This window comes from Sorex fumeus, unplaced genomic scaffold (assembly GCF_029834395.1).
Source record: "Sorex fumeus unplaced genomic scaffold, SorFum_2.1 ptg000086l, whole genome shotgun sequence".
In the NCBI taxonomy this organism is placed as follows: Eukaryota; Metazoa; Chordata; class Mammalia; order Eulipotyphla; family Soricidae; genus Sorex; species Sorex fumeus.
Genome location: NW_026606143.1, coordinates 38,590,931 through 38,735,109, shown reverse-complemented (window position 1 = coordinate 38,735,109; position 144,179 = coordinate 38,590,931). Strand labels below are relative to the sequence as shown.

Here is a 144,179-nt window from a genome sequence, read left to right as displayed (position 1 = left end):
TAGAGCAATGGTTTTTAACCTTTTTTGCGCTGAGAGCCAGCCAAAAACAGAGAAATATTTCTCAGACTACTCAGAAATCAAAATTATTATTTGTAATAATAATTAGATATGAATATTTATGTCTCTCTCTATATACATACACACTAGTACTACTAACATGATCAAGGAGTATCCATAGCAATAACTTTTCCAGGACCCAGCATGAAATTTCTGCAGACAACCACTGGTCTATGCATCTGCAGTTGGTAAAGCACTGAACTAGAGCATCAGATTTGGTGTTTGCACACCACAATGCATAAAGAACCCACTTGCCACTTCTTCACGGAGTCAATAAACTAAGTAAGGAAAATACAGGTCCAGGAAGCAGCCTTGGAGGCTTGCTAATTGGAACTGCAACGAACCAGGAGGAATCTTGGCATCTTCTCCTTGTGTTGTCCTCATAATGGAGCCTAACAAGGAGTAATGGCAAAGAAAATTGCAAAAGGCAGAGTTTGAGGCTGAGAGACAATGGTTTCATCATTGTTGCCTTTCTCCCTATTCTTCCAAACAGCTAGTTCAGATTCCCTTTATTTTTATGTAATAGTAGCAACTTACTCTTTTGATGCTTATTCAACTTATCTTTTCTACAAAGGCATTCTTATGTGAGGGCCTGAGGCCCTGATGGATATCTAGGGAAGAGTTGGCACTGAAACAATCCTGGATTTGGGGTTGTTAGGAACCATGAGACAGCACTGCCCAGTCTTTGGCTAGTGAGTGTTTCTTCTTCCATTACGATGAAGTTTTTTTCAAGCAAGTTTCTTCTGTTATACTCATAAGATTAAATCATTTTTCAGCACTTAGTGAAATAGTTCCCGAGACATTCATGCCCAACCTAGAGTCATGGACATGGGCCAGTGCAGTTTTGGGTTTTCTCTGAAGAGACACATCCCAGAGTGTGCCCCTTCCCTTTCAGTGTCATTGTCACTGAAAGGTGCAAATGAGGCTTCTTGCTTTATTCTTTTATTTTTTTATTTTATAAACTAGTTCACAATATTTGATTACACTTAATATTCAAGCATCAAGTCCACCACCATTACACCTTCCCACCACCAAATTCGGGATGTTTCCATCCCAAGCCCCAGACCCTATCCCAAAGCAAAACTGAAATAATATATTTTGTATTCTCTGTTATGAAAAACCATAGAAAATGCTACAAAAGTATCCATAGAGGAGACAGTGTGAAAATTGTTCTGTTTTGGCAGAAGCCATTAAGACATTCTTTAAGATATCAATAACATGTTGTTGAGTGATGTGAGCTTTCACATATATCTGAAAATATGTATATATGCATATATATGCATATATATTTCCCTCTATGATTTGTTGCCTACTATATGAACCCCATCAAGTGTGGTGCGGTACTTATAAAAATGGATAGGGAGCGTCTAGGGACAGCCGCTTGGTCCAGGAATACGTTCACTCATGCGTGAGCCTCGGCCCGAGCATGTGGGGAGCAGCCTTGAGTGTGGCAGAGGTTAGGTTCTGGAGGTTTTCGGCTGCTGGGGCTGGATCCCTTGAGGCGGGGAGGGCTTCTGCTTTCAACCATGACCTTGGGTCCAAAATTTTTCAGGATAGATCAGAATTTGGGGTAATTAAAAATCTTGGCCATTCTATTTTATCTTGCAAGGAGCACACAGCAGTACTTAGGAGACAAGTGGTGCCAGGGATTCAACTCAGGGCCTTTTGCATGCAAGCATGCACTTGACCATGTAAACTAGCTCCCCAGTATCCTTTGGCATTTGTGGGGGTTCTTCTCATTAATGAGTGTCTAGGGAAATTTTTTTCAGGGAATTTTGGCAAGTACAAATACACATGCACTCTCATCTAACACACATTACCTAGGACACAGGAGGTACGCGATGACAGTCCATTCCTTCAAACCCTCTTCAACCTAACCATTACCTATTGAACACCTAATAAGTGTTGAGTGCTGTTTTAAGCCCCTGTGATACAGCAATGGCAAAACAGAGGGAACCTCACCCTCATTCTAGAGGAGGAAATTGCAACCGAGAAATCCCTGTGTAATCCAATAGTGAGTGGGGGTTCAAAGCAGGGTAAGCAGTGACCTGCGACATGGGACACTCTTTTCAACAGACATGTGAGCAGAAACTCAAATGCAGATGGATATGCTGGGAGATAATCTCTATACACACGGCAGAGTCTGGCAAACTCCCCGTGGCGTACCCAATATGCCAAATACCAGTAACAATGATGGGTCTCATTTCTCCTAAAGAGCCTTGAATATAATCTCAGGGCTAGGATGAAAGAGACGTTACTGGGGCCTGCTCGAGGTAATCGATGAATAACGGGATGATTTGTGTAATTTGTGTGAATCTCTATAGATCTCTTGAGCAAAGGTATTTTCAAATTTTGCCCCAGAGTATGGAAGTCCAGACACTCTTTCCAAGCATGTCTTTCTGGTAACCAACTTTGGGGTACTGAAGTGGTGTCTTCCTCTGGGCAAAGGTCATTCTGATTTCCTGGCCAGAAGAATGTTCCATGCAAGGCAAGTTGGAGAGCTTCTTTTGGAGTTCATATCTGCAATTTAAGGTTGCTAAACTCAGGGTTTCTCAGCTTTGAACCAGAACTTCTATGCAGGCTAACTTCCACAATCCCTTCAAGGATTTGAGGGAATTAGGCCAACTGAGGCAAACAGGAAACTTGTGCTGCCTTCCGAGTCTGTTTTCTGCCCAACAATCTCAGATCATTCACATTCTGGAGTCAGCTGGTTCTCTGAGGCCCTGAAGGAATATTTTGGGTGCAGGAGTGTTGGATATCAACCCTAAGTGTTTTAGGCTTCACTGGTGAATTGCCCCTTTTCTCCTCCCAGAGAAGTTTACCATGTCCTTGCCAACATCCCTAATTTGGTTAAAGTCTATCTTCAACCTTTTCTTTGTGTTAGATATTAACCCTAAGTGCTTTAGGCTTCATCGGTGAGTTGCCTCCTTTGTTCCTCCCAGAGAAGCTTAACATGCTCTTGCTAGCATCCCTAATTTAGTTAAAGTTTATCCTTAACCTTTCCCTTGTATTTTACCTCTCATTGTCACAGTTCGCCAAGTCAGTCTTGATTACTTATAAGCCAAACCCTTCTGGTAATTCTGAACTTTGTATTTGTACTGCCTTGTATTTGAAGTGCTGTAGATTTGTACCTGATTTTCTAGTTTCATATAGCCTTTTTATATTTTTCTATAGAGCAATGCTCATTGGTTAAACACAGAAAGATCATTGATGCTATGCTCCTAATATTTGGGGGTTGATTGACTCTGAGATGTATCTACTCCTTGGCCATAATTACTCAACTCAGGCTTCAGTTGCTATACTTCCTAACATCCCAAAAGGGAGGTCCCGCCATGGGACTGGGATGGACCCGGGGTGAGTGGCAAGGCTATGGGACATTCTGGAAAGCATAAATGAATGATCTTGATGCAAGCTGTTAAAACCTATGAGACAGGACCCCCATGGGGAAGGACAAGCTGAACTGGCCTGAGGACTTAGTCTGGGATTTATAGTAAAAGCCTTGCTTGCTTTCAGAACCCAGAGAACTGTTAAAAGCCTTGCTTGCTCTCAGCCTAGAGAACTAAGTGTTGGGATCCTTGTCTCTTACTGTGTTTATCCAAACAACTCCAAGTATTGATAACTTATACAACTGGAGGGAAAGATGAAAGCAATGTAGATGTCCCTGGGACACAGAGTGTCTTCTTGAGTTGATCTCCCCAAGAGAATTTCCTCTGCCAAATGTTTATCTATGTAAATGACCAATCACACCTATGTCCTTACCTCAACCCCTCCTTTCAGATGTTCTATAAGTGTGCTAGCAGCTCTGCACTACACAGGCCATTTTCACCATCAGACTGTGGTCCCCCATCTCCCCATCTCTCTGTCTCTGTTGGGGAGCCCTGGGGAGGTGGAGAGGCGGGGAGGTGGCTCTGGGCCACCAAATGTACATGCATATCGCAGCAGCAGACCCTGTGATTTACTTTGTGAACTCACATCTGGTGTCCCGTGCGCAGGCACTAGCCACCAACCGGTGGGCAACTAAAGGTAAGGACAATGTTCAATGGACTCATGTTTAGAGAAGTAAGTAGAACTTGTTTTGGGGGTACTGGGGATTTGCAGGATTCTAGCCATATTCCCCACTCAGAGGAGAGTGGGATAGCAGATTTTCAGGTGTTTGTGTTATTGGGGAGTTAGAATAGCAGTCATACCCCCTCGCTAAGATGGGACAGAAACAAGGCCACCCCAATCTCTTCCAATGTATCTCAAGCCAGACTGAAAGGGCTGAGCCATTTATGGATTTGATTCAGCGTCTCTCCCACAGAGCAGGAGACCACCTGTCCCGAGATCAACTCTGGGCCTACTTTAAAATTGTTTACAAAATAAACCTCTGGTTCCCAGACCAAGGGACTCTAGAAGTCAAAGTTTGTAGAAAAGTTAGGGACAATGTCTACATGGCATCTAGAAGGGAACTCGGATCCCCTCAGAATTCTGGATTGCATGGGATATCAATAATTCCATCCTCCAGTCTTGGGAAAGGAAGTTGAGACAGTTGAGAAGGAAGAGAATGTTAAGAATAGGAGAATTTTCTGGGGAACAGGAATTTAGCAAACAGACAATTTTGAGGATCAAGGAGACAAAGAAAGTTCCCCCTGCTGAGATGGCTACTCCCTCAGCTCCTCCCTTGCCAAAAGCCCAAAAGTAGGTAAGAACGTTCCCAGTGAAAACACATTCTCAGGACAGGGATTCTTCTGATGCTGTTGACTTAACATTCCCCACTACTGGCATCAAACCACAGAGACCCCCATCTCCTCCGTATGACTCCATGTCCAGTACATCAGATGAAAGTCATGTGGATGATGAGCCTGCTGCCAGTTCCTCAGACGCTGAGTGTTAGAGCGACTTCGGAGAGAAGGCTTCTTACAGAGGTCACTGCTCTACAACCAAATGGCCTCCAGGCCGCTCAGGATCAGCTCCCAATAGAAGCTTACAGCTGAGACCTCTTTTTTTTTCCTTAAATTTTTATTAGTGAAACACCATGAGGTACAGTTGTAGACTTACAAATTTTTGTGCTTGGGTTTCAGTTATACAATGATCAAATACCAATCCCTCCAAAATACAAAGACAGTCCACAGAATGGGAAAGGATATTCGCCAAATACACATCCGGCAAAGGGTTGATATCAAGGATATACAAAGTACTGGTTGAACTCCACAAAAAGAAAACATCCAACCCTATCAGAAAATGGGGCAACGAAATGAACAGATACTTCATCAAAGATGAAATTCGAATGGCTAAAAGACACATGAGAAAATGCTCTACATCATTAATCATCAGGGAGATGCAGATCAAAACCACAATGAGTCTGGAAAGAAAGATGGCGGCCGCACGGGAGCCTTGTGGACAGCAGGTTTGAGCCGGGGGTGGTGGGAGTGGCAGGGACCTCATGGGAAGGGGGGCGTAATGGGCCGTCCTTCACACCCGACCGAGGTCACCAGCCGCCCCCCACGAGCAGCTCTCCGGAACGGCCACGGCCCCGGAGGCACAAGGACTTAGCACAGAGAGCCACCCGCTTGGAGCAGAAAAGCAAATGGACTATGTGTTAAACCGCGCCAGCATGCCTGCCCGGAGGGGAAAGGGTGTTGACCCACCCGCCCGCTCCTCTCTGGAAAGAAAGATGGTGGCCTCACGGGAGTCTTGTGGACAGCAGGTTTGAGCCGGGGGTGGTGGGAGCGGCAGGGACCTCATGGGAAGGGGGGCGTAATGGGCCGTCCTTCACACCCGACCGAGGTCGCCAGCCACCCCCCACGAGCGGCTCTCCGGAACGGCCACGACTCCAGAGCACAGAAACCAATCTCTTAACTATCTAACTTTTAATAGAAATTCTTCCAGGGTTAATAAGTAAAATAGCAGAAATCCAAAACCGCGCGGCCGCAATTGCGGCCGCGCAACATCATTTTATTCTTAAACCCAGCTGTAAAAAGCAAATCATTTCACAACGCTGTTTCAGCATGTCTGATGGGGGGGGGGGGTCGTAAACTCTAAACAATAATTGTGCATCTTCTATCGAAACAATGTATCTAGTCAAAGTAGATAGAGTATTAACTAGAACTCATCTGCCTCACAGGAATTGGGAGGGGTGGGAGGTGGGGTTCTATTGGGGTTCACGGTTAAAAATAAGTATTGGTAAAGGGAAATGTGTTTGATATTTACATGACTGAGACCTAAACCCGAAAGCTCTGTAACTTTTCCCACAGTGATTCAATAAAGAAATAAATTATAAAAAAAAAACCACAATGAGATATAATTTCACACTACAGAGACTGGCCCACATCCAAAAGAAAAAAAGCAACCGGTGCTGGCACTGATGTGGTGAGAAAGGGACCCTCCTTCACTGCTGGTAGGAATGCCAACTGGTTCAGCCCTTCTGGAAAACAGTATGGACGATTCTCAAAAAACTAGAAATTGAGCTCCCATTTGATCCAGCTGAGACCTCTTGACCATAAGTGTTCAATTCCACCCAGACCACATGAGCTCCATATCTCCTTTTCCCCATCCAACTGGAGGAAGATCAGCCTCCATCTTAGGAATGATTAAGAATGGATTCTTTCAGCCATTTCAAAAAGGCCTGTGCTCCAAACGAACCCACATCTCCATATTGCAAGGAATATCTTAATAGCAGGAGTAAAAGTGCTTGTTGGGTACCGCAAATTTTCACACGGTCGCTAAGACACGCTTAAGCCCTTCTCAGTACATGCAATGGAGATTGTGGTTCAGTGATGAGCCCAAGGCAAAACTTTATGAACTAGGTCATTCTGGGTGAAAATTTTCAGGGATCAAGTTGACTTATGAGATGTTAATAGGTGAAGGGAAATGGCAAGACCCGAAAAAGCAAGTCACCTTGCTTCATGCTATTTTTGCTCATGACTGCGGGGCCGCCCTGTGGTCCTGGGAGAAGATTAATGCAGATGTATCAATGCTGTTGAGGCCTATGCTGTATAGAGACAAAGTTAGGATAAATGTTTCAATCGTAGGTATAAATGTTTTAATTGCTGGAAATCAGGCCATTTTCAAAGGGGTTGTAGGGAACCTCCTGGCCCTGCTTTTCTGAAAGGACCACCCATGTCCTGTCCACAGTATAAGAGAGGGAACCACTGGGCTAGGGACTGCCACTCCAGGTTTGATGCTATAGATAACTTGATCTCAGAAAACCAGCAAAGAGGCCAGTCCCAGGCCCCATTAAACCAGTGTGGCATTTGCAGCTGCAGCCCTTCCCCCCAATGTAAAGTTTCAGAGCTCTAGTCAGTAGATTCACTGCAACCAGCCATGGCAGGGAGCAATGTCTTCAATATTCCCTGCCCTGATGCCATTACCATCTCCTCACCCAGAGTTCCTACAGATTGAATTCTGGCCTAAGGGGATGAGAGTTGAACCCCCAGGTAAAAAGGGAGTTTGCTGAAGTGAACCTTACAAGTAGCATCCATAAAATCCTCATTCAGTGCTCAGATTGCCCTCTTGATGAGATTAAAATCAGGGGCATTTTGAGACCTAGACAATTAGATCCAAAAAATTCTTGCAGTTATTGCAAAATATTTCAGACCACGAAGCAAAGACAAGCTTTTAACATCCTCTCAATATCTGCTGGATCAAATGAAGGATGTTCCAGTAGGTTTTACAGAAGACTTCAACCTGCTTCAAATTTTCATTTACTATGAAATGACTTTTGGTCATTTTCTGTACAATTAGAAAACAGTGTCAGCTTATTTTCTTCCTTACCCTCCCTTAATTTTTGTTGTATGATATCTGGGAATCAGACACATGGTTGAAGAGCTTTATACTTGTGCACATGGACCACGCTGAAGTACTAGATTCACACTTGGCTTGAGGGGTGGTGCTGGGGATCAAACTCGCAGCCTCACATCATAAGGTAAGAACACTACCACTGAGACCCACCCAGGCCTCAAGTTAAATTTTAAAGAAATTCTTTATTTGTATATGCAGTACAGCTACTCTCACAAATAGGAAAAAAGGATTGACTGCCAAGTCCCTTGACAAGTCACACCATCGAGGAAAGCAAACAAAATAACCCCTACAGAGGAGATGTAATCTCCAAGTCACAGTTCTACCAAGTTTTTTAAAAATAAACTGTGGGACAATATAGTGAACTACAACCCTAAACATCTCCCCCAAAGTCTTTCCAATTTCCTGAAAGTTTTACTACCTGTACTCGGAAAGCCTCCAGATGGGAAGAGGAGAATAGGACACCCTGCATATCAGATCCAGTGGTTTTTCACTCCAAACCCAGCCTCAATAACGTATAGTCAATACACATTTGCCCGAGCCTTGAGACTGCACAGCACCAAGAGCAAGTCCCACAGTGGACTATGGTCTTGGGTGCCAATGATGTATGAATACAGATTCATCAACAATGACAGGCGTTCCAGCTGGTGGGAGCTGTTGACCAATGGGGAAGTCTGTGCATGTGTGGGGACAGGAAACTGGGAGATTTCTCTTTTTTCTTCTTCTTCCCTTTTTATAGTTCTAAAACTACTCTAAAACAGTCTTTCCAAAAACCCAGCTGCCCTAGGTGAAGGACTAAGAGTGGATGCCCAACTATCTGGTCAGGTCTGGATTAAAATCTCAAAGGGTACCAAACAAATACCATTCTGCAACTGCCAGAATGGATTTTCACTTCCAATACGTCATCCTGATGGTTGAATAAGATGATCAGGACATTTCCAACAGCATCAGGGCGCCGGACCTTCCCAATATGCTCCTTGAACTCGCATAAGAGAGAGGTGTCCAATTTCCACGTCTTCCTCACATATCCCAAATTACCCTGCATTCACTGTATCCCTTGTACACATTAAAGATGGTGATCCAAAGGGAAAAAAGGACATGGTTAAAAGATTTATAATGAGCTGCTACAATGTCACTGGATCATAAAACCAGGTCCCCTTGATGGTACAGACAGGAGCATAATGATGTGTTTATTAAAAACTAAAATTGTGAGCGTAAGTGAAATGAGTCAGAAAGAGAGGGATAGACATAAAAAGATTGCATTCATCTGGGGGACATAAAGTAACAAAATAGGAGATTAATACCCAAGAATAGCTGAGATCAGTACCAGGAGGATTACTCCATGGCCTAGAGGCCACCTGGGCATTCTAGGGGAAAGGGCAGCTCAGATAGAGAAGGGAGCACCAAATAAAGGGTGTTGGGAGGATCCTCCCAGGATGGGAGATGCATGCTGAAAGTAGACTATGGACCGAACATGATTGCCACTCAATGCCTCTTTTGCAGACCATAAAACCCAAAAGGAGAGAGAGAGAACAAAAGGGAATGCCCTGCCACAGAGGCAGGGGGGGATGGGGAGGATGGAGGTGGGAGGGGTACTGGGATCCATGGTGGTGGAAAATGGGCACTTGTGGAGGGATGGGTATTTGATCATTGTATAATCGAAACCCAAGCACAAAAATTTGTAACTGTACCTCATGGTGTTTCACTAATAAAAATTTTTAAAAAATACGAAGAATGCATATAAAAATTTTTAAAAATTAAAATTGTGAATCAAACCCAGTGCTTTATATATGGGAGGTATGTGTATAATCTCTAAACCACAACCTGAGTCTTGGATAAATTTAAGGTGTAATTCAACCTGGTGATGTTCTGCTCCTTGGGGCAAATGGTACTGGGGGCCACCTGGTTATTCCCAGTGGCACTCAGGGGGCCATGTGGTCCACATGCAGATGGAAATCAGAACCTTGAATATGCAAGACATTTTCTTCAGCCGTTTGAGCTAATTCCTCAACCCCTTCATTCCCATTCTTTACATTAATAACTATTTCAATAGTTATACACTTTACTGTTTCTACAGCACATTGGATCTAGTCTTCCATCATTATCATCTGAGTGTGAATTAGGGTGGGAGATTAAACTTATAGTCCCAGATAAGAACTATAAAATGTGGTCATATTGGTTGGCAGCGGCTTATGTTTTGGGCCTAATTCCTAAATTCCGGAGTCACCACTTGTGGGGCATTAAGTGGCTCAATGGGTAAACCAAAAGGTAGAGTTCTATGCTGACTTTCGTCCCATAGCCCTGGCTCAAGTTCAGCGAGCAGTAGCTGTTGTCAAGTTCTTGATTTGTTCAGGCTCTGGCCTTGCCATTGACCCACATACCTCATCTGTAAGTAATTGAACTTCACCTGGCATCTTATTTGGAGAAGGTAGCTGAGTCGTGTCAAGGCAGACAGCCCCAGACCTCTGCTGGAAAGATCTGTCTCAGCAAATCCCCGCATCCAGGGACTAGCTCTCATCCTTTTGAACTAAACCATGGGGTATTGTTGGCAAGCAGCCCTGATCCCTGGCTCTCTGCAAAAGCAGCGGGCAGGGAAGAAAGAAAACACGTTTATTTGCAAAGGAAAAACCGACGGTAAGAATGACAGAGGTAGACAAGCTGGAGCACAGACCTACTTATTTTGAGTGACACAAATCCTTAGGGATCCGGCCTTAAAAAACATTCAAAGTAGCTACAAAATGCTAGCCTGCAGGTCTCAGGGCCAAATCATCCTCCATTGTCCTTATGAAATTATCTAAGGCTGTGCTTGCCAGGACAACGGTTGACACTATCCGTGAGTGACAATTTCAGTTTAAAGGAATTTAAACCAAATGAAATGAAAGATTCTGGCCTTGCAATGCCTGAGCCACATCTCAAGAATCCAGCAGCCACATAAGACTGGTGGCTGCCATTTTGGAAACATACATAGAGAATGCTTCCAGCCTAGGAGACTGTTATTGGATGGTGTGTGGATAAGGGGGTAGCAAAGTATTTACTCGTTTCTCTGCACTAAATATGCACCCCCATATACTACTTTCTGCTCAGTCTCTGAGACCTGCTCTCTGAAAAGAATAGCAGGGAGTGAGCAACAACTCAGCTAGCAAACCCTCATTGTTTGCAAGTTGCATTGTTTCAAGTCAACCCCCCACACTAGATCCTTGCCTGCCACCCACCTACTGGTTCCCAACAACTATCAATCACTCACATACGTGCCATCTCCACCAGGACACATTCCACACAAAAACAGAGCTGGGGGAGTGAGGGAAGTTGCCACGTCTGGATGGGCTTTTAACAGCTTCCCCAGATGTGAGGCCCGTGCCATTATTCAAAGAATGCACTCACAGGCTGTGGCTTCCAGCATTCTGAAGGCAGTTCTGGCTATTTTATAGGCTGAGGAAATTGGGGGTCTCATTTTATGTAATATTGTAAAGGCCCTCTCCCTGAAGCGGCGAACAAAATAATTCTCCATTTAAAGTGATATTTATGAAATCACCATCCCCTTACTTTTAAAGAAATAAGTGCACTGCATCAAATACATATTACAGTTGTCAGAAAGTAGGAGTAAGAAGAAGTAGAAGAACTTATAAAGAGAAATGACTTTCTTTTAAATGTGATTAAAATAGTTTATAGTATGCATCCGTGTGTGTGTATGTGTGTGTGTAAAGATGAAAATTCTTTTGCTTCTGGGCTCACTGTTTAATACGAAGAGGTGCTAGAAACAAGGAAACAATGATAAATAATAACATCAATGAGAATCCTGGAAATCTAGAAAGGATCTTAAGTTTGGATACAGCTGAGATGGCAATACCAGTTTACTTCAGATCTAAAAGGCATGATGACTCGGGTTCCCCAAGTGATCCCTTTTTGGAGGTCCTAAATGAAAACCATTTGGAAAAGTCACTGATTAAAGTGAACTCATTCTGGACTCTACTTCTCAAATCTAGAAGGCAAGAGTGTCTGTTGATTTTGTATGTTTACGCCAACCACAATAGCACTGCACTGTAGCATTGTCCTCCCATTTTTCATTGATTTGCTCAAGTGGGCCCAGTATTGTCTTCATTGTGAGACTTCTTGTTACTGTGTAAGGCATATTGAATATATCACGGGTAGCTTGCCAGGTTTTGCCGTGCGGGTGAGGTACTCTCAGTGGCTTGCTGTGCTCTCTGATAGGGGTGGAGGAATCAAACCCGGCTCATCTGGGCCGGTTGCACACAAGGCAAATGCCCTACCACTGTGCTATCGCTCCAATCACAATATCTTTCAAGAATGAGTTTAGGGTGAAAAGGAAACAGTATAGGCTCCAAGTGGCAGAAGGCATACTTTGTATATACAAGGTCATGAGTTTGATCCCCTGTACCACATGGTCTCCAGGCACTCCAGGTCTGTAGCCTTGGGTGTATCACCACTTGGCTTAAGCAGCACTATATGTCTGGGCCCAAGAATGGGTCCATCAGGTCCACACAATCAGGCCAACTACCACTGAGAGTTATTCCTGGGCCCCTGAGCACTGCTGGGGAGGAAGTTGTGAAAATATATTACAGGGCTGGAAAGATAGCATGGGGCCCAAGACACTGGCCTGCATGTAGCCAACCCTGGTTTGAACCCTGGATATGGTTTCCTGAGAACCTCTAGGCATTATTTCTGAGCACAAAATCTGAAGTAACCACTGAATACTGCCAGGTGTGGCTCCTCTCCCCCAAATACCTTGCATATTTAATTGCTATAAATTTATGAATCATTAAAAATAATTGATATACATGATGCCCACACGGCAAAGCCTGGCAAGCTACCCGTGACATATTTGATATGCCAAAAACAGCAATAACAAGTCTCACAATGGAGACGTTACTGGTGACCACTCGAGCAAATCGATGAACAACGGGAGGACAGTGCTACAGTGCTACATGATATGAGATGCATTGATTGCTACAAGGATATTCTAACGTACCAAGTAGACCATTTAAACTTAAGATACAATATTAAAATTTTAAAGTAAGAGGGACCAGGGTTGGCTCCAGTGCTGAAGTGCATGCCTTGCATATATGAGTTCTTGGGTCTGAGGCCCAGTTCTTCATGGCCCACGCACAACACTTGCATCTGTAGCTTGAATATAAGAAAGAAACTTTTAAAACTAAAGAAATAAATTAAGCAGAACAAACAAAGAAAAATTCTCAGCATTCAAGTTGTGGCCACAAATTTAGTTGTGAGTTTCCAAGCAGCCAAAACAGAAACATGGGTAATTACATGATCTAAAATCTATAAAGCAGGAAGGAATTCTAAGGGGAAAGGCTTGTTCTCCCTGAGAGCAAGGAGCGTTGTCAAACAGCAGAAGCTCCTCCTACCCAAGAGGTCACATAAATGTGAATTGGAATTTTCATCAATGAATTCATGAGCAAGAGACCTTGCAGTGGGGTCAAGGGACATGCAAAATTAAGTAAGCCTCAAAAAACAATGATTAAGAAAAGGACTTGAGGGGCTGGAGTGACAGCACAGCGGGTAGGGTGTTTGCCTTGCACGTGGCCAACCCGGGTTCGATTCCCAGCATCCCATATGGTCCCCTGAGCACCAGCAGGAGTAATTCCTGAGTGCAGAGCCAGGAGGAACCCCTGTGCATTGCCAGGTGTGACCCAAAAAGCCAAAATAAAAAAATAAGAAAAGGACTTGAGAATCCAAATATGTTTGTCCAGTTGAAGATATTTCTGATGGATCCTTAACCCAAGAATAAATTGTTGAGCTGTGATTCATGCACGGCAAAGCCTGCAAGCTACCCATGACGTATTCGATATGCCAAACACAGTAAAAGAAGTCTCACAATGGAGACATCACTGGGACCGCTTGAACAAATTGATGAACAACAGGAGGACAGTGCTCAGAGCTCAGTGATTCATGGGTTAAGAGGGGAAGTGAGGAGTCTGACTTGAATCAGCTAAGGAGCTTTGTCAAACAACATAAGCACCTCCTCATTGCCCTTCTGTCCTGAGATTGGTAGGACTCTACGATGTTTGCCCTCAGATTCATTAGTAATGAGCCTACAGTGAATCCCTCACAAGTATTAAGAGAATGAAATCTCTGCATAAAGGCTAACTGGGCACATGTATAAACTATCCAAATATTGGGCCATATAGATAGCTCAATGGGTTGATCATATGCAAGAGTCCCAAGTTTGATCCCTAGAACCGCATGGCTCCTTAAGCATTAACAGAAATGACCCTCAAGCACAGAACCAGGAGTAGCCCATGAGGATCACGTGGTGTGGCCCCCCAAAAAATAAATTTAAAAAAATAAAACAAGTAGAAACTACCCAAGCTTTCACCTTGGACCAAGACTCAACATTTCTTGGGTAGAGTCCCAGAAGTGAGGTTCTTACCACATGATTCTCATGCAAAATTCCTTTTAGAATTGCTAACTAGGGCAATGGATGTACCATATGCTGCTTGGGCAAGCTTCTCTACATTTTTCTTTAAGAAAAAAATTTCACAAAGAGTCAGTGCCAAATGATACTCCCTAGTGAACACATCTGAAGTGTCGCTTCTTGGCTGTTCCAGTTTATTAGGCCTGTGGTAGATTTAATAGCTCAGCAAAAACAATGCAGAGTTGGCCACTAACAAAAGCAGGAGAAACCATAGAAGAGCCATTCCTAGCAGACTGTCTTCCCCCTCTGCTTGACCATATGTCTCTGGACACAGCTATAGTCTCCTATAGAATCCAGACTCCATGTTTCTTATGGTCCTTAAAGTGTTGAGGTGCCCTGTAGTTTATGAATCTGCTGTTAAGTTAGGACAGAGAAGAGACCACTATGACAGTGACAGTTGGAAATGACCACTCTGAACAAGAACTGAGTGCTGAAAAGAGGTAAAGGAAAATACATTATAACCCTTAACTACCTGTATTGCAAACCATCATGCCCAAAAAGGAGAGGGAGAGGGGGAAAAAGAGAAAGAGAGAGAGAGAGAGAGAGAGAGAGAGAGAAGCATCTGTGTAGAGTCAGGATGAGGTATGGGATAGGAAGGAAACTGGGGACACTGGTGATGGTAAATGTGAACTGGTGAAGGGATGGGTGTTGGAACATTATAGACTGAAATCCAATCATGAACAACTTTGTAACTGTATCTTATTGTGAATCAATAAAAAAATAATATGCTTCTATACAACATCATTGATGGAAAGATATCATATTTATGTTGTACATTTGGTGCCTGTAAAGTTCTGAGGTGTCAAATGTTCTTAGTGCTTACTGACGTGCCTTGAAATAAATACATATATAATAATGATATGAATAAATGATATTTTGTTTTATCAGAAAATTCAGAGCTGGAAAAATTATCCACGGAATATTGTTATTCTTGAACAAACCATATATATGCATATATACATATACATATAAAATAAAAGGGGAGAAGGAAGAGATGAAGGAAAGTAAAGAATACAGAAAGACGCTAAACCCCTCAGGTTTTATATGATAAAGCCTCAGGACCCACACAACATCACTTTATTCTATTAGTCTCCCAAACCAATCTAGATACCATGTTCGAAGAGGTAATACAAGTGTGTGACGAGCAAGAAGGAAGGATCATTGACGGCCATCTCAAGCTGGAAACTACCAGTATGTAGTCAGAAAACTCCACACGGAAAACTCTGATGTTTGAATAGTCTCATTCTTCATCAGATAAGATGAAGGAAAATGAGCCCCAGAACTGATACTCTCATCCAACAGCTGCCACCATGTAAACACATCGGCCCGGGTTTACAGATTCATGATTCATCTCGGAAGAGATGTAAGCCAAATCATATACCTGTCTCCTGGCTGAAAACTCTGAGGTACCCTCAAGTGGGGTCTAGGCCAAGTTTTCACCTGGCTAAAGCCCCAGCAGTCACATGTACACACCACAGTTGCTTCCATGCCAACAGCCCAGTAGTTGCAGTGCTTTAGGACTAATCTCTGCAGAGAAACCAAACCAACAAAAATTCCAAGTACACCGGTTTTCAGGCTGAAAACTCTGGGGTTTACTCAGCATGGGGACAGGCAGTTTCCTCCCATCCCTATACTACTGGAAGCCCTGGCAGTCACACACACACACACACACCCACACACACACACACACACACACCCTACAACTGCTGCCATGTAAAACTGCTGTCATGTAAACTGATCAGCCCAGTTCATGGTGTTCTTGGAGCAGTCAGCCACATACCACCAAATTCCACAATACGGATGTCCCAGTAGGAGCACACCAAATTAGATAGGAAAGTAACACAGAAACTTACTGTTACTCTCCTCCCATTGTTCATCGATTTGCTCAAGCAGCGCTTGAGCGGGCCCAGTAACATTGTGAGACTTGTTACTGTGTTTGGCATACTTAATTCATCACGGGGAGCTTACCGGCTTTGCCGTGAGGGCAAGATACACTCGGTAGCTTGCTAGACTCTCAGGGGCGGAGGAATCAAACTCAGGTTTGATTCCTGTAGGCCTCATGCAAGGCAAACACCCTACCCACTGTACTATCACTCCAGCCCAGAAGCTTACTAAGCTCAGTAAAAAAATAAATAAATAACACAGAAGGCTCAGTTACCAACAAACAACTTAGAAAACCCTCAGATAAGGACTTAATGCCCCATGGTGAGATATAACAATTTTCACAAATTTTTCTTTACGGAAGTATTTTTTGAAAATTCTTATTAGCCAAATAAGGGCTGGAGCAATAGCACAGCGGTAGGGCATTTGCCTTGCGCACAGCCAGCCTGGCCGAGCCAGGTTCGATTCCTCCGCCCCTCTTGGAGAGCCTGGCAAGCTACCAAGTGTATTCAATATGCCAAACATGGTAACAAGAAGTCTCACAATGGAGATGTTACTGGGCCCGCTCAAGCAAATCGATGAACAACAGGAGGACAGTGTTTTTTTTTTCTTATTAGCCATTTAGTGGTAACAAGAAATATAAAATAAATGATTTTGTGCATGCTAAAGCAGCAGGTGTGGGTGTGTATTCAAAAAATAAATGCCGCATTCTTGCCACGTGTGTCAGTGGTCTGAAACTGCCTTCCTCACTCCAATGACTGATGGCAATGGGCCGACAAAGGAGAAAACGAAGGCCAGGCTAGTTTGTGATCAGTTGCTGTTTATTCCCATCTCTGTTCTGCCATTTATTCCATTCTCCCCTCGCACCTATTCCTATCTCACTGAGCGCACCATTCCAGAGTTACACTGCCCATCATTCCTGCCACCTGCTTTTCCCATGGAAGTCTCCCCACATTCCATCTTGCTGCCTTCATCAAGAGCCCATCTCCCAGGGGTTGGGGATAGCAATTATACCCAGGAGAGATAGGACAATCCACATATGTAAAGTCCTTCCTTCCAGGGAAGCTCTACTAAGACAAAGATCTCATCCTGCTAGGAGATCTAATCAAGGGTGGGATTTCATCTTTCCTTAGTCCACAATCATTTAAACAGTTGCCTTAAATTTACTTCTCAATAATATTTCCATTTATTTTTGCATGGACACAGTAAGAGACATATTAAGCTTAAATGGTGGCTCTCCTGGGAACATCTTGCTATAGATCCCAGACTACTGTCCTCAGGCCATATTAGTCCTTCCTAATCCTAGTAGGGTCCTTGGCAAGTCAGTTCTCTTTGGGTCATGACAGAATTTGTCCATAACCAAGCTGTTAACTTATGATAAGTTTTATGGCACTTGGCCTGTCCTGTTTCGATGTCAGGGTAGCTTACAGCTTGCTGTGGGTCCATAGAGACCCTTTGCCAGGCCCCTGCTTTTGGAGTTCTAGGAACTAAGGGCAATTGAGCCTTAAGTCGAGAAAATATGACAGATGCTCAGGAGTAAATATTATTCGGACTCAATCAACCCCCAAGTTACAAAAGCATAGCATTAACTGTCTTTTTGTTTCTATACATAAAGGACATTGCTCTAAAGTAAACTAAGTAAAGGACATAAGGGAAAGAGAAAAGCAATATTTTACTTACAAATACAAAATCCAGAGTGCTTAGAAGGATCTGACATTACAAGTCCTAGAGTCTGATTTAGAGATATAGATGATTAACAGATAGGGGAAGCTGAGCACAGAAGTTAAAGATAGCACAGAGGAATGCGAGTGCCTTGGGAGCACTGTGATGGGTATAACTCAACAAACCTAAGCTCCCTGTGGCCAGGGAGAAACGACAAACCAATGTTATCCTACAAAGTACTCTTTTTCTTTTTCTTTGGGAAGGTGTTTGGGTCCTACGCAGCGTTGCTCAGGGTTCACTCCTGGCTCTGTGTTCAATGATCACTCCAAACCAATGTTGTTCTACAGGTGTGGGTAGGAAACTGGGGACAATGGTAGAGGAAAGGTCACACTGGTGGTAGTAAGATTGGTGTTGAATCACTGAATTCCCATAAAAACTGCATTATGAACAACTTTATAATCCACAGTGTTTAAATAAAGTGAAAAAGAAAATATTCTAGGACAAAAAAAATCTATGGATTGAAAGAGACTTAAAAGTCATGTTTTAAAAATATGAATGGGACTCTATGAGGTGTTTTGGTATATGTATCTGGGTAATGAACCCATCAAAATTTCAAGGAAGGGATTATTAGGAAGACCAAATTTATTTTTACTTATTTGGAGAAAAAGGGAAAGCACTAGAATTGGGAATGGGCACAAGTAGGTGATATTTTTAGGTGATCAGCAAAATTCCTTCTTGACCTGGTGAGTGTTACAAGGGTGCTAGCTTAGAATACTTCCCTAAGGCTTGTGTTTGTATTATGTGAGTCCCTGTATCTATGTTTTGTTTTATTAAAATTCATAACTAACCCCATGATACTATATTAAATCTGCCTGAAGATATTTATTGGACTCTCTGCAGAAGTCCCAGTTCCTTTGACTACTATAAATTATGAGACCAGAACATAGGACTTTTTTATTATCTTTTTCCAAAGTACAAAATGAAAAGTGAGCAGGCCAACATATTTACAACACTTTTACTGGGTTTCTTCCCACCACCTGCTCTCCAAGTCAGTAAAAATCAGGAATTTCAAATTACTTCTCCAGAACCATATAGACGCAAATACTCTCTTTCATCAAAATAAGGTTATTGTCTTTGAAATAGAAATAGGAAAGTGAAGGTAATGGAATGTTCTTCCAACCACTTTTTATGAAAGGAATTTGTATTGCAAGCAGCAGTACCAGCATCCCAGGCCTGCCTTTAGAATGAAAGAATGAAATCCATCTCTTCCTAACTCCTCTGTCAATATACTTTAGTTAGCCCAAATATTAGTAGAGATAGCTTCTGGCAAAAAAAAAATTGTAGGTTCTCACATTTCCTTCAAATCCATTAAAGGAGGAAAAAAGAAAACACATTACTCTAATCCCAAGTAATTTCTCAGCTATACAGATAAAGCAGAAATCAAGTCAAATAATAACTCATCTTTCATTCAAAGAAAATAATTTTGCTATGAAAACCGGAATTTTTCTGGCAGGTGGCTGGGTGAATTGCCACTATGGGAGATCTCTGAGTTTTATACATGCTCTTACAAGTTGGATACCCCTATATTTCGGGTGAGAGAAAATCTAATTTCCTGTCATCTTCGTTTCAACCCATCTCATAGTCAGCTAGCAGTCCCTATGCACTATTTCTCTGATATGTCCACTATCATTTCCGGGAATAATATTTTAAAATCTGAGTAGGAAAAGGGGAAATAAAAACTTAATGAGTAGCCACTTTGGAGCTTTGTGGAAAGCCATGTATGAGCTGGTCGTGATGGGGCGACTAAAACCTCATGGGAAGAGGGGCGTTCCCGGCTCATCCTTCATGCCCTACTGAGGTCACGAGTTGCCCCCCACGAGCGGCTCTCCGGCATGGCCATGGCTCCAGAGCACAGAAACCAATCTCATAATTATCTGACTCTCAGCAGAAATACTTCCAGAGTTAATAAGTAAAATACCAGAAATCCAAAATCATTTGACATCATTTGATTCTTGTGACCAGCTGTAGAAAACAAATTATTTCACAATGCTTTTTCAACATGTCCGATTTGGGGGTGTAAACTCTAAATAATAATGGTGCATCTTTCATCGAAACAATGAATCTAGTCAAAGTAAATAGAGTGTTAACTAGAATTCTTCTGCCTCACAGGCATTGGGAGGGTTGGGGGGTGTTATTGAGGACCTTTGTGGTGAAAAATAAGTATTGGTAAAGGGAAATGTGTTTGATATTTGCATGACCGAGACTTAAACCTGAAAGCTTTGTAACTTTTTCCACAGTGATTCAATAAATAAATAAATTAAAATTTAAAAAATGAGAGTATCTCTGAGGTATCACGGTTGGGAAGAGTTTAAAGTAGAAGAAAGTCTCGGGACTTTTTTTCTTGCATCCACCAGGAGAAGCCCTAGCCTATACTGCTATCATCACCCATCCCCGCCAATTTTATTAAAGCACCGTGAGTTACATTGGTTTTCTGACATACAATGCTCCATAAACAATTCTGCCATCAGTGTCAACTTCCCCCCACCAGTGTTCCCAGGTTCCCTTTCTCATCCCACCTTCCACCCCAGCCCCAGCCTGCCAATATCATAGGCATCTTTTGAACATCACTTTTTTAACTGTTGTTTTGCGCCACAGGAAAACCCAAGCCACCATATCACAGGAACACTCAAGCAGCCGGGAATAGGACAGATAAGGAAAAAGTGAGACCTCATATCAACAGCCCCCATGAACTTGCCAGTCAAGTGGGTGAGCTTCCTTGGAAACAGCGGCTCCAGTCCCATGGCAGACTCCAGATGACTTCGGTCCCACCTAGCATCTTGTTTTGTTTTCTTAGTCCACACCCGGTGGTACTCAGGGCTTACTATTTCTGGCTCTGTGCTTAGGGATCACTCCTGGAAGGCTCTGGGGGATGATATGGGATGCCAGAGAGGGAATCCAGGTTTAACCGCTGGAACGTTGTGCAGCCTTGCTCCCCAGCTAACATCTTGACGGTGATTTCCGGTGAGACCCTGAGCTGGATCAGGTGAAACGTGTTGAGCCGCTCTTGAATTATTGACCTGTAAAGGTGACATCTTCATTATCATCACTCTAGGTTTATTGTAGTGGATTTAAACATATTAAATTTGAGTTTCAGTCTATGGTAGTCACTATCATTATTAAGCTTAAATTGTGCCTCTTGGACCATTGGGAGCCCCGTCGTGTCAATTCCTGAATCTTTAGACATGAATCTTTAGGCCTGTGAGAATATCCTGGCTCTTGGGCATTTTGTTTCAGGGTCTGTTGTAAGAGTTCCGATGTACCGATAGTGCCGCTAACAGCTAGGAATGTCTGAAGTGCTCACTTGGGCCCCTATTGGTGGTGAGAACCAGAGACATTTCACTGACTACAGCCAATGTTTTGGTTGCACTGGCCCTCGGGCGACTTATTATGATTACAGGCTATCTCTTGCAAAAACCCTTTAGGGAAAGTAGAAGAACAAGATATCTCTCGCAAGTTCTGGGTTTTGCTGCATAAGGAACCACACAGTAGGTAGAGAGGAAATGGAGACCTGAGCTCTGCCTTTAGTAGAACCAGAGAGTGAGGGAAACCAAGGATTCGTGGCTTCAATGATGGTTAATTGAAAGCTTCAAAGCACAGGAGGGGGAAATAAAGTCACTCAAATGATCATTATTTAGCATACCCAGGGCTTCAGGTGATTGTTATTTGGGTTACCCAGAACTTTTTTTTTTGCTTCTTGGGTCACACCCAGCAATGCTCAGGGGTTACTCCTGGCTCTGCACTCAGGAATTACACCTGGCGGTGCTTGGGGGACCGTATGGGATGCTGGGAATCAAACCCAGGTCGGATGCGTGCAAGGCAAATGCCCTACCCGCTGTGCTATTGCTCCAGCCCCTACCCAGAACTTTTAAAGGAGGAATCACTAATAACAAGTGCCTGAGAGGCTCTGGAATAAAGGAACCCTTATGCTCTGTTGGTGGGGATGGAAATCCGCACAAAAAATCCTGTGAAAATGCTACAGAGCTTCCTAAATAAGATAAGGATAGGGTTGAGGATGTGGCCCAAGTGATAGAAAACATTATTTTGCATGTGAGAAAATTTGGGTTCTATCCCTGAGGCAACCAAAACCATCACATCTGTTCCTATCAGCACCTCCTGTGTACCCCCCTACCCCAGCACAACAATGAAAGCTAAATATAAAACTGACCACGTGAGCCAATAGTTTTACTCTCCACTACCCATCCAAAGAACACACATGCTATTATCACAAAAAGTTATGTTCACACTAGTGTTTATTACAGTATTATTTAAACAAGATAAAATATGGAAGCAGGACCACAGTTACAGCAGCTTGCTCTGAATGCCTGACCTGAGTTTGGTTCCCAGCACCACATACAGTCGCCCAAGCACAGTCAGGAGTGGCCCCTGAGCACAGAGCCAGGAGTCAGCCCTGCACACTACTGTAGCCCAAAACCCAATACAAAAAAAGAAGCAGCCAAAGTGCCTGTTGATAGATGACTGGTTACTAACAGTGAATACTATTCAGTTCTAAAAATAAAAAAATAAACTGCCATTCACAACAAAATGGAACATACTCAAGGGAATTGGATGAAGTGAAATGGGTCCAAAGGGAAAAAGTGTTGGATGTTCCACTCATGTGTGCAATATAAGGAGAGAAAATTGATGAGCAGGCAAAACAAAATGAGAAGACAAACTAGTGGACACTGATAACCAAAATAAGGGGAAGGAGAGGAATATAAGGTGCTGGCAGGCGAAAGAAAAAGGAAGGGAAAAGTTTGGTTGGGGGAAATGTATATAATGAGCTTAAATTTAAATAAATAAAAGAACTTTCTGGCAGGATGTAGCCTATACCTGGCTATTAAACATTAAAAATGTGAGAATAAAGAATTGGATTTTATTTTATTTTTATGTAAATGAGCTTTTGTTTGGAGCAATTGAAATAGTGAAACTGAAGAATCAATTTTTTAATTGAGATTCTGGAATTTTACAGTACTATTAATGTTTTCTCATGCACATAATTCCAACACACACCCATCACCAGTGTACCCACCTCCCTCCTTCAAAGATCCCAGTGCCCCACAATTTCAAACTCATCCCCACCAACTCAATTGTGTGAATCAGTTCTGCTGTTTTGCCTTTGGTCCTTTGTTGCTACCTTGTTGTGTATTCCCTTGTTACTACTTGTGTTGCTACCTTACTGGGTACCACATAGGAGAGTAATTATTCTGAATCTATTCCTTGAAGAACTGGATTTCTTACTGCATTGTCATTAATATACATCTTCATTGGCATGTGTGTCTAGCACCATATTGGACTGCACAGCCCTCGACAGAGATAGATGAGCAAATCAATCCACCCCCAGGTAGAATTTAGGGAAGCAGCCAAGCAGAGTTTGGAGGACAAGAAGTCTTGAGTGAAGGGTGCTAGCTTGGTTCAGTAGCTGCTCACTTGGGATGGCCAGACTCTGCCCTTTCTTCTTATTCAACATGTTGACACTGTCATGTACCACTAGGGGCTCACACTTTGATGAGGTTTCATTAACACAAATAGCAGCCCCTGTGTCAAGATGTTAATTGGCCAGGGAGAAGTCTCGAGCCCAGGAACTGTTAAAAAAAAATCACCACCAGGTGAGTTCAATATGCATCCACCCAAAATGTCTTAAATGTGTGGATCTTCACTCAACAGATATTTTAAGAGACCTGATAAGATGCCAGCTATTCTGCTTCAGTCCAGCAATTCTGCCTCTCCTAACTCTGGTTCCTGAGTTAAAGAACTTAGCTTTGTAGAAGAGAATGTCAAACAGTAAATAACAGTAAAGAACTTAGATTTGTAGATGAGAATGTCAAACCCAAAACATTGCAAGTTTCCAGGAGATTAGTAACAGGATTTGGGTTGTGTTTAAAGATGTCTGCTTAAGTGTGCTCTTGTCACTTACAATAAGAAATGCATATTTGGACTTCACTTCCTACTGATATCAAGCTTCTAAAACCCCAGGATTTTCCTAGGTGGTAAGAGTGAGAAGGGTTCCATTTGTTAGGAGAGTGAGGTAAACTGTGTATTTTTCATGGCTCTATTTTATTTCTCCCTTTTTTTTTTTGATTTTTGGGTCACACCTAGCGATGCACAGGGGTTACTCCTGGCTCTGCACTCAGCAATTACTCCTGGTGGTGCTCAGGGGACCATATGGGATGCTGGGAATCGAACCCAGATTGGCCGCGTGCAAGGCAAATGCCCTATGCGCTGTGCTATCTCTACAGCCCCTTTATTTCTACTTTAATATGAACATTTTATCCTAAATCAGGAGTCACAGAATAGCAAAAAAGAATTATACTGTGAAAAGTGTGGTTCAATTTAAATTTGAAAGAGATACAGTGATATTTTCTTTTATAACTATATTTGCAAGTTCTTAATATAGTCACCACACTGCTAATATACTTCTTCAAACAGATTCAGCATCTATCGAGTTTTTTGCCAATAATGTAGTATCTGAATCATTTGTTAACAATAATGTCATATTTTAAACTAAATTATCATGTATATGCAAAATTATTTCATTTTGAATGCATTTCTGTAAGGCAATCCTATAATCTCTGCTTCTTTAATATCAGTATATAAGTGCACTCTCTTAGCTGTCACTCCTATAGTTGTTGATTAGTAAGAGTAATAATTCTGAGTATTCAGCTTAACTAGAGTTTGCAATGATTTTCTGGTTCTGGTGTTCTTGTAATATCATAACTTAAGGGTTTTTTATTGAATCACCGTGAGACACATTTACAAAGCTTTCATGTTTGAGTTTCAGTCATCACCTGATCACTTGATCACTTGACATCCCGTTACTCATTTGCTCGAGCAGGCTCCAGTAACGTCTCCATTTGTCCCTGTTGCGTGCCAGCATAGCCCAATGGCATCTGCTCATTCTAGGAACACGAACAGCCTCAAACCAATCATTCAGGGTCTTGACGAAGAAATCTGACCATCTCATAGGTGGGCGGCCACGCCATCTTTTGACATCCCGTGGAATCCAGTCGGTAATGGCTCTAGTCCAGCGGTCGTCTCCAAGTCTCATTACATGTCCAGCCCATTTGATTTTTGGCGCCTTGGCAAATGAGATAGCGTCCCTGATTCTTGATCATCGACAGAGGTCGGAACTCCGGATTCTTTCTCTCATTTGAGTGAAGTGTGATACTCCAAGCATAGCTCAGTTTCAGTCATACAATGAACAAACACCCATCCCTCCACCAGTGCACGTTTTCCACCACCAATGTCCCCAATATCCCCCCACCCTTTCCAACCCGTGAGGCAACCTTTGAAAGTAACTGAAGATAGGCCCAGGTTGCCAGGAAAACCAACCGCCTGATTAGAGGGTTGGAACTTCCAGTCCTACCCCCTGACCTACACAGGGAGGGGAGAGGGGCCAGAAGTTGAGCTTCTCAACCACTGTGCACATGTAATGAAGACTCCTAAACCCACTCTCCTAAAAGGAAGAGGCTCTGAGAATTCCAGGAGGGTGAGCCTGGAATGGAGTTTCAGAAGTGTCATCTCTACCAGCTAGATCTTCCTGAGTTATAAAGATACACATTCCAGTGACGTTTAAAGATGAAGTCAATTCCAAGGAACGGGCACACAGTAAGCACACAGTAAGCATCGGGAAACGCAGCATGTGTGGTGTGGGGGTGACTAATAGGTGCAACATTTCAAAAGCAGTCAGAGGAGTTTCTGTTTCTGACCATGACTCTAAGTCCAGTTCAGACTTCAGTGAATGTAAACTTTGGTCACTAGCCTCAAAGCTGTTCCCCGAGGGAACATCTTGCAGGAATGAGAGATAGCAACTCTAAGCCGTTGTCACTACATAGGGGGTGAGAGTAGGCAATGAAACCAAGAGTTGGGGTAAAGAGGAAATTTTCAGTTTGTGGCTGCATGGCAAGCTTTGATGGAGGTGATGGTACGCTGGGGTCTGTGACTTTGGTTTTAATATGGAAGAACATGTTGGGATCAATGCAGGACCCGCTGATCTCTGCGCACAGTCACCAATGGACACATGTGATTCATATGCAGACAGCATTACAGAAGAAATGGCCCGCCTTGTGGACTGGACAAAAGCCACTGTGAAATATTTAGTTTGAGAAAGAGTAAGTCTGTCTCTCCCTAGGGATGCTGCGTGGAGCACTCCAGAGGAGCCTGCTGATTCACGACTTATGTAAAGTCTCATGGAATGGATGACTTATGTAAAGTCATCATGATCATTGGCATGACCCAGGTGAATCTTCATTCACCAAGGGCACCTGCCTGTTCCCTATGATCAAGGAAACTCTTTCACATGGGCACCCCCACATAATTTTATTGCTAAAAATCTAAAGCAAAGCCTGGGAGTCCTTATTAAATTTTTGGTCTCAGTTTTCCCTTAGGGGTCTTACAATGCTTATAAAATGCATTAGTTGACCAGAGAAATGGGGCAGCGAAGAGATTACCTTCTTATAAGGTAGAAATTTTAAATGGTTATTGAGAACTAATGTGAGTAAAAGTACTAATAGACATGAGACAAAGATTCAGAGGTTCTGATTTTATTGTTCTGTAATATGGCCTAGGCATCAGAATTCTTTAATGGATTGGAGAGCTAATTCAGAGGTTAAGGCACATTCCTTGCATGCAGCTGACCTTGGTTTGATCCCTGGCACCATATTGTGCCCCAAGTACAGTCAGGTGGAGATTGCGGCTCCTGAGTAACGCTGGGGTGCCTGAGATGTCACTCAGATATCACTCAAGAACAGCACTGCATCTTCTGTTCCTTGCATTGAACCTCTGCCCCATCAAATAGGGCTAGAATCACTGGGAGAAATCCTGGGGCTGAACACCACTTAGGAAGCCCCCAAATAATTCTTTCAGGCCCTGAGATTATCATCCATGGGTATTGGTTGCTCCAGGGAGAATTGGGCATAAATAAACAAATCCTCACTAAGTAATTAGAGATTTTGGTGAAAGGATTACTGCAAGAGGATGTAAGAAGATACTGTGACCCAAACACTTCCCCATAGAGCAGCGATTTTCTCCAGGATCAGGCAGGGAGGTACACACAGAGCTGGAAAGACCAAGCTCACTGGGCTGACCTGAGCCTATAAAGCTGAGAACAACCTACCTGTCTTCGGAGGGAATCAACTGATGGCTCAAGCTAAGAAAGAGAGGAGGAGGGGCTGGAGCAATAGCACAGTGGGTAGGCGTTTGCCTTTCACGCAGCTGACTTGGGTTCGATTCCCAGCATCCCATATGGTCCCCCAGCACCGCCAGGAGTAATTCCTGAGTGCGGAGCCAGGAGTAACCCTTGTGCATCACCAGGTGTGACCCAAAAAGAAAGAAAGAAAGAGAGAAGAGAGTTCCAGTTTCTAGGGACCAGGAGAGGAGTCTAACTGAACTGTTTAACAACTGTTTTGTTTTGATTCACCAGTAGAGGAACATGGGCCTAGCTAGGTAAAACAGGGATTTTTTTCACAAGCCTGCCCCATGTGATTCTACCCAGAGGTATTTTTTTCCACCTTGAAATCTTTTCCGGGAGCCTGGACAGGGTTCAAGTCATCAGAGAGAGAAGGGACAGGGTAGATTTCTTTTGGCACATGTATTTGTACCTTCAACTTTTCAACTTATTTTTGGAGAGAGAAAATTTGATCTCTCCAAAAGTCAGTTGAAAATTAAATAACTACATTTTGAGGTGAGGATAGCGTACAAGTTCCATAAAGCTCTTTTCTCACTGAAGTTTAACTCAGTTCTGAGGTTCACCCCTGCATCTATCAGGGAAACTGTGGGGAAAGCTGGCACCCTTATTTCAGGAAAGCACCCCTGCTCATCTCCTCTGGGTTTAATTGCACAGGTGAGCATTATGTTGCAGTCCCATGAATGTGCTGAGTTTTCTAATCTCCACTTCTCAGACAAACTAGAACAAATCATGAAATAGGAGACAAACTATTGCCCCAAATATATGCGAAGAGACCTCTGCTATTCTTTTGTCCAATGATTTCTTTCCAGTTCAGGGATGTTTAAGGACACTTGGCTGAATTAGGGAAATTTTCTCTCACCACCACGTTCCATTCTTTTTCTAGAAGTTTTTGGTTTCATTCAGCCAGGCATCTACTTTTGCTGTCTTGTTATCAACTGTACTCTCATCTGTTCTGCTGTATCTGATTTGGGGCCTTTTGCTCCAAAATATTTGGGCAATGGTCACACACTCACCCAAATAACCAGCCTTGTCAGGACCCAAGTTTTACAGAGATCTGCCTCTTCTGAGCCCCAGAAATCTGATTCAGTGACGACAGTTCCCAAATCCAACTTTCTCATCAATAGTTGAGACGTTTATTTTACTTAGGATATAATTAATACGGGAAAGTTCATTCCAAATTATTAAATCTACACTCAGGAACTAGGAAAGACTCTGTTAGTGATTAATAGAGACAGAATAAGGAGGAGATGGGCTAGCTACCACACCAACTCCCAAGTCAGCCTTAGCAAGAAATAATTTATTCTTAAACTAGTAGGTAGGCCAGAAGAGCGCGGCTTACTGTTCTCTTACTGCAGGCAACAGGGTTGACCAGTACTCCAGCAGCTGTGCCTCCTGTACCGGGCACTTGTCTTGCATGAAACTAACCAGGGTGTGATCACTAGCACCCCACATGGTCTTCTGAGTCCCATCATTAGTGATCCCTGAGTTCAGCCAGTGAGGCCTCAAACCACTTTAGCACTTTAGCACTGTCCTCCCATTGTTCATCGATTTGCTCAAGCGGGCCCAGTAACATTGTGAGACTTGTTATTGTGTTTGACATATCAAATACGTCATGGGTAGCTTGCCAGGCTTTGCCATGCGGGCGAGGTACTCTCGGTAGCTTGCAGGGCTCTTCGAGAGGGACAGAGGAATTGAACTCAGGTCGGTCGACCCTCTGTGCTATCGCTCCAGCCTGAGGCCTCAAACCAAAAATAAATAAACTAAAATAAATAAAATAAAATAAAAGTATGATTTCCATACAATATTATATATTATATATCTAAGCCAGGCTTCGAGGCCGCAAGACACATCATAAGACACTTCCTACCCATTTTTCATAACTACCACACCATGTTTGATGGGGTTCATACAGTAGGCAACAAAATCATAGAGATAAATATATTTATATATGCCTCTCAGAGAGTCCAGCAAGCTACCAAGAGTATCCTGCCCACATAGGCAGAACCTGGCAAGCTCCCCGTGGCGTATTTGATATGCCAAAAACAGTAATGATAACAGGTCTCATTCCCCTGACCCTGAAAGAGCCTCCAATCATTGGGAAAGATGAGCAAGAAGAGGCTGCTAAAATCTCAGACTGGGAGGAATAGAGACGTTACTGGTGCTTGCTCAAGTAAATCGATGAACAACAGGATGACAGTGATACAGTGACAGTGATTATATATACAGTGTTTTATAAATAAAAGTATGACTTATATCCAATATTATATTAGTTTTAGGCATACAACCTAGTGATTTGACGTTCAAAATCATTGTGGAATGATCACCATATCTACCATAATTTCTGTGCAGTTCTGAAATTTTCAATACATTAGTATTGACTATACATGCTGTATATTACATCCCCATGACTTATTTCTTTTATAGCTAGAACTTTTGTCTCTTTCATCCAAGTTTTCCTCTCCATTCATCTGTGGCAACTACCAATCTGTTCTCTATGCATATGAGTTTTATTTTGTTTTGTTCTTTCTATTTCATAAATAAATAAAATAATTATATGAACTTACTGTAATTTTAAAATATTCTTAAGGTCCATCAGAGGGTTGTAAGTAATGGCAAGCTTTCATTCTTATCTAAGACTGAATAGTTACATTGTATATATATATATATATGTATCTATATATCATGTCCATTCATCCATCTATGGACACTTAGTTTATTTTTATACCTTGGCTGTTGCGAACAAAGAAGCAATGAACAGAGGGTCACAGATATTATTTCAAATTAGTTCTTTATATTCTTCAACTAAATGCTCATAAACGGTACTGCTGGATTGTGTGGTAATTTTATTTTTAAATTTTCAATAATCCGCCATAATGTTTTCCATGCTGCATTCACACCAAGTCGCATTCCTACCAACGCTATACTAGGCATCCCTTTTCTCCATATTCTTTCTACCACTTATGGTTTTTTGTATTTTTATGAGAGCCATTCTGACAGTTGTGAGGTGCTATCTCCTTGAAGTTTTGATTTGAATTTCCCTGATAATTAGCAATGTTGATCATCTTTCACATACCTGTTGGACATCCATATGTCTTCTTTGAGAAAAAAATATGTTCAGATTCTCTGTCCGTTTTGAAATTGGACTGTTGCCTTTCTATCATCATCATCCTCATCATCATCTCACAGTTTTGCTGCTGTTGTTGTATGAATCCTCTCTTTTTATTAGTGAAACACCATGAGGTACAGTTATATGAATTCTTTAATCTATATTTTTGACTCTATTACCATGATTGGGACCTTGGGCCCCTTCTCATAGCCTATACTGTTTGGTAGCATCATAATCAGGATGGTTACTTCTTATATGCAGGAGTTCAACCTAGTCTGATTACATTAAGTCTTTGTCTTCTGTGATCTATGCTTATGTAATGTATGTCTTTGCCTTGTTTGCTTTGATTTTGCATTTTTTTTGATTCCAGGCCACACCTAACAGTGCTAAGGTCACTAATTCATACCTAACAGTGAATTCAGGATTCACTCCTGGAAGGGTTCAGGAGACCATATCTGGTTCTGGGGGTTGAGCCCCAGGTTGGTCTCGTGTCAGGTGAACAGCCTACCAGCTGTGCTATGTCTCCAGCCCTTGTTTCTTTTTAAGAATTAGATTTTTTCTTCCTAATTATTGTAGATAAGATTTAAGAAATTTTAGAGAAGGGAGCATCAAATAAAGGGTATTGGGAGGATCCTCCCAGGATGGGAGATGCATGCTGAAAGTAGACTATAGACTGAACATGATTGCCACTCAATGCCTCTTTGCAAACCACAGCACACAAAAGGAGAGAGAGAACAAAAGGGAATGCCCTGCCACAGAGGCGGGGTGAGATGGGGGGTGGGAGAATGGGCAGTGGTGGAGGGATGGGTACTCGATCATTGTATAACTGAAATCCAAGCACAAAAATTTGTAAGTCTACAACTGTACCTCATGTTGTTTCACTAATAAAACTTTTAAAAAATAAAATCAAATAAAAAGATTTAATAAATTTTAGTAAATTTCATGTCTCCTCTGATCCAGTCTGGAAAATGCTGGCTGCCTTTCCCTGTTAGCACATATGTCCTTTATCTCATTCTACGTTGCGGAATTTCAGTACATTCTGGACTTTGCCTTTTGAAGTGGCACTGAAGTTAATGAGGAATGTTGAAGTAGGATTTTGGTGCAGCAGAGGAGCTTATAAACTGAAAATGACCCCAAGTATTTCCCCTGGCTCTGAAGCCACTAACTCAATAATTCAGGTGTCTCCCATTCAACAGTATCACTATCTGTCTTCCCACTTCTTTATAGCCGCAGCAAAACTAGACAAATACAGGTCATTTCAGCTCAGTTCACTGCACGTGATTTTCTTGGAATGGAATTTTGCTACATTGAATATGGAACAAGATTAGTGGATAATGTATGATCTTGAAATTCTTGTTTGTTTTGCAAATGAATCCTCTCTTCATAGGAAACTAGTAATAACAGACCCTCTAGGAAGGGATATTAAGGGGTTAGGCCACAGAGGCAAAGGAATGCTGGTCTTCACTGAAATATAATGAAATCTTTGAAAGTTTTGTGCCCTGGAAATACTAATACTTTTTTTCTAAAAGTTTTTCAACAACAACTTGAATGACCTCATTGCAAGCAAGCCAATAATGAAAATGTGATTCTCTGTGGGTTTAGACCATTAGCTCTGCCTAGCTGACTGCTTAGTTTTCTGCCAGAAAACCTGGAGGTGACTGTTTTGGCTCCCAGTTCTCTCTCCCCAGTGCCTTTCTCTTTGCAATCATGTAGAATTGAAGTCTCCGTTCATTTATGCCTCTACCCATTTGCTCCCAGGAAAGAGAATTCTCATAGCCATTTTGGTGTCTGAGGTATGTCGTCTTTCTTTTATATGTAAGGAAGTCTTTAAAGAGTCCACACGACACAGTGAAGGCAAAGAGTAAGCAACTCTCTGAAACGTTCTCCTGCCCTTCCCATATAAAAAGTGAAACACCTCTAATGTCTTTCAAAGCTGTGCTTTTTAAGATGGAAGGGTTGCTAGTACAGAGGTACCACATTTCTAAGCTAACATGTGGAAAATATTATAGACAAAGAAGTGAAAGAGTGCTGAATTACATCCAGGAGATCTCCCTGGTTATAATTATAAACACTTATGAAATCACCGATGTATAAATACAGCAATACATAGACCTCCGCTCTTGGCTAGAGGGGAGCAAAGCATTTTTTTTCTTTTTCATTCAAAAGCCAGTGATTTATATTTATAACGCTTCCAAACGGAAACTAGCTTTCTCATTTCATTTATTTATGAAAATGATAAATGGACCATTTCCTGATGAATGAGCAGATATCCTAGCACTCAATACAGAATAAAGTACAAGAGGGGGAAAATGTCACTCAGCAATATATATATATGTATATATATATATTCCTTTTTTCTTCTTTCTTATGGATGATCAGTATTCGATATGCCAGACACAGTAACAACAAAGTCTCCAATGGAGACGTTACTGGGCCTGCTCGAGCAAATCGACGATCAACGGGAAGGAAGAAAAAAAATCCAAAAAGAACATGAAAAATGAGTATCTTGCAAGGGTCTAAGCTACCTCTCCTAAACAGAGAGAAGGAAGAGTCTCAGGTATGACAAAGCCAAGGGGCACTAAAGGACTGAGTCTAACTTTACTAACTGTAGCCCAGCAAGGAGGGGCAAGAAGACTGGAGATGGTCTGGAGTGATAACCTGAACCTTGAGCACAGGAGACATTGCCTGTAAGGCTGCCAAGCCTCCAGGGTGATCCTACTGAAACCCACTGCTTCAATGAGGCCAGGGGTTCCATGGGTCACCTTTCCAAAGTGACAGTCGCTTATCTTTTTGTCAGTTTCACATTTGTCACTGCACTGCCTCAAGTTCTGGTCTCCATCACTCTTCTACATGCCCTGCCACTCTTCTTCAAATTTTACAGTTCCCAGCTCAAAAGAACAACTGCTCATTCTACCTCACAGTTCTGCTATCTACCTCACAGTTCTGCTATCTCTCCCACTTCTCTTTTGAGGATTCTTCATTCTCCTTCCCAATACTCTTCACTTTTACTAGACAGATTCCATTGACATGATTCCTTGTTTGCCATAATTTTCCATCCTTTTCCTCAGTGCCTTAACCTGTTCCCTCGGTGCCATAACCTGTGCTACAGTGTTTTAACCTCTCCCATGATTCCATGTTTCTCCCACTTTTCTCATAATGGCCCAGCTGACCTTCTATTCTCTCCCACAATGTTTGATCCTCTCCCGTAGTCTCATCACTTTCCTGCCCCTCCCATAATGCCCTTACCTCTCCTACTACAGAGTTCCAAGGCAAGTGCCCCCCTTGCTATATTATTGTTTCAGTTCCTCACTTTTTGAAATAGATGCTACTATTTTCCAACAGGATTCTGTTGCCAATGAAATTACATATTCCCAGTGGTTATTATTCTGTTCAATATTTAAACCTTTCAAAAATAGACTGTAATCATCAATAAATTCAGATCTTCTTTTGATTTTTTTTTTGCTTTTTGGGTTACACCGGCAATGCACAGGGGTTACTCCTGGCTCTGAACTCAGGAATTACTCCTGGCAGTGCTCAGGGGACCATATGGGATGCGGAGAATCGAACCCGGGTCGGCCGCATGTAAGGCAAATGCCCTACCCGCTGTGCTATTGTTCCAGCCCCTCTTCTTTTGATTTTTAATGATAACTAAGTCTCTTCTCAAACTTTGCAAGAAAATTAATTTTGGTTAACTTTTCCATTCAAAGAATGTGCTAAGACTCTGGATGACCTTCTTTTTAACTTGGATCTTTCTCAACTACCTCTTTGTTTTTTTGTTGTTTTTTTTCAGTTCCCTAACTTGCATTCTCTGTTACTGTAGTGCAGTCCTACTGATGTGATGGTATTGAGGAGAGATGTGATTAAATCTAGTCTTTTACTGAATTCAACTTCCTAATTCAAGATGTTCTAAAAGTTTCTCGAATTTAGGGATGAGCCTGTTTACAACTACACTCCTCATACTCTCCTGCAACTGTGTACCTTGCCTTTTACAAGTGTTTGCTTCTCTCTGTGGGAAGTTCCTAAATGAAAACCTGAAAGTCATATTGATCTTTGTTCCTTTTCTTGTAGCTCTTATACCTACTTTCCTATCAAATTCTGTTTTTTTTCCTTTGACCCCTCAAATCCTACTGTGAGAACCCTAAACCTCCATTTGTCTAACATAGTCCCAGTTCTCCATACCTAGATTATAGTCTCTGGGCTATATTTGTAGGAACAAACAAGATATATTAATTCAGGTTTCTTAAATAATCGTTGTCTCTTAGACTTCAGGGTGACAGGATCTGTTTTGTATTTCTCTGGAAGTGAAATGCAGGAAAAACTCCTCAGCTCCCTTGCTATAAACCCAAAGCAACATCTTGACAATATGTGAATTTGGGGTAACATTGAGGATACATATGTCAGGCTGTATTTTATTTACAACACCAGCATTCTCTCTGTCCAAATACCCTTAAAGCAAATCTTTCAGCTCTCTCATTCTAAAACAATAACTTTCCTTCCACCAAATTTCGTTCAAACTCTATCATTTTTCTGGCAATTAAAGTCCCCAAATCTGATGAACTGCTTTCAGCTGCCAAAATTATTAGTTTTGAATGGCAATAAGTATAATTCCCAGAGGCTGAGCTATGCAAAACTTTGAACTCTAATTTGGGGTTATACACAACTTCCTGTAACACGTAAGAGTCATTTTAAGTGGTTTTTCTTTTCTTGTATGAAAGACAGAGTGATTACTAAAATGACAATCATCTATTCTGAAAGTATAATAAGAAAGACACTTATACAACAAATAACCAACCCCTGATTTCAATGAATAAATCCCTAAAATCCAAAATGTTTAACACCCAGTTAATGTTTAAAACTTCAAATTTACTACTTGTAAACAGATATGATCAATTTTATTAAGCTTTGACTAATAAATGTTTAATATAGATAAATGTTAAGTGATTTTGAAATTCCCTATACCTTCTTTCTGCATGGCTGTGGCTGGAACCAGAGGTCTTCAACTGCTGGGGCTCTGCTTGGGGTGGGGAGGGAAACTCAACCCGCCCTCCTCCAAGGGACTCCAGTGAAGACAGCCAGGTGTGGAGGCAGGAGACTCTGCGCTGTTCTCTTCTGGGAGCTGGGTTTTATAGTCTCTGGGTCTTGGCCGTTGATGGGATTTCATGGTGCCAGGGGCAGTTAGTGGGTGTGACGCCTAGCTACTGGAAGATGGGGGATCTGGGTGGAGGAGGCCCAGTACTGATTCGAGCAGGCTTGGAGATCCAAGCCCCAGGTCCTGCACACCTGGGTTCCTCTGCCGGTTCCTTCGTGCGTGAGGCTCGTCACACCCACCAACTACCACCGGCGCCATGAAATCCCATCAACGGCCAAGACCCAGAGACTATAAAACCCAGCTCCCGGAAGTGTGCAGCCGCATTTATTGCTGCACAACATCTTATTATCTAGTTCTTACTCTGGAGAACGTAGCAGGTTACCGAAGTATCCTGCCCACAAGGCAGAGTCTGGCAAACTCCCCGTGACGTATTAAATATGCCAAAAACCAGTAACAATGATGGGTCTCATTCTCCTGACCCTGAAAGAGCCTCGAATGTGGCATCTTCAAAAATCTCAGGGCTAGGACGAAGGAGGCATTACTCGTGCCTGCTCGGGAAAATCAATGAACAGGATGACAGTGACACAGTGATTCTTTCTGCAAAACCTCAGATCAAACAATATGTGAGTTTAGGTTCCATAATGCTTTTGTGCTCTGGTTCAAGTTGAAGAATACCTGTCTTTGAAATGGCTTTACAAATCTTTAGAAATAAAGTTTTTCAGTCACTAGTTTAAGGTTTTAATTGAAGTTCCACAAAACTGACCACTTTTGTCTCACAATTTAGCTTTCAAGTAGAAGTAGAGCTCTATATAAACTCTTACTTCAGTGGAAATACTTTGAAGAGGAAATGGAGTTTTCATATCATGGAATAAGTTTATTAAAATGTGACAGGCGAAATGTGTATCCAAGTGGAAATCATCACCAGGAGCACAGGTTCCTTAAAAAGCATTTCCGTGGGGTGGACAGATAGTACAGCATGGAGGATGTTTGCCTTGCATGTGGCTGACCTGGCTTCAATCCCTGGAATTCCCTATGCCTCAGTCACCAATAGGAGTGTTTCCTGAGCGCAGAATGCAGAGTCAGAAGTAAGCCCTAAGCACCACTTGGTGTGGCTCCAAAACCAAATAAAAGCAAAAACAAAAATGAAAAAACCTTGCACCTTCATGATTACAAGGCTGGTGATTTTTCTCTGAGCAATCCTCTGGAACTTGGATTTTATTTTTTAAATGTTGGGATGGGAAGATACAATACTTTTTCTTGACAAATTCTATTAAATTGATATTTTTAATCACTTAATCACTTAACTTCCCGTTAGTCGTCGATTTGCTCGAGCGGGTGCCAGTAACGTCTCATTTGTCCCTGTCGCGTGCTAGTGTAGCCCAATGGCATCTGTTCGCTCCGGGAACATGAAGGGCCTCAAACCGATCGTTCATGATCTTGACGAAGAAGTCTGACCATCTGGTAGGTGGGCGGCCACGCGGTCTTTTGACATCCCGTGGAATCCAATCAGTAACAGCTCTAGTCCAACGGTCGTCTTTAAATCTCATTACGTGACCAGCCCATCTGATTTTCGACACCTTGGCAAATGAGACAGCGTCCCTGATCCTTGATCGTCGACGGATGTCAGAACTCCGGATTCTCTCTCTCATTTGAGTGAAACGTGATATTCCAAGCATAGCTCTTTCTATTCTTCTTTGGGAGACCTGAATAGCATTCTCATCCTGTTTGCGTAGGGCCCAGGTCTCTGAGGCATATGTTAATGCAGGAAGAACAGTGGAATCAAAGAGATGTGCCCGGAGCCGGAGGTTCTTCGTCCTCTTAGCTATTTCTTCGACGTTCTTGAAGGCGTTCCAAGCCGCTCTCTTCCTCCTGCGCAGCTCGGGTGCCAGGTCATTTGTCATGTTGACCTCTCGACCTAGGTACACATAGCTGTTGCATTCGGAGATGGTTGTTCCATTGAGAGCGAATGGGGCGTCAGGAACAAGGCTGTTTCTCATAAACATTGTCTTCGTGAGATTCAGCTGTAGTCCTACCTTTCCACACTCACGGTCAAAGTCGGCCAGCATTTGTGCCGCTTGGCTGATGTTTGGTGTTATTAAAACAATGTCATCAGCAAAGCGGAAGTGGTGTAGTTGCCGACCATCTATCTTCACTCCCATTCCTTCCCATTCCAGTCGTCGCATGATGTTCTCGAGGGTGGCACTGAAGAGTTTCGGTGAAATGGTATCACCCTGCCGCACCCCTCTCTTGACATCAACGATCACTTCTTTGTAGAATGGTGAGATCCTGGTAGTGAATCCGCAATACAGCTCACGGAGGATCCTGATGTATTGGGCTTGAATGGGCTTAAATTGATATTTTTAGTTTCACAAAATAAGTTTTATTGATACTCAACCACAAATATTCATTTTTGTATCCATCTGTGGCCACTTTCCTACTACAACAGAATTGAGCAGTTGTGGCAGAGGCCATATGGAATGCCATATTTATCTCATGTAACCTCTGGTCCTTTGCAGAACTAATGTGCCAACTCCTACTCCAGAGGATCATCTTAGATCAATCTTTTTTCTTTTTGAATCTCTGTGGCCAGAGACCTGCTTTATATTCCTTTCAGAAAATACCCAAAGAATGCTCCTCTTGAATGTTCAGTTGTGTGAGTTTGCATTAGTATGTTTTGAGTAAAAGAGAAGAGATGAAGAGAGACAGAGACAGAGACAGGAAGACAAAGAGATCTCCTAGAACACAGTATAACTAGTCCTAACCTGTGGTGAAGAAACAGGGCATGAGCCTGGCTTTTTTGATCTCTGGAAAATGAACTGCCAGGGTAAGATGTTGAGGTGGGGTGGGACATTCAGGGAAGAAAAAGTTTGGAGACTTATGATCCTATTGGCTCAGCACAATGAATGAATAGCCTAGCAGAGCGTCTGGATGACGAACAGAACTTATCTGAAATAATCCATGACATCAAAGTTTGGGGGTTTGATCCCACCACAAAATCCCACGTGGACAGAAGGCTGAAGCCAACTCCTGCAGCATTGGCCCATTAGGCAGCGTTGGTTGGATGGCAGAGGCAGGCAGGAGAGAATAGAGAAAGTGGAGGCTAGTCTGCCAAGGGTGGAGTGCATACCCATGTTTCTACAGCTCAAATGTCTATAGGTTCTCATTTTCAGGGTTAACTCTTTCATCTCAAAAATACCAGAGTCCTCAGTCCTTTTGAATGATGGAAGCTGGTCTTCTAGATCCCCAGATCCCCATCCCAAAGCATTAGAATTTTGGGTATGGGGAGGAGCATATATGACCTGGTTGCTACTTGTGCTCTTACTTGAGCAAGATTTTGGCTTCATATCCCACTGGAAGTTACTGCCTAGTCTGAGTAGCCGGCATATAGTACTGCTCTGTTGTTGGTTGTTGTGTTGTGTTATCTTCATTAATGCTGGTAGTTATTGCACAGTGCCCTGCGCCTTCTCCTTGGCATAATTATCCATGAGCCCAGGCACAGTCAGGTGCTGTGTCTATGATCTTAAGAAAAAGCACAACAGTTTTGGGAATCATAGAGTGTTATATCCTGAACCTGGTGGCTGAAAGATTACGTTTTTGCCCAAGGATACATATTTCACAAGACAAAGGGTCAGAATTTGAGTCCAACTTGGATTCCAAAGTTCATCTTTTTCTACTATAGTGCAAAAATAATTTAAAATGTGGTGCAATTCAATATAGTTAGACTTTTTGTGTGAGTTAAACCTAGAACAATCACCAATTCCAGTTTGTCCTGAACTGAGTGTTTTCCAGGATAGAGGACTTATAGTGATGATCTGAGAAGTCTCAGTCTAGTTGGTTACCCATACAAACCTGGGCCCTCCCCATCCACCTCCAAAAAAAGTGATATTGCTCTTGTTGCCTTTGTGTTCCTAGAATGGATACTAAGGAATTATAGTTTCATTTTTAATTATTTGAGAACTCCCCAAAATGTTTTCTGTTGAGTCTAAATCGGTCTACTGTCTTACCAATAGTGAATGAGGGTTCCCTTTTTTACAACCTCCCCACGAGCACTGGTTGTTACCAGACTTTTTGATGTGGGCCAGTTTCACTGGTGTGAGGTGATATCTCACCGTCATTTTTATTTGCATTTCCCTGATAATCAGTGATGATGAACATTTTTTAAATATGCCTGCTGGCCATTTTTATGTCCTCTTTGAGGAAGTGCCTGTTCAGTTCCTCATCATATTTTTATAGGGTTGTTTTGTTGTTGTTGTGCTCTGTGAGTACTTTCTATATCTTGGGTGTTAGTCCTTGCCAGATGTATGGTATGTTAATATTTTCTTCCATTCATTGGGGGTGTCTTTTAAAAATTTTACTTAAGTTTACTTTTCATTGCAAAACCTTTTCAATTTGATGTAGCCTCATGTATTTATTTTATTTATTTATTCAATTATTTCTTTGCAGTGTTGAGAATTCAACCCAGAATCTCACATATGCATGGCAAATGCTCTACTGCAGGGCTACATCCCCAGGTCCCATTTGTTTATTTTTACTTTTGTTTTATTTGCCAATGGAATAAAGTTATTAAAGACTCCTCTGAAGTTGGTATCATAAGAATTCTGCCTATGATTTCCTCAATATATTTTATGGATTCACATCGATTACAAAAGTTTTTAATCCGTTTTGAACTAACCTTTGTGTATGGTGTGACATATGGGTCCAATTTTATTTTATTTTATTTTATTTTTTGCATGTGGCAAACCAATTTTCCCAGAACCATGTGTTGAAGAAGCTTTCTTTTCTTGACTTAATGCACCTAACTTCTTTGTTCTAAATTAATTTCCATACATCTAAGAGTTTACTTCTGGTGTCTCAATTCTATTCTTAAAATCTGAGAGTATGATTTTGTTCCAGTACCACACTGTTTTGATTACTATATTTTATTGTATAGGTTAAAGTCAGGTGGGTCAGAGAGATAACACAGAGGGTAAGAAGCTTCCCTTGCAGTGCAGATAATCCTGATTGAATTCTCAGAACTACATATGGCTCCCCAAGCACTCTCAGGGTCATTCCTGAACACAGAGCCAGGAATAACCCCTAAGGACTGCCAAGTATGGCCACCAAGCCACCAAAATAAATAACTAAATAAGGGAAGTCAGATGATGCAAAGCCTCTCGACATTTTTCTCCTTATAATTGCTTTGGCTACTGAGGGAGTTTTATGGTTCCAACCAAATGTTTGTAGCATTTATTCTATGTTCTTGAATAATGCCATTAGATTTTTTATAGGTATTGCATTGAAAGTGTATAATACTTTAAGTAGAGTGGTCATTTTAATACTGTCAGTTATTCTAATCCATGAACATGGAATGTTTCTTCACTTCCATGTGTCTTCTATTTCCTTTAATAGTGACAGTTTTTATATATGTCTTTCACTTCCTTTGTAAGCTTGTTCCTTGGGATTAGATAGGTGTTTTGTTGTTGTTTGTTTTATTGTTTTTTTCGGCCACACATGGCAGTGCTCAGGGATTCCTTCTGGCTCTGCATTCAGACATCATTCCTTGTGGGCTTGGGGGAACAGTATGAGGTGCCAGGGATGAAACCCAGATCAGCCGCATACAAGGCAAATGGCCTACCCATTGTATTCTCACTCTGGCTCCAGGATTTGATGTTTTTTGACACTATTTTAATTGGGATTTAATTTTTTTTCTTCTAGTCATTGTTTAAGTATAGAAGCAACATATTTTATTCTATTTTATTTTATTTTCCCTTTTTTGGGTCACACCCAGCAATGCTCAGGGGTTACTCCTGGCTTTGCACTCAGGAATTACTCCTGGCAGTGCTCAAGGGACCATATGGGATGCTGGGGACCAAACCCGGGTCGGTCGCGTGTAAGGCAAACGCCCTACCCACTGTGCTATCACTCTGGCCCCTAGAAGCAACATTCTTTAGTCTGCTACTTTACTGTATTGGTTTGTTATTTATTTTTGTGGGTTTTTTTTTGCTGGAGGCTTTAGGGTTTTCTTTGTATATTAGCACATCACCTACAAATTGTGATAAATTAATTTATTTCAATTTCAATGTTAATGCCTTTATTTTATTTTTCTTGACCAATTGCTGTGATTAGAACTTTCAATAGTACATAGTGGTGAAAGTGGTCTTCCTTGCCTTAGAGGAAATACTTTCAGTTCTTTGCTATTGAGTATGATGTTAGCTTTGAGAGTTTATTGTAAATGACCTTCAAACTATTGAGATGTATTCCTTTGGTTAGGGTAGATACATTTTTTTTTCAAATTTAAGAACTCTATTGTAGATAAACAGAAATAAATTATTACCTTCCAACAACAGCAAAAAAAACTGGCTTGGAAATTCAAGTCAATGAAAGTAATAAAGACTAAAATATCAACAAGATCAATTTTAAGTCATTGACAATTAAATTTACCTTTAAGTTGTTAATTAAGTATTCCTATGAGTAAGTAAAATCAATATTTTTAAAATGCAGTGCAAAATATATTTCAAATATTTATGAATCAATTAGCTCTGATTAAAGATTAAATAACTTTCAAAGGAAGAAAACTCATGATTTTCATAAAGATAACACTTTCAAGAGCGTCGAAGAAGTTGTTAAGAGGACAAAAAAAACCCAGCTTTGGGCACATATTTTTGACTCCAATGTTCTTCCTTCACTAACATATGCCTCAGAGACCTAGGCCCTATGAAAAAAGAATAAGTACGCTATTTGGGTCTCCCAAAGAAGAATGGAAAGAGCTATGCTTGGAATATCATCTTTCACCCAAGTGAGAGAAGGAATCCAGAGCTCTGACCTCTGTTGATGATAGAGAATCAGGGACGCTGTCTCGTTTGCTAAGATGTTGAAAATCAGATGGGCCGGACATGTAATGCAATTTGGAGACAGCCGCTGGACTAGAGCTGTTACCTACTGGATTCCACAGGACATCAAAAGAACACCTGGCCGCTCACCTACGAGATGGTCAGACTTCTTTGTCAAGACCCCGAACCAATGGTTTGAGGCTCTTCATGGTCCTGGAGTGAGCAGATGCCATTGGGCTACACTAGCACGCGATAGGGATGAATGGAGACATTACTGACACCCACTGGAGCAAATCGATGAGCAACGGGATGACAAGTGATACAAGTGATAAGATGATCATATGTTAAAGATTTTATTTAACCCAATCCTGGGGAAACTGGTAATATATTGCAAGTGAGAGAAGGAATCCAGAGTTCCGACCTCTGTAGATAGTAGATCATTCAAAACTCAGAGTTTAAAGGAGAACTTAAGGAACAGACATTTATATAGATCAGAAATATTGAAATGAACTCTCAACTAAAGATAAAACTGGCCTCTTCCACATTGATGGAAAGAAGTCATTTGAACTTTCAGGATACAGGATATACATGCCTTTAGAGTAGAAGACATCATGCTGAGTAAAGTCAGTCAGAAGAAAGACAGAGCAGAATAATCTCTTTCATATGTGGGGCTTAAAAACACACATTAAGGGGGCAACAAATGACCATAGGTAACAGGACTGGAGAGTTAGTACAAAAGCTTACAAGCTTACAAGGGACAAGGGAGTGTGGGATGGGAGGGACTGGGGGAAGAAAGAAGTGGGCATCCTAGTGGTGGGTGTGGTGTCAAAATGATGTATACATGAACTGCCACTAACAATACTGTAAATCACAATGCCTCAATAAAGCTAAAATTGCTTAGAGATTTTGTATTATTACCAGTCAATCTCCAGTTGGCAATAAACTACTCCAAGATAATGAAAGGATAGAATCAGAAAATGAGGAAGGATACATTGTTTTTCAATGAGGTGTGAATACTTCTCTGCACCACCATACAATAAAACATATTTTTAAACTGAGTTTACTCACTGACATGGTTATGCATATGATCTTACATAGCTGAGCAATGCTCTAGTGGGCTTGCCCAAAAAAAGAAAAAAAAGAAGGCTAGGGTCTAGAGCAATAGTGCAGTGGGTAGGGCACTCGCCTTGTATGTGGCAAATCTGGATTTAATCCTTAGCATCCCATATGATCCTGTGAGCCCACCAGAAGTGATCATTGAGTGAAAGCCAAGAGCAAGCCCTGGGTACTTCCCCCCACCCACTAAAAAAACAACAGGAGTCTAAACAGGAAATCTTTTAACAAGCATTAACATGGCAGAATTCTTGCACAGCTTGATGTGGAACCCCACCCAAATATATATGGAATATTAACTTTTACTAGACCACCTAACTGCTAACCTATGTTAATTTTGAAAGTGCATCACAATGTTAGGGAAAGAACATTGAACTGCAAATTATTATCTGGGAGAATACAATTTTCAAGGTTCTGCATTTTCTGGGCTGGAGCAATAGCACAGCGGGTAGGGCGTTTGCCTTACATGCAGCCAACATGGCCGACCCGAGTTTGATTCCGCCGCCCCTCTTGGAGAGCCCGGCAAACTACCGAGAGTATTCGATATGCCAGACACAGTAACAACAAAGTCTCCAATGGAGACGTTACTGGGCCCGCTCGAGCAAATCGATGATCAACGGGAGGGCCTTTACCTTTACCTTTATTGAACTGCAAGTCCGAAGGCCTGGTTGCCACTCTCGAATCTGAGCCTTGGACACATCTCACAGAAAACCAGTCCCAACTCCAGTGATATCTAACACTTAGTAGGTGTTTTCCTTGTGCCAGGCACCATGCTAGTGACCCTAGATTAATTTATTTACCTTGAGAGGCAGCATCCTCCTATATTACAACTGAAGAAATTCATCATAAATTTAACAAATCATAAATTTAACAAATGATAAGAGTTAGTAGGAGGTGGGATTTTAACCTTAGCTCTGCACTGGTGAAAATGACCTTGGTCACTCAAAATGTATATTGATTTCTGAAATTTTATGTCATTAAAACAAACTCAAAATAAAAAGGGAGGATATTTCACTAAATGTGAACTACTTTGTTGGAAGTTTAGGATTTCTAAATCTAAAAATCCACTATTTCTCATTTACATGCTTATGTGAATAAGAATGAAAATAACTGCTTGCAGTAGCTTAAAAATGCTTGGAACTCTCTCCCTACAATAAAATAGATCGTGCATAACTCACAGTGATGATATGTGAGCTTAGCTGCACTTTAATGCTGTTATTGACATCAATATGATACTCACCATTGAGTGTGAAAGGTATCTGGTTTAGTTCACTGAGAACAATAGACTACAGGAGCTTCAAATAGCTGTGGATATAGATAATTGATAATAGGACTATATATATATAGCTAGATATATTTCCAGATTTAATATAGATATGTAGAACTATATAGATAGCTGAGTATGAATCCAGGTAGAGCTACAAGTACAGATATAGATGTAGATCTGGTCCAAGACCACCCAGTCCCTGTGCAGTTAATCCCCTTTTGCTCATTCCCTTTGCTCCCTTTTCTTCCCCCTCTGGTCTTCTGTGTCAAGATGAACTTAAGTGGGCATACCTCAGACTAATCCCACCACAACTACACAGTTCCCCACTACTGACTGGCTGCCCCACATCCACAATCTCAGAGAACACCATCCACCCTGGGACAGTCAGCTGTAGCTCAGACATGTGAGCAACAGGGGAGATTTGACCCCCTGATGCACCACTTTATTTCCAAGAATCTTTGGATTTATTCTTTGATTAGCACAGCGGGTAGGGCGTTCGCCTTACAAGCGGCCAACATGGCCGACCCGAGTTCGATTCCTCCGCCCCTCTCGGAGAGCCCGGCAAGCTACCGAGAGTATTCGATATGCCAGACACAGTAACAACAAAGTCTCCAATGGAGACGTTACTGGGCCCGCTCGAGCAAATCAACGATCAACGGGAGGGCCTTTTTCCTCTCTAAACACTGGTTGTTCAACAATGAACTGTTTAATTTCTAGGTGTTTGCTTTGATTCTCTGTGTGTGGTTGATTTCTATTTTCAATGCATCGTGGTCTGAAAATATAGTTGATAACAATTTCTAACTTCCTGATTTTATTGAGCTATGTTTTGTGGCCCAGCATATAGTCTATTTTGGAACACGTTACATGTGCATTGGAGAAGAATGTTTATTTTGGGGGCTGGGGGGTAGAAAAGCCTTCTCTGTTCCATTTCTTGCTTCAGAGCCAATATTTCCTTGCTGAGTTTTAGTCTCTTTGATCTATCAAGTGGTGACAAAGCAGCGTTGAAGTCTCCAACTACTATTGTGTTGCTACCAATGTCCTCCTTGAAGTCTATTAGCAGTCGTTTAAAGTATTTTGCTGGCCCCTCATTGACTGTGTATATGTTTAGGAAAGTGATTTCTTCCTGATGTAGATATCTTTTGATTAATAAGAAATGGCCGTCTCTGTCCCTTCTAATCTTTTTCTGACTGAAATCTATGTTGTCGGATACTAGTATGGCCACCCTGGCTTATTTGAAGGAGTTGTTTGCTTGAAGAATTGTTTTCCAACCTTTGACTTTGAGTCTGTGTTTGCTATGACTGTTCAAATGTGTTTCTTGTAGGCAGCAGAATGTTGGATTCAGCATTTTAATTCATTTGGCCACTCTGTGTCTCTTTATTGGTGTGCCTAGATCATTGATATTGAGAGAGATTATTGTCATGGGGTTTTTTGCCATCTTTCTGTAGAAGTTTGTTGTGTTTGTGGGATTTGTCTTGTCTTACAGTAGCCCCTTCTGTCCTTCTTTTAAAATTAGGGTTTTTTTTGAGTCTATGAAGTTTCTGAGCTGTAGTTTATCCATGAAGTTGTGTGTTGTTCCTTCAAATCTGAATGAGTCTAGCTGAATAAAGTATTCTTGGTGAGGCATTCATTTCTTTTTTTTTTCACTATATCCCATCACTATCTTTGGGCCCAGAAGATTTCATTTTGGTAAGTCTGCTGTAAATCTAAGGGATGCTCCTTTGTATGTGATTTCCTTCTTTGATCTTGCTGCTTGCGGTATTGTGTCTCCATCTATGACATTCATTGTTCTGACTATGATATATCATGAATTCTTTTATTAGGGTCTCTTTTAGCTGGTATCATTTGGGCTTCTTGGATCTGGATGCCTGCATTCTTCAGCTCTGGTAACTTTTCAGCAATGATGTTTTAGTTATTACTACCTCATTGGGATTGCCTCTCTGTCCCTTGGTAGTCTTATGATTCTTATGTTGTTACTCTTGAATTCATCCCATATATATATATATATATATACATATATATATATCTTACCCACTCTTGAGCTATTTTGAGGTCTTTTTCCATCTTCTATTTTTGTCTGTATTCTTTCTGCAGCTCCTCTTCTAAGATCACTGATTCTGTCTTTCACTGTTGTCATTCTACAGTTGAAGGCACCCACTGAGATTTTTTACTTCATTCCTTGAATATTTTTATTAGTGACACTTCTTTTTCTAGTTTTCTTATTTCTACCCTCATTTCCCCCTGTATTTTATTGGCAGTTTGTTTCACTGTTTTTTTCATATCCTCTTGTATTTTATTGGATGTCTGTTATACAGTTTATTTGAGATCATTAAATATTCTCACTATTTTATCTCCAAATTCCATATCAGAGAGATTATTATGTATGTGGGTATTCCTTGTTGAGGCTTCAGGCTTCCTTCCTTCATCCACTCCTCATGATTGGAATCTGCATTTCCCCCCCATTGCTGTGGTAGTCTGGATGTGGATCTTTCCAGATCACTGTCAGTGTCCCCTTCTCACTGCCAGGGAGGACTCTGGGCGAGTTCGGTAGATGGTGGTCTCCTCTTTCCCCTTCAAGTACCTCCTCTTTGGTACTCCTATGTGATTTGTATGTGGTCTTTGGCACTTATTCAGGGGACACGTTCATTTAGATTGGGGTTGTACAGATTCTTGTGTTCACCATTATTTTGGTGAGTTGGGGGAGTACTTTTATTAGGATAGGCTAGTAGACTAATGGCCTAATGTGATTGGGGTAGCTAGACTACCTTTGTAAGAGTTTGGTATAGGAAGCTAAGATATGAATCCAATGCACTACGAAAGGGGATATTAACTGGCAGCCACATGAGGGTGTACTACTGGGAAGCCATGCCCCCTGTCACCAGTGTACCTGGGGGGAGAAGAGGCCATGTGTTGGTGCAGATGCTGTTAAAGTTTGAGTCTCACTGCCAGCACACTTCTAAAAATGCAGGTGTCCCCTCTCGCCTAATGCTGACCCGGGTGCCTGTGGCTGTAGAGAGAGTGTACCACTTTAGTAGCCCTGTAGGAACAAGCTTATAAGAGAACTAGCCGCCCTCTAAACATATATATTGATTCTTCCAAAGGAGGACAGGCTTAGTTCTTTGCTTCGAGATAATGAGGCTGCTAGAGCTGATGGTGATTCAAACAAAATATTTAAAAGCAGCAGAAGAGGATAACAGGAATGCAGATACCCATAACAGTAGTACAGAGAAAGAGGTTATTCATTTTCAACATATAGCAACACAATGCAGGTACTTCCGAGAGATAGACTTTGGGATTCCAAAGCCCACCTCCTATCCTGAGAATGCAGCATCTACTGAAGGAGCAGACCCTGAGGGAAAAAAAGGAGAGAAGTCATTTATTTATTTTCAGATGATTCTCAGAAACAACTATCACTGGGAGGGATGATGAGATAAGGGAAACCATAGATGAATGGGCCAAGGTGAGCCGGAAACTAGAGTTTAATGCTGGGTTTGCCAGATGTGAGAGTTGTCTACTCCAGGAAAACTTATCCCTGAGTCTTATGATCTGTGTTACAAGGGGGTCATCACAGACTTTGGCCATCAGAGGCCATGACTGTTGGAGTCAGTCAGATATGCATGGATCTGGAAATGTCCAGAGCATGTGTAACTTGTTATGCGGCCACCAGCAAGGCCAATTCAGAAAATACTGGGGATGTCATCAGGAAAATTCCTAGCTTCCTCTTCATTTGGGTTCCTGCCGCATGTGCTTAATGAGATTTTCTCTATGGTCGTGGTTCTCAACTGGAGGTGACTCTCTCTCACTCATTTACTCTCTCTCTCTCTCTCTCATGCACAGACACTCACTCATACATTCATACAGAGAGTTTACCAATCTGGAAATACATGTTATACACATTGGATCCTTATAGCTGGAAGGAAGGGGTGATACTGACTTCTAGTAGGTAGAGGCCATGGTTCTTGCTTAGCATCCCACCAAGCACAGGACAGACCCCAGCAAAGAATGATATGAACCCAAATGTCAGCAGTGTCCAAAGAAATACAAACATAGTTCATCAGCAATAAATTCTATAAATGATGATAATCAGTGGTGAGCATTACTGGTTTTCAAGAAGTGTTGGAATATGTGAGAACTTGCTATGAGATAGATAGTAATATCACCTCTTTGAACAATAAGACAACAGAGTTGCAGAGAAGCTAATAACTTGTCCCCAGTAACACAATCCAAGGCTTTGATGTTGTCTGTTTCCAGCACCCAAATTCATCCTGATTTCCTCCACTATCCCCTACTGTCTTCATTCTCTTCCTCTCTGTTGTGACTGCTGTAATGCAAACACATTATCATCTGTTCCCTGAAACATCAAAGTAGCATCCTGGTTTGATCTCCAATTTATTTTCTAGGAAGAAATCTCAGTACTATCAAGTATATATGGTCACATATCACATCACTGCCTTGTTTCCAATTCGTCGCTGATTCCTATAGCCCATTGATAAATCCAATGTACGCAGAACCCCTTTTAATCACAATACAGATGTAGAAATAGAGCCCCAAAGAAGCTTGCCCAAGTGGGGAAAACTAGTTCATAGAATCCTGAACCAAATTTTTATTCTTATTTCCTCCCCTAGGCTCTTTCCTCCCCAGATATGCTGCCCCATGCAAGAGTAGCGGGACTTCTAAGGTTCTGATGATAAGGTGTGAGACAAATTATTATCTGGGAGAATACAATTTTCAAGGTTCTGCATTTTCTGGGCTGGAGCGATAGCACAGCATTAGGGCATTTGCCTTGCACACAGCCAACATGGCCAACCCGAGTTCGATTACTCCACCCCTCTTGGAGAGCCCGGCAAGCTACCGAGAGTATCTCGCCCCTACGGCAGAGCCTGGGAAGCTACCCGTGATGTATTCGATATGCCACACACAGTAACAACGAAGTCTCCAATGGAGACGTTACTGGGCCCGCTCGAGCAAATCGATGAACAATGGGAGAACAGTGACAGTGACAGTGACTGTATTTTGTAAGTGTGACTTACCATCTAAAAATTATTCATGGGAGTAGAGAATGAGACAGGAACAAGTATTTATTGGCATAAAAAATAGTATGTCTTTCTTTCTTGTTTACACAGTATCCTGAAGAACTTCTGTAAACACATGTGTCTTCAATTCTAATGATACACTGACAGTTCTGTAATCCAAGGCAATGGATTATGTCTTATTTATCTGTATACCCTAAGTGCAGTGTTAACATGTGAATGTCAAGGCAACAATCAACACTGTTAAAAGGAATGGTATACACCAATGTCTTTCAACTAGGGGCCATCTAGCCCCAGTGTGCCCCCAAGATATTACAAGGATGTCACAAGTGAAAACATCATAAATGATGGGCATGGGAGGAGACTGGAAGGCAAATAAGTAGGGGAGGTGCTCTACAGGAAGGAAATAAAACCAGAAGGTCCCCAAGGTCAGAAAAAGGCTAAGAAACACTGAAATACACCATATGTGGGACCTACAAAATAGGCACATATGTCTAAAACTTCAAGTAATTTTTTAGCAAATTTTGTTATTTTTAGTCTTCAAATAAGAGATCACAATTGTCATTTTACATTATTATAGTCCACTTTTTATCATCATACAATGACAATCATACAGTTCTGTTTCTCAAGAATACATTCCCAAATCAAATCAGGGTGACTTTGACCACGTCTTTACTTTGAAGGTCTGTCTAAAGAGAACTGCCTTGGTTTAGTTCTACAGGGTTTATGCAGGAAAACACTAGACAAGTCTGGAAGGGCTATGCCAAGTTTTTATTACATTCAACTGTGAACAGGAAGACACTAAAGGATATTTACACGAAACAGCAGGAAGGTATATAGAATGGACTCAAGCCATACCTCCACCCAATGAAGACAAAACGTAAAGCTCCTGATGACAGAGGGTCTTAAGTGGTAATTTAGGAATCTGGATAAATTCAAGAGAGCTAGCATTCTGACAAAGATTTAACTCCAGGTAGGGAGATTTTTCTATGTGGTAGTGACTTTCAATATGCCATATGCTCCCTTAAAATCAGATGAAGCCAAGTGACCCCCTCAACTGAACATACTCCCTACACACAAAGACATGGGTTGACTCTACCATGTAAGCCCCCAGGTATGACTCACTATATTGAAGAGCGAAATATAGAGACAAAAATTAATCTCTGGTGACTTTAAAATCCATATTCTTTCTATTACATTGAGAGGGACCTTAGAAGAAATAGCTAACTGCTCGTAACCTCAAATGACCCATCTGTGTAATCTTAGCCTTCTACAGTGCTTTCAAGAGTAAATAATTGCTCTGTAAAAGGCCTCCGAATGCAGCAGTTATGTGTACCTAGTTTGAGAATTCAACATGACGAACGACCTGGCACCTGAGCTGTGCAGGAAGAAGAGAGTGGTGTGGAATGCCTTCAAGAGCGTCGAAGGAATAGCTAAGAGGATGAAGAACCTACGACTTCGGTCACCTCTCTTCGACTCCACCATTCTCCCTGCACTAACATATGCCTCGGAGACCTGGGCCCTACGAAAACAGGATGAGAACGCTTTTAGGGTCTTCCAAAGAGGAATCAAAAGAGCTATACTTGGAGTATTACGCTTCACTCAAGTGAGAGAAGGAAACCGGAGTTCCGACTGACCTCCGTGGATAATCGAGAATTAGGGATGTCTCGTTTGCCAAGGCATCGAAAATCAGATTGGCTGGACACATAACGTGATTTGAAGACAACTGCTGGACTAGAGCTGTTACTGACTGGATTCCACGTGATGTCAAAAGAACGCATGACTGCTCACCTACAAGATGGTCAGAGTTCTTCGTCAAGACCCTGAACAAACGGTTTGAGGCTCTTCGTGTTCCTGTAGTGAGCAGACGCCATTGGGCTACACTGGCACGCGTCAGGGACAAATGGAGACGTTACTGGTGCCTGCTTGAGCAAACCGATGAGCGATCAAATCAATATCAAGTCATCAAGTAAAAGGCTTAGAACTAATAATCAATCCACAATAGCTATCTCTCAATTATCAAGTGGACAGTTTCAAGAATTGACAAAGTTTGTCATGTTATATAAGTTTCAGGTACACAGGATCATGACTTCACATTTATGTATGTCATCCAGTGATCAGTATGTAAGTTATCATTACCACCATAACAAATGTTTTTTTCTTCTTATGATGAGGATTTTTCTGACTGATGTGGGAATTCATTCTCCTAACCAAAAACCCAAGGGCAGACCATGTCTCTAGGTAAGATAGTTTAAGTATTAGAGTGCAAAGGGTTTGCAAATGTGCACCCAGGAAAGAATAAAAGAACAGGAAGGAATAGACTAGATAACAATTATCTGCTGTCTCAAAAGTGTGCCAGACAAGCATAGAATAAGACTCCTTAGTATCTCTTAGATGTAGAGACATGGGCAAAAGTAGAAGAGGAGACTATCAAGACTTTATATCTTAAGTGTGACTTCTGATTTTTATGTAAAATTACCCAGTCTCTGATCTTCAGGTACCTATTGAATGTTGTTGTGTTTATTAATTGTTCTAAATGTGTCTGTCAATAATGACTCACCTATTGATGAGTCATATGTTGAATAACATCCGATGACATGGGCATAATAACTCTCCTGTGGTTCTTAGAACATCTGGTCTTCTTTAACAATATGCATCTGTTGGGACCAGAGGAAAAAAGCAAAAGTGAGGTTAAAAGAGAAAAAGACAAACTTGCAGTTATTAAATAAACAAGATCTGGACATGGTGATTGCAGATAACTTGACTAAACTGCATATTTGAAAGTTGCGAGGAGAGGAGAAATGTCTAAAGACAACCCCTGTCCAATAGGGTTCATTGCAGAGAAGGGGACAAATATTTTTTCGAGGGTGATTGGAAGGCACCCTCAAAATATAAAGTCCTGACAGTTTTGTATTCTATTTTTGCTCATGTTGTCACTACATCTAAAAGATCCTAAGTCATCTTACTGAATCAATACCGGGGAGAAAATTTAATGAAGTACTATCAGTGGGCTGGAGTGATAGCACAGTGGGTAGGGCGTTTGTCTTGCATGCAGCTGACCCGGGTTCGATTCCTCTGTCCCTCTTGGAGAGCCCAGCAAGCTACCGAGAGTATCCCTCCCACACAGCAGAGCCTGGAAAGCTCCCTGTGGCATATTCGATATGCCAAAAACAGTAACAAGTCTCACAATGGAGACGTTACTGGTGCCCGCTCAAGCAAATGGATGCACAACGGGGAACAGTGCTACAGTGCTACTATCAGTGTGCATATTTCCACCATGCAGTCCCCAATGCCAGTACATAACCAGCTCTATGCACATTCCAAAAACGTTTGAGCAAGGGATAGAGAATATAGAGAATGGGGAGAGGGGAAAGAGTTTGATATTTTTCTTCTGCCATAGAATTTCAAAGATGGGTGTCCTTGACAGGTATATCATGAAGAAAAACATTACAAACCTCAATATCTCCAGAAACCTTCTCTTGCAGATTTTAGCAGCATCAGTTTGAAACTCTTACACTTCATTAAATCTTTTCATAGAACAAGAAGAATAATTCCTAGAATGTGTCACTGGACTTCAATTGATGTAGAAGACTGAGAAATTAGAGACGCCATTTTTCTCTAAAGTTGGAATGGTATTCAAGGAAATGTCAAGACATTTGCGTGGAAGCACTGTGATGGAAGCACGGAGACATGAATTCTTTTTCTGTGTGACTTTGGTCAAAGTTGGAACTTGGTGTTTCCCATCTGTAAAATGTCAGAGTTGGTTCAGATCCATTCTTCTCAGTCTTGCCTCTCCATTGGAACACCCAAGAAGTTTCTAAGTGTCTCCATGCCTGCCTGGGCCATAGTGCAGACATTTGAATCTCTGGAGGTGGGGGCCCAGGAATCAGTCCCCTTAAAGCTTCCCAGATGATCTTAGTTCGCTGTTGAACTTGAGAACTTCTGATCAGTTCTCAAGACCTAAGACCTAGACCCTTAGTGGTTCTCAAAAAAAATAGTAAGCACATCCCTTGGGGTCCTGCTACTAATTGAGATCAGGCCTATCTCCACAGACACATAATCAGAATCTTCATTTTAAGAAAAACCTCCCAGGTAATATGCATTGGCATTAAAGTTTGAAACTTCTTTCTGACTTAGACACTCGCCCACACAGCTCTTTCATCCGACAGTGCTTTGCTTCTGGTGCTGCTATTTAATATCATTTTGGAATCTCAGCACCAGGCACATTATGTTCAACATTTTATGTGTCTCTATTCAGAATGCACAAAATATCCCTCAACACCTGTTCCATGTAGGGGGCTAAGTGGAAAAAGATTGGGGGCAAATGTAGCCCTGTAAAAGGTGTGATGATTTTATGGGATTCTGATCAAAGACTGTTTCTCCTTTGTCAAATGCAGTATGGCCCCCTTAAGAGTATAGCTCTTCAAAGTCAGCAGGGCCAGTATGTTTATTAAAAACACCTGCTTCTGTGTGTCAATACATAGCCAAAATTTCACCTGGCAATACATCATTTCCAGGTACCTTGTCCATTCTTCATAGCATCTGAAAGTGCCTTTGTCCAGATCTATCCTTCCAGAAAAATTAGATGAGCTGGCTGAGGAAAATTTGAACTCTGGGAGCTTCCTGTTGTGTGTTTATCACCAAATTTAAATCTAGAAAAGTCAGCTACAGAAGAAAAATTCAGAAATTATATCCCATTCTTGATATTAAGATTTCAAAATGACAGATCTATGATATGAGGATTGGTATTGTGACTCTTTTAATTCAATGCCAAGAAAATAGATGTAGTCATGCTTATATTAATCATTATTTATTGTAAATTTTAAAAATAATAGGTTGTCTGTAGTATTTGGAGTATGGAGTATTTGAATACAAATTTTTGGAGAAAATTGGCATGGGCAAAACTCTAATTTTTCAATTCCATTTCTAGTCATTGAGTAGTAGCCAATATCCCTCTTCTAGAAAGGAAATCAAACTTTCCCATATCTCCCCCTGGGCCTTGCCCTTCCAGTAGGTATCTATAGATCTCAGTCCTTTCCTTGTCCCACTATGCCCTCAGTATGCAAAAACCCACAGACTAGAGCCCTGGTAGAAAACTTCAGCCAGTAACTAAATGGAGACTGAAATGGAGATAATGTATTAATGTCCTTGCTCCCCCTCCTTGTTTGGGTGCATTCATGTGGAGACACATGTTCTATACTGGCTCAGGGAAATCCCCAACAGTATGAACTGTGAGTGACCTGAAAGATAACTAACATCCACATGCTATTATTTTCCTTTTCTTCCCTAACTCACTCTCCTACCAGTGCTTCCTATGCCTCTGGAATAAACTACTTCCACTGAACCTTTGCCTCACAGTCTGCTTATGAAAAACCCACATCAAATCATATGATACATTCCATTAGCAGGTATAAATATTTGTACATGTAAATGGCTGGAGTGATAGCACAGTGGTAGGGTGTTTGCCTTGCATGTGGCTGACCTGGGTTTTATTCCTCCGTCCCTCTCGGAGAGCCTGGCAAGCTACCGAGAGTATCCCGCCCCCACAGAAGAGCCTGTGGTGTATTCGCTATGCCAAAAACAGTAACAACAAGTCTCACGATGGAGATGTTACTGGTGCCCGTTTGAGCAAATCAATGAACAACAGGAGAACAATGCTACAGTACTACATATAACTGCAGTTTATACCTCATATTATTTCAAGTTTAACATGTTCAGTAAATGGAACTAGTTATTGTGGGAAGAGTACAATAAGTTCTAGTGACATTATTTTTTTAATTCATGAGGCTGAAGCCATGAAAGAGTAAGAAGATGAGAAAAGGGATTTCTATAACAGCAACAGAGTCCAGGGGAGAAGGGTCTTGAATTCTAAATCCAGTTCTACATTTGTCAGTGGTGTGATCTTTAGCAAGGCACTTAGTCCCTCTGCCTCTTAGATTCTTGACACTTTAAACATGGTGGAGCTAATGATCCCCTACTCAAAGTTGTGGGTGTTCAGTCAGATACAGCATGAAAAGTGTTTGCCCATAATGCCTGTTGCTATTGGTAATGGACAGCTCAATCACCTGTTTTCTAATCAAAAATACTGAATGTGTTGGGATGCTTTCAATTGCTAAAAGAGAAAATCTATCTAAACATAGCTATGTCTGGTATGAATGGCACATCTAGAGCGGGGATCTTTCCCACCTCCACTTCTCATATGTAATTGGCTAGAATTAAGGTGTATTCCCGTTATATAAGTGTGACTTGAGCTCATAATCAATACAAACTTCCTCTTTCTCCATATCCTTCATGTTATTGCAAATACCAGGTCACAGGCATGCGGGAGTTATTGCTGAGTAAGACTCAATTAAGTCTGCTTGACCCTCAACTGCTGATTTTGTCTGAGCTCATTCACATGTCTGCAGCTGACCAATACACACTAGACTCAACCAGGTGATTCTGTGCCCAGCAGTTCTTCCTTCTCCTTATATTGCAAGACTTGCTGGGACAAGGTCTTCTTATGTCCCTGGTAGAGACTCGGATGTCTCCAGCATAGGCAACTTTGCTAGCTGCTGCCCTATGCCATCCGTCAATGCAAGTCACACAGCCACCTCCAAATCCAGAGTGTGAGGCCACAAATTCGTGCGCTGGGAAGCCAAAGGGTGTGGATGTGGGGAGAGGGTGAAGGAGAAACCAATCATTCATTCTATCGTAACAAGTTGCCAGGGCAAATGTCTAAGTACTCTAACAAGTGTTCAAACTCACATCATTCCCATTTCTGCCTTGAGTTTCCATACTGACTCATGAAAGTCAGGATTTCCTTAACAACAGGGGCAACGGCAGTTGTGTTAATTCCCCCTGTGTGAATGTCTAGACTGAAATTCCACAAGCTGTGATGGTTCACCGCACATTGAACCTATAGGGAAGGGTCTATTGGAACCAATCTTGTATGTGCTACCTGGGGATTTTCCAAACGTTGTTCGGTGATTGTGACTATATTCCCGCATCGTTGTGGTCCTACATGAGTGAACGGTTGCAAATGTGCCTGGGGGGCGGGGGGAGGGTGTTTCTCAAAGGCAGCGTTGCACAGTCTAGTGCCCTGCCTGCTCCAGCAGCCTGAGATTGTCATGCTGCAAAAGAAACCCCAGCAGGGCAGGGAAATAGAAACACAGGTAAGACCCAAGTGCCGTTCGCAAAGAACCTTCTAAACGTCTGTGGCTGGCTAGCAGACGCGTGGAGCGCAGAAATGGGTCCCACCTGAGAGAGATGTGCTGGGCGGCGGCTCTCTCAGGAGTGAGATGGACTAAGCCTGGGGTTGGGGGGGTCAAAAGTTTCTGGGAGAGCCGAGCGCGGGGAGGGTGCGCTGGTAGCGTTGGAGGCGGGTCCCAGCCAGATGTGCTCAGCCCGCCCCGCCTTCCCTGGCTTACCCGGCCAGCTGAGCCCTCCCCGCCGAGGAGCCGCTGCGCCCTGCCCTCCCGGGCGCCCCCACGTCTCCCGAAGCCCCCAACACCCACGTCTCAGCTCTGGACCTCGCCTTGCCGCCTGCAGGGACCGCGTCTGGGAGAAGTCGAGGCACCGCGCCGCTGGGGAGAGCCGCAGAAGACAGCTCAGCACCCGGGATTCGCCCCGCGGCGCCTTCCCGAGGGCAGCGGGAGGAGGCGGCCGAAGGTGACCCGAGCCGAGATGCCGCCGCCCTGGGCTCTGGGGCTTGCCTTGCTGCTGCCGTGGGTGGCAGGTGGCTTAGGACACGCGGCCAGGTGAGTGTCTGCGTTGCGATCGCACCCCCTCCAGTCCCGGCTCCTCCGCGGGCTCCTTTGTCCCCAGCTGCTGCGGGCGCTCGTGCAGGGGGGTGTGCCTGTGTGTCCGCTGGGCTCCCCTCTCCGCGCCCCTGTGCGCCCATCTCCGCGGTCCTCGCCTGGCACGCGTGACCGGGAAGGGTAGACTCTGCGTGCAGCCGGTGGGCGCGCTCCTAAGTGATGGTCTGCGGGCATATACGGCGGGCTCTGGTGGGTGGGTGGCCGGGTGAGAGCCGGGTGGGTGCAACTGTCCCGTTCTGAGGACAGCCACTGTCAGTCTCCGGTTTTCCTGGGGAATTGAGTCGGAAAGAGGATGACGGCGTGTGCACGGGCTGGGCAGAGCTGGCCAGAAGGAGGGTTGCTCGACCCAGTGCCTTTCTCACTGGGACTGAGGAACGCGACAGAAAGGACGCGACTGTCGCAGCATATGGATTCAGCCCGCTGCTCAGCTCCTGAGGACCAGGAACCGCGTCAGGACCCCCGAGTCGCTCCTTGCAACAGGGGCTCGTCGCCTCCTGCTGCACAGAAGGGTGCACAGAGGGGATAAGGCGCGCGACAGTGATGGCACCGTGGGCACCTGGCCGTGTGGCCAGGACTCTGCTCTTCGCAGCGCACGGGGGTAGCCTCAGGGACCCCACGGCCCTGCGGGGCTCCTGCTGGTCCCACAGCATGTTTCGCCTTCAAGGTGTCCCCTCCAGCAAATTTCTGTGCTCGGGCGTTACTGACCCTGGGGCTGGGCTGGACAGTTACTGGGGCACTGGACGCCGACTCCTGTGCTGTAGACTTTATGCAGCATCTGTGGCTTCCCCATGCAACCGCCCCCAAACGTGACCCGGGACACTGTTGAATCCCCATCCCCCACAGCAGCTGAGAGAAATACAGCACTACTGCGATGTTTCAGGATGTTTTAAGGAACATAGCTTAGTTCCTGGGAAGGACAGGCAAAAAGTTTCGTTTGGTGCAAGACATCTTAGAGGTAAGCCTGATTCTGACTTGGGGGGGGGGGGGAATCATTCAATCAGAGCTAGTCATAGTATTAACGGATTTGGAAGTTCAAACAGAACCAACTTCAAACCAGTTCAGCAAATGTCTGATGGCAAGTTTCAATTTCCTTTTCATGATAAAAATGTAAGCAGATGCAATTTGCTCATAATCATATTTTCCTTGCACGTTGGAGATTCTTGTATTGCTAGGAAGCCCACTTCAGAAAGACCAAACGCTATTTAGAGATTTGATTAATAGTTCTTTCTTAGTCGGCAAACCGACCTCCAGGAGCTTCGCTTTCAAAGCCCCACCAAATTAAATTAGAATCTGAAAAGCCCCTGCATAAACCGAAGTATATTAAAATGGAGAAGCCGTGTCAAGAAGCTGAGATTCTGCAGTTTTCAAGATGCGAAACGTGATTTCTTGACATGGGATCAGGTTCCAGGCGTTCTTTGATTATCTCTCTGCTCCACAAGCCTGGAAATGTCAAGGGTTGACTCTTCAGGCTTTGCCCAGAAACCCTATTTAATCAGCTCCAGACTCCACATTCCTGATGCCACATTTATGGAAGACGAGACTCTCAGCATGGGAACGGGTGTCCACTGGTCATTTCCTAAGGCTTCATATCTTCAGTACAAATTGTAACCACTGGGGCCGGAGTGGTAGTACAGCGGGTAGGGCACTTGCCTTGCACGCAGTCAAACTGGATTCGATCCCCAGCATCCCATATGCCCCCCCCCCCCCCGAGCACCACCAGGAGTAATTCCTGAGTGAAGAGCCAGGAGAAACCTATGAGCATCACTGAGTGTGACCCAAAAAGAAAAAAAAGCAACGACAAATTGTAACCACTATGTAGAGATTTTTAATATAAGCACCAGTTAGGGGGATTTTCTCCAATGGAAGCACAGTACTGTAATATTAGCGACTTTAAAACTGGTACCTTCTTAAATGATGCTGGAGCATAATAGACAAAGAACACTCATCAAATGAAGACATCATTAGTAGCATGCATCTCCCATTCATAGCTATCAACATTTGGTGCAAGCTCTATATCTCTCTGTTTTATTGTCACTTTGGATTCTAGACTTGCTGTGTCCAGTGCAATTAATAGGAATCACCAGCCCAAGTAACAACTGAGCACTGGCTGTGTGACCAGTTCAAGATGAGTTGTACTGTGTGTAGCAAATCCACATTGGATTTCCAAGGTTTTACATGGAAAAAAGAAGTGAAATGTGGCACTAATCATTTGACAAGTTTAAATTCTATTGTGAGTATGCTGCCTTCAATTCAAATACACTGCTAAAATAAATTTCACCTCTTTACCTCATAGTTTTTTAAATGTGGATACCCCAAAAATTTAAATGCCATACATGGCCATTATATTTCTGTTGAATAGTACCAGTCAAGAACATTTATTAATTTGAACTGTGTTCCAAGGTCTAGCATGGAAAGCTTTTTTTCCTTGGGCACATTAGGAAAAAAAAGTTATAAATTTGTTTTTTCTTTAAACTCAAGTTTGGAGCAAGTAACTCCCTATTTATAATAGTTTCTATTAAGGGAGAGATAGTGCAACCAGTAAGGCATTTGCTTTGCATGTGACTGGCCCAATTTCAGTCCCAGGCCAGGAGTAATTTCTGAGGGCAGAGCCAGGGGCAAGTCCTTAGCACTGGTGGGTATTGCACAAATACCAGAAAAAAAACAACACCAATAAAAATGTGTATCCATGCTTTCCACATTATCCATGTTTTCTTCTATTGAGTTCAGGTAAAACTATGATGAGAGGAAAGAAATGACAGATTCGTGTGGAGGGCCTGTATTCGGGAACAGAGGACTACTTCCTGCAAACCATGCTCCACATTGAGAACTGATTTGTCTCTGAATTCTATTAAGGAAATCTTATTGTAATAATTTTCCACAAACATGGTTACTTAAAATGATACACATTTGTTCTTTTACAGCTCTAAAAGTTCAAAATGAATCTTATGGGGATAAAATTAAGGTGACAGGCCTGGTTTGTTCTAGAGCTTCCAGGGAGAATCCACTCCCTTTCTTTTACAACTTCTAGAGGCTTCTAAAAGTCCTTGTCTTGTGGTTGCTCACTCCAATCTCATCTTCCTTTTCCACTTTTCTTTGCCTCTCAGTCATCATCTTCTCAGAACCCTTGTGATTCTACCAGGTCCACCCAGATAGTTCAAAAATGATCTACCTATCACAAGATCCATAATTTCATCATATTTGCAAACTCTTTGTCACAGAAAGTAACTGCACATATTTCAGAGATTAGAATGTGGACATTGTTGGGAGGGCCACTATCTACCCTGAGCTATGAGTACATTGTTCCTGGGTTTATGGGCCGACCTTATTTAGGGAATGAGGGGTAGGGGTCAATATCTGGTAGTGCTTGGGGAACCATGTGATACTGGGGACCAAACCCAGGTCTGACACATGCAGAGCACGCACTTTACCATTGATTCATATACGCAGCTCTCTGGTATTATTTTAAAGTAATTTTTAAAGAGACTTATGAAAATTAACACTATTTTTAAAACCAGAACTTGTGGGGAAATACCCAAAAACTCAAGAGCAGAGTATTTTGAGGAAATAGTTACCATGAAATATATAATTACAATGTAAACTCCAACTGAGAAATCTCATTTCAATAATAGTTTCATTGGCCTAGAAGGTATTAAATTCCAATTTATGTGCAATCTCTGTGTACAGGTCATTTTCATAAACATGAAAATGAGAATGAGTAGTTAGTCTACATAAATTATATTGGCATTCAACAAATACAGTTGAGATCCTTCTAAGTGTCAAAAATTTTCTAATGTAATTTCAAATTTCTCTTAAACCCTAAGGAATAGGTATTATGCCTATTTGGCACTCATAGGATAGAGAAACATGAAGAAATTAGATGATTTCCCAACAAATGCATTTGGTCTTTGGCTCCAAGAGCAATGACTTTAGAATTTATTTCCCCCCAAAACTTGGATATGTAAAACCTGACATTTTTGCAAGATGTTTTCTCATTCTTATTTTTTTTTCATCCATTACTCACTCCGGACCTTATTACCTTCCTGTTGTTCCTCATCCTACCAGTTGGACCCTAGTCTCATAATGTGACCTCTCATTCATGTGATATTTACCTGTAGCCCCCTTGGGATATCCCAGGGAAGTGATAGGGAGTCATGTGGTTCCCAATTGAGAAACACTGGAATAGACAAGGGAAAGAAGTTTTATTTAAAAGAAAAATATGTACCCATGATTTAATCCTGCTAGGGAATTTTAGAAGACAACAGCGTAAATGCACCAGTATTCTGCTATTCATCAGTCATTGGGTGAGGTTCTCTGGGGAGGCAGTTTGTCCATTTTCAGCCTAGCATGTTCACAGGCAGGGCTGGTTCCTGTCATAGCTAGTGGGAAATCAGACCATTTGCTACCAGGTACTACCATTTGTTGACCTGAGGAGACAGGGAAATGCTTTTTTTTTGTTTTTTGGGTTTTGGGCCACACTAAGCAGTGCACTGGGGTTACTCCTGGCTTTGCACTCAGAAATCACTCCTGGTGATGCTCCAGGGACCTTATGGGATGCCCTGAATTGAACCTGGATTTGTGTGATACAAGACAAATGCCCTGTATGCTCTACTATCTCTCCAGCCCAAGGAAATACTCTTTATAGAATTGGTGCTCCTGGTGATAAGTTCCAGTATACAGACTCCTTTGAGGATAATGGGACAGAGTATGGAGAGGTCCTAAGATATTATGAAATGAATCATATCTTCCTAACACTCCCCAGTACTTCAAAGTATGACAGCATTTGAAAGTAGGGATGCATTCAAGTTAAACTGAGCTTCTTGGGGTAAGTCTAATTATGGCATCTTCACCCAAAGAAATTAAAACACACACACAAACAAACATGTATACACACAGCACCACCAAGGAAAACCTGTAGTAATGATACGAAGTCATGGGTAAAGGTAAGGTAAAGGTAAAGGCCCTCCCGTTGATCGTCGATTTGCTCGAGCGGGCCCAGTAACGTCTCCATTGGAGACTTTGTTGTTACTGTGTCTGGCATATCGAATACTCTCGGTAGCTTGCCGGGCTCTCCGAGAGGGGCAGAGGAATCGAACTCGGGTCGGCCATGTTGGCCGCTTGTAAGGCGAACGCCCTACCCGCTGTGCTATCGGAGCCATCTATAAAGTCAAAGAGAGAGACATCACAAGAAGCCACGCCTACCTTGGCCTTCATCATCTATCCTCAGAGGAAAATGACACCCCATTGCTTAAACCACCCAGTCTGTGGTACTTGGTTCTGGCTGCCAAAGAAAACAAGCTCAGGATAGATAGAAACTTCACAAAACCAAAGAATAAAAGTTCACCTGATATTATCAGTCAAACTGAAAACGGGGCCTCCCCTAGTACTTTGGGTTTTTGTTCTGTTTTGTTTTGTTGCTTTGAGGCCACACCAAGTGGTCCTCAGGGCTTACTCCTGGTGCTGCCCTCTGGAATCATTTCTGGCTGCTCTCAGTGGACCACCCAGAAGGCAAGCATTCTACCTCAGCCTGACCCCTGGTGCTACCATATGTGCTAAGCATTATCCAGGCGGCTCTGCAGTGTGTAATCTTTGGTGCCACTGGTAATTTACAGCTATACTCTAGAGAGGTTTATGTAAGCATCACCACAAAAAAAAGATACAACCCCCAGCGAACAACATGGGTAAGGAAATGCGACCCCTGGGTAGCTCCGGTGTGAGATCCACAGTGATTCCCCACCACCACTACCACCAATGTGAAGACTACAACCATAATGTGTGTGAACACCACACAAAAGAGTGCATTCTCTGGTGACTGAGTGTGCAAGCAACACAATGGGAACAATGTGATCCTTGGTGAGTACCACAGCCAAGCAGGCATGCACTGCAACCTGATGGGCAAGCACTGGTGAGCACCACCACTAAAATGGACAAGTACCCCACGGAGAGGTGTGTGTGTGTGTGTGTGTGTGTGTGTGTGTGTGTGTGTGTGTGGTGACCTCTGTCACCACAGCAGCAATGAAGGGAAGGAAAGGGAGGCAGATCAGCTTAAATGCTCACAGTGTGCAAGTGACAGATTAAATAGCCATGGCACCTCTTTAAGACAATGAGGTCAATTTCTGACAAAGGCTTTGCCCAGAGGAGTCAAGAGAACTTGGAATTTTCTCAGTTAACTCTCTGAATCCCTGTGTATTTGGTTTCAATGACTCCCAGTGTGCTGGTTTCAATAACGAACCCATTTTAAGTATGAAGGGCTTGTTTGGGGTGATGGTGGGGAGAGAGTTCTAAAAGTAATTCAAATGAGTGTAGTCCAATTCAACAACATTAATTGAGCAACTGACATGCCCTAACATTCTCCTGAATGCCAGAGATATACATCTCTGTGCCGCCCCCACCGGACAACTTTGTAGGACAAGCAAGACGTCTTTCTTTTCATTCTCTTTTTCTCTCTCTTTTTCTCTTTTTCTCTCTCTTTCTTTCTCTCTTCCTCCCTCCCTCTCTCCCTCTTCTCTTCCTTCCTTCCTTCCTTCCTCCCTTCCTCCCTCCCTCCCTTCCTCCCTCCCTTCCTTCCTTCCTCCCTCCCTCCCTCCCTCCCTCCCTCCCTTCCTTCCTCCCTTCCTTCCTTCCTTTATTCCTCCCTCCCTTCCCTGCTTCCTTCCTTTTTCCATCTTTTCCTGGGCAGAGAGTTCTAGCCCCAGCTTCTAGCCCAATCTCTAGGATACAGTCGGTGCAGAATAAAAAAATACTCAATGACTGAATGACCAAAGGAGGGAGGTGGAGCAGCAAAGATGTTATTTAGATATAAATTTTAAATGATGTATATAATAAAGTACTCAAAAGAAATCAAAAGAAGTACTCAAAAGAAAAAATATTTAGTACGTATGTTGACATGTGCACTTATAAACAAAAAATGTTTGTATATGTATATGTACACATAAAATATGACAGAATGCAGATATGAGAGATGAAGTCTGCATGAGAGAGAGTCAGGGAAAGTGGGGGGATCTGGTGACACAGAAGCTGTTCTTGACACAGAGTGATTGTGAGCCCACCTGACATGAAACAGGGTAGAGGGCAAGTTTTCCAGGGCTTATGTTTTAGTAGAAATTTCTTTGCCTCTCCACCTTCCTCCTCTGATCATTGCAATAACAACAAAACTGCAAGATAGGAAAGGAAGATGGAGAAATAAATTTTAAAAATAAAGATAACCTCATACTGACCCAATAATTCATGTTCAGTATTATAAAACTTAACAGAATTATCATTAAAGCAATGATCCATAGCTTTTTTATTTGGTAGCACTTATACTAATTTACATAATAGCAGTCTGTTTATAATCCACAACATCTCAGATTCAATGATTATGAATGCAAAATAAAAAATCAAAATACCAAAGCAGCAGATATTTTTGATCAAAACCATCACTGTGTTCTTCAAGTATTCCCTTTGCTTGGTTTCTGGGCACCACATGTCTTAGTTTCCTATTGTTACTCAACAAAATACTCCCAAACCAAACTCATGATCAGCTTCCCTCCTCCACCCTCATCTCACCAATTCTCTCCATCCCAGAACTACCAGGATCCATACAGGCTCAAGCCAGGAACTTGCTCATCATTCCCAACCTACATGCAATCTAGCACTGTCTTACTATAACTGACTAATCTCCTCTCCCTCCTGTTTTCTACCACCCAGCTCCGTTACCATCATCTCCGCCACCAGTTGCCACAATATCTTCCCTTAGCTCTTGTTTTTTTAGGGGGGGTCACACCCAGCGATGCACAGGAGTTACTCCTGGTTCATGCACTCAGAAATCTCTCTTGGCAGTGCTCAGGGGACCATATGGGATGCTGGGAATTGAACCTGGGTCTGCCATGTGCAAGGCAAACACCCTACCCGCTGTGCTATTGCTCCAGCCCCTAGCTCTTGTTTTTTAATTCCAGTCTGCATCCCCAAGAGCCCTCTTAAATATGGGTTTTTTTTTCATTTAACACATTTGTTAAATCCTGGGAGTCTTGATTTCAGTGTTGCTGGCACTGAGCTTTGCATATTTGATTCTATCATTCCTTAACACCATCTTCATACCTCAATCCCCTAATCTGGTCCCCTGTTGCATCTCATCTATCTCTTCTCCAACCTTCCAATCTTTCCTTCTCCTCCCTATACTTTGGGGTCAAAGTTGATGTGGGCATCCCCCCTTTAAAGCATTGTATTTCTTCATCCAGTTATTCTAAATAACACACATAAGTGATATCTTCTTGTGTTTATCATTCTTCTGGCTTACTTCATTTAACACATGTCTTCTAGTTCCATCCATGTTGCTGTGAAATGCATCATTCCATCCTTCTTTACAGGTATGTAGTATTCCATTGTGTATATATACCACATCTTCATGGTCCATTTGTCTGTTATTGGACATCTAGGTTGATTCCAAAACTTAGCTATTGTACTGAGTACAGCAATGAAAAATGGTGTACATATGAGTATGTTTTTCCTTCCTGAGGATAGACACCCAAAAGTGAAATTGCTGGGTCATATGGGAGCTCAATTCTGAGTTTATTGAGTGCCCTCCATACTATTTTCTACAGGAGGTTGGACAACTTTCACACCAGCGGTGTATGAGGGTTTCTTTTTCACCACTTCCCCGCCAACAGAGATTGTTCCTAGTATTTTTGACATGTGCCATTCTTACTGGTGTAACATTATATCTCATTGTCGTATTAGGGAAATCCTCTTAAATTTTCAGTCTGATCATGCCAGCCCTTTCTTTAAAATCTTTCAGTGACTTTCCATTGAATCAAAAATAAAATCTTTCCTGTGTTAAGTGGTGTAAGAAGCCTTGCTTGGCCTAGTTTTTACCTACATCTGAAACTCTAAATGATATCATTCTCCATAGCAGGGAGGAAGGAAGGGAAGGAGGGAGGGAGGGAAGTTACTAATAACACTTACTTTCTTCCTGTCTCTCTTCTCCACTCCCTTACCCATGTTTCCTTTCTAAGTAAACTACTTGTCCTCAAATCCTATCTCATGATCTACTTCTGGGGAACAACAAACTAAGCCATTCCTCACCACCAATTTGCAACGATATCCTGAGTTTTGAAAATATATGAGAGAAATAGATAAAAACAATAGAAACAATAGACTCATTTTGTTGAAAATTTGAAGCTATATCAATACACATTGACACCAGAAAGGTTGATTACCTGAGCATTACTTTTGAGCTCTTAAATGCTTACACAAACAAGAGGCCGAGATGCTTTTGTCTATCTCTGGACCTGTTGGACTTGGATTCTAAATCTTAAAAATGAATGGAAACCCAGAATTAATCTTAACTGGTTAGGTACAATAGACCTGTCATAATGGGAGCTATAGGTAAAGGTAAAGGTCCTCCCGTTGATCGTCGATTTGCTCGAGCGGGCCCAGTAACGTCTCCATTGGAGACTTTGTTGTTACTGTGTCTGGCATATCGAATTCTCTCGGTAGCTTGCCGGGCTCTCCGAGAGGGGCGGAGGAATCGAACTCGGGTCGGCCATGTTGGCCGCTTGTAAGGCAAACGCCCTACCCGCTGTGCTATCGCTCCAGCCCAACAGATCCAATTAATCTAATAATCAATCCAACAATAGATTCAAACCCAAATTGTCATGGCTGGACCTAGTTACCCCTAATTATAATTTTTTGTTTTATTATATCTATTTATATTTTCTTGACAATATATAAACAGATTTAAACATCAACAAATGAAGCTTTAATGTCTTAATTTGTCTTGGAGAATATCATGAAGTTTCCTGGAGCCTGGCCATAAACAAGCATACAAAGAATTCTGGCATGGTATATTTTTGCAGAAAGTAAGGAATACCATGAAGAAATGCTATACTCTTACACAATCCCAGGAACGTTTCAAAATTAACTTCAGCTGTGGAGACGACGATTTTCTGATTAATTTGATCAGTGTAGACATCAAACTGTATAATGCATTAAAGGAAGACTTAGTAATTCTGAATCTAGCTCAGTCTCCCACAGCTCAGGTTTCCTCACTACAGACACTAACTGACTTCCATTGACGTTTTGCTGCCTAAAGACTTGGTTCCTAGCCAAAAGTTGTTTAGGATGAGAGAGGAAAGGAGAGAAGTTATCCAACCCCTCAAGACCTCCAAAGGTGACAAAGGATGTATTGGTGGCATTATTTTTGCCCTGTATTGTGAACACTTTCTAGGTTCATAAAATTCTTTCAATTTATTAGTTCTAATTTATCAGGTTCAATGGAACTGGGCCGATCCAGTTAAATGTATAAGAACTCATTATACCTGGAAATATATTAAATGCTTATCATTGATGCTTGCTTTATGCCTGCATTCTTGATATCCTAGAGTGCACTGGTCCAGTTTTCAGAAATGAGACACTTTCAGACCTAGTTTTTACCTACGTCTGAAACTCTGATTGATATCATTCTCCATAGCAGGAAGGAAGGAAGGGAAGGACGGAGGAAGGGAAGGTATGCTCAGGAATGCTCAGGGAATATGGGCCATTCCCGATGGTATTCATCCCCAAAGTACTTGGGACTATCAAGGCTATGTGCTGAAGGTGCTTAAACTCAACCCAGGACCTTGCACATGCAAGTTATTTGCCCTTATGTGAACTACCAGTTGAACCACGTCCTTGACCCTGCACTGGTCCAATTTATGGGAAAAATATATGCTTCACGAAATATGGAAGTAAATGCAATTCTAATTGCTAGATTTGTAAGATTTTCTTATATGAAAGGATTCACATATAAGGGGGGGGGGCAGAAAAATCCCATGTATTCAATTTTTGGAAGGGATGTTTCTTCAAATGCTACTGTGGTCATCATGATCAGCTCATTTTTGCAGCAAATCATCTCAAAATCTCAGTGAAAGTTAATGTCTTTACTTGTGGAACAATAGCGCAATGGGTAGGGCATTTGCCTTGCACGCGGCTGACGTGGGTTCGATTCCTCTGTCCCTCTCAGCCAAAATAGTAACAACAAGTCTCACAATGGAGACGTTACTGGTGCCCGCTCAAGCAAATTGATGAACAATGGGACTACAGTGCTACAGTGCTACTTGTCTCAAAGTGCAAAACATGCTTAAGAGACTGCTGTCTGCCTTTACATTAGCCTGAGTCCATCTATCATGTCCACAGCCTCCTATTTTTGCAATGAATTGATGGAAGAGAAGAAAAGTGTGTCTGTGATACTATTAGAGGTTCTGTGAGCCCAGCCTGGAGGTGATCTACCCACATTACTAATTGGTCGAAGTCAGTCATGTGGTCCCATCTAACTGGCAGACTGGCTGGGAATTAGAGTTTGACTCTGGGCCCGAGAGATGAAGAAACAGAACTGAGGATCCTTAACCTTTCTTTTCCATGATTGTCACATTGCAACAGTTGACCATTTTTAATTTATAAAAATGGCAGTTTCAGGGGCCATGGAAATAGTACATTAGTTATAATGCATGTGTGCAATCCAGATTCCATCCCTAGCATCAAATGACCTCCAGACCATCATTGAGTATAGCTCTGGAGGCATCCAACACCTCCAGAGTTACCCTGGTGGTCCCTGGCACTGCAGATCCCAAACAAGCACTAAATGGCCTGAGCGTCACCACGTACATCCTTGGCCCCTAGCACTGAACTTCCAGTTCAGTTGGCCAAGTCTGATTGGGAGTGGACCCGAGAGCTTCTTATGCTTAGGAGGCGAATAAAAAAATTAAAAAATAGAAGTTTAGTGATGTTTAACTTCTTTTATTGCCCACACCTGGCAGTGCTCAGGGCTTACTCCTGGCTCTGCATTCAGGAATTATTCCTGGCGGTGCTCATATGTGATGGTGGAGATGGAACCAAGTCAGCCGTACACAAGGAAAGCACCCTACCTGTTATACTGTCTCTCTGGCCCAGGTTTAACTTAATAATATTTTCTTATCCAGAATACGCTCAACCAGGCACTAAAGTAAAAGAATTACTAAATTACTAATGGGAAAATGAATGAGTGGTCATAGAACTAGAGCAAAAGACAGAGGGTGCTGGGAAGTAATCAGAATCATGCATTGATTTTCAGTGTCAAGGTAGGCACTATGTAGAAACTAAAAATGAAGCCTTTTAAATTTTAGTGTTTTAAAAATATTATAAGATGGAATGGAATGCCTGCTCTGATTGCCAATTCTATATTAACCTATATTGGATTCTTTTCTTCTCCTCAATAATGCTGTTTCACTTAAAACATAAACATTTTAATAATTTTCTTTTGTATCCATAATTTTAAAGAGCTGCATATGTGCATTAAAAATACTGGCTAGCATAGAATACAGAGTTGGATTCTTGGTATAATAAATCAATTTCCTCTGGCATCTACAAATCAGTAAGTAATTATTAGCAGTTCTACTCACTAGTGATCCCCCTAAACTGTTTTTTTTTCCAAAACCAGATGCAGAATTTGATGATTAAACCAGTGAAATCCCATTTGTGGCTATCCCTTTGAAGGATCGCTAAAGAGTGGGTGGATACATGGATGGTAAACCCATTCATTGAAAGGCATGTTGTTCATTTATGGACTCTCATGGTTCACTGATGGCTTTTTCCTACAATGTTGTTTCAAGCTGCTTGGTTTCCTTCAGGAAATAAGCACATACTATACATATCCACAGAGCAGTTGGGGGTTGAGCTGTTTTTTTCAATTTGTGTAGTTCCCTGAATATCAGAATTGATTTTATTATTTTTAAATATGGGTTGATTTTTAAACAACTATTATCTCAACTCTTTCAACAAATGAGAGTAAAAAAATAGATGTAATGACAAATGTGTGATTTCTTCCAACAGAGTCGTGATGCATTTATGACTAAGGAAGGCAGTACTTAGGACAGAGAAGGAAACCACATTACATTTTTGATAGCCAGTAATATTTTGGAAAATTTTATCAGTGACACTTTGTACAATGTCAAAAATGATGACTCAGAACAAATTAATACACCTCAAATTGACCAAGTTTTGCCTTTTCACATGAAAGCAATAAAGTCTGATGCAAATTCGGAAGAAGAACATTATCCTAGCCACAATATTATATAGTTTCTCAACATCAGAAAAGTTCCTACACTCTTTCTCTCCTCATTTGGATTTCCTAATGCTGAATTTGCCTGATATTTATTCTACTTTTCTGAGTTTTTCTGGGTCTTTTTCTAGGCCCTCCTCATCCTTGGCTCACTTCATATTCACCAGTTTCTTTTAAACTCTGACCTAAGCCTCCTTCCCTTCTTACCCTACTTCCATTCTCATAAAGCCAGTAATCAACTACAACTCCAAAATTCAGTTATGTTTCCTGGGCTTTTTACCAAAATATCCAACTTCCTAGTCAGTATCTATCCTTGGTTGTCTGTCTAATGTGAGCTCACAATCAGTATGTTCCAAGAGGAAACTCATTGTTTCCCTTATTACTGAATGTCTTCCTCCACCCATATTCATTGGTCTATAAATACAACACTCTCTTCTACCCAATAATGCATCCTTCTTGAATATGAAGCAAATTAACCTTCATAAGGGCAGAGATCTTACGTCCTTTCTTGGTTTCTGCTTAACCTTTGCAGACAAACCTGGTACACATACATTGTATGTGTTCAATAAATATTTTTAGATAGAAAAGTCAATGAATAAATGATTAATCCATTACCAAGTCTTTTACCTTATTTGCATCATTTCCTCCTCTACCACTACCCCAAGTTCCAATGACCAGAGACATCTTTCCAAGACAACTGTTATCCCTGATCCTTTCTGTCTCCCTACAGTGTATTTTCCAGACTTCTTCTGTGATTAATTTTTCAAAGGAAAGATCTTATCAAATAAGTTACCCACTTAAAGCCCTTCGTTCCTTCCTAACCTTTAGACTTTAATGTCCTATAGCCCTCAAGTTTCTCATGTTTTCTTCTAACACCCAACTCAAATATCACCTTTCCTGTGATATCTTCCACTCCTTTCTCAGACAATATTAGTTCTTCCTGTCACTCTGTGACTCAAACATCAACTGTGCTGTTTAAAAAGGAGAAAATAGATGCTGGAGCTTTGTATTACAGGAGTATGTTGTTCAAAAACCTATTCTCTGGGGATCTAGATATAATTTTTTGCAGTATGAGACAAAGTTACCAATTTATCTTATTTAGTAAAGTATGGCGATTTCTGTTCTTACTGACTAGTTGCAATAAATATTCAAGAACATCAAAAGATAAATAGTAATAGAAAGGACAAAGGAATAAACAGACCTTTCTCCAAACAAGATCCACAAATTGCTGATAAACATAATACAGATGCAAAATATCATTAACCATCAAGGAAAATCAAATCAAAATTGCAATAGGCAGCCATTTCTCATCTACTTGATATTAATGTAGCAATATAGAGAAATGCGTATAACAAAATTAACGGACAATAACAACTGCTGGTCAGTATGTGGAGAAATTGGAACGTTAATATGTTGCTGGTAGGAATGTAAAATGATGTAACCATCTTGGGAAACAATCTGCCTCTTGCTTAAAAAATTGAACATATGGTTTCCATATGAATTAGAAATTTTATTCTCCTGAGAAATTAAAACATAAATCCACACAAAAGCTTGTACACTCATGTTCACCACAGCATTACTCATAATACCCAAAAGGTGGAAACAACCTAAATGTCTGCCAATTGATGAATAGCTAGATAAAGTGTGGTATCATTCCAATAGAATGTCATTCCAATAGGATAGAATTCATCCCAATAGAAGATTTTGTGGAAATAGGAAAGAATGAAAAACTGATACATGCTCCAGCATGAAAGAACCTCGAAGCTATGCTAAATAAAAGAAGCCTAAAGGACTACATAGTGTATATTTACATTTATGGGAAATACTTGAAAAATGCAAAAAATTCAAACCATAAGATTTGTGTGTGGGAGTACCTGGATGGAGGGGGTAACTGAGATTACCTTCTAATAAGTATGCATTTCTTCTTGGAGTGATGGAACTTATTCTGTAATTAGGTAGTGGTGATAGCTGCATAACAAAGCAAATATACCAAAACCACAGAATTGTACTAAAAGAATTGGTCTAAAAGAGCACATTTTGTGTTATGTGTATCTATATTTAAAGGCATCATTGTCCTTGGACCAGCTATTTGAGTGATTTACTTGACACACTTTATGTTTAGTGGTCTATGGCTTCTGGTTTAGGAGTTATAGTTATATGCAATCTGGGTCAAGATTGTGGTATTCCTTGCAGAATTGTTACTAATGGCTGTGTTACTTTTCATCAAAGTTCCTAAGCTGTTTCATGAATTTCACAAAGCTTTCCTGTGCTATAAGTAGAGCCATAGTCAATTGAACTTAAAAGAGCAAATATAAGGTCTTGATCATCACTCTGTCTTAATACAGTGCTTGGGATACAGCAATTGCACAGTAGATGTTTCACTTTCAATTAATGATACTTAGAAGGGAAAAATTCCCTCAAATAGACACATTTGACAATATCCGTAGACATTTTAGTTATACCAACTAAAGCTATGAGCATTATTGGCTTCTATAGGTTGGGGTACTGTACAACATCCTACAGTGCGCAGGGCAAGCCACCTTCCCCAACAAGTATTTATCTGGCCGCCCTTATCAGTCATGTAAAGATTGACAGTCTCTGCCTTTAAAAGTGGAATGATTGACTCACAATCAGCACCCCCCAAAAAATATTTCCACTGAAGGACAAAAACAGCTCCCTTCAGCAAAGAAACTAGCACAGTTCCCCTTGCCCATGGTGGTCCCTGTTAATAAAATAGGTTGTGTCACCTCTTTGTCCACCTCTTTGTAGCTTTTAACTGAATAACCAAATTGTAGGGTGAGGTTGGACATGAGAGATATGCAAGGTTAACTTCTTGACCCCAATTAAGATATTAACTTGGATGAAGTTAAGTCCTGCAACAAAAATTACAGCATTCCTTGTCTGTTAAAGAGCCCACATTTTGCAATGTATTTAAAATGCAAGAGGAAGCAATGCCATTCTGCTCCCAAATATACAACTCAACTCTTTCCTTCCAGAATCTGTTGGCCACCCTGTCTGAACACATGGTGGACTTCCTCCCTGGCCCTGAGTCCTTGGGGGACATTTAGTGGCAGGGCTCACTATCGCAGGATTCAGATAGGGTCAGTGAGCAGGCCATGGCTTGTTGGTCCTCTGTTTTCACATGACTTATGACCTGAGGATGGTTCTTACCATTTTTAATAGTTAAGACTATATCAGAATAATAATTCTATTCCATGGCAGAGGATAAACATATTCAATTCAAATTTAAGTGCCCTTAAATAAAGTTCTAGAGAGCACAGTTGCATCCATCTGTTGACTATTGCTTATGCCTGCTTTTGCTCTTGGACCAAGTTGTATAGCCCACACAGTCTGAAATATGTACCATCTGGCCCTTTTTGGAAAGCGTTTGCCCACCCCTGCTCCACAGTAAGCATTTAGCCTATGGTGTTTCTGGAAGGCATTTCCAGAATCTCCAGCATCTGACTCTGCAGGGGTTTCACTCCTCTGGGCAGGGACTTCCTCATCTGACAGCTTTGCTGAGGGAGCCCCAGAGCCCTTCCAGCTCTCTATTGTCTTTCATGTCATGGAGAGTCCAGTTTGGTCCATCATTCCCAAGTGACTAATGGGGACAGAGTGCATCATCTTTGTCTGGGACAAAGCTAGGAAGTGACAATCTCACATTCACTTCTAACATGGACCGAAATGGTTAATCCTTGTGACTCTACAGAGCAGAGTTGAAGCATACCTCTCTGCACAATTCAGAGACATACATTTCAGGTCATTTCCTTGTACCTTCATTGTATAGATTGCATAACCCCATTCCTTTAACCTAAGTAAGAAAGTGTGATGACACTAATTCCTGGGGGACAGGCAGGCTTGAAAGAGTGGTGGCAATAGTTTGCTTTCCCAAAATTAAGTCTTCCAAATTGAACAACAAACAGTCCACAAAAATGAACTGGCATCCGCACACGCTAGGGGAAAAGGCAGCTCAGATAGAGAAGGGAGCACCAAATAAAGGGTGTTGGGAGGTTCCTCTCAGGATGGGAAATGCATGATGAGAGTAGACTATAGACTGAACAAGATTGCCACTCAATGTCTCTTCTGCAAACCACAGCACTCAAAAGGAGAGAGATAACAAAAGGGAATGCCCTGCCACAGAGGTAGGGTGGGATGAGGGGGATGGGGGGTGGGAGGGATACTGGGACTGGTGGTGGTTGGAGAATGGGCACTGCTGGAGGGATGGGTATTCGATCATTGTATAACTGAAACCCAAGCACAAAAATTTGTAAGTCTACAACTGTACCTCATGGTGTTTCACTAATAAAAATTTAAGAAAAAAATGAACTGGCATCTCATGTGTTTATGTAGTAACTAAGAAGGGTGTTATTCTTTCTGTTGACTGAATTATAATACCTGGTTCTTTATTTGCAGTTCAAGGCATCATGGATTGTCCTCATCAGCAATTGTGCTGCAGCCTGGACTTTGTCACTATGGAACCAAACTGGCCTGCTGCTATGGCTGGAGAAGGGGCAGCCGAGGAGTTTGTGAAGGTAATTTTGTAAGAAGTCAAGACTACCCTGTGCTAAGGAAGAGCCGGGGTCCTTAAGTTTATATTTGTAACACCAAAAGGTGTTCTCTAAGATGTGATTTGTTTTAGGGGACTCCTCGTCAATGATCGCTATTATTCTCATAGCAAGTATGACTAGCTACTTGTGGTTGCCTTTTTTTAAAATCTGGAGAAACTGAGTTAAGTGAAAATAAGGAAATAGATGCCTCCTTTAAATAATAATTTGTTCCAACTGATTTCTAATGAAATGCACTTCTTAAAGAAAACTAAAAATGCATTTCTCTTAAGCACATTTTCATTCCAAGCAGCCAGCCAGTAGACTTTAGTCACAGAAAAGTAAAACCATTTACTTAATAGTTTTGTTTCTCACATTTCTAAAAAGCTCATTGTGCCAGTTTCTACTGGGTTTCAAGGAGATTCATGCATATGTGCAAGATTTAATTTTTTTTTCAGATTCTTACATACATATTTGAAGTCAGGTACCACAATCTGCTGTGGACATTGTACCCAGTTTATGATAGCAACTCTGAGACAGGATATGGATATCGTTGAAAGAGTTGGGGATGGCAAGTATTATAGCATTTTCTCTAATAACCAGCAATGACAGTGTGGCGGAGTCAAACCCACATTGCTCTTATCCTTATGTATGTCTTCATGTACAGGGAAGAGAAGGAATCTGGACTCACTGCCCCAGTGTCTGTAGTAGGTGGCATATGGCTTAACCAAAGTCCCTCATGTGTGGAATAGAATTGGCATGTGACGGCATGCTCTGTGCTCTTTAAGCATTGCTATAGGTCAAAATGGTTTATAAATTATAAAGCACAAAAAAATGTTAGGCATTTTCAAGAATAACCGTGCTCCCTTCTTTCTGCTTGTCTGTCCCTATGCCCACCTCCTCCCTTTCAGCTGGTTCAAATGTATCTGGATAGAGCATAGGTGAGTACAGAACTTGATCCTAATCCAAACCTATGAAACATTGACAGATGTGATGACATTCTCTTATGCTCAATACCTTGTGGAATCTCCCACTGTCCACTTCCTTGTGAGGAAATAGAGGATGGGGAGAAAATAAAAATATATAATAAAAGTTCACTACTGATTGTCCACCTCGATAAAGTTAGACAAGCACTCCCCATCCAGATGTTGTCAGTTGAAAGGATGGTTGTCACACCACAGGGATTTATGGTGTCAGGAGCAAGGACATTGTCTAGAGAACCACAATGAAGTGCATGCCCTCGATACAAGTAGGTTAGTTCACTGGGCCTCTGTTCCTTCCACAGCAGCACAGGAAGAACAACGCTACCTCAGAGGGTGCAGAGTGAAAGCACTAAGGGTTATGCGCTTTCCTAAACACCTCAAACAGGCCTCAGAAATTACCCTTGATTCAGAAAGAACTAAAAACTCATCGCACACTTCCAACATAAAGCACCAGAGTCAGATGGTCAGTTTGCTTGTATGCCTTATCTTGACACAACCTAACACAGTTTCATTGGAAGTCAAACAGGTGGAAAGTGGCACAACCCAGGTGGTACACAATTGGGAATCTTTTCCATCACCTGAACCTCGACAACACTCACTGCCTTAGAGCATGTATGTGTCTGGGGGAAATAAGTTAGGGTGAGCTTTGGCTTTCTGGAAGAGCTTTTCTGGAACCAGTTCAGGTCAGTTTGACCACAATCCCCACAGCCCAGCACTTTTCTTCTCAGGACTTGTAGGGAGTCCTGGAAGGGCTCTGGAGGCACCAAGGAAAGCAAGATGTTCAATCAGCAAAATGCTCACCTATGCCAGTTCGCCTACTAAAGAGAATGCCCCCCCCACACACACACACACTGTCTCGGTCAGATGGTCAGACTCACAACATGGCCATGACTTCCGGATTAAAACTCAGTTTCGCATTTCAATTTGTGCAGTCCTTCCCAATAGGTAAAACTACATGCTCCCCAAAGTGCCTCCCAAGGAGGGAGGTTAGTATTTCCAAGTCGGAGTGTTTCTGATTTCCAAGTCACAGTGTGGTAATGAGACAAGAGGGTATGTCAACCTGCCCCAGCAGGCAGCCAGCCCCCGGCCTGTGAGGTCTGCCCAGGCCTCGCCTCCATCAGCTGTGTGCCCTCCATTCCTCAGATGCCTGGTCTAGGTGCGGCCTCTGTTCTGCCTGTGTCTCTCCCAGGACAGGGTCCGCTCATGCCACCATCTCATTAACCTGCAACTTGTGAGATGGGGAGAGTCCTCCAGGAAAAGCTGCAATTGGAGGAGGCAGGGAGAGACCTGAGTAAGAGATCTTCGCTTTTTGTTGTTGTTGTTATTTTTTGGGTCACACCTGGCGTTGCACTCCTGGCTCTGCACTCAGGAATTACTCCCACGGTGCTTGGGGGACCATATGGGATGCTGGAAATCAAACCCGGGTCAGCTGCGTGCAAGGCAAATGACCTACCCACTGTGCTATCACTCCAGCCCTAAGAGCTTCGCTTTCAATCTCACTTTAGTCTTGGGCCATTTTAGACAGAAACTCAAATTGCCCGTGCAGAGGATTGGCTGCTCATGTCCTGGGTCCAAAGTGATTGTAAATTGAAAACATCTTTCTGGAGCTTTAACCTGACAGCAGGCAGGATATTATTCACCATTTCTCTTCTGTTCTGTTTGGCAGATATCTTGGGTTTTTCTGTCTGGACCGCATTGGAAATGACTTTCCAGGGAACAATCAAAGGCGTTCAGCCTTTAGAAAAAAGGAAAAGAGATTTGTTTCTCTGACATCTAAACTCAAAAGTTGTGTCTCCAAGTACATATCCATAAAAAAGAGGCACTGGAAATAAAATTCTCTCTTTGCTTTAAAAGTGGAAGAATTGTTTTAGGAAACACATCTCCCCCACCTTCTCATTTGTAATTAGCCCAGAACCCTAAAATGCCCCCTGTTTTGTTTTACGCCTCTGATTTTCTCAAGACCATTTAAGTATTTAGCAGGTTCATAGCACTATGAAATACTGTAGGGAAAACCAAGCTGAATGTTCAAGCCAAAAGTACTTAGAATCAGGGAGTAGAGAGAAGCCAAGGATAAAAAGTCAAATATTTGTCTAATTATTTAATAAGATGGAGATGACCCGTTCATGGGTGAAGCTATAAAAGGTCTGTGGCTATCTGAAAGGCTAGTAGAAGTTCACGTGTGGCTGGAGAAAACAGTGAAAATTCTAGGAGGAGGAACTCTGGAAGGTCCTGGAAGGGTAGAAGAATACTAACCATTAAAGGAGGGCCCACCAGGCTAGGGTAGCAATCAATGGAAAAAGGATAGTTTAGGGGCTAGAGCAATAGCACAGCAGGTAGGGCGTTTGCCTTGTATGCAGCCTACCTGGGTTCAATTCCCAGCATCCCATATGGTCCCCTAAGCTCTGCAAGGAATAATTCCTGAGTGCAGAGCCAGGAGTAACCCCTGTGCATTGCTGGGTGTGACCCAAAAAGAAAAAAAAGAAGAGATAGTTTAGCTTTGCCATAGTATTGTCTATGTCTAAAGCACAGAATTAACTAAGGCTGAAAAGAAGACCAAGATCAGATCGTGATTATGAAACCTGCACTGTATTCAGAAGAGTTAATATTATTCACTCCTTAGTACATAGTGCATGGTAACTGACCAAGTGTGGGGCCATCAGAGCTGGCCTTTGAGATGCCAATTAATGTTGTTTCTGACATCTGAATTCCTAAGGCAGAACCTGTAAAGGGATTTTTGTCCAGATAGTCTATTGAGGGCTACTCTTCAGAGAACTCTTCAAGGGAGTGAGGAAACTGAGAAAGAAGCTAGCCCAAGATGTGGTTTTCAGGGAAGTCTCACATTAATGTTGTGGAACAGGGAAGTCTGGCTTATCAGTTGTACCATAGAGTTTGTTCCTATTAGAAACTGAGTTGTTAGAGTCCTTCAGCAGTAGGGAGAGGAGAAAGGAGGGGGTAGCATAATTTTCCAGATATGAGGCACCAAATGGATACTAGACCGTATATGTTCATTGAATGAGTTGGGGAAAAGTGTGATAGCATGTGTTTGGTTTCAACAAAATGTGAGGCAAAGACAATTCAAAAAGTCTTGTATGTGTTAAGTTTGGGCTGGAGCAATAGGACAGCAGGTAGGGCGTTTGCCTTGCACGCAGCCGACCCAGATGACCTGGGTTCGATTCCTCTGCCCCTCTCGGAGAGCCTGGCAAGCTACTGAGTGTGTCTCGCTACCTGTTACGTATTCAATATGCCAAACACAGTAACAACAAATCACAATGGAGACATTACTGGGCCTGCTCAAGCAAATTGATGAACAATGGGAGGACAGTGCTACAGTGCTACAGTGCTACAGTGTTAAGTTTGGGGACAAAATATTCAGAGTTGACCAAGACTGAGTTTATGTAACTGGGAAAATAATGTGATACTAACAGAAAAGTAGAGTCTGTGATTAAATAGAAAGATGGTGTTCCCTTGAGGAAAAGGCTTGCTCAGAACTGAGCCTATAGTGATCCAGAACAATAATGAGCAGAGGGAAGAGAATTCCTTGGCAATTGCTGTCATTCTCTCTTACTGTGCTTGTTTACAAACTACTGATCACAATCACGATCACAACCATCCTGTTGTTCGTCAATTGCCTCGAGCAGGCCCCAGTAACGTCTCCTTCGTCCTACCCTCTGATTTTTTAAAAAGTGCCATATTCAAGGCTCTTTCAGGGTTAGGAGAATGAGACCCATCATTGTTACTGGTATTTGGTATATTGGGTATGCCACGGGGAGTTTGCTAGACTCTGCCGTGTGGGCAGGTACATTCGGTAGCCTGCCAGTTTGTCCAAAGTAAGAATAAGATAATAAGATGTTGTGCCTCCACAAATGCGGCCACGCGCTTCCGAGAGCTGGGTTTTATAGTCTCTGGGCCTTGGCCATTGATGGGATTACACGGTGCCAAGGAGCCAGTTGGTGGGTGTGACCCCCGCCTACTGGAATATGGAGGATCTGGGTGAAGGATGCTCAGCTACAAACTACTGAAGATCCAGAAACTACTGGGAACTCAACTCCCTATCCACCTCCTTATTCCTTCATTTCTTGCTCAGTTTTCTCTATTTCTCTCACTCATTCTTCGCCCCCTCCCCATTTCCCTTTTATCCTATAACTTTCTTTAAGCTTGCCAACACTTCTTTTTTAATTTTTTTATGTTTCAATTGAGCCACTGTGAGATACGTAGTTACAAAGCTGTTCGTGAACAAGTTTCAATCATACAATAATCCAACACCCATCCCTCCACCAGCGTCCATTTCCCGCCATCTATGACCCCAGTTTCCCTCCCACCACCACCCCTCAAGCCTACCTCTAATGGCTCTGTGACAGGCACTTTCTCTCTCTCTTTCTTCTCTCTCTCTCCTCTCTCTAACCTTTTCTCTCCCCCTCTCCTCTCCCTCTCACTCTCTCTTTCCCCCTCTCCTCTCCCCCCACCTTTCATCTCTCCCCCTCTCTCCCCCACCTCTCTCTCTTCTTCTGGGCACTATGGTCTACAATTCAGATACTAAGAGGTTGTCATGTTTGTTCCTTTACCTACTTTTTGCATGCAGTTCCTATCCAGAGTGATCATTTCCTACCATCTTCGTCATAATGGTTCCTTCTCTATCCTAATTGCCTTCCCCCCAGCACTTGAGGCAGGTTTCCAACCATAGACTAATCCTCCTTGCCCTTGTTCCTGCTGTTCTTAGGTATTAGTCTCATATTTTTTATATTCCACAACTGATTGTAATCACTTCACAAATTCATTGCACTCATTCCACAAATAAGTGCAATCTCCTATGACTTTTTCCCACACAACATCCTCCTTAAGAGCTGACTTCAAACTTTTGATCCTTGAACTGTTTTCTTCTGGCCTCCAACTGAGTCAGTTAAACATGCTATCTTTTCTCCTATCATTCTTTCATCAAACAAATATTTAATAAGTGCCTGATTGGTCAAGTGTATCGATATATGAGTGCAACAAAAACAACCCTTACTTTCTCATACCTCTTTCATCATCCCCACCACAGTTATCACCATCATCAGCATAATAAAGAGCAACACATCACAACATTATCAGCATTATCATCGCACTGTTGAGATCCATCCTTAAGTCTGGAGGTATTTTCTTCCTGCTTCGGATCCATGGACTTTTCCTTTTTAATGCACAGTTTTAAAAAGATTTCAAACACTCAAACAGGAAGGAAAACATAGAAGATAAAAAAAGAGGCAAGAGACAGAAAGAAAAGGAGCCTTAACCCATGTCTCTGAATTACTCTAGAGTCTCTTTGGATTTTTGCATTATACTTCTTTTTCGAAATTGCATTTTCCTGAAAAATTGGATGACAGTGATCTGGCTGTCTGTGAGATGTAGGGATGTCAGGGGATGAGCTAGTTTACAAGAAAAACACTTTCCAGGATCGTAAATGTGGAAACAGGGCCAGAGATAGATAGAGTCCAGTGGTAAAGGTATTTGCCTTGCATATGTCCAACCCAGGTTTGAGTCTCCAGCACTGCGTATGGTCCCCTGAGCACTGGCAGGAGTCATCCATGAGCATGGTGCCAGGAATAGTCCTTGAGAATTGCCGTATGTGACCCTCAAATTTAAAAAAATGTGTGAAAACAGATGACAGAGGGAAACAATGCTCATACCTATAGCATCTTCTATGATATCGCTACGATTTTTTGTCCTGTGGAAAAGTTCACCTGTTCTAACTACTACTGTTCTTTTATTGTCAAAACACTTTTTCCTTTCACAGCCACATGTGAACCTAAGTGCAAATTCGGTGAGTGTGTGGGACCCAACAAATGTCGCTGCTTTCCAGGGTATACTGGGAAGACCTGCAGTCAAGGTCAGTACAATACACCAAGTGGTGATGCAAACTCACTCCAGAGCTTTTGAAGTAATTCCATTTTGTGACTGGGCTTGTGTTATAGTATTGTACTTAGGATTCCCAGAGTTAACTCAGATCTTCAGATGAGAATGGTTTTAGAACTAGAATGTTCAATTAAATCCTCCCAGAAAAAAAAATGTAAAATTCATTCCAATGTCTTTGTCAACAAGTGAGATAAAAGTCCAGTTTTCCCGTTAAGCAACTCATTTTTTAAATGTTTTATAAGTTAGTGGTTTGTTCTAGCTCTCCCCCAAAATCCTTTCTATGCGAGCACAATCATAGATGTTTCTTGTGGACAACTTTGCAGATCGGGACATACAGAATTTTCAAGGCTGGAACCTAGTCCCTAGCATGAATAATTTGATACATTTTGCAAAAAAGACTTCATTTGGGGCCAGGGGTGTAGTTCAGTGCTACATCACATTCCTTGCAACCCTGGCACCTCAAAGCAATAGGTTTATTAAAACACTGTTAGTTGTCTGAAATTTTTCAACATTACAGTCAGTACTAAATCATGTGAATTTTATAGGATAAAAATGGGATTTATGGGCTGAATGACATGCATCACTTTATCATAACTGACATATCTTCAAACACATCTTACAAATTTTTATAGCCTGCTTATCTAAAGATTTAAATATTAAAACAGTAATATTCCATAATTTAATTTTGTAATATCAAAACAGTGATTTCAACTGGAGCAATTTTGTTCCCTTAGAAGCATTGCTGGATAAACTACTGCTACCCAGATAGATTTAAATTTTAGATAAACAGATCATTTTGTAGTGGATATAGTTTTCAAGTATTATACTAATACTAAAAATATTAGTCAACAAGAATTCAAATGTAAGTGAGTATCCTGCATTTACACTTGCTGGATCTGGTTGCCTGACTCCAGGGGACATCAGACAATGTAAGAAGGTATGTGGAGAACGTGTTGCTGGCATCTCTTGGGTAGAGACCAGGGATGCTACTCAACATCCTAGGGGCATGGGTCAGCCTCTCAGCAAGGAATAATTTGGCCCAAACATCAACAGTGATGATGCTGAGAGAGCCGTGCTAGAAGAATTTGAAGATAGTAAGAAAATAGCCTCAAAGAATGAAGTTGAACATAGATAAGCAACTTTAGCTCAACTTCCATCAAAAAGCAGGAAGCATTCTAAAATGGAATTGGGGAAGAGCCCTTCTCAGGAGTTTTGAAATACAGAAGCTATTTTTCATGCTAGTTTTCGAATTCCAGGAAAGTAGAGAAATTGAGGGGAACGGTCCAGTTGGCTCAAATTTGGGACTGTCTGTCTTCCCCTTCAGCCTCCTTGCCAGATGAGCCTGATCAAAGTCCATCCATATCCATTAATGGAGACAGGCATCAGCCCTGCACTGAAGTCTTTCCCAAAAGTGCTTCTTCCAAGAGATGAATGAGTCACCTCTGAATTGAGGCCAATTGATTGGATGCTGCTGGTTTTCTCGTTAGGTCCCCTTGGCATTTTTCAGTTCCCCCATTAAAATCAGCTGGGACCCGCGAGGTGAGGTAGATACACACAATGGAGCAGGGATGTTCCATATCCATTGAGGGTGTTGGAAAAATCCCAGCAAAGGTTTTTTGGGGGATCGGGAAGATAACTTGTAATCAGAGTTGCGTGCTTGGCATCATCTAGAACCTGATTTGATCTCTAGCACCATAAGGCCATTCCACATAACTGGATATAGCCCTGCAGGGCCCTGGGTATCACTCAACCAGCTCTTGGTTGTCCCTGGAACCACCGGACCTGAGAAGCACTCTCAGGCCCTCATATTGAGCTGTCAGCCTGACTGGCCAAGACTCACCAGGAGTAGCCCCCAGGCACCATGAGCACTGTTTGAAAATTCTCCCATCCCCAAAGTAAAGATTCTTTTTTTACACACCAAGGCTGCCACTTCTTTATTTGATGGGATAAGCTTTGACTCAGCAAAGCCTAGCAAGATCCCCGTGAAGTATTCGATATGCCAAAAACAGTAACAACAAGTCTCACAATGGAGACATGACTGGGCCCGCTCGAGAAAACCGATGAGCAATGGGAGGACAGTGCCACAGTGCTAAGCTTTGACTAATGCCACACTGAATTTGCTCCTACCTGGAATCCAGTTTTGTTCTCCTTTAACTTCGGTGAGGGAATTAAGACAAGAAGCCCCCATGTGACCACATTCCAAAGACAAGAAGACAAGGCCCTGTACCCATGACTATGATGTCTTTTCAGATTTTCTTTCTTTCTTCTGTATCATTTTTCACTTTACTAAAGAAGTTATTGAGAGTCTGTGTGTGTATGTGTGTGTGTGTATGTGAAGGACTAGAGATTCAAACCCAAGGCAAAACATGCATGCTATCACTTGAGCTATGTACCTGGAAAAGTTACTCATTCTTTGTTTTCAGAAAATTTTGAAATGGACAGAGATAAAAACTCCTTTCACTTGGAGACAACTGTTATTGGCATTTAAAGCAGATCCTCTCCAGATTGCTCTTTTAATACATTTTTACAAAGTTGGTACCAATGCATCAATGTGTATACATAGTTTCACAGTCTTCTGTGAAATGAATGATCAGTATCATATGTGATGTTAGTTGCTGACCAGGATGTCATTAAGTAACAAGTGCCTTATACTAGTCATTAATCCATTCTTTTTTTTTTTTTGCTTTTTGGGTCACACCCAGCAATGCTAAGGGATTATTCCTGGCTCTGCACTCAGCAGTTCGTCCTGGCGGTGCTTGGGGGACCATATGGGATGCCAAGGATTGAACCTGGGTTGGCCGCATACAAGACAATCGTCCTACATGCTGTACTATCGCTCCAGCCCCAATCCATTCCTTTTTTGTGGAGATATTGGATTTTTTCCAGTTAAATATATGAAAAATAGAGCTGATATTAGGGTTTTTTTAGTAGATGAACACACACCCACGTTTCTGTTGGGTGAAATTGCTAGGTGATGCATAGTTTTCTTAAATTCTGCCAAAATGTTTTGTTAAAATGGTTGTGCCCATTTACATTTCCTATCTGATCATCCCATTTACTACACATCCTCACCAACCCTCCCAAATGGCATGCAAGGAGGGTCAGAGGTGAGGCAGAGCATTGCTCCCATGTTGTATGGAAATTTGAGTTCCACACCTCAAACTCTTCCATGTCACCCTTTACTTATCTCCATTTTTCTTATTGCTCCCCTGCAGATGTGAATGAGTGTGGAGTGAAACCCCGGCCGTGCCAACACAGATGCGTGAATACTCATGGCAGCTACAAGTGCTTTTGCCTCAGTGGTCACATGCTCATGCCAGATGCCACCTGTGCAAGTAAGTTTAGGGAGTAAGGCCCTCTCATTGGTGTTTGAGAGGTGACTTTGCCCATCGAGGCTTGGGTAAAAGTTGACTTGAGTGAGGAAAGCAAAACAAACCCAAGAAACAACTCTAGATGGCCCAAGAATAAATCCTCTTTAATCGCTTAATTTTAAAATTGTGTTAAAATGCATTTAATGAGGGGCCAGAGAGATAGGACTGTGGGTAGGGCACTTGCCTTGCATGCAGCTGACCCAGATGTGATCCCCAGAACCCCATATGGTCCCCCAAACACTGCCAGGAGTGATTCCTAATCACTGAGCCAGAAGTAACCCCTAAGCATTGCCGGGTGTGGCCCAAGAAACAAACAAAAAATATATGTAATGTGAAGTTTGGCATTTTTATTATTTTATTCCATTGGGTAACATTGGCATGAAACAGTGGTAAATAGTGTTAGAGTACAGTTTCACACCATTTTAACCATTTTTAAATAGTCAACGCATGGGCCAGAGAGAAGCCATAGGGTCAAGCACTTGTCTTGCATTTCATCAATTTCAGTTCAAGCACCACATATGACAAAAGAGTGTCAAAAACATAGAGCCAGGACCGGGACTCACCCTGAGAATCACCAGATGTGGGCTAAAACCTCAAAAATAAATAAATAAAATGTACCATTCGGTGGCATTAGATATTTCAACAACGTTGTCAAACTATCAGCTAATGTCTTGTATCACAATAGCTTCATCATCATTAAAAGACAACCTTGCACCCAATAATAGCCCCCCTCTACTTCTGCCCCAGTCCCTGGCCACCTTCACTCTGCTCCCTGTTTCTATGGTTCAGTCTATTCTGAACGCGAACTCTTTAAACAAAAGGACTGACTGGGAAGAGAAACGCTCATAGATCTGTATGCATGCAGGGAGGTATTGAGTTTCCTCATTACAATAGGCATGCTGAATAAAAGAAGCGTCTTGTTGTAGGGAAGTGAGAAATGTCACTTCTGTCTGGGGTATCTATTCTTCCCACCAGTACCTTTCTCACGCCCCTTGCCCCCACGCTCAAAGATTAGTGACTCTTGGTGGAAATGCACTCTGATTTGCATGCCTCAGAAGAAAAGCTGTTCTGTGATCAGGAAGAACCCACCTCCTGTGGGAGAGTAAGAGCCGACATCCACTCACTCACTGGGAGCCTTTCAGGTTTTCTGTTGCAACTGGAGGACAAAACCATTATCCCTTCCTCCCAGCTCCTTCCCTATCGCCTCTTCTGCCCTGCCGCCCCCAACAAACCAGAAACGTTGTTCTCAGGACCTCTCCCACTAATCCTGGCATTTCCCAGGGTTAGAAAACCTGGGTTCGGGCTGGAGCAATAGCACAGCGGGTAGGGCGTTTGCCTTACATGCGGCCGACTGGGATTTGATTCGCAGCATCCTATGGGGTCCCCCGAGCACTGCCAGGAGTAATTCCTGAGTGCATGATACAGGAATAACCCCTGTGCATCACTGGGTGTGACCCAACCCCCCCTCCAAGAAAAAGAAAACCTGGGTTCCCTTGACTGCCCTTAGTGCCATCCCTCCTGGGGAAATATTCTCTATTAACAAGAGATAAAGCAGGCATTCAAAGAGTCTTTGCCCCGAATTTCTTATTATTCTATGTTAAACAACAACAACAGAAAAAAACAACAGAGACACGTTCATATTTTAATGAATTCTGAGAATGTGAGTGCCCTTGTTGCCACTACCAAATGTCACTTTGCCAGAACCATCCCCCCTTCCTCCCCGCTGTGGGAAACACTATCCAGGCTATTATTGTAATCATTTACATTTTTTTAAAAAATGAGATACGCTAATGGATGTTTCTAAAACATTCCATGAAAGCCTAATCTGAGCCAAAAAAGATACATTTGCCCCAATGGAAAGATAAAATTAGGTAAATTGGGAAGATTCATTTAAACAGAGACAATAGAGAGGGAATAATTAAACTTCCAGCCTAGGATAAGTGTCTCTTACATTATCCGGACCTGTGTATCTGTCAGTGTGCGTACTATGCTTCTAGAAACAAAGGTTCCCAACTAATAATGGCTTGAAGTGGCTTTTAGCTTCAGCCTTCTCTTTGATATGCTGATTTTATTTTACCTGGCCCTTGTCCTTTTTCAACCAGGTGGTTTCCATGTTATAGATCAAGGGTGAAAGAGGGGAATTCATTCACCACACTCCCCTATCAAAGACACTTATCATCCCTGCTATGGAAATATATTTTTCTGACATAACACGTTTAGCAACAAGCAGCCAAAAATTCAGCTAAGTGAATGCATCAAATAAAAAACTACAACCAAGCAGGTCCCAAACGGCTCAGCAAAGACTTAGTCTTTGTCGTCCTCAGAGTGCCGATTTTATTCTCATGCTTCTATCCTGAGAGTCGCAAAAATGGCTGCCACAGCTCCAGATAGCGCAGACACATGGATGGTTGACAAATGAAAGAGGAAAGGCATATGAATAAACACGTCTTTCATCACCACGCAGCAGTATCTTCCCCCGATGCCCACCCCCTCCAGGGGACTTACCTTTATGTATTTGGCTAAAACTGGATCATAGGGCCACTCCTTGTTTGGTGCCAAGGAAGCTGGAAAGAAGACAAGTATCTGGTTTTCCAGCCTCCGTGATGGAAGTGGTCAAAGAAAAGGAGACCCAGAGTGACTTTGATACAGCAGCTCAGTCATAACTGCCACAGGTTTGACGTGGGCTCACGAAGGACTCTCTCTGTGTGGAGAGATCCCTGCGATGGATTCTTTACCCTAATGGCTCAGATCCATCATCTATCTAGGAAGTTGTATTTTATCTCCAGTGTCCAAGCAAATTGTATAGAGGAGTGATTTGAAATGAAAGCTACATTTATGTCTTGGAGGGGTCCGTGTTCCACCTGGAGACAGTTCAATTTCAGCACCATTAGCTAATAGACTGTGGGTTGGATTCAACCCAGAGGTCGCCAAGACACCAACCATGCCAGTTTCATTGGGTTGTCCATCTGGGTCATAGCCGCTGAAACTTAACCCATACTACCCTGACACATGTTACAGACTATGTCTCTGAACTAAGGTATTGTTTTTCAAAAAGCATTTCTTATCCTCCTCGATGGTAGAAGCTAACTCTTGTCTGCTTCTGAGGTTCAAGAACATGTGCCATGACAAACTGCCAATATGACTGTGAAGACACAGAGGAAGGGCCACGTTGTCTGTGCCCATCCTCGGGACTCCGCCTGGCCCCCAATGGAAGAGCTTGTACAGGTATGAGAGCATCCTCCCAACTCCCTAGCCTTCTCTCAGGACTTAATTCCTGTTTCTGTTTGCCATGATCTGCCAGTAAACTCAACATTGTAAACTTCTGAAAGTACAGATTTGCGGCTGCAGCAATAGCACAGCGGGTAGGGTATTTGCTTTGCACACGGCTGACCTGGGTTTGATTCCCATCATCCCATATGGTCCCCCGAGCACCACCAGGAGTAATTCCTGAGTGCATGTGCCAAGAGTAACCGCTGAGCATCGCTGGGTGTGACCCAAAAAGTAAAAAAAAAAAAAAGTAGAGATTTACGTCCCTTTCCAAGATGTCTTTAGCCACGTACGCTCCATAAAAGGGTCACTTTGGCATGCTTGGAAGAGCATTTCTCTGTTCTCTAGAAGAGGCCTAAGCCATCGTGGAAGAAGGAAAAATGTCATTTTACTGTCCTATACTGAGCATTTACATTGAATTTCAATTTGCATGCAATGAAAATCTTCCTGCTTCTTATTGTCATTCTGTGAATTGTGTTCTGAGGTGCATGGGGTTTTACTTTAAATTCTAGCTGATGTTCTCCTGGAAAAAGTTCATATACACTTTTCTTTAGGTATAAGAGTATTGAAAGGGATTTATACCGTCTCTGTTGTTTAAGCAGGTGTGACCAACTTCATGTTGTCTTTATTCATTTATTTCTTTTGCAGTGCTGGGAATGGATCCCAGGGCCTCACATATGCAGAGCAATTACGTTACCTTTGAGCTTAATCCATGGTCCCTCATTGTCTTTCAAGCTTGCTTTAAATTGTATGGACAAAGTACTCCCTAATTGATTTAGCTTGGAGAAAATAAGAAAATGTAATGAATAATGTCAATTTAAAGTAGATAGAGCTTTCATTTGTAACTTGAAATTTCATCAGATTGATGGTTTGGAATTTAGGGTACTTGGAGTCACTCTTCTTTCTGTGACTCCATGTATCAGCTGTGGGTCCTGTAGACGCTGGCCCTGAGACACAGTTGATGTGGGAGGGGTACTAGGGAAAAGTAGCTCAATAGGGAAAAACCCAAGAAAAGGAAGCATCCTCCATGGGTAGGGTAATTCAATAAGCAGGTTAAATGTCCTGCATGTCTGGGATACTGGGAGAGCTTTCTTTCTGGGTCAAAGGAACTGACCTCCTGACACTGTCATCCCAGATGTGGGTCAGAACAGATGTCTTATGTATAGTTTTATGTGGCAGTTATGGAAGTGTTAAGTGCCACGGGGCTATGATAGGGTCCCCTCAATGACTAATCCAACACTTTTCTGTGCTTTAGTTCCCATCTGCATTTCAGTTGTATTCAGCCACCAAATTATATACACTTAGAGTACTGTACATAATTGCATTGCATTTGTGCATGACATTAAAAAGCACATAGCATTCATATGGCACATCAAACCCAATCAGAAGATTAAGAGAGTTCCTTTTCATTTAAATAAACAAACATGGTTTCGTATTCTTACTTCCATACTACAATTGGAATATTTCCTGGTCAAGGTGCTGGAGGGAACGCCAATTTCTCCTATAAAGATTCTCTAAATAGATCTTAAACCAATGAAATACTGTTTTTTTAATCCATGCCAATAAAAAATTGACACTGCACTAAAGGTAATCAAAGATTGGAACCATGAAAATAGCTCAGAGGACTGGAACCCATGACTGGTGTGCACAAGGCCCTATGTTTGATCTCTGGCCAGCATGTTCCACACTACCACCATGAGCAACCCCTGAATAGGGAATAGCCCCCGAGCACTCCTGGGTGTGACTTCAAACAAAACAAAACAAAAAGTAATAAAAGATTAAATTAGATTCAAAGGGTTTATTGCTGTTTAGTACATTTCTATGAGAGGGCTAATTCCTTTTTTTTACAATTCTTTTATTTTTTATGTTTTGCTTTTTGGGTCACAACCAGCGATGCTCAGGGGTCACTCCTGGCTCTGTACTCAGAAATTACTCCTGGCAGTGCTTGGGGGACCATATGGGATGCCAGGGATTGAACCCAGGTCAGCCACATGCAAGGAAAATGCCCTACCCACTGTACTATCACTCTGCCCCCAAGAATGATAATTCTTAAACAAATACAGGAGAGAACACCATCGCATTAGCAGAATTCAGGTGTATTTTTTCCAACACTAGTTCCAGTAAAGTCAGATCACAAGTCACTAAAACATGATCATAGAATTGACACAAGCCATATACTTCGAGAAGGCTAATTCTTAACCCAAAAGGATGACAAATTTTTACCCAGCTCTCTGTTTTGTGTATGAAAAAGACAATGCACACAAAAGTGATCCCGGACAAGTAATCTTAATCCAACACCTATATTTTCAGAATGCCTGGAATACTGTAATCAGACCAAACTCACATGTTTAATTCAAGATAACACAAGATGACATATATTTGATATGACCTCTGAAAGTGAGAGCAGAACCTGAATATAAGGGTTTGGTGAACTTAGCTGCCAGCACCTCTGTAGCATGACTGTCTGTCGGGGAAGGAAGGAAATCTTGCTATCACCAATACATTCTGGTTGTACATCCTAGATATCGATGAGTGTGCGTCTGGTAAATCCGTCTGCCCCTACAATCGAAGATGTGTGAACACATTTGGAAGCTACTACTGCAAATGTCATATTGGTTTTGAACTGAAATATATTAGTGGCCGGTATGATTGTATAGGTAAGATTTAATGGTTCCTTTCCCTCTTTTGCACTCCTACCCAACCCACCAGCTTTCTCTACTGAATCCTTGATAAGAATTCCATCAATAAATTGAACAATCTACTGTGCTTGCCAACCAATACAGAAAATGCTATGAAGTTTCTAGCATGTGAAGAATTCTTTTTTCTGCTGTCAGGAATAAAACCCCGATCATCTCATACATGGAAAGCATGTGTTCTACTATCGAGTCTACTAAGATCTGTCACGAATGATAAGAAGCCAGATCAAACGAGATTTAAACTCAGAAACTTCAGTCTATCTAGCCTGTTAATGGGGCCAAATAGTTAGTTTTCTTTGAACTGACAGAGTTCAGTTCTGTGGGTTTTAGGAGTTATAGGAGTTATAGGGTTATAGGAATTTTTGTTTTTATTTCCATTATTTGGTTTCTCGCCAACCACATATCTAAATGGGAATAGTAAATACAGCAACATATATTTGATTAAAGAAAGAGTGACCCAACCTACTGAATCTTGAGCTCAGTGTCCCATTGCTAACAGGAAGAGCCTTAGCCAAATGTAGTATAGCGATGAAGGCTCCTGTACTTTCATGTCTCATCTTTGAGGCTGCTCACAGCACAAGTATTCCAGTCCCTTCACTTTCTGCCTGCAGAGACATGCTCTAATACGGTTCTGGTGTTACTCTGCTATTGGTCTGGTCCGTGTGAAATCAAATTATTTTATCAGTTAGTGGAGGGACTTCAAGACTCAAGAAGTAAGTGAAGTTGAATGTTGGCGAACCATTTCCCCACTGGTCTTATTAGAAGACGGGCCAGGGCCTGTCCTAAATGAAGGAAACTTTGGGCTCCCATACATTTCTGTTCGTGTAGTTTGTGAAGCAACCAGTGGACATGACATGGAAAGCTAGCAGTTGGAGGAGGGAAGGAGGATTTCTTTCAACTCTTCCCTCAGAACGTCCCAGGATGCATCCTGCAGGATCATGTTAGGGCAATCCTCTGTTCCTGGGTTTTGAACCCTCTGGTGAATTTTGGGCAAATCCTCTTAGAAATGTCGAGTTTCTTGTGGAATGGGAACCCCACACCTCCTGCAGAGAAGCAGCCCTGTAACCCAGCGGTGCTGTGCCTAGTCCCTGGGTTCCAAAAGGAACTTAGGCACCGAACAAGGTAGGAATTCACAAGGCCAGCTGCCAAAGCAAAGAGACTTTTGTGATTTGAAAAGTGGGAGAAGTTAGCATCTGAGCTCTCCTTGTGACTAGCTTGAAAACAATAGGCTGTTTTGTGTGACTGGATTTTCCGAAGTTCGGATAGAAAGTGGGGCGGAGCAAAGAGCTAATGAACCTCGTGCTTGAGTGAAATCCGGCAAACTTTCCTAGTTGGAATCCAGCAGACGAGCTCAGACCAGCCTGACCTCTGCTCCTGGCAGCCCCTCCACAAATCGCCTATAATTCCAGATGATGTCAGCAGCTCCTAGCTCATCTCATCCTGTGTTTATTAGGACCTCCAGACTCTCCCATGCGTTCTATTTTCCCTTCTGAGACAGTCATATAGTTCCCAATTCACTGGAGGAAATAGGCAAGCAAGACACGTAGACACCTTATAGATTCCAGTGGGGTCAATAAACAGAAAGCAAAATTGCTGAGGGGTGCTGGAGATGGGGAATGGACTGTACACACACACTGCCCTGACACCAGGTGTCGGGCCAAATGGGGACCCAGGTATCCAGGTGGTGCTTAGTGGGTTGATGGTGCAGAGTGTTGGGATTGCTGGCTGTGATGCATAGTGTTTCAGCCAGCCCTGTTAACACCTTCCTGCTCACGGGAATGTTCATGCTTCCAGATATAAATGAATGTGCTGTGAAGACCCATACCTGCAGCCACCATGCCAATTGCCTCAATACCCAGGGATCCTTCAAGTGTAGATGCAAGCAGGGATATAAAGGCAATGGACTCCGATGTTCTGGTGAGTAGCCTTGGGTCATGGCACCACAGTGTTTCCCAGTTCAGTATTCTCTCTTGAGGGGATCTTTCCTTCCCTGGGTATGTGGGAGCATGTGTGTTGGCTTTGCTGGAAATGTTGACTGAGGGGGGCAGAGTCATAGTACAATGGGTAGGTCATTTGCCGTGCATCAGCTGACCCAGGTTTGATCCCCACATCCCATCTTCAGGAGTGATCCTTGAGCACAGAGCCAGGAGTAAGCCCTGATCACTACTAGGTATAGCCCCACAAAGAAAAAAATTTAAAAATCCAACCAAAAAATGTTGACTGGGCTGGTCACAACCTCGTCTTCCTGTTGGACCACATCACCAATCCTTGCTACATTTCACACCCTATTCCCTGATCACAACCTACTTTAAAATCCTTAAAATAAGATTTAAGGACGAAGGATGCAGGAAGGATGTGTCTGTCAGCAGAGGCTGGCTTCTGGGGTTGTGACTGGTAGTCATCAACCCTCAGGGTTTAGGACCCAAACAGTTTTTAGTTTAATTTTGTTTTGTTGTAGGCCTACAGCCTAGCTCTGCACTCAAGGATCATTCCTGAGGCTGGTGGGTAGGGGGGTCCCAGGGGACCATGTAAGGGGCTAGGGATCAAATCCCAGGTCGGTCATGTGTAAGGAAAGTGCTCTGCCCACCGTGCTATCTCTCCAGCCCTTGCCACAATGTTTGTGGGCCTGTGACTCCTGCCGTTCTCCAGAAGGCAAACCCAGAGCACATCAAGCTGCCGCAGGGCTCTAGCTGTCATCAAGCCTGGGTCCACATGTTCATTGAGTCCCATTCTCTGGCTGCTGGATACCTTAGTGCTCAAGTGTCAGACTCTTACATTTAGATGCATGAAGAGCATCACAAGGGCATTGCTACTATCAGCTGCCACTATGATCATGGAGAATTTCTCACTCCAGTGCTCAAAAAAAAGTTAAAAGGGGGCTTTCTTCTCACTGGAGTCCAGAGTAGACAGACCCCCTCACCTGATGGAACCACATTATGGACTCAACACCTTAGGCTTAACTATAGACCAAACATGATTGCCATTCAACGCCTCTTTTGCAAACAACAACACCCAAAAGGAGAGAGAGAACAAAAGGGAATGCCCTGCCACAGAGGCAGGGTGGGATGGGGGATAGGGGTGGGAGGGATAGTGGGACCCGTGGTGGTGGAAAATGGGCACTGGTGGAGGGATGGGTACTTGATCATTGTATAACTGGAACCCAAGCACAAAAATTTGTTTTTTTTTTTATTTTTATTTTTTTTAATAATTTATTTCTTTATTGAATCACTGTGGGAAAAGTTATAGAGCTTTCGGGTTTAGGTCTCAGTCATGTAAGTATCAAACACATTTCCCTTTACCAATACTTATTTTTAACTGCGAACCCCAATAGAACCCCACCTCCCACCCCTCCCAATTCCTGTGAGGCAGATGAGTTCTAGTTAATAGTCTATCTACTTTGACTAGATACATTGTTTCGATAGAAGATGCACAATTATTGTTTAGAGTTTACAACCCCCCGCCCAATCAGATATGCTGAAACAGCATTGTGAAATGATTTGCTTTCTACAGCTGGGTTTAAGAATAAAATGATATCGCGTGGCCGCTATCGCGGCCACGTGGTTTTGGATTTCTGCTATTTTACTTATTGACCCTGGAAGTATTTCTATTAAAAGTTAGATAGTTAAGAGATTGGTTTCTGTGCTCTGGAGTCGTGGCCGTGCCGGAGAGCCGCTCGTGGGGGGCAGCTGGTGACCTCGGTCGGGCGTGAAGGACGGCCCAGAACACCCCCCTTCCCATGAGGCCCCTGCCGCCCCTCACCCCCGGCTCAAACCTGCTGTCCACAAGGCTCCCGTGCGGCCACCATCTTTCTTTCCAGAGAGGAGCGGGCGAGTGGGTCAACACCCTTTCCCCTCCGGGCAGGCATGCTGGCGCGGTTTAACACATAGTCCATTTGCTTTTCTGCTCCAAGCGGGTGGCATTCTGACAAGCACAAAAATTTGTAAGTCTACAACTGTACCTCATGGTGTTTTACTAATAAAAATTAAAAAATAAAAAATAAAATTAAAAAACACCTTAGGCTTTGTCACAGCTGGTAGAACAGCATAGATAATTAGGCACCAGCTCATCATAAATTCAGCTTGCAAGTGTCTGACTTCCAGGGAATCAAAAAATTATAGGATTTTGCTATGCATCCCAGAACATGAGACAGAGAAACCAGCCTGAGCTCTGGGAATCTCTGCAGACCATTCAGAATCCATGACAGGACAGCTATTCCCCTGGTAAATGCAGTGTCACCATGTGTAAAGTCTCACAGCTTGATCCTCTGGTAATATCCCTTTTAGCACCTGGCTCCCCCAGACTTTACTGGCTGTACACATAGGTTGAAGGGAGGGATGCTGGAACTTTGAGAGGCCACCACAGAGGAACTTGAGTCCTGATAAGCTTTTATGTTGGCTGTGTGAAGGAAGGCTCTTTCTTTTTTTTTCCCTTAAATTTTTATTAGTGAAACACCATGAGGTACAGTTGTAGACTTACAAATTTTTGTGCTTGGGTTTCATTTATACAATGATCAAATACCGATCCCTCTACCAGTGCCTATTCTCCACCACCACCAGTCCCAGTATCGCTCCTACCCCCTAACCCCCCATCCCACTCTACCTCTGTGGCAGGGCATTCCCTAAGGAATCTTTCTTGCTGCAATATCTTTCTTGCTGCCATATTGGAAGATGTAGATTTCAGGTGCTCTTATCTTAGGCTTAATGGTCAGCAGCTCAGACTTGGGAGCAGAAAGCCCTGGGTCTAAATCTGAGCTTAGCTTCAACTGGCTGTGGCCATTAGCAAGTATCTTTGCATCTCTAAACACAGTTTTCTCTTGATCAGGATGGGGCTCCAGGAGTGCGATAGTGGGTGTGTATGATAGGCCAAGCCACAGTCCCATGGATCACCCCAATTTCACTGAGTTGGGTGGAGAGTCCCATACAGGTACCTACTCCTGCTGAAGTGGACTCTGCAGGTGACCTGTTGCTTTCTCTCAAAGGTCTTCCAAAAGCCACGGATGTGGCTTCATAGTAGAACACATGCTCTGCGTGTATGAGACCCTGGGTTCTATTCCCAGCACCTCAAAAAAAGTAGAATGTTGTTCAGCCCCCTAGTTACAACCCCAAGTTAACATTCCTACAACACGTCACATGAGTACCCCAGCTTCCCCTTGCAAGCGGGGCCATTCTGAGCTGCATCCCACATTGGTCCCAGAAGTACCAGTGGTTCTGAGCCCCAGTGACGATGTGTCGATCAAGACACATTTAATCAGCTTTAAACCCTTCCAACCCCATAGTGTGACTTCTCCACTTCCGCTTCCTGGAATCTCCTCCAAGCTAAGTGCTCTACACCTAAATGTCTGTGACAGTTTATGCTTGAGTGGCTGTTAAGAAAAGTACCTCAGAGCTGGAGCAATAGCACAGCTGGTAGGGCACTTGCCTTGCACCTGGCTGTCCCAGGTTCGATTCCCAGGATTCCATATGGTTCCCCGAGCACGGTCAGGAGCATTCTTGAGTGCATGAGCCAGGTGTAACCCCTGTGCATCACCGGGTGTGACCCAAAAAGGAAAAAAAAAAGAAAAGTGCCTCTAAAATAGTTTTGCTGTGAGACACCAATAAGGTGCTAGAGGGAGAAAGTTGAGTTCCATGGAACACTTAGCTAATGTTCCATCAAGTTCAAATTCACTGTGGTGCTGCTAGTATTATTTCCGTGGGCTCTCCTTTAAGGGGCAGCTATTCTTTACTCTGACCTTCAATATAAACATGATTTGCCTACCCCACAGGTGCTCAGGCAAACATGTTTTAATTTAATTTTTAATTGAATCAATGAGATGCAATTACAAAGCTTTTATGATTGGGTTTCAGTCATATAATATTCCAACACCCTTCCTTCCCAGTGTGCATTTCCCACCACCAATATCCCCTGTATCCCTCCTGCCGGCCCCCACAGCCTGTATGGCAGGCACTTTTTGTCTCTCCCTCTCTCTCATACTCTCTCTCTCTCATTTTGTTTGCAATACAGATACTGAGAGGCCATCATGTTTGGTCCTTTACCCACTCTCAGCACATATCTCCCATCCAGAGTGATCGCTTCCAACCATTATTGTCATAGTGGTCCTTTCTCTATCCCAACTGCTCACTTCCTCAGCCCTTGAGGCAGTCTTCTTACCATGGGTCATTTGTCCTGGCTCTTGTTTCTACTATCTCACACTATGTCATTTTTTATATCCCACAAATGATTGCAGTCATTCCATGTCTGTCCCTCTCCTGACTCATTTCACTCAGCATGACACTCTCTATGTCCATCCGTTTATAAGTGGATTTTATGACTTTATTTTTTCTAACAGCTGCATAGTTTTCCATTGTGTCGATGTACCCTAGTTTCTTTAGCCAGTCTTCTGTTCGTGGGTACGTGGGTTGTTTCTAGATGCTGGCTACTGTGGACAGTGCTGCAATGAACAAACAAGTGCAGATGTTGTTTCTGCAGTGTGGTTTTGTACCCCTAGGGTATATTCCCAGAAGGGATATTGCTAGGTCAAATGGGAGCTCAATTTCTAGTTGTTTGAGGAATGTCCGTATTGTATTCCAAAAAGGCTGGACCAGTCAGCATTCCCACCAACAATAGAATGAGAGTCCCTTTCTCCCAACACCCACACTAGCACTGGTTGTTCTTATTCTTTTGGATGTATGCCAGGCTCTGTGGTGTGAGATGATATCTCTGTTATTTTGATTTGCACCCCCCTGATGATTAGTGATGTAGAACATTTTCATGTGCCTTTGGGCCATGTGTATTTCTTCTTTGAAGAAGTTTCTGTTCATTTGTTGTCACCATTTGCTGATGGAATTGGAAGATATTTTTCTTATAAAGTTCTACCAGTGCTTTGTAGATCTTGGATATTAACCCCTTATCTGATGGGTATTGGGTAAATAATTTTTCCCATTCCATGGACTGTCCCTGTATCTTGGTCACTGTTTCTTTTGAGGTGCAGAATCTTTTTAGCTTAATGCAGTCCCATTTGTTTATCTTTGCTTCCACTTGCTTGATCAGTGGTATTTCATCCTTAAAGATTCTTTTAGCTTCAATGCCATGGAGCGTTCTGCCTATGAGGAAAAACGTTTTAAGTTATTAGGCATCTCGCCCACCTTAGGCACCCAGAACTGTACAGAGCAAAGTTGGGGGCACCTTCTGTATCTCTGAATCCCCTAGGGAGCACAGTGTGGGAGTAATATGCAAGAGAAAGCAGCATTCTTACTCATGGAACTGTGAGCTTTTGCAGTCCTGGCTTTCTATATTGTAACCCAGTGCTTTCAAATTATAAGTCCCACAACAACCCAAATATTTCTCATGCCAAGAAAATTGTTTTCTTCAGCCAGTCAACTTGAATCATATTTGGGAGTGAAACATATTTTTTTTCTTTATTCTTGGAAACCTCAGATTCACCACAGTATTCTCTTTGATATCTGACAATCATTCCTTTTGTTATTATCCATTCTGCAGTGGGATTATTGCTTTAGTCTTTGACCAAAATGTTTGTTTAATGGAGAAAACTTTCTGGGTCATTTGCTGTACTACTCATGCAGCTTTTACCATTTTTCTTTGATTCTCTGTAAATCAAACAGCCTTGCTTGCATGGAAAAGAGGTCTTAGCAATGTCTCTTTGTGGGGGTGGGGGGGCACACCCAGTTGTTCTCAGGTTTTACTCCTGTCTGTGTGCTAAGGAATTAATCCTGGCAGAGCTTGGGAGAACATGTGGCGTGCCAGGGATCAAATCCAGACCAGTTCCATAAAGGCAAGCATACTGCCCACTATACACTATCTCACCAGCCCCTGGATCTTAACAATGTTTTACACACAACACTTAAAGGATGGACCCAAACCACACTTTGTGCATGGAAAAGTCAGACAAATTACAAGGAGAGAATTTCATCTAACTAGCATCAGCATATAACGTGTTCTCTTGTAAAATATGCTTTATGCATACAAATCACAACCATCCAGAGTCTTGCTAGCTAGAGTAACTTTTTTTACCAGTCCCCCTTGCCTTTGTTGCTGTTGTTTTAGTGACTGAGAGTGGCACACACACTCGGTTGTGATGCTCAATGAAGGTCACACTCATTTAGTTGTGCCAGTCACACACATTCTGGTTCTCGTGCTCACCAGCAATCACTGTGGTGCTCACACGCATGTTTACTAGGAGTAGCACTCCTGGCCAGTGTGCTCCTACAGCTCTTTTCCTTTCAGTGCTCTCCAGGGGTCACATGCTTTAGTTGTGCTCCTTGCATGAAGCTGGCCTTGTACGAAAGATGGAGCATTCTTTTTTTTTTTTTTTGCTTTTTTGGGTCACACCCGGCAATGCACAAGAGTTATTCCTGGCTCATGTACTCAGGAATTACTCCTGGCAGTGCTCGAAGGATCATATGGGATGCTGGGAATCGAACCCAGGTTGGCTACGTGCAAGGCAAACGCCCTACCCGCTGTGCTATTGCTCCAGCCCCAGATGGAACATTCTTTTGTGGCCTAAGGAGTCTTGGAAATCAGAGCCACCCCAACCAATCTCGCTGCCAGGGATCAAACTCACAGCGTCACACTTGCAAAGCACTGAGTCATCTCTCAAGTCCTCCCGCTCAGTTAGAACAACCTTTTGTTATTTCAATGTTATTGCAACAGTCTGGCTCCATGTTGCAACAGAGAAGAGGGTTTAGTGGGTGATCCTTACCTTATCCTGAGGAAGAAGTACCCTAAATGTGTCTACACTCTTTTGACTGCTCTAATCAGTTTAAATGTTGATAATACGTTGCTGGATTATTTTCTCTTAGCCGGAAGATCACTTTAAGCTCATTTAAGGAAAATCCAAACTTATATGGGTAGTGACAGTTCAGGAAAGGACGTGGTGGTTTCATGACCAGAGCCATGGCTTCTGGAATCATATAACCTGAGCTTGATTCCTGGCACCCCCGTCCACAATAAGTGGCCAGGAAAAAAAATTTAACCTCTCAGTGTCCCCGTTGTCATGCCTTTGAGGTAGAAATAATAACATCTGGCCGTTAGTATTGATTTGATAGTTACTTGAAATACTGCTTAACAAGAAATTCAGAGCTGGGGGCTGGAGTGATAGCACAGCGGGGAGGGTGTGCACGTGGCCAACCCGGGTTCAATTCCCAGCATCCCATATGGTCCCCTGAGCACTGCCAGGAGTAATTCCTGAGTGCAGAGCCAGGAGTAATCCCTGTGCATCACCAGGTATGACCCCCCCCCAAAAAAAAAGAAATTCCGGGCCAGGGAAAGAGTACAGCAGGCTGGGTTCTTGCCTTGCATGCAGGTGACTCAGCTTCAGTCCTCGGCACTCTGTCTGGTCCTCTGAGCCCTAGAAATAGTGATCCCTAAACACAGAGCCAAGAGTAATCCCTGAGCACTACCAGATGTAACCCCCAAATGAAACAAAACAAAAAGAAATGTGTATGCTAAGGGCTTAGTTTCCGCCAGGAAGATCTTTAGTACTCAGCTTTCAGTCGCTAATCCTGCACTAGTCCAGAGAGTAGTGGTGTCATAGCTTCCTTACCAAAGTGCCATAGATGGACCAGAGTGATAGTATAGAGGGTATGGCACTTGCTTTGCATGTCGCTGATCTGGGTTTGATCTCTGGCACCACATGTGATCCCCTAAGCCCCACCAGGAGCGATCCTTGAGCACAGCCAGATGTGGCCCCCCAAAATAAATATGCCACAGTCTCTCCCATGGAAATCAACTTCCTTTGTCATTACAGAGATGCTTCTGATTTCAATTCAACTTGTAAAGAGCACATCTAAGAACGGAAGTTTGGGGACAACCGGGCCATTTCACTCTTTTTTCCTTTTTTTTTTCTTTCTGGATCACACCTGGCAATACACAGGGGTTACTCCTGGCTCTGCACTCAGGAATCACTCCTGGCAGTGCTCAGGGGATCATATGGGATGCTGGGAATCGAACCTGGGTCAGCTGTGTGCAAGGCAAAAGCCCTACCTGCTGTGCTATCTCTCCAGCCCCTCTTTTTGCTTTCTAATTCTAACATCAACACTAGAAGAATGGAGGTATGATTGAGGGAAAAAAATTTAAGCTAGCCAAAGTTCTTAAACATACTAGTAATGGGTCACAAAAATAATGGCAAACACAGGACACCTGAGTGTCCAATGATAAAGGTAAAGGTAAAGGTAAAGGCCCTCCCGTTGATCGTCGATTTGCTCGAGCGGGCCCAGTAATGTCTCCATTGGAGACTTTGTTGTTACTGTGTCTGGCATATCGAATACTCTCGGTAGCTTGCCGGGCTCTCCGAGAGGGGCGGAGGAATCGAACTTGGGTCGGCCATGTTGGCCGCTTGTAAGGCGAACGCCCTACCCGCTGTGCTTGATAATCTTAGAAATTGGCATGTATTCACTCATTTAAAACTTCTCACCATATTCTTGACCCGGAGCAAAGAGGCAAAGAAGAACATAATTTTTCAGGTCGGCAGAGGTTTCTGGTAAGGTGGCTAGCTAGGGAAATCTTAAATCCCTCCCCAAAGAAATTATCAACTTTATCTACAGAAGTTTATAATGTAAATGAGAAAGCTCTGAAATTTTGGCTTTTATATCTGAGATTCCTAAATGTGCTGTAAATCCCTCCCAAATTTCTAGATCATTAAGAAGATGATGTAATAATCAAGAAAGTTTTTTGAGAAGCCCCAGGCTGTGTCAAATTTGAAACAGTGATACCTAGATAAAGCTAAGTCTAACTGCTAGCCATGCACATTCCAAATCCTTGTGGTTTTCAAATCCTTGCCAAAGTACTCCTTTTATGCTAGGGGAGTGAAATTGTTGATACCACTAATGTGATGTTTTCCTTTTTTTTTTTTATTTTTTACTTTCTTCAAACACAGTGGTTTATAATGCTGTTCATAATACAGTTAGTGGCATTCAGTGTTCCAACTCCAATCCCACCACCAGTGTGACTTTCCTTCCACCGTTGTTCCCAGTTTCACCACCCAGACCTGCTCCCTTACCAAGCACAAAATAATTTATTTTATATTGTGTGCTACAACAAAGTGGCTGGAGCGATAGCACAGCGGTAGGGCGTTTGCCTTGCACGCAGCCGGCCTGGCCAACCCTGGTTCAATTCCTCCACCCCTCTTGGAGAGCCTGGCAAGCTACCGAGAGTATCTCGCCCGCACGGCAGAGCCTGGCAAGCTACCTGTGATGTATTCGATATGCCAAACACAGTAACAACAAAGTCTCCAATGGAGACGTTACTGGGCTGGCTGGAGCAAATCGATGATCAACGGGAGGGCCTTTACTTTACTTACTTTTTACAACAAAGTGGCTAATGGGATTATTAAAAAAAAACTTTAGTAAAAGAAAATTTGTGAAAATTGTTTTATCTCACCATGGGGCTGTTAAGCCTTTGAAGGTTTACTAAGCTGTTCGTTGTTCTTTAAGTCTTCTGTGTTACTTTTTTGTTTATTGAGCTTACTTGGCATGTATGCTACTTTCCCTACTAATTTGATGTGCTCCTACTGGGACGTTTAGTATTGTGGAATTAAAAATGTGTGGCTGAGTGCTCTAGGAATTCTAGGATCTGCAGAACTGGATGGATCATTTTACGTGGCAGCCAGTGTGGCATGTGGGTGTGGTTTCCTGGGCTTTCAGAAGTACGAGGGGGTCTAAGGGAGGCTGTCACCCATATTCCAAGAATACCCAGAGGTTTTTTTTTTCAGCCTGAAAACAGGTGTACCTGGAGTTTTTACCAGTTTGGCATCTCTGCAGAGATTAATCATGAAGCAGTGAAGCTGGGCTGTTGGCATAGCAGTAGAGTGTGGGTCTGACTGTTGGGGTTTCAGCAGGACAAAGACTCGGTCCACCCCCACCCAAGGGTGCCCAAGAGGTTTCAGCCAGACGAACGGGTGTATCCATGAATTTTAGCGGCTTGGCTTGCATCTTTTCCAAGATTAGTCGTGAATCTGTAGAACTGGACCGATGAGTTTACGTGGTGGCGTCTGTGGGATGTCTTTTTTTTTTCCAATAGGAAAAATTGGAATTTCAAAACCAAAACTGAAAGCAGATGTTTAGCTTTGACTGGTGTGGGCTGAAGCACTCACCTCATTACTTATTAACAGTCTCCAGTTTTATGTTACTGATTGCACAAAGGAAATTTCCAGGGAATGGATGTTTCCTGTTCATTTTTCATACTGGGTCCTGGGAAAAGATTCAGGGACCCATGAACCCAATTATGCACTGTGACCTGCCTCCAGGGGAAAGCCTCTAGATGATTAACACATTACAATCTAAACTTGATTTGCACCCGCTGGCAAATGAACTGAAACAGGCTGTCAGAGGTCAGCAAAGTGAGTCATGATCCATTACTTGTATTCGACCGTTGGTTTCGAACCTATAACCACATTCTGTCATAATGATAAATAACTGGACTATTTTGTTAAAAGGAGAAAGGTATCTTTCTGTCATAGCAGTCATGGTTCTGATTTCAAAGTAACAGAAATGTATTAAATGCACATACATCTTCAAAACATTTTCTTTCTCCCTTTGATTATTCAAAATTTGGTGCACTTCTTGTGTATTTTTCCACTAATTTGGTACAGATTGGATCAGTGAAATGATGAAGAGACAGAGGTGGAGGAGAGACAAAAGCAATGCCAAGAAAAATAAGGTAAAAGGTAAAGGCCCTCCCGTTGATCGTCGATTTGCTCGAGCGGGCCCAGTAACGTCTCCATTGGAGACTTTGTTGTTACTGTGTCTGGCATATCGAATACTCTCGGTAGCTTGCCGGGCTCTCCGAGAGGGGCGGAGGAATCGAACTCGGGTCGGCCATGTTGGAGGCTTGTAAGGCGAACGCCCTACCTGCTGTGCTATCGCTCCAGATTCAGCCAAGAAAAATATTTGAATAAAATTCAAATTCAAGTTATTCTTTATAGTATTCCTTTTAGGTTCCAAAATTGATGTCTGCTGCCTTATCTCACTTCCCACTAAGCTGAATGTAGGTAGTGTGTAGCACTGTAGCACTGTCCTCCCATTGTTCATTGATTTGCTCGAGCGGGCACCAGTAACACCTCCATTGTGAGACTTGTTGTTACTGTTTTTGGGATATCGGATACACCACGGGGAGCTTGCCAAGCTCTGCTGTGTGGATGGGATACTCTTCGGTAGCTTGTCAGGCTCTCCGAGAGGGACGGAGGAATCAAACCTGGGTCGGCCGCGTGCAAGGCAAATGCCCTACCTGCTGTGCTATTGCTTCAGCCAGGTAGTATAACTGAGTGAATTCGTTTTCTTGCTTAGTCTTAGACTAGCTCATGCCTAGCTATTGTTTAACAGAAAAATATCTATGATTTCTTATAATCAGTGAGTTTTTTTTCATTTCTTTTTTTACATTGTTGGCGATTCTTAAATATCCTAAGTCTGTTCCTGGGAAAGGGCCATGCATCTTAGGATTCTAGATCTCATGCAATTTGAACCAAGTGTAGAGAAATATAACCCTTTTCTCCTAAAACAGTATTGAGTCTGTCATGAAAATAGAACTGGGAAAAAGTTATTCATATGCCCTATCCTAAAAACCTAGCTTTGGTTTTAGCATCTGAGTGACCTTAAATATGTCATGTAACATCACCCAGTTTACTTCATCTACACAACAAATATGTTAGGTTTCATGACCTGTTTTCTACAGTTTTGGATTTTTTCCATCATTAACATTCACCCTTAAGGGTCATTGATTGATGCCCTGGGGAATAAGAGGGATCAAACAAATGGAGTATTTTCCAAAACAATTTTATTTGGTAAAGAGAAATAGGAAATAAAGGTAAAAGAGTAGATCTAGAAGTCTCTCTGTAAGTAATCAAGGAATTTTGCTTTTGATAGCAGCTTATGGAGGTGAAGAAAATAAAATGAGAACTAGAACAGGAGAAGAAAATAAGTTTGTGGGGCTGGAGCGATAACAAAGAGGGTAGGGCGTTTGTCTTGCACACAGCCAACCTGGGTTTGATTCCCAGCATCCCATATGGTTCCCTGAGCACCGCCAGAAGTAATTCCTGAGTGTATGGCCAGGAGTAACCCCTGTGCAATGCCATGTGTGACCCAAAAAGCAAAAAATATAATAGGTTTGTGATCCTTTAACCATAGATCATCGTCTTTGAAGTCACAAAATGGCTAACTCCTGGTAATATGTATAGGTCAGTCTATGATTATAGTTATGATTTTTCTATATAAAATTGACAAATCTTTTGAGCTACCTTGACTGTACCAGTTTTGGAGAATACTAGGATGATGGCAGAAGTATTAGAGGACTCTAGAAAATTTATCACTTCGGGATCTGTAGGAGCTTGGCAGTATCATATATGTCATTAAAGTAGTCTGAAGGTCTGTCATTTCTGCTTGTATTCCATTGGGTGTTGAATTGCCTGCCCTGGTTGGCCAAGAATCATTGTAGGGGTTCCTGGGCTCCCTAAATAGCTCCACTGCAAAAGAAAGAAAATGAGGCAGCAGGCAATGGCTGGTAAAAACAGAACTTTAGACTCTGAAAAGGCAATTGGGTGTGACAGGAAAAGACAGAGGGTGCCGGCCAGTTGTGCGGACCCTTAGGACCATGAGGAGGATATTGAGTGTTGGGTGTGCTGGGCTTACATTGTCACCTGCAGCACAAGCATGGACACATTAGAAACCTGGGTGCTCTGAGGGAGTGTCCAGGACAGTTCAATGCATAAATACATAATAAAACAGAAGATTATTTAGACCCCAAGACTGAGGTCCATTCCTCCTCCTGACGGGGGAGGCTGGGGGCCCCTCTCTCCTTGGAGGTGATGAGTGGCATCCCTCTGCAGCAGGCTAACCGGGGCAGGCCGGGGCAGGAAGAACTGTCAAGTTTGCCCTTTTCTCTAACATGCAAGTGACTGGTAATACACATAAACAAGTTGTCATCATAAAAATAATAATAGATAAATAAATAAAACATAAGCAAATACAACTCTCCTTAAAGATCTGATGGTAGAGATTTAGATGAGTGGATCCCAGGGTAATCCACGTCTTGCTCCTTAGCACATCTAAAATGCTTCATTGTGTGTGGGGGGGTGGAGGATGGGAGAAAGAGAATGACATAATTATCAGCTCCTGTGGAACGTCTCACCTGTTTGTTTTTGTTTAGTTATCCCCGAAAATTCTGTGAAAGAAATCCTCAAAGTTCCTGGCACCATCAAAGACAGAATCAAGAAGTTGCTTGCTCACAAAAACAGCATAAAAAAGAAAGCCAAAATTAAGAACGTCATCACAGAACCTTCTGGAACTCTTCCCTCAAAAGTTAATTTGCAGCCCTTCAACTCCGAAAAGAGTGTTTCCCGAGATGGGAAAACAAGTAATGGAGGAAGAAAAGGGAATGGAGAGAGAAAGAAAGCAAGGCTGGAGGAAGAGAAGAGAGAGGAAGAGAAGAGAAGGGAGAAAGCTTTAAAGAACCATGTGGAACAGGAGAAGAGCCTGCGAGGAGATGTATTTGGTGAGAAACATTTAAATATTTTATACATTTATAAAAGGATATACATTTAGTAGATATTATTAAAAGGATAATTTCATACCTAAAGGAAAATGGGTCCCATGTAAAGTCCTAAGAACTTAAGGCTCTCTAGAAGACCTGGAAACACACATCTTCCACAGATTTCCAATTTGTTGCTCTGGAAAACAAGGAGAAGTGCCCTTCCTCCTTATCTGGAGTTTCCAGTTTCATGACTCCCTCTTTCTGTTGTCTGACTTCTCAACTCTCTGTGCAGATCACTCCAGCCAAAATTAGTGTGTCCCTTCTCTCCAAGGTAAATCTGCCAAGATCTACCTTTTCACTTCTCGAAAGCCCTTTTGACAGCTCTGCTTAATGAAAGAGCAATTTCACAGTTTGTCTGGTTATAGTTTCAAAAGCCAAAATAGACAATTGTTTGGAGAGAAATTTCTCCAGTGGAACTCAGGTCGTCAGTATCAACTAGAAAACCCTCCTTTACACTATTGCTCTGTAGAACAACTATAAGTCTCAGCCCCTCAAGATTGGGTACCACCACCCTCCACACCCCACCGTAACCCCACTGTGAGACTTTCTATTTGATTTTTTCTGGACATTTTTCACTGCCTCTATGTTCCCCTTGTACATTTTTTTCTATGACTCTTGGATTGAACCAAATGAAGAATAAGCACAGGCCCATTTATCTAAGACATTCATTGCCCTTAATAGAGAGCAGAAAGCTCAAAGGGTATTTCCAAAACTGGTGAGAAGAAGCATGTTACTGGTGTAGATGCTTAAGAAACCTTGGTAGAGCCTGGGAAAAGATACTCTGAATGAATAAACTGGGACAAGGACGAATGCTTTGGGAAATTTAGGAAAACACTACTGCAGTATCTTCAGTAAGCAAAATATATGTGAAAATCCTCTTATTCAATCAGACTGTCTTAGTATGGACTCTTTTTAGGGCTTTTTCCTAACGGATTGAGTGTTCTTTATCAGCTCCTAGGGCAAAGGAAGCAGGTGAATTTGATCTTGTTCTGATGCAAAGAAAAGCCATAACATCCGAATTGGAACGTAAAGGTAAGAACTAAGAACTAAGGCTGTCTATAAGACCTGGAAACACACATCTTCCACAGATTTCCCCACATCCATGCTTTCTCATGCTGTCCGATGTCATTTCTGTTTTTCGAAGATTGTTTTTGAATTATGGAGTTTATTCGTATGTAGCTGATGAGAGACTCATTACACTGTGACCAAGAATTTCAGTAGGATCAGAGCAGGTCTGCTGATATTAATGATTATAGTAAGAAAGTTTTCTTATCTCCACCACTTTCCAACTGGTGCTGGGAAGGAAGTGTGGTAACAGATAGTATGTGTAGAAATACGAGACATTTTTTGCTTCAGCTCCTATGTCTGAGGACCCACAACCCGCTACTGTTGGTCTAAGATCTGTTCCCAAGTGCCTGTGTCAGCTACCTGTCGACACAAGACTGCTTTGTAGAGATTAGAAAGATAGTACAGTGGTCTGGGTGAGTGCCTTGCCTAAGGCCAACTCTGGTTCAATCTCCAACATCACATGGTCCTCCAAACATCATCAGATGTAACCCTGGAGCCCCCCCACATACCACTAGGGTGATTTGGGTAATCCCCAACACCCCAGGGCCTAAACAGCACCGCATTCTCAGACTCAGGCATCGAATCACTGGCCTAGTTGGCTGAGAGTCACTGGAAGCAGCCCCTTGACCTCCTGAGCACCACGTTGGAGTCCTCCCATTAAAAAAGAATGCTGTGTAACAAATAGCCACGTGTTCTCAGTGTCCTGCAGTAAGCCATGAGTTGTGGAGAAGATGATTACATCCTGTTTCAATCCACATCCACAGTTCCTTCCATGTGGAGGAAGAGAGCAAAGTTGAGGCACGTGCCACTACAATTATAAAGCAACTAAAAATTGTGCTGCATTCACTTTTCACGGACTAGAAGCATCAACTTCTCAAGCCAGTAAGATCACTAACTAAAGAACATTGGATCCAGGCAATACCTGGCCTCTTTTTTTTTATTAAAAAATTTTTAATAGTGAGACATCATGAGGAACAGTTGCAGACTTACACATTTTTGTGCTTGGGTTTCAATTATACAATGATCAAACACCTATCCCTCCACTGGTGCCCATTTCCCACCACCACAGATCCCAGTATCCCTCCACCCTCCAACCCCCCCATCCCATCCTGCCTCTGTGGCAGGGCATTCCCCTCTGTTCTCTCTCTCCTTTTGGATGTTGTGGTTTGCAAAAGAAACATTGAGTGGCAATCATGTTTGGTCTATAGTCTACTTTCAGCATGCTTCTCCCATCCTGTGCGGGTCCTCCCAACACCTTTATTTGGTGTTCCCCTCTTTATCTGAGCTCCCTTTTCCATAGTATGTGTGGTTGGCCTCCAAGTCATGGAGTAAAATTCCTGGTACTAATCTCGGCCATTCTTGGGTGTTAGTTTCCTATTTTGTTACTTTATGTTCCCCAGATGAATGCAATCTTTCTATGTCTATCCCTTTCTTTCTGAGTTATTTCACTTAACATGATACTTTCCATGTAGTACTGCTTGTATGTATATTTCGTGACTTCATTTTTTCTAACAGCTACATAGTACTCCATTGTGTAAATGTACCAAAGTTTCTTTAACCAGTCATCTGTTCTCGGACTCTCAGTTTTTTTCCAGATTCTGGCTATTGTAAAGAGTGCTGCAATAAACAGACAATTGCAGATGTCACTTCGACTATACTTTTTTGCCTCTCTGGGATATATTCCCAGGAGTGGTATTGCTGGATCAAATGGGAGCTCAATTTCTAATTTTTTGGGAATCTTCCATACTGTTTTCCAAAAGGGCTGAACCAGTCGGCATTCCCACCAACAGTGAAGGAGTGTCCCTTTCTCACCACATCCGCGATACCTGGCCTCTTTTAACTGTATAAATGGGACTAGAATTAAGGGTCTTTACCAGAATAAGAAGAATTGGGGGTTAAGGAGAAAAGAAGACAAGAAACAGACAGTATTTGTGCTAGTTTAGGATACGTATGGCATTGGACAGCCCCAGCTTCAGTCTAGTTTGGGGTTCAGGTTCAAAGCTAGTGCTCAGGACTTGGACACCACCCTTACTGCTTAGTTTCACCTTGCTAAAGTGTGTCTGATTATGATATTTTTGTAACAAGCAAATCAAATTATATTGCATATGTGAAAATATTTTGCTAATTGTAAGAAGTCAAGAACCAGCTTACCTCATTAGTATTTACCTTTCCTTTCCAGTCTGTTATTCCTTATTATAAACAACCAAAGACCCAAATCAAAACCCAAAGCATCTGTGAGTTATAATGTCTCAATCTTCTCCTTCTTTCCAAGTGGCACTTTCTGTTATCTATCTAAGAGATCAAAACACTTCTTTCTTGCAAAGGAACAGGTAATAAAGGTTTGGGGTTTTGTGAGCCAGTCTGTTACAAATCTCAGTCTTGTCCTTAAGCACAAACTCTGTGACTCTGAACTTTGTATCTGTAGTGAATTATTTGCTTTTCTCTTTCCCTTTAGTCATACGTATTAAACAATTAAGTTTACTTCTTAGTAATACTTAGTAATATTACTTAGTAATACTTAGTTATTTGGATAAACACAGTAAGAAATAGAGATTCAAATTTTAGTTCTCTGGACTCTGAAGTCAAGCAAGTCTTTTACTGTAAATCCCAGAAAAAGTCCTCAGGTCAGTTCAGCTTGTGCTTCTCCATGGGGTCCTGTCTCTTAAGTCATACAACATGCATCAAGACATGCCTTTATGCTTCCCAGATTGTCCCATTTCAATGGTGGGGTAGCTTTGCCACTCACCTTGCGGTGGGACCTCCCTTTGTGAGGTGTTAGGAACTACGGCAACCAAAAACCTGACTCAAGTAATTATTATGAATGCCCGGGAGTAGATATATTTGACTCAATCAACTCCCAAATATTAGGAGCACAGCATTAATGGTCTTTTTGTGATTAAGCAAAGAGAATTGCTCTACAGTAAAATATGAAACGGCTATAGGGGAAATAGAAAAGCAGGTAACCCACTCCAAACACAAAGTCCAGAGTCACCAGGTTTGACTTAGTAACTAACACAATGAAAATGTAAAAGATAAACTCGGGGTATTAGAGGTGCTCTCAAGAGCACTTTAAGCATCTCTGGGGGGGAGGAAAAGTGGCAATTCACTGATGAAATGTAAAATACTTAACGGTTAATGCCCAACACTACTCTACATAAATATAGCGTTAAAGGGTGGGAACGCCAAAAGTTAAGGCTCTTTACTAGCACACAACTGTGGCTGGGGCCCTGACTTGAGTCTTGACACCACATATGGCTCCAAGAGCACTGTCAGGCATGGCCCCTGAACACAGAGCTAGATGTGTGTGGCCCCTGAGCACCGCTAGGTAGAGAATTAAAAGGTAACAGAAATACTGATTCGGAATTTGAGTGAGCTGACACAATCATTCTATTTTCCTGACCATCTACACCCCAGTAACTGTTTATAAAAGAGTTCTTTTCCACTGATTCGCTCCAACATAGTGATGGCAAATTTCTAACTATAATGGCAGAATCATAAAGTAAAGAAAGCTTTATCACCTGTGTTCTGAACGAATCTTGTATGTCACAGGCCTACATGAATTTTGCTGTGCCACAGATCATCTACAAAGTTCTATCAAGGTCTTCACTAACTTTAGCGGGCAGGAGAGACTGTTTTCTGGCCTGAACTTTACAAAAAGTAACCTACATTTTTCTGTTTTGCTTTGCTCAGTAGATTCTTGCCCATTATCTCTTTTTACAGTTTGTAACTTCTGTTTTTGGGGGGACTGCATATGATGGTGCTTAGGGGCCATGCGGTATCAGAGATGGAAACCAGGACCTCACACACACAAGGTGTTTGCTCTACCACTGGAGCCACAGCCTCTGTTGTACTATAGCTTTTGATTTGAGATCACAGCAACAGAATTTATCTATAATGACTTCCCAGATTTAAATGGAAATGGCATTTAAGTCATCAGTGTCCTTACGGTCATTTCATTGACCATAATCAGGCAAATGAGAACATGACAATGCCTTTCAAAGATCCAAATGTGAGAGTGATTTTCCTCTTTAATGGTCTTAACTGCACCCATTTTCTTCACAGATTTAAATATCTCTGTTGACTGTAGTTTTGACCATGGTGCCTGTGACTGGAAACAAGATAAGAAAGATGATTTTGACTGGAATCCTGCTGATCGAGATAACGGTATTTAGCTTTCACTGATTACTGTTGCACATTATGGCACTAATATAGAAGATTCTCCAGGGGGAATCATTCCTCTAACCTGCGAAGTCTAGGTTGTCTGCCACATTTGAAAACCTTTAGACCCTTTGAAGTTGCTTCTGAATGACTAACAGTTCAACATACTTTCTCCTACTGAACCCCTCTCTTACCCAACTACCCACATGCAGGAGGTTCTAGAAAACCACTTCTGTATTTGCTCTCCTCCTCCTCCTGACAAAAAAAATGTTGTAATACTTACAAAGTTTAAGAGTATGGATGCAACAGATTAAAAAAAGAAGAAGTTATTCCTTTACCCACTCTTGCCAACTGTGGTGTTCTGTAGTTTTTGTTTTCTATTTGGAGAGCAAAGAAATCAACCATGAAAAGAAACACGACCTCTACCTAAACCTGAGGTTTTAGTGGAGCCACCTGTTGAACCATAGAAACCGCCAAGATTGCCTGGTTTGCAGCATGTACTACTGCATTGAACTTTCCCTTCTGCTGCTGGAGGATTACTTTCTGGTCATTTAACACTGAGCTCTCACCCTCAGTTCTGAGTTCCCTCGTTAAGTACTCTTCATGGGACCTTGCTCTCCTTTTGATGTTGTGTATGGTAGATCCCATTTAGAGTATAAATCGTATTTTATATACTCCATCTCTGAAAACTGATCATATAATAACATGTAACACTATACCTCAATGACTCCAGTTCCTTGCCCATCAAACTATTTATTTGGGTAATGCATAGCTCAGCCCTCAGTGGAAAGATCAATGGCTCCCCAAGTGGGTTATGCTACCTCTTCAGAGGTACAGAAACAATGCAAAGGAGCCTCAGGTGCAATTTGTTTTTTTTTTTTAATTTATTTATTTATTTATTGAATCACCATGGGAAAGGTTACAAAGCTTTCAGGTTTAGGTCTCAGTCATGCAAATATCAAGCACATTTCCCTTTACCAAAACTTATTTTTTACCATGAAGAACCCCAATAAAACCCCACCCCCCACCCCTCCCCGTCCCTGTGAGGCAGATGAATTCTAGTTAACACTCTATCTGCTTTGATTAGATTCATTGTTTCAATAAAAGATTCACCACTATTATTTAGAGTTTACCCCCCCACCCCCAAATCAGACATGCTGACAAAGCACTGTGAAGTGATTTGCTTTCTATAGCTGGGTTCAAGAATTATATGTTGGTTTTGGATTTCTGCTATTTTACTTATTGACCCTGGAAGTATTTCTACTGAAAGTCAGATAGTTAAGAAATTGGTTTCTGTGCTCTGGAGTCGTGGCCGTGCTGGAGAGCCGCTAGTGGGGGGCAACTGGTGGCCTCGGTAGGGCGTGAAGGACGGACCGAAACGCCCCCCCTTCCCATGAGGTTTTAGTCGCCCCCACTCTCCCGGCTCATACCTGCTGTCCACAAGGCTCCCATGCGGCCGCCATCTTTCTTTCCAGAGAGGAGAAGGCGACTGGGGCAACACCCTTTCCCCTCCGGACAGACCTGATGGCCTGGATTAACGCATAGTCTGTTCACTTTTCTGCTCCAAGCTGCCGGGTTCTGCATTAAGTCTCAGGTGCAATTTGGACACTTTATGCTTGTTCCGTGAAGAAGGTAGATTTTTGAAGAAAAAATGAATTTTTTTCTGTAAAAAGAGCTGAAGGCTAAACAAATTTTGGGACATCTGATTAATAGTCTTTGGATTAATTCTTCCCTGAGATCTATACTTTCAAAGCTTCATATGCATTTTTTTTAAATCCTGGTTATCCCCTCAGAAAAATTTCTTTCAGACTTTGTGATTTGTACAGAAGAGCTCTATCCAACACAATAACTTGTGTGAGTAGAAATTTCATGAGAGATTCAGGGAAAGCATGGGAAATTTTAACCCATCCAAGAGGCTACCTTGTTCCCCCTAGCTGGAGTTTCCCCTGTCTTCCATCACAGCATGTCCAATTTTATCCTGCCAGAGCTCTGTCACCTTGGGAGCTCAGAGGTTATTGCAGGATCCAAATAGGTCACACATTCAGTAATGTTTTCAATTAGGTTTCTATCAACCCAAAGTTTCTCCCCTATTTACAAACACTGGATTCACACTCCTTACTTCCTCTCCTCCTGAACCTCCATCAGATCCCATGGAATTGTTTTTAAGATTACAAATAAAAGAAGCATGATGTAGGGCCAGAGCAATAGTACAGTAGATAAGGAGGGCACTTGCCTTGCTCTTGGCCAACCTGGATTCTATCTTGGCAAGCACAGGGTCCCCCAAGTACCACCAGGAGGAGTGATCTCCGAGCAGCCCTGAGCATCACTGGGTGTGATGTTCAGGGCTATAAAAGAAGAAGGAAGAGGAGGAGGAGGAGGAGAGGAAGAGGAGGAGGAGGAGAGGAGGAGAAGGAGAAGGAGAAGGAGAAAGAGAAGAAGGAGAAGGAGAGGAGGAAGAGAAGGAAGAAGAGGAGGAGGAAGCGGAGGAAGGGGAGGAGGAGGAGGAGGAGGAAAGAAGGAAGAGGAGCAGGAGGAAGCAGAGGAAGGGGAGAATGAGGAGGAGGAAGAGGAAGGAAGGAAGGAAAGAAGAATACACATTATTAGAAGGATAAAATCTCAAGAGAGCAGTTCAACTAGGTTTCACCTTGGATAAATCAGAATAGGTCACAAAAGAAAAAAAATCTGGTAGTTTTGTTAGAAAAGTACAGGAGGCCCAAATTTCACATAAGCAACATATGCTTAGCATATCTCACCAACATCCTGTTTATCTGAAATTCAGAATTCACTGGATTTGCTGTATTTTTATTGGCTCAATTTTGTAAACCTCTTTCACTGAGTTCTGGAGAAATTTCTCCTTCTTAGCTGACTCTTAATTTAGGAGTTTTGGAAGAGTTTTTATAAAAGCTACAACCCAAGCACAAAAATTTGTAAATCTACAACTGTACCTCATGGTGTTTCACTTATAAAAATTTAAAAAAAGATACAACCAGAAGGTTGAAGATAACCAAAGATCTGCTACCACTGATTGGAAGATAGATAAACCAACATAATTTCCGTAACAAGTATTTTACAATACTGGGGCTGGAGCGATAGCACAGCAGGCAGGGCCTTTGCCTTGCACGCGGCCAACCTGGGTTCGATTCTCAGCATCCCATATGGTCCCCTGAGCACCACCAGGAGTAATTCCTGAGTGCATGAGCCAGCAGTAACCCCTAAGCATTGCCGGGTGTGACCCAACATGCAAAAAATTTTTTTACTATACCTAAAATATGTGTTCCTATCATCTTACATCAGATCTTAGAGTGATATATCTGGTAGCTGAGCTCCATGTGACTATTCAAATATGCTGTATGACCTGTCTAAGGAGCACCATACAGCATTGATTCCATGGAGAAATGCATCCCAAATTTCAAACAGCTAAGGCAAAACATTCTGTAAACAAGTTCCCCACCAGTCACAAATTAACTTTAGTGCTAAAGGATTAGTGTTAAAGGCCCCAGTAGATACTGACCCCTTCTCTGCTACTACTAGGCTCTGTGAATATGAACCAGTTCCTCAGCTCTGACTCTCAGCATTCTCTCTGTAACAAAGAATTTTCACTCTGTGATTCCTTAAACCCTTGTAAGCATTAAAATATTGTTCTTGTGTTACAAGTGAAAAGGCAACTTCCACTTTACTACAATTCCTTGTTTATAGCTACTTTGCACTCAATAGCCAAATCCTTTAGTGGCCTCATTCAATTTGTGTGTTTCTTCTCTTGAAGCTGTTGGCTACTATATGGCTGTTCCTGCTTTGGTTGGGCGCAAGAAGGACATTGGCAGATTGAAACTTCTCCTCCCTGACCTGCAACCCCTTAGCAACTTCTGTTTGCTCTTCAATTACCGACTGTCTGGAGACAAAGTAGGGAAACTTCGTGTGTTTGTGAAAAACAGTAATAATGTCCTGGCCTGGGAGGAAACCAGGAGTGAGGATGAAAGATGGAAGACTGGAACTGTCCAGTTGTACCAAGGAACTGATACTACCAAAAGTGTAAGTGTGAAAAATAAGTAATCTGTGAATAGCATTTGTTTTCAGCAATTGAACAAAAACCAAACCCATACTGAGCACCTAAGTGATGAGGGTACAAAGATGAATATTTACCTATACTATATACTATATATACTATATACCTATACTTAAAGAACTGACATTGTGAAGCAAAGTTAGCAAGGTGAATAAGCACCAAGAAAAATATGAGGGTCAGAGATACAGTACAGGGTTTAAGGTATTTTCCTTGCATGTCACTCACTATAGCACAGCGGTAGGGCATTTGCCTTGCACGCAGCCAACATGGCCGACCCGAGTTCGATTCCTCCGCCCCTCTCGGAGAGCCTGGCAAGCTACCGAGAGTATTTGATATGCCAAACACAGTAACAACAAAGTCTCCAATGGAGACGTTACTGGGCCCGCTCGAGCAAATCGACGAACAACGGGAGGGTTCCATCCCAGGTACCACATATGGTCCCCTGAGCACCAGTAGAGGTCACTCCTAAGCACAGAACCAGGAATAACCTTTGAGCATCACTGGATATGACCCAGCCTCCCTTCCCAAAGAATAAAACTGGAGCTGGAAAGATACCTCAAAAGTCTGAAACACAGACCTGGCAGGCAAAAGTCTCAAGTTTAACCCCCAGAACCACACAGCACACTCCCCAGCACCCCCAAGTCTGAGTACCTAAACATTAGGCCTGCACCACAGGGCCAGGTAACTCTAAGAATGGTCCTCTAGACCCTAGACAGCACTGGGGGAAACCCCCTAAAAGACTGATAATACTTGTCTGGTGTATGCATAGCACATTCTGTAGAAAATCTGTTTGGGTGTCAGACCCTTGTTCCCAAACTAGATTGTAAATTCCTCCATTGGTAAAAAAATAGTTTGTTCCTTCATTCCATCCTGGGAACTTATTACAGGTCACAATGAAGAACCCGAAGAACCAGAAGGTCATTTTTAAGTATTTTTTTCTGCGAATGGCTGTTGCCCGGCATGCCCAAGACTACCCTAGGTTCCACAATTCCTTAGAAGGACTCACAGACCTCATAAAAATTGATAAATTAGCACATTCATGGGCTGGATTGATAGCACAGTGGTAGGGTGTTTGCCTTGCACGCAGCCAGCCAGGCCGAGCCGGGTTCGATTCCTCCGCCCCTCTCAGAGAGCCCAGTAAGCTACCGAGAGTATCTCACCCACACGGCAAAGCCTGGCAAGCTACCCGTGACATAATCAATATGCCAAACACAGTAACAACAATTCTCAAAATGGAGACATTACTGGGCCCACTCGAGCAAGTCGATGAACAATGAAAGGACAGTACATTCATGATTGCAATTAACTACAGTGAAAGGATTAAGATTAAAATCATTACTGGAAAAAGGAAAGACTGGGCACAGATTGCAGTGTTTTGCAGCTAATTGCAGACCAACAGACAGCTCTGAATTTCCCCAGAAGTCATGTGTGAAAATGCCCACGAGTTCTGTCCCCCAGGGATGCTCACCCGAGTCCTGGTGCTTGTTGCTCTTAGAGGATTAGTCTGCCCACATTACTCTGTCTCCAGCCTCGGCGGGGGCCAGACTGATACAGTATGACCCAATGCCCTACCATAAATCAGGACTCCTCAAACATTTTTCACTTGTGACCCCTCTTAACCTGAGAAATGCAGCACAGACGAGCACTGCCAGAGCCACTTCAGCACCTCAAATTCATTATGTGGTTGATTTTTGAGTTCAATTTTGGTTGCCGTGCATTCAGAAACTTTCTGCCCTTTTTTCTTAAAATTCAGTCACTGTAAATTGCAAAGTTATTCACATTTGGGTTTTTGGCATACAGTGTTCCCACACCAAACACCAATCCCTTCATCAGTGCCTACTTCCTTCCACCAGTGTCTCCTCTTTCCCTCCCACCCACCAGCCTACCTCTATAACAGGAACTTTTAAAAAATAAATTTTAGGCACTATAGTTTACAAAACTGATACTGATAAAGTGAGGAGCACATGAGCCCAGATTCAAAAGGTTCAAAGGGTACCATCTAAAAAAAGAAACCTTTTACTCTTACCAAATTTATCTCAACCCCCACATTCAGTTAAGTAACCCCTGTGGGGTCATAACCCACAATTTAAGAAGCGAGGGCATAAGTTATCTGACACGGTTTAAGTCATTCTTACGAGGTGGGATATTCCAAAGAGGTAAAGGTGGTCCCTAGGAACCAATCAAAGGCCAGATCTTTCTTGGGAGTGTGCAGGATCTGGACAGCTCTGACCTCCCAACTTAATCCTTTACTGCACCATTTGTTTTAATAGAGGGTACACAATTTTAAGAGAAATGTGGTGAATGAGATAAAATTCTCAGAAAGAAAAAAAAAAGGATAAGAAGACAGTCAACCAAATTTGACCATCAGGAGGTATGTCAGAATCTGAGCAGTAGTTGTTTCACTGAAATGATGGGTTGGAGGAAGCCACTCTATACTGAGATGGTGAGGGAAGTGGGCGGAGTCCCAGAAGCACTCACTTTGAACTCTTGCAAAAGTCTGCTTGAGGGGGCACAGGAAGGAGAAAATGAAAGATAAGCAATATATGAGGGGCTGGAGTGATAGCACAGCAGGTAGGGCATTTGCCTTGCACACGGCCAACCCGGGTTCGATTCCCAGCAATTTACACCTTATTATTGTCCCCAAGCACCGCCAGGAGTAATTCCTGAGTGCAGAGCCAGGAGTAATCCCTATGCATCTCCAGGTGTGACCCAAAAAGCAGAACAAAAACAAAAACAAAAAATATATGAAAAACTGAGTATCAATAAGTGATGGCAAGAGGAAGAACAGTAAGTAGATCCACTGGGAATCCACTCCAACCCAACTGAGAATCTCTTTATAATTTGCTGGTTATTAGTTAACATAAAGGAAACCCTGTTTTTTTTTTGTAATATGTATCAGATGAGAAAGCTTGGTTCCTAGCATCAGACGTCACCAGGAGTGACCCCTATATTTTAATGGCACTGGCACTGTCACTGTCTTCCCATTGTTCATCTATTTGCTGGAGTAGGCCCAGTAACATTGTGAGACTCGTTGCTGTGTTTGGCATATCAAATATGTCACAGGTATCTTGCCAGGCTTTGCCGTGTGGGCGAGATACTCTCGGTAGCTTGCCAGGCTCTCCGAGAGGGGCAGAGGAATCGAACTCGGGTTGGCCATGTTGGCTGCATGCAAGGCAAATGCCCTACCCACTGTGCTATCGCTCCAGCCCATTTTAATGGCGAGTGTAAATTTTAATTTATAACAAAGAAAATTTTAGAATGGTGGTAACATGACACTGGAAGTCTGGCAGTTGGAGTGGTATTTAACATACATATTTAACATATTTAACACAGTGTGAAGCTAAATTTCAGGAATTCTATAAACAAATAAATCAATTTAAATAGTTTAAAGAAATAAGTGGTCAATTTAAAGAAATAAGTAACAAGACAAAAAGTTTAGAAAACAACTTATTATTGAAAACAAGAGTCATAATCATTCCATAGGAACACAAGAACACAAGTGCATCCATAGTTTGCATTTAACTTTCCTCAAGAATGAATTTTTTCATATTTTGTATATTTATTAAATTATTAAACACAAAGGATATTTTCATAAAACCATCAAAATCATATCTTGGATATTTTTTCAAATAGCGATGTCATAATTTTCTTTAATAATAAAAATCTTTTCTTGAAAAATAAACAAGAAATTGAAAGTAAGATACAAAACATAAAGTAAAAAAAGGATTAATACTATTATAGTAAATGTTCTATGTGATTGTGCAATATTTTACCAAGATATAGTTAAATCCATCCCAATGTCACAAGTTGTCCATCAGTTGCCATATAATCTATTAATACTGAGTTCTTTACTAAGGGAATAAGAAAAGGCAGTTTTTATTTAATCCTACTAACCAAGACTGTGATAGGCTGATAATAAACAAGAAAATTAAATCTCTCAGAAATAATAGAGCAATAAACAGGTCACAATGGAATGGGAAGGAGGGGGAAAAAGACAGTATCACTCTACTTTAAAAATAGGAAGAAGACAAAATTTCAGCATGAATTACCGTTAATCAAAAGATATTTTCTAGGTTAGCTGTTCATTCCTATTTGTGTTCAAAGAAGAATAAATATTTAAATCTATTTATAACCAAAATATCCAGATGCTGCTATAGATTTTATCTTGATAAGATATGTATGTGTAATTCTAAAGAAGAACGTGTTCCAAATTAAATTATCTTTTCTCTGTCAAACATTTATTCTAGGGTAACTTTAATCATCTTTGAATCAGATCCGTTATACTGTTCTCTAAATCTGCTTCTCTCTGACACTGAGCATTAAAGAATTAAGGAACTCAGTAGGCACAATATTCTCTATTGCTCTAAGTATATTGAATGGTATTTCATAAGTGCTCCATATGTGACAACATTGCTACTTACAGAATTATTAAATACTTTGGTGTTTCTGATTGTAAAGTAAATATGAACTGTTTTTCTTCTCACATTTAAGAAACTTGTAAATATTCACTCAGCCAACATTTATGCTAATAATGTTTCACTGAAAAATATGTTTGATTAATGAGTGGCATTAACAGTCCCTGCATACCTTTTATTGTTTAGATTTTTATTAAGACACTGAGATTTACAAAGTTATTTCTAATTGAGTTTCAAACACAGTGTTCTAGCATCAGTCTCATCACCAATGTCAATTTCCTTCTATCAGTTTCCTCAGCTTCTGTCCCACCCTCCAGCCTAGCTCATAGACAGGCACATTTTTTTATTTTTATTTATTTATTTATTTATTTATTTATTTATTCATTTATTTATTGGGGCTGGAGTGATAGCACAGCGGTAGGGCGTTTGCCTTGTGCGCAGCCAGCCTGGCCAAGCCAGGTTCGATTCCTCTGCCCCTCTTGGAGAGCCTGGCAAGCTACCGAGAGTATTCAATATGCCAAACACAGTAACAAGAAGTCTCACAATGGAGATGTTACTGGGCCTGCTGGAGCAAATCTATGAACAACGGGAGGACAGTTTTATTTATTTATTTATTTATTTATTTGCTTTTTGGGTCACACGCAATGATCCTCAGGGATTACTCCTGGCTTTGCACTCAGGAATAACTCCTGGTGGTGCTTAGGGGGCCATATGGGATGCCGGGCATCAAACTCAGGTCAGCCATGTACAAGGCAAACGCCCTATCTGCTGAGCTATCGCTCTGGCCCCAGACAGACACATTTTTAAGTTAGTTGGTTGTAGTTCAGGTCTTCTGCTTTCAGGGTTGTTTATTGTGTGGTTTGGATATAGAGTAGAGCTGTACCACTCCCCCACATGATGTACCCGGCATCCCCGACCCCTGCTCCCTGATATATTCCATCTGCCTCATCTTATTTCCCCCTTCAATCTCTTTTGTCCATGCCTTCATTTTATTAAATGTTTAACCCCTATCATTGCGTCCTATATGAATGTAAACCTTTTTAGTAGTCATCCGATGTTCTCTATATATTCATATTTTCTATTTTTAAATGTTTTTATTTATTTTCATTGAGGTATCATAATTTACAACAACATCAAAATCATTATTTTATAATTACAGCACACTACTTAAATAGAAAGAAATGTGCTTCCTTTTCATGAATAGTATCTTATAAAAGTTACTATAACCTAAGAAGAATGATTTCAACACAGGGAAATAATGACATGTCGTATAATTTCTAGACGCATAAATACATAAATTTAAGAAAAATAACTATACCGCCAGAAATTGTCAAAATCTGAGTATGTCAGAAATGATTCCTTTTGACTAGTTCAGTAGATGTTCAGAGGGAGCTTTAATTTCTTTGAGCCTTTGAAAATTATTTATTTTAAATTTTAATTATTCCTATTTTAAATTATTCTTTTAATTTGTATCTTTTTTATTTTTTAATTCTAGTTATTCTTTTATTTTTGCCTTGAGAGGTGATCACATCCAGCAGTGCTCAGGTACTACTCCTGGCTCTGTGCTCAGGTGTCCCTCCTTGCTCAGGGGACCATGTGGTACTGTGGCAAACACCTTAACTCTCCAGCCCCACATTTGTTGTTGTTGTTGTTCATTTCATTTTCATTTCATCATCCTGTTAATCGTCGATTGCCTCGAGCAGGCCCCAGTAACGTCTCTTTCATCCTAGCCCTGAGATTATATTCAGGGCTCTTTAGGAGAATGAGACCCATCATTGTTACTGGTATTTGGCATATTTGGTAGGCCACGGGGAGTTTGCCAGACTCTGCCCTGTGGGCAGGCTACATTCGACAGCCTGCAAGTTTGTCCAAAGTAGGAAAGAGATAATAAGATGTCGCGCGGCCGCAAATGCGGCCGCGCGGTTCCGGGATCTGGATTTTATAGTCTCTGAGTCTTGGCCGCTGATGGGATTACACGGCGCCAGGGGGCCAGGTGGTGGGTGTGACCCCCGCCTACTGGAATTTGGAGGATCTGGGTGGAAGATGCTCGACTCCAATTCGAGTAGGCTTGGAGGTCTCGGCCCCGGAACCCGCGTGGCTTTGTCCCTCTGCCAGTACCTTCAGGTGTGCGGAGAGTGGTCTCAGCATGGTGGTGGCTGGTCCTGGAGGTCTCCGGCTGCCGTAGCCCTGGCCGGGACGGGGAGGAAAGCTCAACCCGCTCCCCTCCAAGGGACTCCGGGAAGGAACACCGAGGCGCGGGGGCAGAGACTGCACTGCTCTCGTCCGGGATCTGGATTTTATTGTTGTTGTTATTTACATGAAATTTCTAAAGTTTCTTCTTTTTAAAAAATTTATTATTGAATCACCGTGTGATACAATTACAAGCTTCCATGTTTGAGTTTCAATCATGCCATGATCAAACACCCATCCCTACACCAGTGCATATTCTCCACCACCAATGTTCACAGTATGCCCCCCCTTTCCCACTCTCCCCCTGCCTCCATGGCAGATAGTTTCCCCCATACTCTCTCTCTACTTTGGGGCATTATGGTTTGCAATATAGATACTGAGAGGTTGTCACATTTGGTCCTTTATCTACTTTCAGAACACATCTCCCATCCCGAATGATCCCTCGGACCATCATTGACTTAGTGATCACTTCTCCATTCCAGCTGCCTTCTTCCCCAGCTCATGAGACTGGCTGCCAACCGTGAAGCAATCTTCCTGGCCCTTGTGTCTACTGTCCTTGGGCGTTAGTCTCATATCATGTTATTTTATATTCCATAAATGAGTGCAGTCCCTCTATGTCTGTCCCTCTCTCTCTCTCTGTAAAATTTCTTCTTAAACCTTACCCTTCTCAGCTTTCTGCAGCCTTCAGATTCCTTGAGGTGTTGCAGTTGACCCCGTCTTCTCTGAACATAACTCATTCAGTGTGTCTACTGGCATCTGGATAATATCACATATCTTTAAGTATTCCATGTCAAAGCCAGATTTTGTTCAATAGGAACACGTGAGCTTGGTCCTTTCGTTGTTATTAAACAGCTTGGTTATGTCATTGCTTTGAATCTTTGGAAGTAAATATTTTATTCCCTCTCCATTATCAGATCATTTTTGAAGCAGAACGCGGCAAGGGCAAAACCGGAGAGATTGCAGTGGATGGCGTCTTGCTGCTTTCAGGCTTCTGTCCAGACGGCTTCTTCTCTGCTCATGCTTAAATATTGCCTTTGTCCTCGGTAGCTCTGTGTTTGGGGTTTTTTTTTTATCCCACTCCTGTTGTTCTTATAGTTTGATATCATAGAGCCCCCCATTTAGATATACAAACTAAAAGTTATTATGTATGAACAAAAATGTTATTGTAAGTTGTCTTTCTTCTAGAAGATGCATCTCTGTTTGCTTTCAATACAGCACTGTTTTATCTCCTTATATGTTTCTGAATTTATAAAACATGGAAATGTCAGTTCAACTTCCCCCCGCATGTGATTTGTCTGTATTAATCACTATTCTATATAACATTTCTACAGAAAGAAAGAAAGAAAGAAAGAAAGAAAGAAAGAAAGAAATGTTTTACTGCTTGATTTTTATGACACATCTGAGAAAACATGACACCTCTAGCTGAATGGCTTAGCCTGACCTTTTAGAGCCAAGTTTGTATATTTAAATTTCTTGTTAAAAAATTCTAAATACTCAGTATCATGGCTTAAATTTTTCTAAGTAAGATTGCGTTGTTGATTCTGTGTTTAATTATGTGTATGATTATTTGTTCTGTGTTTTTTTCTTTTCTCTATGTGTGCAAAAGTCTCTTAGTCTTAGAAAGTTCTTTTAGAATTTAAGGTAGTACACATTGCTAGCATGTATGAGGTCTTTGATTTGATCCCTAGCACTAAAGGAAAATATTAAAATCACTTTCTATTATTGGAATGTATTGTTGACTTATCCGGCCTTATAATTTTGATGCAAATTAGCTAGTGATTTTTATTTCAAGACCTCAGAGAATGGTCTACAACTAAATTATCCAAATAGGGGAACTCAGAAAAAGATCATAACTTCTTTTCTATTTCTCTTTTATTCCAAATTCAAGAATAATTTTGTGTGGGAACGAATTCTAAGTGTAGTTCCCAAGGATAAGAGTCTATCCTGTTTTAAGATTTGTAGTTAGAAACAGGTCCCAGATAGCTCCCAAACAGAAGGCTCCCTTGATATTTGCCCACTTCTTCCTAAGACTTGGAACTGTAGGAGGAAGAAAAGATAGAACATGGTTCATTGATTCATCTTGAAAACATTTAGTCTCAGAAATACCTTTGATGCTGAAACTCTTAGGAATCCTCCTTCAACAGCATTCTCTTTGATACAAATGATGCCAACAATATTTTAAGATGTTGTGTGGAAGCACATTTTTTTGGGGGGGAAGCACATTTTTTTCCTTTTAGTCTGAACTAATATTGCCATACAAAGTATCTGGTATGATAACTGATCACTATACAACACACACATACACACACACCACAAATAGAGTAAGACTAGATGAATAACTGTCCAGCTAAAGAAAATCAGCCCATGGAATTTTAAGAGAAAATAAAATATTTTAAGACACCAAAAATTTATTTCTGGGGCTGGAGCAATAGCACAGCAAGTAGAGCATTTGCATTGCACATGGCCAACCTGGGTTCAATTCCCAGCATCTCATATGGTCCCCTTGAGCACCTCCAGGGGTAATTCCTGAATGCAGAGTCAGGAGTAACCTATGTGAATCGCTGGGTGTGACCCAAAAAGCAAAAGAAAAACCATATTTATTTGCTTTCATGGAAAAGTTACTGTTCCTTAGATGATTAATCCTTTCTAGGATTAATTTTCATCAACCAACACAGTAATGTCTTTGCAACCCACCCATCTTCTCTTCTAGCCCCACAGTTATTGAACTGCCTCCCTTCTGGTTCCCATAACCTCTTCTTTAGTCACTAAACCATGCTAATTCCTTTGAATTTGATCTTTACCATTGAATTCTTAAACTCCATATCAAGCTCTCTGATGTATCTGATATCTCTATTTTCTCCCCACCTCTAGATACTACTCTCTAATAAAACATAGCCTGGGCACCAAGGTCATCCCATCATTACCACTAAAGGCCTTGTAACCCTCTAATTTATACACTACACAGAACCTCAGCCTTGATCCACACAGCTGCCTTCTTTTCTATATCCTGTCTCCAGATTGCTAAGCACCAGTAGAGAGAAGGACACACTGTTGACTGGTTCTTCCACAAAACCATAATGTGAACCTTCTCCACGCTCTCCTTTGAGATGTCCCAATTACTTACCAAAGAATGATTATTGCCTGGATGCTTGCATAGACTAGCTATTAGTCACCATGATGTCCCCACATCCTCCATATTCTTGGACTTCTAGTTGTTATATTGAATAACAATGGCATGAACCCACATTTTTGCCTCATCTCTAAAACTAAAAGTCAGCAGTGACTAAAGCTTCTAGTTACAGTTTTTATACCACCTCTGGGCTCTTGTTATGAGCAAGGAGGGATGTTGAATAATACTGTCTGACATCCTCACCGGCAAAGCAGTAGGCAACATTCAACAGATGTGATCTGTCTGACCCCTCCCCTTCCTGTTCCACAGAAAGTGTTGCTCTCTCCTTTTAGGGTAGTGAAGCCCAGGGAAATAGGTTTACTGTCTCAGGTTGTGTGGTTCCCAAGCTATTATGATTCCTTTCTAATAATTTATGAAGGAGGGTAGCTATAGATGGTATGAGCATACTGCGTGCTGTATGAGCAAAGAGGACAGATACTATCTCCTCAGAAACACATCCTCTGACCTTTCTCACACTAAAACCTAACCTCAATCAAAGAAATGACTTGAAATTGTCAAAGTAGAGGATCCAGGGTGTGCTTCTACCTTAACTGGGTCATTCATTTCTGGAACAAAGATCAATGAGCTATGTTGCTATAACTGTAGAACTAGTATTGGTCTGTGACATCTGAAAAACTCTTGAATTGCCCTCCTTTAATCTCTAAAGAATAGAGTGAGGATGTGATGCTTGAACACTGAGTCAATTCTGAGGAACACTGGAAGTATTTGCAGTTAAGAAAATAAGGAGGGGTTGGAGCAATAGCACAGCGGGTAGGACGTTTGCCTTGCACATGTACAACCCGGGTTCAATTCCCAGCATCCCATATGGTCCCCTGAGCACCTCCAGGGCTAATTCCTGAGCACAGATCCAGGAGTAACCCCTGTGCATTGCCGGGTGTGACCCAAAAAGAACAAAAGAAAAAGGAGATGATTGGAAATTTCAGCACTTGTGTCAGGATCAATCTGATCTCCTCTACACCTTCTTCCAGGACCTTTTTTTCTGCCAAGGGCCATTTCAATATGTATAGCATTTTAATATGCATAGTATTATAATATGCACAGATAATCTGCTAAAATATCACGGATCATGGATCGCGGTCCTCCCATTGTTCATCGATTTGCTCAAGCGGGCCCAGTAACGTCTCCATTGGAGACTTTGTTGTTACTGTGTTTGGCATATCGAATACAACACGGGTAGCTTGCCAGGCTCTGCCACGCGGGCGAGATACTCTTGCTAGCTTGCCGAGCTCTCCAAGAGGGGCGGAGGAATCAAACTCGGGTCAGCCATGTTGGCCGCTTGTAAGGCAAACGCCCTACCGCTGTGCTATCGCTCCAGCCCTGCTAAAAAATAGTTATTTTATATTTTAAAAAACAAACCTAAGCATTATTTTTAGATATGACAATGGTTCTGTGATTATGATTAAGAATTTCAATTAAAGGTACATACTAGGGGCTGGAGCAATAGCACAGCGGGTAGGACGTTTGCCTTGCACGTGACTGACCCAGGTTTGATTCCCAACATCCCATATGGTCCGGGTATGACCCAAAAAGCAAAAATAAATAAATAAATAAACAAAGGTACATACTAAAGTATTTACAGGTTAAGTGACATAAAGTCTATGATTTGTCTGAAAATAACACATGGGAGGAGGTTTTGGTGGGGGGAGATCATGAATAAGTAGGCAAACTTTTTTTGGTCAAGGGCTATGTGATTGCAGCCCTACTGTTGAATAGAAGTGACTGTGTTCTAATAGAGTTTGATTTTTAAACATGGAACTACCCCACCAGTTGTGATTTGTCTAATTTTCATCTAGAACAGGGCTTTTAAAACTTATTTCACTTGTGATCCCTTTTTGCCCCCAGGATGCAACACAGTGTGTGGAGACCGGAACAATAGTATAGCAGGTAGGACACTTGCCTTGCATGCAGCCAACCTGGACATCCTATATTGTGACCTGAGCCCTGCCAGGAGTGATCTCTAAGTGAAGATCCAATAGTAAACCTTGATTGGTCCCAAAATCAAAAATAAAAATGGAAGGAAGGAAAGAAGAAGGAAAGGAAGGAAGGAAGGGAGGGAGGGAGGGAGGGAGGGAGGGAGGGAGGGAGAGAGGGAGGGAGGGAGAGAGGCAGGCAATGTGGACTAAGAAATGCAACAGTGCCACCAGAAACCGATCAGATTCATTAAGCAGTTGATTTTTAATTAAATTTCGGTCATTGGACATTCAGAGACCTTTAACTATGGCCAAATTTTTCACCACTCCCATATTCAGTGGATTCATGACTCACTGTTTAAGACACCCGAGATCAGAGATAGGGCAGGAGGGCCTATGACTCATGTGATCTGACTCTGGTTAGTGATAAAACAGACAATCTGCTTTTTGATGGCTGCCTGGGTTCCATCTGTCTGTATTGTTTTGGCCCATAAATAATGCTATGTATATTGAAATGGCCCTTGGCAGAAAAAAAGGTCCTGAAAGAAGGTGTAAAGGAGATCGGGTTAGCTCTGACACAAGAACTTTGGTATAGGAGATGAGCAGATAAAGAAGAAACTACCCTCTGATTCCATAATATTGTAAATTAATGGAAATATTTTAAATAATTTAATAATTCAGAAGTATTTTTAAATTATCCATGAGGTAGCAATTGTTGAAACCCAGAGATGAGTATGTAAAAAGCTCTTAATACTAATTGGTAAACTTCTTATTGTTGTTTGATATTCTTCACAACAAAATGTTAACAAAAGAGAATGGACTACACTATTTTAAGAAAATTTGTGGGGTCAGAGAAATAGTACAGCAAGTAAGGGGTTTGCCTGGCACGTGTCTGACCTGAGTTTGATCCCCAGCACCTCATATGGGCCTCTAAGCTTGCCAGGAGTGATCCCTGAGTGCAAAGCCAGGAATTAGCGCTGAGCACCACTGGCGTGTGGCCCGGAGACTAAAGAAAATAAAATTACCAACACAAATGCTTCAAATAAAGCCCTTCAGAGCTTAAACCATGAATGTAAAATGTTCTCCTCATAGTTCCTGGGCTACCTGGAGAACCAACATATTGCTGAACTTCTCTTGGTGTCAGAACGAAGAGAATGTAGGCCTCACACACCAGGAAAGATGCAGGTACAGGCTTAGCCCCAACAGCTGCTCCAGACCTAGAAGCATGGGGGCTGGGGGACTCTGTAACCATAACCTTCTCTGCAAGATGTGTGGGTCTCCGGGAGGAGCCCTGTCACTCTGACAAGGCAGAGTGGCTGCCCTCCACCCGGTCCCACACAACATGGAGCAGGGAATGCCTGGGGTCATTACTTACCCTCTCCTACTTTGAATTTCTCAAAATAAGGAGAACAACATGCAAACTTTCCTCCCAGTGGTAAGGTGAGGCTCACATGAGGAAAACCCAGGCTGACAATGACCTCAGGCCTGGACATGTTAGCACTTGTGACCAAGATGTCCTCTCATTTACTTCCTTTCCTGGTTCCATTTTCTCGGGGGGAGATGCATGCCAAATTTGCTCTTCCAAGTGGCTCTGCCTGTCCCCATACCCACCAGCTGCAATTGAGAAACTGGAGCCCCTCACCAATAGAAATCTATGGAAACAGTGACCAAAGCACTGTCATTGTAGCACTGTCCTCCTGTTGTTCATCGATTTGCCTGAGCAGGCACCAGTAACGTCTCCATTGTGAGACTTGTTGTTACTGCTTTTGGTATATCGAATATGCCACAGGTAGCTTGCCAGGCTCTCCAAGAGGAATGGAGGAATCAAACCTGGGTCAGCCACATGCAAGGCAAACACCCTACCCGCTGTGCTATCACTCCAGCCCATGACCAAAGCAAAGGAATGAATAACCATCTGAGGAAACCACCCTCTGTTATCCCTGTGCCAAGCTGGAGGAGCTCTTTCTAAGCATGTGGGACCCTTCAGTTATCTGTCATCTGCTCTAGGGAGTGGGAAAGCCTTGTCGCCAGGGAAATCCTTTCTGTCCTCCCTTCCAGACTTCAGGAGACTTCTGGTCTTCTACAGAGAATGGTATTATGCAATTACAGGACTTTTGTAACACCTCAACCCCTTCTGCTCGGAGAAGCCAATGCTCCCCCAAACACTGCCCTAGCATTACCTGAGAAAGTCTGTGACTTTTTTGTACTCTTGGTATTTTTGCCTGGGGCCTCTGAATACTTGTGAAATGACTATGGAATATTTTTATCTAGACATGATTTCAGTTGTCAACAATTCTTAGCCTGTCAGTTTCATAGATGCTGATAGAAACCATGCAACATCTGGGTTAAAAACAAAGGACTTCATTTATTGTTTGAATTTTAATTTTAGCCACCATGCTTTGCAATTTTTACAATGCTATCATTGGTACAATTTCATACAGATAATATCCAACACCATGGCCCCACCTATGTGCATTTCCCCCTGCCATTGTCCCAAGATCCCCCTTTTATACCACCACATCAATACCCAACTCCCCACATCTCACTACCATAGTAATCTCCATTCTGTAGACCAGTTCTTAGATTCTTTTGCTTTGATTCCATTACTTCCTTTCTGTAGCACTGCACCATAGCACTATCCTCCTGTTGTTCATCAATTTGCTCGAGCAGACACCAGTAACATCTCTGTTGTGAGACTTGTTGTTACTGTCTTCGGCATATCGAATACGCCATGGGGAGCTTGCTAGGCTCTGCCATACGGGCGGGATACTCTCGGTAGCTTGTTGGGCTCTCCGAGAGGGACAGAGGAATCAAACCATGTCTTTTATATCTTTATATCCCATATATGAGAGCTCGTTCTCTCTCTTTCTGGGCAAAGGTTTTATTACTCACAGGACAACAGGTAGATGCGCCTCCAGTTCACACCACTACACCTACTCACCTGACACAGGGGTGAGACAATGAAGAGGTAAATTTACAAGGAAGCGATGTACACTGTGAGTTGATGATCCCCAAACTTAGGAAGCCTCACAACCTCATACAGAAACTGAAAACAACTGCACAATCTTCATAGTTGGAAGAGAATACTTTTAGTAACTTTGCCAAGAAACAAATATGCCCCTATTAGTAGTTTTCAAAATTGTATCTCTGCAGAAATCCTTGATAAAATAGTAGGGACCAAATGCTATTGTACAGGAGATAAAAACATGGGATTACAGTCTCCAACATCAGACTCTCCCTCTGTGGCATCAGTTACAGAGGGACTGGCAGAAAGACTGAGAATGTTGGTTTCTTATAAATTCACAATGTTGCAGATAAATCTTTCTCTTGATACTATTGCCTTCTGGAACTTACTTTTCCAGGATTGCTTATGTAAGTCTTGTTCCAATCAGACCATAAGAGATCAATTAGGTGATTTAATTTCTTTAAAATAAACAAACAGAATAAAAGCATTCCACATTTTGAGGGTTAACTATCAAAGTTCGGGACTATACTATAATTTGATACTCTACTCCAATAGTGGTTATTTATTTTTCAGTCAAAGAGTTTTGCTTTTACAGCATTTAAAATGTTTGGGGACTCTAACAGGGTGAATTGGATAATGACTATTTATTATTATGTCAAGTAAATGCATTTCTTTTGGAAGGTGAAAAGCAATCAGAATGACTGACCAAATGACAGTCTCTCCACAAAGCAGGAGGAGTAAGAAGGGTAGTGGTTAAACACATGTTTTTGCTTTTAAAAATTGACTCTTATGGAATGTTGGTACATGGATTTTAAGTGAGTGGGGTTTTTTAAAAACTCTTCTGGCAAATCTGAGACCCTCCAAGAAGGCTAATGTTCGGTCAACATCTAAAAAGCCAATGTAAATAAATTCAACCTTTTTCTCTTTAATTCAGTGAGACAGTGATTGAAAATGCCAAATAGTGAAACTCTGTCTCCATTCTAAGTGGTGACCTGGTGTTTCAATGGATGAAGCTCTATTCTGTCTAATCAGGGCATATGAGGTGACATATATTTTGTGGGGTCTGTAATTTTCTGTTAAAAAGTTCTTTTTGATGTGGAGAATGGAGTTGTTGAGAGACATGACCATTTAAAAGGATTGTTACATTTTCCATGTTATATCTGTGCTTCATAAAAATTCTGGTTTTGACATGAACATGAAAAACTTCTCTAAGTTAATACATTCCATCTTGGAGGCAGTGGAATGATACAGTGATGAGAGTCTGGCCTGGAACTGAGAGAGGATGCCCCAAAGTGGACTAAATGTAGAAAATTTAGGTGCTGAGAAAGTACAATAGTTGAGGCTCTTGCCTTGCATGTGATGGACACCAGTTTGATCCCTGTCACTGCATATGGTCCCCTGAGCACCACCAGGAGCCACTCCTGAGCACAGCATCAGAAATACCCCCTGAGCACCATTGGGTGTAGCCCAAACATCCCGTTCCCCAGAAGATAGAATGGTTATGTGTGTTTACCAAAGATTATCCTGTATACCTCTCTAATCAACCTGTGACTGTGATATAGATTTTCATTTCTGGATTTTGTCGGTTGGTTAGTTGTCCACGTTTTCCCCACGCTGTGGCCTCCAACTATACTGGGTGAAGGAAGTGGGATAGAAACTAATTACCACTTCCTCCTCAGTCATTTTTTAAAAGTGAATATTTTCAGTCCAACTATAATGTTGCTCAAAACACACTTGGAATCACCCTTTTCAGTATAAAAATTATGCTAGATGGAGCAAAAGTTTGAAAGTAATAAGGAGGAAAAACATTTTAGTTATGCATAAAGCCCTTGGATTAGTCCAAGGCATCCAAATCAATTAATGAAAAATTATAATTTACCAGAAAATATAAAATTACACAAAATACTTGATATTACCAAATTATGTTCATGCATCATTTATAACCAAAACCATAATCTCACAATTCAACTGTTAGCTAGTTACAACTGCTCAATAAAAAGCCATATCCAGAAATATTTGCATTCATTCTGACTGGATTATTCAAGCACACATAATGTCCATTCTGAATAGAATGGGTAACTAACTTGTTGAAGGATCATTCCATGAAATACCAGGAAGAGATAAGGCAGCAAACGAATGCTACCCTCAGCATCATAGATGAGTGTTGTATATGTGAAATGAATAAAAAATAATAATAATTGGAAGCAGGCCTCACATGCTGGGGGAAAAGGCAGGTCAGATAGAGAAGGGACCAACAAGTATGGGTTACTAGGAGGGTCCGCTTGGGATCGGAGATGCACGCTGAAAGTAGACTATAGACCGAATGATGGATATTCAATGCCTCTGTTGCAAACCACAACACCCAAAAGGAGAGAGAGAACAAAATAGAATGCCCTGCCACAGAGGCGGGGTGAGGGTGGGGGATACTGGGATCATTGGTGGTGGAGAATGGACACTGGTGGAGGGATGGGTACTCGAACATTGTATGACTGAAACGTAAGCACTAAAATTTGTAAGCCTGTAACTGTACCCCCACGATGATTCATTTAAAAAATTAAAAATTTTAAAAATAATTATAATAATAAAGCCAGGAAGCTCATACTGTAGTGGTTCCACTTACATAGGTTTCCAAATCAGGTGTGATATACCTGTATTAATGGTGGTACTCTTGTGTAAGTGAGGGAGGTATTAAAAGGAAACACAAGGAAGAATGTCTGGAGTAACAGGTGTTATTGTTTCTTGATGCCTTTTGGGTCTTTTTAATTTGGGAGGGAGAACTGAGTAAGTGCTCAGGGCTTACTCCTGGCTCTGCACTCAGAGGTCACTCCTGGCAGGGCTGGGGGACCATATGGAGTGTCGGGATTGAATCCAGATCTGCCACATGCAAGACAAGCGCCCTGCCCACAGTACTCCAACCCCTCTTGATGCCTTCAGAATGGAAGGTTCCCATTGGAACTTCTCAGGGAGAAGTTCACTGGGCATGCGTGTGCAGTGACTTTTCTATAACGAGGTTAGCTATGTTCATCCGAACTTACTCTATCCTTTAAACTTACCCTCTCAATTAAACATCATCTAGGGCTGAAATGTGGTTTGGCTGTAGCCTTGCATGTGTGAGACTCTAGCTTCAATCTCTAGTGCAATAAATAAATTAGATGAACCTCATGTGTCAGACTTTGTGCCAAAAGACTTGGGACCCTCAAAGTGAATCCCTCTCTGAGTTCCAGATAGGTTGTGACTGAAAGTACACAGACTCACACACGATCCAGTCACCAGTGACTTGATCTTATGGAAGTTCCCCATCCTGTAAGGCCTGAAAAGAGGGACCCTGGACGTCTGCTGGCAACTGGAGGTCAAGGGCACGGGTAGTCCAAGGGCTGAGAACTATTCCTCTTGCTCAGGAGCCAGAAACTATCACCTTCCCCACATCTATTGGTTTCCTTGGACAGTGAGAAAAGTTTCTCCCTCCTGCTTGTATGTCACGGTCCTTTTAAAACCCTTGTCTCTCTTTCTGAGTCCAAGTTGCAGTTCAACTGCCCCAGTCCTGCTGAACACAAGACAGCCTTCTTCATTGAGCGGCTCCTCTCCCAGAGTTCTAGCAGTGCCCCCTGGTGGCAGCCTGTGCATGGCAGGCTAATGATAGAAGGTTGTCTTACAGTTTCTCCTGCCACCCGCCGCTGGGACTTGTGAAACTGGGCATCTTCTAAGATATCAGCACTGTAGCACTGTCCTCCCGTTGTTCATCGATTTGCTCGAGCGGGCCCAGTAACGTCTTCATTCTGAGACTTATTGTTACTGTGTTTGGCATATCGAATACGCCACGGGTAGCTTGCCAGGCTTTGCCATGCGGGCAAGATACTCTCGGTAGCTTGCAGGGCTCTCCCAGAGGGGCGGAGGAATTGAATCTGGGCCAACCGGGTTGGCCACGTGCAAGGCAAATGCCCTACCCACTGTGCTATCGCTCCAGCCTAAGATATCCAGAACCTTCCAATTTAGTCATCCTGAGACCTGAAGAATCCAGTCTTACAGACCTTTCATTCACTTCCACTTACCCCAGTAGGCATCGACTTGTCCTGGGTCAAGGCTGGAAGATAAAAAGCTGTGCAGGGAACTTCTTCCAGTGTTGTAGGTTGTGCTCTTTTAGAACCGCAACTTGCAATGCTTTCATAACAAAGGACCCCATAGGAAGGGAATTCCAACACCTTGGTAAGGCCAGGAATTTTCTCCCAATGGCTCTCAAATCACAGCTACGTGAAGACAGGACTCGGTCAATGTTGGCTGGGAGCAAGTGACAGACACAGAGCTCATCTAACAAAAATAAAAAAGAAGTTACAGTAAGGAACCTGGAAACCATAGGCCACTGAGAGGCCTTGGAGATGAGCTGGCTACAGGGTTATACATCATTGCTAGTGAGAATGTTTCCTGTTGCTGGAATGATGTCTTACCAGTTTTCTTCTCCCACAAGGAGTCTCTTTAAATCCCCATTCCTGGAGGGATACACCATTGGCGCAAACCCCGTCATCTTACCATGGCATCAAATTTCCCAACTATAAGTAATTGTTATAAATAATAACTAAAGTCTTATTATTGCAATGGAGTTGATATCTTCTGTCCCTCCATATCTAGGGGGTGTTCCAGTTAGATTTGAAATGAAGAACAAAAACATTATAATAGAATCGGTTTTAAAATTAAAAAAGAAAATGGAGCTGGAGAGGTAGTTTAGCAGACAGTGCACTTGCCTTGCACACAGCTAAGGCAGGTTTGATCCCAAGCACTCCATATGCTGCCCTGAAACCTGCCAGCAGTGATCCCTGAGGGCAGAGCCAGGAGTAAACCCTGAGCACTGCCACGTATGAACCCCCCACTCCCCACAAAGGCAGTAAATGAAGAACCATTAGCCTAATTGCTAGAATTTGTATAATGATGTGGTAAGGGTGTGTGGGGGGGACTTTGGGACATGGGTGGAGAGAACTGACACTCTGGTGGTGGGTGTGGTATTGGAACGTGGGAGGCAGGAAACTCTCGGCAATAGTGTTGTCAATCACCATCCTCGATAAAAAAAAACCCTGGGAAAATTAATTAAATTAAAGATTAAACACGAAAAAAACTAATATGGCAACTACAATATGTTACATTGTTGCATGGGAAACTGAGACTGACATGGATAAATAATTCTCTTGAGCACTGTCAGTCAGGAGGGTAGACTTCTGGCCAAATGTGTCTCCCCCTGAAGACAGGAGAAGCTGGAAGGAACACAGTGATTCTTTGTGCCATTACTTCTGATGAATGGTCCCTGCTGGCAGCACGCCCGGGTGTGCAACGCTGTGGATGGTGTGTTCAGTGTCAGCCCAGGAGAATGAGCTGTGATGCCTCATGGGGCAAGAATGCAAGAGGAAGCCAGAGGCACAGACCAGTGCTTTTTTTCTGCATTGATTGTAGGTGATTGAAGTAAAATTGCATTATCACACTCTCTATTTCAGCTGTGATCACCAGAAATCCACTGGTCCCAGGGGGCTTGAGTTTGATCCCTTATAGTGTTACCCTCATGAACAGCTGTTTTGAATCGACCTTATTTCTTTATCTACTTTGTCTAGATTTGTCCCACGGCAAAGTCTGGCAAGCTCCCCATGGCGTATTCGAGATGCCAAAAACAGTAACAACAAGTCTCACAGTGGAGACGTTGCTGGTGCCCGCTCGAACAAATCGATAAACAACAGGAGGACAGTGCTAGCAGTGCTAAATGGAATTTGGGGTCACCCCTAGGGGAATAAAAGGGGGGCGTAAGTGTTGTTTTCTTCCTTCAGGGTTTACATCCTTTAATATGCATCACGAAGTGACTGGGATTCGATGTGCTGGCTCTTTTCTCATTTCTCTACTCATTTGTTGCCCTGAGTCGGAGGGAGAAATGAACAGAATGGGCTGATGACATGCAAAAGGAGACGGAGAAGAATGGAAATGGCCAGAACATCGCTCTGGTACAAAGCGATGATAAATAGGCACTTTTCCTGCCCAGACCCCAGAAAGTGGGCACAGAGATAACTGGTTCTCAGTGGGAAGGGGGAGTGGTACTCAGGCTGCATTCCCAGAGGATTCAGCAGTGTCCGGAGCCATGTTTGGCGTAGGTTGCTACTGGCATGGGGAAGCCACAGATGCTGCATAAAGTTCTACAGCACACAAGATGGCGTCCAGTCCCCCAGTAACTGTCCAGCCCAGCCCCAGGGTCAGTAACGCCCGAGCACAGAAATCTGCTGCAGGGGACACAGAAATCTGCTGCAGGGGACACCAAGAAGGCTAGACATGTGGAATCAGCAGGAGCCCCTCAGGGCCGTGGGGTCCCCAAGGCTACCCCCGTGTACTGCGAAGAGCAGAGTCCTGGCCACACGGCCTGGTGTCCACGCTGCCACCACTGTTGCGTGCCTCATCCTCTCTGTGCACCCTTCTGTGCAGCAGGAGGTCTCGAGCCCCTTCTGCAAGGAGCGGCTCCGGTGTCCTAATGCAGTTCCTGGTCGGTCATGACCCTGCAGTGCGTGCATCTTCTGGGCAAAGTTCCTGGCTGCAAAAGCCCATTCCAGGGGCTGGTGCGATAGTACAGCGGATAGAGGGTTTGCCTTGCATGCGGCCGACCCGGGTTTTATTTCCAGCATCCCATATGTTCCCCCGAGCACTGCCAGGAGTAATTCCTGAGTGCAGTGCCAGAATTAACCTCTAAGCATCGCCAGTGTGACCCAAAAAGAAAAAAAAAAATCTGTTCCAGGGTGGTAGGGAACGGGTTGCAGACATGCACTGCCCCCACAAGCCAACGAACTCCACGTGCTTCGACAGCTGCACTTTTTTTTTTTTTTGCATTCCTCAATTCCAGGCACGGGGTCAAGCAACCCCCTTTCTGGTCAGCTCCGCCCACCCACAGCAACACTGTGACCCCCCTCCCCCTGTTCAGTTTATGGACAGGAGGCGGCAAGAGTGGACAATGCCTGCTAGAATTCTGGAGGCTTTCTTCTGCTCCAGATGCAAGTGAAATTTTTTTTCAATTGAGTCATCATGAGCTACACAGTTACAAAACTGGAAGGGGACTTTGAGAAAACCAAAGACTGGCAGACAGCATCACCAGAAAGGTGCCTGAGTCTCCTAAAGATTCAGAAGTCAGTGGGAGCCTCAAACCACAGAGGATGCTGAGGAGAGAAACTCTGCTTCCCTGGCTTGGTGGGCACCGAGCTGCTGGGCTCTTCCCAGACTTCAGTGCTCATGGAGCAAGTAGCTGGCCTCCCTGGTGTCTGTCTGCATGTTAAACATCCCAGCGGAAAACGACTTGTTGGCCATTCCCTCCAAAGCAGATGCTGATGGCCCTGCCAGTGAGTGGGGTCCCATCCAGGAGGGTCTCCCCCAAATTCCCCAAAGTCAACCACAGAAAGAACAAAGAAGGCAGCATTGGGACAAAAGCAAACAGAGAGAACAAATAGTGTCATTGGTTTCCTAGCAGCATGGTGGGCTACGATAACCAAGCAACTCAAGCTGAAGCGGGTTATCTCATAGTTACGAAGCTGCAGATTGAACCTTTGAAGGGCTGACAGAACCACGCTCCACTTCCCCTGAGAGCGCTAGAAGAGATTTCCTCCTGGCTTCTGGGAGCGCCCACAAAAATACTGGGCTCAAGGTGACATAAGTCCAGTGTCTGTCTTCCCTTTTGCATGGGCTTCTCTTCTGCTTCTCAGCAGGACACTTCTCATTGGATTTAGGGCCCAGACAGATAATTCAGTATGATCTCATCTTGAGATTTCTTTTTTTTTTTTAGCCCTTTTGGAAAACAGTATGGACAATTCTCAAAAAATTAGAAATTGATCCCCCCTTTGAGGCAAAAAAGTATAGTCAAAGTGACATCTGCACTTGTCTGTTCATTGCAGCACTCTTTACAATAGCCAGAATCTGGAAAGAACCTGAGTGCCCCAGAACAGATGACTGGTTAAAGAAACTTTGGTACATTTACACAATGGAGCGCAGTGGAGCTGTGAGAAAAGATGAAGTCATGAAATTTACATACAAGTGGCACTACATGGAAAGTATCATGTTAAACAAAATGAGCCGGAAAGAGAGGGACATAGAAAGATTGCATTCATCTAGGGAACATAAAGTAACAAAATAGGAGACTAACACCCAAGAGTGGCCAAGATTAGTACCAGAAATTTTTCTCCATGGTTTGGAGGCCAGCCACACATGCTAGGGGAAAAGGCAGCTCAGATAGAGAAGGGAGCACCAAATAAAGGGTGTTGGGAGGATCCTCCTAGGATGGGAGAAGCATGCTGAAAGTAGACTATAGGCCGAACATGATTGCCACTCAATGCCTCTTTTGCAAACCACAACACCCAAGAGGAGAGAAAGAACAAAAGGGAATGCCCTACCACAGAGGCAGGATGGGATGGGGAGGATGGAGGTGGGAGAGATACTGAGATTTCTTTTAGAAGCAGGTCATGGATTTTTAGGGAGAGGTCACATCCACTCTTGCTCAGGGCTACTCATGACTCTGTGCTCAGGTTCTGCATGCAGTCAACCTCTCTGGACCCTCATCTTGAGATGCCTAATTATATCTACAAGGATCCTTTGCCCCAGTCAGATCACATATGTAGTTTTGGGGTATGGAGCATAGCTACAGACACTGGAGCAGATAATACCCAAACCTTGCAAGGCAGCGCAGAAGGAAGGCTCTGCAGAAAGGAGTATCTGGGCAAAGTCGGCAAGAACAGGGTGTCAGCATCATGTGTCTGGCCTTGAGTCTCACTCCTCACTCCTAATCACATGAGCTCAAGACACAGAATCTATTACATATGCTTAGCAAGTCATCCTAACTGCAGCAGTTAGTCTTGATTGGGATTGGACGGGAGCAAAGCAGAGTTGGAAAGGTAATAGGCCAATAATGCTAAACTTTATGTGATTGGATCTTTCTGTAAAGCCAAGACTCTCTATAAAATATGTGTGTATTTGGCCATAAAGTGAACAGTCATCAGCTGCTCTCGAAGGGTGTTTCTCCACGCACCCGTCATCCTTCGCCCTACATCTGCCCGGACCCAGTGCATAACATGTCCGGGAACCATTGGGGAAAACTGTTCCTCAGCGTTGGGGGTTAGGAAATAAACATATCTGTGTTTTGTGGAGACCACCATTCAACCCACACACTAATCACAAAAGGCCTTTCAGCCATTCCCTTCCCCTGCCCATACTCCGGTGAGTGGGGGAAGCAGAAAAAGGAAGCAATGAAGAATGAAAAATTGATCCACATGCTGTACCTTTTCTGCTCCAAAGGGCCACACAGTTGATGGGAGCAGGGTTCGATATTTGAGTTGGATGAGTAATTCAAGTTTGGTATTTGATTGGGATGGACCTTCAAACACTCCCCCAAACAGAATATTTCTTTATAAAGCAGGTCCTTGAATAACATCATTTCTTTATAAATCGGACGGAAAAAAATACAAATGCCCCAGCCCAGGTTAATCAAAAGGATATTATTCAAGGAACTAGTTTCTTTATGCATCATTTCATTTAGAGCTGCAGTTTCCAGAACCGGTAAACAACATTAAATGAGCACTTAGTACTTTAAACTGACTGGAAAAAGTTTGGAATTTGCTCAAGCCTGAAGCTCCAACCCTCGAATAACAAATGACAGGTAATAACTTAGTTAATAACTAAGCATATTAACAGAATTTGCTCAAGGCAACGGAAAAAATACACCTTACCAGGTTTAGCCTTTTTAATAAATTAGATGTACTTAGCTTTTATGATAGAATCAATATGAGAAGCAATTGCCCTTTAAAACTAAATTCTCTACTCCCTCAGCTCCAGGATAGGGCTACAATGTTTCAGATTTTTTTCAGGGTTGTTAAAATGTCTTTATTTTTTAAAAATTTTTATTAGTGAAACACCATAAGGTACAATCGTAGACTTACAAATTTTTGTGCTTGGGTTTTAGGTATACAGTGATCGAGTACCCATCCCTCCACCAGTGCCCATTCTCCACCACCAATGATCCCAGTATCCCTCCCACCCCCCCATCCCACCCCATCCCAGCCCACCTCTGTGGCATGTTTCAGATGTTTTAAGTCTTGCCACTGTTGCTTCTTTAATTAGTTTCATCTCAGGCATGTGTTCCTTTTTTCGGGGTAAGATTTACTATGTTATTCGATTATAGACTCATCCATTTCAAATTTTTTAAGTCTTGTCGCTGTTGCTTCTTTAATTAGTTTCATCTCCGGCGTGTGTTCCTTCTTTCTGGGTAAGATTTACTTATTATGTTATTCATCAGAGACTCATTCGGCTTCTTGACAGTACTCTGTGAAAGCAGAGCAAAGATTTCCTGAAACCTTTAGTAACAGAGGATCAGCCAAGGCTGCCACATTCTGTGCATGTGCATCTCTTTGGCTTAATCTGACCCTTGCAGAGAAAGAACATGAGCAGGTGTGAAGTGTAGGATACACGTACAACTAAACAAATGTCTATCACTTATGTGTCAACTGATGAGCCCTGGGGTGCATCATACTTCTTGAATTAACGATTGAAATAAATAGCTAATTCCCGTTTTTGTCCAATTTTGTTTTCATCGAACTATTCACTGCCTTGACTGGAAACAGAAAGAGTATGTTGTTGAATAGCTCCCCAAATTCTGCTGATGGAACAACCAGAGTAGAGCTGGTTTCCTTTAATTCAGCCCCTGGTGAGAGAATCCGGGCGATGGGCGGCGCCGGCCCTTGTCTTGACCCCGCCTCCGGGCCCACCCCATCCGCTACTGGGCTGTCTGCGCAGGCGCGGTTTTCCTAGTACGCGTGCGCCAAGGACGGACTAGTATTGGTTGAGCGTGGTTAATCCCGCCTCTGGTGCCGGAAGCGTTCCTGATGCGAGGGCCTCCGAGGGCTCTCGGGCGTCGTCTGCGCTATTTGGTGAGCCGTTCTCAGTGCTCGCAGGCTCCGTTGCTCAGGCCCAAAGGGCAGCCTTGGTTTACTCTGTGCGGAAGCCCTCCCGGCTCGGGAAGCTCCCTGGGAGCCCGGGGCCGCAGAGGCCCGGACGTGCCTCCCCTCCCTCCTCCCTGCATGCCCTCCAGCTGCAACCACTGGGGTGGGCAGATCCCTTGGGGCCGCAGCTGCTGGGGGCGCAGTGCCAGACCTTGGACCAGCTGCCGCCTCCTTGGCTCCTCGCTTCTCCCCACCAGAACCCCGACTAGCGCCAGAGCAGGCTCTTGGGCAGGGCCCTTTGGGGGGGTGATGCTTTAGAAACTCGAAAGTTGCCTTTCGAACCGAGCGGTGGGAGTCGGGAATTGGAGAGTGGGAAGGGAAGAGAAAAGAAAAAAAGACGTAAGAGCAGAGGCAAAGGAAGAAGGGCCCTGTAACTTTGTACACCACAAGCATAAATGGGAACACTATTGCAACCACGTTCCTTCAACTATATCTGAAAGAGATCTAGGGTCTGGAGCAGGTAGTGCGTTTGCCTTGCACGCCGTCGACTCGGGTTCGATTTTCAGCATTCCATCTATATGGTCCCCTGAGCAACGCCAGGAGTAATTCCTAACTGCAAAGCCAGGAGTTAACCCCCGTGCATCTCCGGGTGTGACCCAAAAAGCAATAGATAAATAAAAGATCTAAAGACCTAACCTGGTCTAAGGTACTCAGCTTCTCAGCTTTAGGAAGCTTCTTTCACCCTGATCTTTCCTCTGATGCTTCTCCCCACCTTTGGGCAGTTTTCATGCAGACGTGTGCACCTTGCTTCAACTGGAGTGTTAACATTTTCCATCTTTTATTTGCCTCAGTCAGCAGATATTTAAATCCCACCCTTGTAGCCCCAGAGAGACTTTTAGTTTGGGGAACTTGGTTCTCCCGGATCACTACTAGGAGTGCTTGGGAGAACCACTAACAGTGCTGGAGATGAACCTTATCAGGCAGTGGAAGGCAAGCACCTTAACCCCTGTTCTGTTGGAAAGAGTCTTTTTGATTTGTATTCAGAAACAAGGGGTTCAGGTGTGTCTAAGCACCCATATATTGGCATGTGTTCTAGAACTGTGTTCCATCTGGTATTCACAAGTTACCTGTGACTATTAGCTGGTCCTGCCTAATAAATCCATTAAGTGTAAAGCATGGAATTTTGGAGAATTTGTGGAGGGGGAAGAACACAAAATTTCTCAAGAACTTGGTTGTACCATTTATGTGTTGAGATTGCTGGCATTGTTTGCATACACTGACAAATAAAATGTATTAAATTATTTAACCTTATTTTTTAATGCAGCTATTGTTTCACATGTGTGGCTTACAGGGAAACTGCTGGATTGCACTGCTAGAGAAGGGGTTGGACCAAGTGGCCTGCAACCAACACCATCTGCCTTCTCTGGCCACTGCTTGGATTGGCAGATAGGTAGATATATGCATTGTCGGCCTGTGTCATTCTCAGGCTCTTGTGTGACACACCTAGTTATATTTAATTTATAAGGACTGTCTCATTTAATTCTCAGATTAATTCATAGTGGTTGGATTTCTCCCATTTTGTAGTTGAATACATTGAGGCATAGATGGTCACGAATATTCCCCAACTTGTTCAACACTCCTGTATTCTAGAAGTTGGACTTTGGGGATCCACAAATGATGTAACTCCTGAAACCCACTTGGTTAGCCCAGTGGGAGGCTGACTTTTTTATTTGGTTCTAAACTAGAGCCTTATAATGATTTTTTAATATTGGAATTGCATTGAAGTTGGTCTCCTAATGCTGAAGCCTAGAAAGCTGTGGCCTCACGGCCAATGGGCATAAGCCAACTGGTTTGTAACAAAAAGTCATAAAGCTCCAGGAAGAGAGGAGAGTGATAATTCTGGATTCTCTCTCTCTCTTTTTTTAGCTTTTTGGGTCACACTTGGCAATGTGCAGGGGTTACTCCTGGCTCATGCACTCAAATTCCTCCTGATGGTGCTCGGGGGACCATATGGGATGCTGGGAATCAAACCCGGATTGGGCATGAGCAAGGCAAACGCCCTCCCTGCTGTGTTATTGCTCCAGCCCCCTGGATTTTCTTATTGAGGGATTGGGAATGTTGCTCAAGTGGTAGAGTGCATGCCTTGAATGTGTAGGGCCCCAAGTTTGACCCCTAACAAGTCCCTCTAGCACCCCTAGGGTTGCCTCCATAATACTGTGACTCTCTATATATGTATGTATGCATGGAACACATGTATGTTTGTTGAGTCCTAGCGAGCACTGGTCAGATGTTTGCCAAGTGTGGGTCAGTGACTTAAAAAGTTGTCATTTTGGGGGTGTGGGGGATGGGGCTTCTCCCAGGCTCTGCTTCAGGGGCATCACTGGTGATTTGGGCCAGCAGGCCAGCATTTCAACTTAAGGACCCGAGGATGAGATATTTCTCAGGCCCTGCAGTGCTGGGGGTTACCTGGGCCACGCTGGTGGTGACCGGTGGACCATGTGGTTCTGAGAATCCAATCCAGGTCAGACACATACTCCCTAATGGCTATACAATCTCCTGATACCCGTAATTGCCATTCTTGGGGTCAGAGCATTAGTACAGTGGGTAGGGCATTTACCCTGCACTCACTGACCCAGATTTGATCCCTGGTATTCTATATCGTCCTCTAAGCAGCTCCAGGAGTGATTCTTGAGTGCA

General features: G+C 42.5%; 1 protein-coding gene across 1 annotated transcript; it reads left to right on the top strand.

Moving 5' to 3' along the window:
- The first annotated feature begins 57,108 nt into the window (after positions 1-57,108).
- EGFL6 (EGF like domain multiple 6) lies at positions 57,109-123,757 on the top strand. Its single transcript, XM_056131287.1, has 12 exons — positions 57,109-57,221; positions 74,746-74,864; positions 81,627-81,719; positions 84,961-85,080; positions 88,222-88,341; positions 90,906-91,040; positions 92,874-92,996; positions 106,212-106,556; positions 107,547-107,627; positions 111,726-111,827; positions 115,585-115,850; positions 123,404-123,757. Exons 1-12 carry the CDS (start codon positions 57,148-57,150, stop codon positions 123,512-123,514), a joined length of 1,689 nt encoding a protein of 562 aa, XP_055987262.1. The 5' UTR covers positions 57,109-57,147; the 3' UTR covers positions 123,515-123,757.
- The last annotated feature ends 20,422 nt before the right edge of the window (positions 123,758-144,179 follow it).

What these genes read in the sequence shown, in the direction of transcription:
- EGFL6 (XM_056131287.1), top strand. Translation starts at nt 57,148, where the DNA reads ATGCCGCCGCCCTGGGCTCTGGGGCTTGCCTTGCTGCTGCCGTGGGTG. An exon ending in TGGGAAGACCTGCAGTCAAG is followed by an intron (nt 81,720 to 84,960) that starts GTCAGTACAATA and finishes GCTCCCCTGCAG; the next exon opens with ATGTGAATGAGTGTGGAGTG. An exon ending in CAATGGAAGAGCTTGTACAG is followed by an intron (nt 88,342 to 90,905) that starts GTATGAGAGCAT and finishes TGTACATCCTAG; the next exon opens with ATATCGATGAGTGTGCGTCT.